Below are 121,896 nucleotides of genomic sequence, written 5' to 3'. Positions count from 1 at the left end.
CTTGACCCTGACAGACAATGTATTTGCATAAAATTGATCATAAAGGTCAAAATATCACACCAGAGCATCAATTTCACAAAGCCATTTCTCTGCTGGTCTATGTCAGGAAGACCAGTAGCTCCACCAGCAAGATGTCCTAGTGCTGTTTAGAGCAACCAACTTGTGGGCTCATCCAATATTGTTTAAATGCAGCAACTGCAGTTTAGCAGCCATTTTATTAAGTAAACCATCAGTAAACATTTTTCTGAATCAGTTTCCTCTGCTACTGGATTGTATTTGATCTGAGTAATTGGGCAAAAATGGTCTTGGGCTCAAGATTCCTTCAGAAACTACATTTGTTAAACTGAACAGGTTAACACAATAGCCATAGCAAAAGACATCAACAAATTTAAGAAATTTTGTACGGCTATATTTGGATATTAAAAAAAAAAATACAGACACCACAAAGAATTATTCCCAAGCTTTCCTTAACATTTAATTCCATGGGCAAAAATTACTGTTGCCCACCAATCAGTGGGGGTTCAGTATTCACACCTGCAAGGATTTTAAAACACAGGTATCTTCAAATAATTGTTTCTGTAATAGTCCCAAAGAAACCAATTTAAGTGTCAATATATATGACTAAACACATCAATAATCTGGTCCACACAATGTAATCTGATACCAAATATGGCTGGTCTGAACAACATACATTGGAACAAATCTGAAATGAAACAGTAATTAACTTAAAGTTTTGATTGAGCTGTTCATAAATAGAGAGCATTTCTGTCATTGTCAGCACACTTACCAAAATGAGTACATGGAAAACACTCACCTCATTTCTGCCATTACATCTTTGTGCAAATCCATTAGTAAGAGTTTTCTTTTATTCTTGTCATGTTCTGCAGTGGACTGAAATATTACTTGCAAAATCTCTTTCATAATCTCCAGAGTTCTGTTTTCAGACTGAGTAGAAGTTTCTCTATATGGTGCATTATTAAAAAATGAATCAATGAAGTCAACTATATGAAACTCAGTATTGTTTGTACACAAAGCTTCTTCTATAACATCAAGATCAGCAATTATATGAAGGAGGCTGTTTAGCAAAACTGAATTAGGAGTGTGAGTATTATTCAATTTCTCGTTGCTAAGATGACCATCACCAAACAACACACCAGTGTAGTCTTTCTTAGACTTATTTTGGAATAGCTCCAGAAAGTCAATAAGGTCTTTGACAGCCTGCAGTAGGTCATTTGATGAACTTTCATTCGTCATAAGGAGAATTAAAACATTCACTATTTTAGAATAATTTTGATTGTTACACTCACAGAGAAGGCTCTTCATAACATCTTGTATATCCTCAAAATTTCTTAATATAGAATCTACAGATGATGTCTTAAACTGCTGTATTAAAATATCAGGAGCCATTGAAGAGGACTGTCCAGTGGCTAACTTAAGCAATTGAAACTCTTGATCTATCACCACAAGTAAGTGTTTAACACTAAAATTCACCAATAAATTTTCTATGCCTGCAATTACAGGAAACCAGAAGTTGTCAAAGTTGTCATACATATTGGTGTTCCCACTTAAAGCTGATATTGTCATAAGCATTGAGTGTGCCTGGTTTCCAACAGATGACAGTGTCATAAAAGGCTGAATTACAGAAAGAAAAGAAAGGACAGCTTTGGTATTCAGAAGCCTAGAAACTTCATTTGTCATATTCTTGACATTAGTAATAACACCCTTAAGTGATGTTCTTGGCTGTCTGTTCCAACTTAGGCCACCATAAAGATCATCCAGCTGTTGAAGAAGACTTTTGGCCATCTCCATTTCTGCCACTGAAATGCTGCTCAGTGTTTCTATGATTTCTAAGGCCATTTGGCTCTTTGCTGTGGAGGAACAATTGATCGCATGTGCATTATTCACTTGTAGGGGCACAACATAAAGGGATAGCTCATTCCAAAAATCTAGAAGCTCTTTGAGAACTGAGCTATTTACATGACGGAGCTCAGAAAACTTCAAAAGAATTGAGTTCCATTCTTTGATCTGATGAAAAAAGCAAGTCAGATTGCGAGTGATATTCATCTGAAAGTCTTCCATAGAGCAAGCAAAACTGGCATCCAGAGTGATGAGTTTAAGGTCCTTAATGACTTCAATGACTGCACTGTAATGAAGAGTAGAATTGCTATGCCCAAAGTCACAAGGATTAACAGTGGTATCACTGTGAGGTGTTGCTGTTGTGAGAGTCCAGCAGAATGCTACAGAAAAACAAACAGAGGCCTCTCCAGGTTCATCAGAGATGTCTGCCAATGTCTCCAGTAACATTAGAAGATCTTCTACATGGCTAGAGAACTCCTCATCAGTAAACATTGAAATTTTTTCTTCCTGAATCAGTATGAAAGTATATATTTCAGTCAGTGCTTCTGTAATGTTTCCATGAGCCACTCTTTCTGTAAGGCTGATGACATCAAAGAGGAGGTTGAACACATCTATATTGTAGAGCTCATCTTGTTCAAAAAGCTGTGTTATTTGCCGTATGCCAGTCAGGTTCCAATAACACGAAATGTTCTCAAATGCATCCCACCAGTCTGTTAAAGTACCTAACTCAGAGTTCTCAATAGAAAAAGGTTTGATATTTTTAAAGAAATTTTCTAAGTTCACCTGGACCTGTTTGAATCTACTTATTAAAAACTCAACATCCACGTTTCTCATGTTTTGCAACAAGGTTACCATATGCTTTAGAAACTCCTTTTCATCTCTTGAGGGAAAGATAGTAAAAGCAGGAGACTTGAAAATTTCAAGTGCCTTCCTTAACAGTTCAATATTCAGACCTGCTGTTTCTATCAGTTTCTGAGGAAATGTTTTATGCTCACTCTGCAAGTTTGAGTCAAGTTTTCTAATCATATATTGAAAGAACTCCATTAGCAAACTGATATTTTTCCCATGCAAGAAAGATTCAATTTCATTGTCCAAATGAGAGGAGCTGTTTTCGTGGACTTCAAAAGTTTTGTTTTTCAGAAGATTTTGAATTTCTGACAGAAGTTCCACTGATAAAAGATGATTGTGGTGAAAGGGATTAAGGAGAATTTTCGAAGTCCTGTTAAAACCATGGTTTGACTGACTAAAATGGGTCTTATTTGACATATACAATGAACTCTCAGCTAAATCACTGATAACCTTTTGTATTTGCTCCCCAGAATTATTTAAAAGTTTAAAAATAAATTCAAGCACACTGATGTCATCTTTTACATAAAATTCAGGGAGAATAAATTTTAAAGTTTTCGTTACGATATTGTAATAAACACTTTCACAAATCACATCAGAACCACCTAGGGAACATTCAGGGAGTGTCAAATTAAAAAACAAATTAACAAACTCCATCACATTCATTAGCTTAGCATCTGTCTCAGCATTTCCCAGAGATTGCAGGAGAAATAAAATATGTTTTGCATTTTCAAGGTGGGAAGGTGACTTGTATTTTTCAGTGAGATTATTTAATCCATGTATCCATTTGTTACAATCCTCTGCTTCATCCATCATACTATGAAAGTTTAGAAAGGAATTAAGACGAGTTGAAAAATTTGTTTGCAAGTAGCTTATGTCTTTCAGAGTATTGTCCAAAATTAGTTTGGTAATATTCTGGAAAATGTTGATACAAACCATATATTTGTCTTGAGGTACACTTTTTAAAAAATCAGATCTGTCATTTATCTCAGTGAGAATAATTTCAAGTTCCTTTTGGGAGAGTTTGAGAATAGTAGAAAGGGAACTTCCAATGGAAAATACACCAGCACCCTTATCCTCTCCCTCAGATCCTCCTGAGATGAAAGCATCAAGCCAAGAATTCAAAAACTCTTCATTAACAATTTTCAGTATAGATTCCTGCAATTCAGTTATTATGAATCCCATTGTCTCTAAAACACTTTCTAAACTGCTATCTTTAAGCAAGTTTGCAACATCAAATGCATTGTTGATTACACTTTGAAGATTAGCAAGGAAAGCCTCAAAATCTTTGAAGTCATTTAAATCACCATGTTCTTGAAATACAGTTTGTAATAGCTTCATTGCTACTCTTGTATCTTCAACAATAGCCATAGCTGTATTATTGCACAGTTTGTCATGAGTTGCATTTAAAAGGCTTTCAGAGAGATGTGCCAAATCATTTCTTAGACAGAGAAAACAGGTTGAATTCAAATTTAAGATTTTTGATGCTTCTTCAAAGATTTCTGTCCATGTTTGAAGCCATGTAAAAGTGCAGCGCAAAGCAAAAGGCACACTTACCTTATCTCCCCCGTTTGTTACATTAGACAGGATGCTGTCCAATGGGAGCAGAAGTAAGTTAAAAACCTCTGCTGAATGTTCTACAGAAGTCATATTTTCCAGATAAAAATCAGTACACCCATTATTTACCAGGCATTCTGGAGACAAATCAAGAAACTCTTCCAAATAACAAAGGACAGCTGTTTGGAGCTCTTCATCTATAAATAAATTTTTAAGGCTGCTCAGAGTGTCATAGACAATTTGTATCTCTTTTTTTCCATTCTGTGCAAGAAACTGGGCCTGAAACTCTGTGTAGTTGTAAATTAATAGTAACTTTTCACAGAGAGACTTACTGGTGAGGTTCCAGAGAAGATCAAAAGTTTCAAACAGAAAATCAAAAACTATTTCCTTATTTTGCAAGTCATGCCACACTTGAAAAGATAACATACTTTTTGAAGTCTCATAAAGAATATTTAACAGAGTGTTATTGGTCTTAATATTTAAAACCAGGTCATCATTCTGGTACAGAGAGAAAATTTTTGGAACAAGTGAGGCCACAATAGTACTGTTTAATTTTTGGATATTTCTGAGGAAATCGTGCACAATTTCTCCTAATTCTTGTATCTTATACATAAAGGCTGCATTTGAGAGAAATAAAGAGGAGGTATTACTCACTCCAGGAATTGTGCTTAAAGACACATTGACGTGATCACCAGACAATGATTCAACTTCATAGAGATTTCTTTGGAAGTGTCCACTTAAATGATTTAAATGGTTCAAAGCAGTAATATTTAACTCTGGCCAATCAGTCAGGATATTTTTGAGCAACACTATACTTCTATTATAGATTTTATTTTCTGTAATAAAAGATAAAATCCTCAATAAGGTCTCAATTACCTCTTCCCCTTCTTGACTCAAGTGAGAAAGCCTAGAATCAAGTTCATGGAACAAAATTTCCACTATATACCACAAAATTTCTGTCTTGTTTTTTGTCCAGAACCTCTGAAGAGGCTGGAAGTTTTTTTGTAGCTCATTATAGAACTCAGAAACTGCAAGTGAGAAATTGGTGGGAGATTCCTCCCCCTCAGCAAATTTTTTTATCCATATAGTCACATTATTCAAGGCATTTTCAATTAGAGACTTGTTTGAAGAAACTGAGAAATCAAACATTATAATTTCTTCTACGACTTTTACAAGACGAAAAAGATGATCCGTTTTCTTTTCACCAGAAATCCTTACATTTTCTTCTGTCTTCAAAAACTCTTTGAAAGGTGTCAAAATCCTGAAACATTAATTGTAAGTTTTTTCTTGTTAGTTACCTAGCAGGCAGACAAGAATTTGTTAAATATATATCATTTTAGAATCTAGATTTATTTTCTTAATTCAATGAAATTGCAAATAAAATTTAAATAGCAGACACAGACTAATCACCACAAAATCTGAATTAACACAAGTTGACAAATGCTTTGGTTTTCATAAATGTGCAAAAAATCCCACTGGAAAGTCACGACCTCATTCAAATCAAAACCTGAATGTAGACAGAAAAGATGAAGAATTGTGTATTTTTCAGTACTTATAATCAAGCTTGTAAGCCACAAGAGTCAAACACCTTTGAGTACATCACATTTCCAGCTGCTGAAAAGAACAAAGCTTTTATGGTCCACGGACTAACTATTTTACAGACAGGAATGTATCAAAATTAATCAAAATCTCTGATTTTCTATGAATTCTAAAGAATTTTTTGTTTTCTCATAATTATTGAAAGCTAATACATTCCAGTTGACTGCCTGATAGATGAACAGTGCTATTTTAATATCTAAAAAACATGAAATCACAGTGAAAACTGGAATGCACCAACTGATGTTTTTTCTTTTGATAAATAGTACTGACACAGTAGAAACAATTACTAGCTCTGTAAGACAGGTCAAGAGGAGGTACATGGAAAAAAGAGCCTTTGAGTGCAAATGCCTCAAGTTGAAAATATAGTCTTGAATATATTTTCTTTCTCTCCAGACACTCCAATCAACAAAGGTAGAGCACAAAAACATTGTGTAAGGCAAACAAAAAGGTAAAACTGCTAAAAAAATGCTTGTAGTTTCTCACAACTGCAGAAGTACAGCAGTTTCCTTTTATAAATAAGAACCAAATTTCAAAACACTACTAAACTGTTGAACAACTTGACTGCAATCTCTCTCCTACCAGTTGATAATAGATTGTATCTTTCAGATTTATCCTCAGATGTTGATTTGTATAGCATGAGTTATATCTCCTTCAGTTATGGTGTTTGGTATGAACAAGTAATAACAACCAGTGCCAAATTGAGGCCAATATTGTAACTCCTGGAAGCAATGCAAGTCATTCAGTGTGAAGTTAGAACAAGGGAAGTATCAGTTCCTGTGCTCTGCCATAGACCTTTCTTGAGGCCCTCTGTAGAACCTTCCAGATCAGGAAGATTTGAACAGCTTGAATAAACATATCATTCTTAATAAGTACAGGACTTACAGCCATATCTTCATATAAACTGTTTACATTTGCATTAAGTGATAAACCAAACAGAGAACTTGAAACAAAGAAAAATTCAAAAACATGAAAAGAAATCAGAGACTCAGAGTGCCCTAGATGAGATTGCAAACCACATGTGTACAGCTAATTCTTCATGTCTAAAATTCTGTTTTCCATAGGCTGTAACTCATGCTGTAGTCTTCTGTTATCCTGCACAACTGAATTCAACTTCTACATGCACTGGACTTGCTATACATGAGAAGCATTACTGAGCCACAGCAACTACTTGTGGGAATTAAACTTTGCAGAACAAGATAAAGAATTCAAGTCCTAGTTCAAAACGCCAAGTATGCACAGCTGCTGATTCTTGTGGTCCTGATCATGTAGCTGTCAGTTCCTCTGCTGAACCTGTAAGTAGCTACAGTCTGAAGCACAGACTTAATCTCTTTTCCAGAATATGTCAGCATCAGCACAGTTATTTGACTGTATACAAGGTTTTGAACTACAAAATCACGAAACAGACAAAAATCAAAGAATCAGTTAAATGCAAAGTGAAAATGAATATTCAGGTTGCTCTACTTTTATAATACAGGTTGCAGAAAGATAACTTACCAATCATGAGATGAAACATATCCTTCTGAAAAATAGGGACCTGATTTCTCATTCCATTGCTGCATAAGGGTATTTATCTCTGAAAGAAGATCCCTGGCTTTCCTATCATCTAGAAACTGAGGCATTAAATCAGCCATGATTCTTCTAAATTCCAAAAGGAGATTCTGAGAGAGACTGCTGCTGCTGAGCCATTCCTCAAGTACCTAGTGGATTGAATGCAAAACAGAACACATCGTTTGAGAATCAAAGCTTTCTTATTTAGACAATTCACAGAATTTTCATGTCTTTAAAATAATTCACACAATTAACAATGGGAAGACTCTCCCTAATGATCTCTCCAGACTCTGAACTGACTGACTAGACAAAGGGTGATTTTCAATACAGTTTTGACTGACTTCCAAGTTCGCAATGTAACATGCTACATCATTCAGACAACTGACATCCTTTGTGGAGCTGACCTTGTCCAATGACCCAGGAATTGTAAAAAGATAACCTGAGCCTGAAACCAACCAAAAGCTGACATCCAAAGCCAATTACTTCCTTTAACAGACTTCTGCCTACACTTCATATAAGGCTGAATATATCAGCCTTTATGTTTTTGGAGTCCCATCACACCAAGAGATGGTGAAGGAACCTGCATGCTCCCAGTTGTGTAGCCCAGAAAAAAGCATACAAAGGCCTGGCCAAACCTACTGACTGCTTTCCTTCCCCCCACAACTACTTTTCTTTTTAATGCCACATGAATGTAACAGATTTACTCTAAGAGATATTCTGTTCATCAAGAAAATTCACAGTGGCCAGCAGCTTCAAATTCCCATCATAAGAATGTCAACCCTTGCTAAGAGTTTTAAAATCATGGCTGAAATTATTACTGGATTTTTCTACATAGGAATTAGTGAATTAGTTTTGTCAATCACTTTAAATTATTACTTCAAGTCATCATACAGCAAGGAAACCTCAGCAAAGATTATATTTTTGAGGAAATAGACAGGAAACTCTACATGTTTTCTGTAGATGATATTGCAAACACCTCCAGAGCAGCTTGATAGTTTTTATTTTTAATGGAAAAAACAGTATATTTTACTATAAAAATCAGTGTTAAGACAGCTAGGTGTTTTTCCTTAAGAAACATCTGAATGTTTTACCCTTTTCTCCATGCAACTACACATATGCCATTATAGAGACTGCATGCTAAGCAGTTCTGCAGACCAGAATTTTAAGATGCTATACTGGAGGTTTACTTTTACCCCGCTTCAGCCACCATTGCCAGAGACAGTAAAGGGTAATAATAAAAAAAATTAATTATATATCAGTGGAGGCCTCTAATCAGCTTTCAGTTTTGCTCAACACTCAGTCTCAGGTGGGACAGTAAATGGGTGTTCCCTCAGACAGGGCTCTTCATTGCAGTATATTCCACTACATTCCCTATTAGATTTCAAATCTGAATTTCAGTTAATGAGAAAATCTGATTAAGTGGACAGATGATGACAGATTATACTTCCACTGTAATGGTTCTTTATAAGGATTATTTCATTTTATTAACAAGAAAGTTCATGAAAAAAACATTCCATAGATAACTTGGATTTTTTAATTGAGTTACTGCTGACAACCTACATGCAAAAATTAGGAATTCAAGCTATTAACATATTAAAGTTACCTGTGCATAGAGTCTGAACTTGCTGACAGCATGAACAAGATACAGTTTGGCCTCCTGCCGTGCAGAATTACAACCCTCTCCATTATTTTCTTTGTTTGCTTCATCTTCTGGCACAGCAGCCAGAGCAGAGCACACAAACTGCTCCAGTGTCTCTGCTGTGGGAATCTGGCAAGGACACAAGGAATTGATGAGTATTTGAAGAGAGCTGCTGAGTGTTATCTCTCCTATCAACTTATCTAGTGAAAATAAGAATAACACATAGCCTCTTCAGTGAGAGCAAAGACCATTTAATCCAGCCTCATATTCCAGGGCATGTACTTCAAAGTACCCCACATGCAGGTTGCTGTGTAAAGTATCAATGGCCCCATTAAGGTGCTCCTACAGCAGGCAGAATGATGAGACCTGTATAGGAAAGGAATTTTCACGTTGTAGCTAAACTAGTGTTGCTACTTCTACAGTAATTTGTGGGCTGGTGCTGAGCTAACTCGACTATAAGGCAGTATCCCTACAGTAGAATAACTATATTGAAACAACGTTACAAGTATAAAAATTACTGGTATAAAAAGCACTTAGTACATTGATACATCTCTACTAGTGACTACATGCAGAAGACTAGTTTTAAATTGAGGTTGGTGGGTTTCAAGAGAGTGGCCAAGATAGAATTTTTCCTCATAGACTTAATTTTTAAATTCTGCCATGAAAGATTAAATATTCCCAAGGCTATAAATATTATTAAAGCTTACAAAAATAGTTACACACATTTTAATTTTGTTATTGCCTTTCTGAGACACTTCACATGCTTGTTCCTTTCAACTTTGACCAGAGAATTTATAAAAAGTTTTGCAGAGGTTTTGACAGAAACAAATCGGGGCATTAGGTACAGAACTGAGTGCTCAAAACACACATTATTGAAGCTTCCACATTTGCTTTCGTAGATTTTTATGATCTTCAATATGATAGCACAAGCATAAATATTGAGGTACTAGCTTAAATAGTTAACAAGTGAGTAGCCTGGGATTTCACAGTCAACCATAGCTACCAAGCTGCAGTTTAATTCAGTTGATCAAACAGACCATCACTGATATTTCATTAAAAGGCCACTCAAAAATTAAGGGTGTTTTATAATTTATCCATTTATTTAAATCTGCTACTTTTAAAATGAGCTCTTCTGGAATATAACTCTAAACTGTACTGCTCTGCCAAGAACAAATACATTTCACAGAAACACCAACACATTCTATTAGAAAAACTGTGGACTTAAAGAATTCAAAAGATGTTTCAAACCAGACTGCCACAACAGACCACTCTAGTCTAGAGGATAGGTTAGAAATCCCTCTTGGAGGAAAGAGATTTTCCCCTAAATGTGATACATCACCAGTATATTTGATTAAGCATCACTGAGACAACTCAGTCTGGTACATTCATATCAAGACTGCACAACTGAGAAGAAAGGACTCTTGGTGTGCCTTAATTTACACACAGAAGAGACAGGCATTCTTTGTCCAGCAAATCAGATGAGAAATGCTACCAGACAAGCTAATCCTTGCAGATTCAAGTCACGGATTTGGTTTAAAAGCTTAGTGGAGCAATGCTCAGAATTCTTTATGGGACTGGATAATAAACTGAGGACTCTGCCATACACAGTTGTGACTTCAGGGAAACATAAAATCATTAATGTACACAACTAGACCTATCAGTACCTTCATATGCAGAAATTTGAGCTGAAGCTAATTACATTTCTTTTGATGGGAATGAAGACAGAATATTTAACAATCTTGTAGTTTCTTCACAAATCTAAGCTTCTGTAACACAGAAAATCCCTTCAAGGTACAAATTAAAAAAAAAATCAAAGAGAATGCCATTGAAATTTTCAACTGATTTACCTCTGTTAATTGTGCTGTATAACTTAGCAGCTTCTCAATATGAGGACCATCAAAACCAAACCTGGATTCAAGTTCTGCTTTCACAGTGAGAGGATTCCACAAAATATCCCGGAGAGAAAGATTGTATTGAAAACCTGAAAGAAAGGAAACTTCTTGTTTATGTAATTCCTTCTTTTTGTGTGTGTTGTTCCTTGATGGTTCATACTTGTTAAGATCCAAGTACTGTGTTCTCAGCTTTTTGGGGGGCTGTAGGAAGTAGGAAGTGTGTACCTGAACACCAATTTACCTAGGATAAAAATCCATGGTTGCACTAGTGGTAAGGTCAGTTAATGTGATGGCAGTTCGGCAGTTGATATAATGATGGTGAGATGCCCCTGCACAGTGATTGCCAGCAAACTTAGCAGGGTGCCATTCTGACCTGCACAAAGTCATGCAAACATGTATGGACTGGATGTGAATTATTACTGAGAAGGAGACCAACAGGAGAATACCAGAAGTTCCTGAGAATTTGAGTTCATCCTCTGTACAAGAGCTCCAGTACATCACCTTTGTACCACTTCAACCTTTATTTTGGCAGGTGAAGTGGGATTTAGACTGCATATTACTCTTAACTTGACCTTCCATGCCGAGCAGACAGCTGCACCTACATGTTGCGTGCTCCAGTTTGCCCATGAAACTTGTTCCTGACCTTTCCTTGAGGAGTTTTCCTGGGGCCAGCCTACCTTCTCCAATTAAACTCATCTTCCATTGTGAAGCAGCAGATGGAGAAATGTAGTACTTCAGCTGAGAGCAGAATTTATGAGAACAGAAGAATGAAGCTTAAAGTAAACTAGTCATAACATTTAACATGCATGTCCAAAATAAAATGCTCTCCTTCTATCAAAAGGAGGAAACTGTCCTTTGTATTGATTTAGCCTATCTCCAAAATTCATCACTGAGACTATTCCAAACAGTACATATTAGACCAATGTGTCTTATCTGATAGTTGGCAAAGTCTGATAAAATTTTATTATTATTATTATTAAAAAGCAGATCAGTAAAGAACTGGGTTAGCACTATAGCAATATAGTTTAGTTTGTGGACATCAGGAGCTTAATAGAAGCTCCAACAATTACTATCACATATTTCCAGCATGCGAACAAAGTACTTCAAAGAAAATCTGAGGCAAATTTCTTACCTTCTAAGTTCCTATCCTGTACTGATGCAGCAGTTAAATTCAATGCTGTTTTCACCACTTCATAGAAACTTTGGCCCAGTGGCATCATAGCTAAATCCTTCAATGATGCTAAGGTACTGAAAGTGAAAAAAAAAAAACAAAAGTCAAGCTCTCTATACAGCCAAAAAACCTGAAAGGTCTTGTTAGAAAGAGACAACCTTCATTATAATTATGGTTATGCTATCATGTCCTTCATATATGGGTGGGTTGGTTTTTCTGGTTTGGTTTGCTGGGTTTTTAAATCAGAAAAAAAGACAGTAGGATGCTAAAGGATGACAGAACAGTGCAGTAACTTCTCATTCATGGTGTCTTTAGGCCCCTGCTCCTCCACAGTCTAAGACGAGGTACATGGCCAGTCTTGCACAGGCATCCAGGTTCAGAGGCCTTCTCTAGCTTCATGACTATGTTATTTGACTACAGTGACAATTATCTATCAACTATTAGAACAAACTGCCTACTCTGGCAAATACATTTCTGACTTTTATCTAACAATTACCTTATTTTATGGAAAATTCCTGTAGATATGTCTTGGTCTATGCTTTGATTCTATGTCTTCCTCTGAATCCAACTGTCCTTTACTTAATTCAGAATATAGTCTCTGGGATTTTTTTCCTACTGCTTCATTTCTTGCAAGAGAACAGCTAAAGCTATTTTGATAGCAAAAGGCTTAAGAAAAAAAATTGAGTAATTTTCCTGATATTGACCAAGTGCTACATATATTCAGATCTGAATAGGATCAAAACTATTATTTTCTTATATTCATATGTATATGTTCTTTCTTTCAAAGACCCCCAAAGCACATTACAAAGTTCAAAGCCATATTATGTGATGGACTAATTTCAGACATTGTTAACATGAAGCTGCTTATCAAAGACTGATGTGGCATCTCTGTTGAGTTTGGCAGAGATTAAAAACACAGTTATAAATGAAGTAGTGTGGGTGAAAACTCCTAGAATAGTTTTATAAAAGCCCAGTCTGGTAAAGAGAAGAAAATTTTAACCTCTTTGCACTGAAGATTCTTATTTTATTAAGCATTTTATTAAGCCAGTGAGAAGAACACAAATTGCAGTTAAAGTTTTAAGACAGAATACTTTCAAGAATATAAAAGTACTTACTTCTGAATTACTTTTAGAAATTGTGTTATGGTAGCTAACTCATCGTCTGTATAAAAGCTGTTCAGTTCAAGATGAGGGAGTGAATGTAGAAGGTTCCAGAAATATGGTTGCTTGTACAGATTTTCTGCTCTAGAAATAATTTTCTCTGCTTCATTCAAATCCATCTTTATGTGGAAAACAAAAATTAACATGCAACACTTCCATTAACAGAAAAAAAAAATCAGCAGGTGTCTATTATTTCCCTGACCCTCTTGAATTTTAAACTATTCAAAATATTTTTCCGAAGTGGAAACATACCTCTAGATTTGGTAATACACCACACTATTTTGGTGGTACTTAGAACCTATGGAAGCTTTTTTTCTGATATGTCTCTCTGCTCTCATGGAAAAAATGGAGCTGGAAAAAAAGCTGAGGAATCTCTTTCTGCTCAGAAGTTTAACCCTTTCCCAAGAAAGGGTTAAACCCTTTGAGATCTCAAGCACACGGAACTCTTTAGCCCTGCAGAGAATTTCTAAGTTCAGAGGAGGCTGCCCAGGCCATGCCATCCTTGCCTCACAGCTGCTTGCAGGGTTTGGGGGCATCTCAAATAATAATTTATAATAATGGCTCTTTAAAGATGAACTGACTGTGATAATACAACTTCTTTTATAGGACTACACAATAAGGTGCCTATGCAAAACATGATTTATCACACTTGTTTATTATGCAGTCTTTGCTTCTCAAAATTAATATTTCACTAGGGCTTTTTTGCATAATGGTGACATGAGCATGGTTATATGAAAAGAAACTTGTATGTACAAGCTCTTTTACTAATAATGATCGGCTACTGTCAACTTTTTCTTAATGTTGAGAAATACATTCTTTCTATTGTATATTCCACTCCAGAAATGAAATTTCATATTGATATGGCTCCTTTCAATCAATTATCTTATGAGCAATTGAAAAATGTTACTATAAAAAAGCCATCTAATTTCAAGTTATAAATTGGAAATCGAGGTTTCATGAAGTAGCAGTATCAATCAAATATGGAAAAAAATATGTCTGGCAGATGCACTTTAAAATTGCTCCTAATAAATTGCTTTCAAATAGTTGTGAATTTTAGCTACTAATGACCTAGACTGGTTTAAATAAGTAATCTAGAAACCACTGAACATCTATCAAAGTTATAAGACATTATTTTTTCCTTCAAATGCATTTTTTAAAAGACAGTTTACTTAAACCTGACAGGACACAAATTTTTAACCACTATAATAAAGATACCTCAAACCTGAGAACTATAATCTAGAAATAGACTGTAAAAAATACTTACAGTAAGAAAAGTGGTGATGTTATGGAGCCCTGCAAAATTAAATATTTTCCTTTAAAGAGAAGCATTATTTTCTTTAGAAGAATCAATTTTATAAGCAATAGCAAGCAGTGCACAAAGGGTATTTCTACAGAAGGCCCGTGAAGCAACTAATATTCCAAAGATAGGGGTCCATTTGATTTTCTGTGCTTCCCAATACTTCTACTGTAATCACAAAAAGCAATTTAAAAGACATTGCTTACTGTTCACTTTTCAGTGAGGCAAAATCGTCGTATCAACACTAGATGAACGTACCAGCTGCCAGATGGCCAGGCACGAAAACTACCATTTCACCTAAATCATTCTCCTTCAAAACTCAGCCAGAAAGGCAGGGTGATGGCAGATATTCAGTGCCCCCCTGCTACAGCAGCAAGGCTGTTCAATACTGGTAGAAATGGAAAAGGAGACTCAGACCCTGGTATTTCTAGTCTCACTGTTTCTGTGCAAGACTGAAGGTTACCAGGGGTGAGCTATTGTTTTGCATTCCTATACTCTTCAGTACAACAGAAAAACATGGGGAGGGAGAGCTAAATCTTCATAAACTACTTTTGAATGTATGACACACCAAGTAACCTTGTACTCTGACTATAGTCCTTACCTGTCACTCTTTCCTCTCCATGTTTTCTTAACTCTCAAGACCACAAGTGCACAGTTTTAGAAAGCTAACTTTTTTTCTGATAATTTTAATGGCCACAGTGACATTAATCATAAAAGTGGCTATTTTTCAGATCAGCTAAAATTTTAGTTGCCTAATTCTAAAAACCAAACTGTTCTTTCACTTGATGGCTATCACTATCTGATAAGAAAAGAAATTAATTTTTAGAAAGATCACAGCTTACCCGAGAGCCTTGAGTTTTCCTCCCATAGCTTTTCTAAGGCCACGGCTTTCTCTGTAGTATTAATAAATTCCTTTGCAAGTTCTTCTATCTCTTCCATGAAGTCTAGATCAGGTCCAGTGGCTCCCTCTGGATCACTCTGGGGGCTTGCACTATTTTTTACAGAAAAAAAAAGGGGACGGGTGAAGTAATACACTGAAATCAATTAGCTGAAAAATGTGTATATACTCACAGTAGTATTCTGATCTTTTTTAACAACTATGTATTTATACAATCTCTATTTAGTTCAATTCATTAGCATGCAAGTTGCAGCACTGAGTCTCAAAACCTCAGGAAAGAGGGCAATGAAAAATTGCTGAAGTCACCCAAGCCAACTCTGGAAGCAGCCAAGGACAGACACACCCAAAAAGTCTTTAATGTTTCTGAACCCACTCAACTGCTCTCCCCTGGTTTATCATGTGTTCAGGTAACAGTTCTTTGATGGGGAAGTTTGAGCTTTCCTATTGCATCTAAGGTACAAATTCTTTACAAATACATGGAGCAACCTATAAAAACAGTATTTTATTCCTACTACTCGCTTTTTCCTGATTTTAGCTTGCTGACATATCCCTGGTAAATGTTATCTCTGTTGTCTCTATCACACTGCTATCTGGTGACTACTCAACAGCACAACTTTCTAACAATACTTTTAAATGGAAATAGAAATCAGAATCATTTAAATCCCTTTTTATAGGGCAAAATTACTTAGACTCTCCTAAAACACCATTAAAAAGGGAATAATTATATTTAGCATTTTACTAGGCAGTTGAAGTCTGTTTTGTCTTATAGGAGATTCAAATGATCTTAAGAGCTAAATCCTGTCTAGCAAAAACATTGCTATTTCACATTAGAAACACAATTAACTGTCACAGAATAACAGAAAGGGTCAGGCTGGAAAGGACCTCAGTGGGTCATCTGGTCCCACCTCCCTGCTCAAGCAGGGTCATCCTAGAGCACATGGCACAGATTTGTGTGCAGATGGTTCTTGAATATCTCCAGTGAGGGAGACTCCACAACATTTCTAGGCAGCCTGTTCCAGTACTCATTCACTCACACAGTAAAGAAGTTCTTCCTCATATTCAGGTGGAACTTTGTGTGTATGAGTTCTGCCCATTGCCTCTTGTCCTGTACCACTTACAAAAACATAATAGAGAGCTACATTCCTTTCCTGTCAAGCTTATACGCCAATACTTGCTTTCAGCATAGTTTTTTTCTCATTGAAAGAAAAGCCTAATTAGATTAATTTACAAACCAAACTATCAGCCACCTCTTTCTCATTCTCTCATTTCTCTTTTTCTCCCTCCCTGATCCTCATTTGTTCAGACACCCACAGAGCTGTCTGCAACTTCAGATTAAGGGAAAAGAAGAAAATTTAATTTTACAACAATCAAGTTCTTAATTGTTTCAGCACAGCTTATTTTGATCCCAACTTGGCTGACAGCCAGCAGGATTTTGGAAAATTCTTTCACCATCCTTCAAATTTCAGTGGGTTAAAGACAAAACAATTCCTCAACACATATTTTTCCCTTTTAGATGGAGTTTTAAAAAGAAGGTTTCTGTTATTAAGAAGGTGGATTTTAGGGTGAATAGAAGTTGCACTTTAGCTACAGTCTTTGAAAACTATCACATAAATTCCAATATTACTAACACTCCCACTGCCCAAAATTTCAGACAGCTAAGAACCTTGTGTTTGGCAAAGAACTGGAATACTATCTACATATTGAAAATGTCCCAGCACTCTGCTTTTTTGAGCATGAACAAGAAGCCAGCACTTGACCAGAACAACAAAACCACAGTCAGAACTTTAAATAACCAAAACACAAGCTGAGCTTCTGTGGGATTTTTCAGAGGTTTCAGTTGTTTCAGGGGAAGTTTTGAGGGAGTGGTTGTGTTAGGTTTTGTTGGGGGTTTTTTCCAATGCTTACGAACTTAAAATTGACAACTAAGCTCTCCTAACAAGGTCACTTAAAATAAGAAGTATTCAGAGAAGTGGAGCACAAGGGCAGGATTTGAACCCACATTGTTTTCCCTCCAAACTAGTTCCAAGACTTGTATCTCCACCTTCAAATGTCCCTGTTTTAGAAACGTTGCAAACAACAAAGCTCCGGGAGCAAAAGGCCACCTCTCTTATGTAGGAGGACACAGCAGGACCTAATGCTGTCTCCAGGGACTGCTGGTGCTTCCTGGCCTCCCTGATTGCAGCAGGGGACATAGATAGCAGTGATGGGGAAAAATCAGTAACTCACTATCCTCTCCCTCCATCACTGACTCTGCTGCACCTTCGATCTGCAAATCTTGGGTAAATAAAAAAAAATTAAAAAAAAAAAAAAGCAGGGAAACAACAAAAATGTCCTCTTGGCATCTAATTTTATGAGCTTTAGCCACCTGTTTGATGCATAGAAGAAGCACACAAGATAACACAGGCTGAATTCACAGCACACTCAGCTGGGCTGTCCTTTAACTGCTCCCAGGCTGAAGGACTAGGGATACAAGCTTCTGCCCAGTGACGTCCCACAGAGTACATGGGGCAGGGGAAATGGGACCTGGGAAGATACACAGACTAGAAACGTTTAAGAAAACAGCTGGCAGCACTTGGAGCATGGTGGCTCTGAAGAGCTACAGGGCTAAGTGCAGGGAAAAGTAAGTTGATGAAAGTGGAGAGGGAGCTGAGAAACTGCAGGGGTAGATATTTAGGGTATGGTGAAAGGAGCAAATCCCAGGCATACAGCCCGGCTATTCCAGAAGAGAAGGCATATGTGCAATCTGAAATACCCACAGAAGTGCCACTTTCACAAGCCTCTCAGCAGGACAAAAGCAGCTGTTTGGACATGCTGTTCGTGAGCTCTGTGAGCTATTAGTCTTATGGGGATTTCCAGGGCAGAAGCCATGTCAGCCAGCTGCCATTCATGACCCTCTTTTGCTCTCATTGACACAGTCCTTCCTCTGGTTATTCTTGTAGCTGAGCACAGCCTCCTTTGGGAGAAGAAATGGCAACAGGCATGATACTGGATATCAGGCTCAGTTTTATGAAACATTAAATAATTACAGAGGTCTTATTTGCTGAATATTTGTGCTAAGATTGAAGGATTTTGTATATTTTCAAAGAGAACCACATTTATCTCCTAATAAGAGTGCTACATGTTACTACCGATCTCTTAATTCAGCACAGGTAACACAAAATTGCAGGAAGATATCACCATCTTGCCAGAAAGACAAGAAACTACAGTTCCAAGCCAGCTGCAGAGACAGTCAAGGCAAACAATTTTCAGATGGTGTGCCAACAAAAATACTTTATTGTTGTACTGCTACTCTCCCAAGAGGCTTTCTCTCCCAATGTGTGCTTTCTGGAGGAGAAGGTGACATTAACTCACTTGTGTGTGTGTATGTGTAAAGGAAGTCCAGCAGTAGTTCCAAGGAAATTCCTAGCAGCAGTTGCTAGGAACAATAATGAGGACAAGCACGGGATAATAAAAAGGACAAAAGGAGGAAGCCAGTAATTTGTAAGAGAGGATGTACATAATTAGAATTGGGGTGTTAGAAGAAAGGTTTGGGGAGTGTATATATAAAATTTCATTATCATCCATGCTAACTCATCCCTTAACTGTACATTTCCACAAATTTTATAAGGACAGAAATCAATATAAAGACATACATTGGTGCAAGCTTTGACCATGACAAAATGCTGAAAAAGAGCAAAAAGGCTCTATCTCTTTGAGCATGTAAAAGCAATTGTGATTTCCTAAAGCCATGACTCAGAAACATTAATTCTGTCCAATTTACTCAGTTCCTCAGGATGACAAAAAGAATGTTTCTGAGTTCATCTGAGACCTTAGCTATGATGTGAAATGCCATTTATATTGCTGATTTTCATAAGCCTCTCAGCAAACTCGTCTCAACCTCACCCCTGTCACCACATAATAATTTCTCTCTAAAATTGCAAAGCCCCAGCTGGCTTCCATTCTGCACCATATCAGGACAGCCTGGAGACATTAATACCAATACACAAACTGGAAAACAACATACTGTGTTTCTCACAGAAAAATCTTTCTCTTCCATGCTGATACAATTACAACCTTCCTAAAATGCAATGGACCAAAATATATAAAGAACTGAAAAAAAAAATTTCTTAATTGCATATGAAACGGAGAAAACTCATGTTTAAGTTTCCTTTTCTCCCCAACTCACTGACAATCTATAATCAAGATCCTAAAGATTTCTTCTCTTTCTATTTTCCATCCACACAGCCCAAGACTACAAAAGCTGGCCCAAACCACATAGAGTCAATACTGCAGTAAGTTGCTGCAGCCATAAGCTGTCTTGCAGAACTATTTCTTATTTGAAGATACACTTCATTAAAGAAAAATCTAACCCTTTAAGCAATTCTTACACAAATACTATTGCTGATGCTTAGCCTTTCCTTGATTTTGTTCTTCCACACCTGCTCTTGTACACGAGCTCCTCTAATGGAGAACCACAAAGGCACAGGTATTGATAAAGCAAAAGATTTAGAACAGTAAGAAAAAGGGGGCTGGCATGAGCAGGGCTGCTCCAGGAGGGATCCAAGCTAGGAGCTGAGGCAACCCTGGAAGAGTCCATGCCCTCACTGTCACCCAGGACCCCAGCCAGTAGGCAGACACAGGGGAGTGTTACAGGCTCCAGAGACAGCCCCAACAAGGCAGGGTGAGCCCAGAAGCCCAGTTAGGTGAGAAAGGAGACAGAGCTACCACATGGGTTTGGGTAGCCCATCCAGCAGAAGTGCCAGAGAGAGTCCTGGGCCTCTACCACATCTACTGGGTGAGGCTGTTCAGACTCCTACTATTTACAGATAAAAAAAGAAAAGTAAATTAATGTGCTTAGAAATAACATTTTAGAGTCTTGCTTTCATGATCTTTGCGGTTCTAAGTCTGAAAATAGCTTATTTTTATTTTAGGAATTGAGAAGTCTAACTAACATAGATCTAGAAGGCTGGACTGCAAGGGCAAATCCCACCATGTCCTGTAAGATTTGCCATGGAACCCAGAGTACAGGGAAATCATGCTTCCATATACATGCATGGAAATGTGTGGGTCTAAGGCCATAGAACCCTGGGCTGTGTGGTATTTATCTTATTTGCTTGCTCTCAGTTTTACACTGTCCTCCACTAAGAGCAGGTGGGGAGTGGAGCATTCAGGAAAGAGCAGGGAAAAATGTCCTTTGTCATGGGAGCATCCTGAATGCTTCCTTACTCCTTTGCTCTGAAACATCACTGGGTGTATCAGGCTAGGGAATCATACCAGTGAGCTGCCAGCCAGCAGCTTTTGCAGTGGTTGAAAACAGGAGAAAAGAGCAAAACCACAGAGCTCTTGAAAAATGGATGCTTTCTGAGGCATCAGAGGAGGTGGCAGGTTTTGCTGCAAATCGAAGTTAATGTAGTTATAGGCTTCATCTGGCTCATCTTCTCACCATATCACAGGCTGTTATTGCCTGAAGGGACAGGGGCACATCTGTGAGGGTATGGCCAGCACCAGGATAACTTTACCCCAAGCTCAGCCCCCCTCATTGTGGGGGCTGCTCACTGACAAATAATTTTTGGTGGCTTATGGATTTCATGAAGGTTAGAAAAAAAGTCATAGAACTACTTTCTCCCAAAGACAGCTACTACATTTCAAACTGATAGCACCAATGTGGAACATATTGTGAAAACAAATGGTTTAGTGTCCATATAAATTATGCACAGTGTCTGATTCACCATTAATAAACACAGTATTATCAACATTAAAAAATGTTCCTATATCAGACTTATAGTTTGATATAAATCCTTAAAGGGAAGATAATTGATATTACAGTTCCTGTGCCACCTCATCTCTCCAGTCAACAGGCACTGGATTCAGTTATGTTTTACTGATCAAACTGACAGTCTATATTCCTAAGGCTGTTGGCAGCCAGCATAAGTCAGAGCAGTCCTGAGGTTGATTTAATTTATACTGATGGACCTGGTGGAACAGACTGACCTCCGAATGAACTTCATCCTACCTTTTTAGCTTCTTCCCTTACCTAAGCTACATGCTGCACAGTGTAGCCTCTTGAGTATATAAATATGGATACATGCATGCATTTTATTTTTCATTTGAAAAATTGAAAGACACTGAATAATTTCTCCTATTCTTAAGTAGGTCTAAGACTGCCTCCAGGAAATTCTTTCCTGATTTTCTTATGAGCTGAAATGTAAGTTGGGCGTTTCAGTCAAAACAGTGTAAATAATCATGCAGAGCAGTCAATATAGTTCATAGTTTCTAGAGATTTAACACATTTAGATGGCACCTGAACTAGTAATGTAAATAAAAACTATCCTTTTAGGGAAAAAAATTAAAAGGCCAACACTTACTGCAACTCTTCAACTCGGTATTATAGTATTGCTACTGCAAGTAACAGGCTACAGGGTTTGTACTGATTTGGAAAGACCACAGCAGAAAGGTTTGCCACCTTTGTTTTGCCTGAACTTGTCTTGTTTTGATTTTGACTTGGGTTAGCTTTACCTTTTTTTTTTTTCCTGGCCAGATGACTCAGGCTATTTGCTGTATTTTCACTTGTCATTGCATAATGTCATCATAGTTTCATACAGATACAAGTAGCAAGTGACCATTCAGTGCAAAATGAGATATTTACAATTAACAAAGCAGTGCAGAAGAACACTGGCCCAGTATAATAGCAGAGGCCTTGAGAGGTGGGGACACAGATGAACTTCACTGGAGCATGATACTGGAGAATCTGGGATGATAAGAGGTAGGGCACAGGCTGGCATGGAGGACCCCATGGCTATAAATAACTCACCAGAGCTCAGTTCTAAGTACCAAGAAAAAAATAACAGGCAGCTAACATATGAGATACTGTATACATTCAGGTGTACCACAAAAATTTGAATGTCTCCCAGAGATGCAGACCAATGGAAAACAAGCAAAGTACAAAAGCACATTAGCAAACATAAGTGACCCCAAGTGCACCCTCGAGCGGAAAAGAAGCCATCAAAAGCAAATTCCTCCAGGTAAAGGACTATGGATCGTGACTTGCCATAACCACCCCATCACCACCTATCTGCAACTACTGACATGACTCAGAGCAGCAGTGGAAAGGTGACCATAACCCCAGGACATGGACTAGAAACCCAGTGGTCATGTAACAATTTTAACTGCATTATTATTATTATTATTCTAATACTGGTATTTTTGTCTGTAAGTATTTTGTGTAATAACACATCTTGACTAATAGTCTCTTAAATTGTTAAGATTTCAATTCTACTAACAAATCCTTGCTTTATGTAGAAAGTGTTTGTTCCATAAACAAGATTTTGCATGGCCTTGTGCTCAGTCAACAATTCTCTACATTACAAATAACTGGAACACACCCTCTAGATCAATAGATAAGTGTTACGGCCTATTACTGTGATATTGAAGCTTTCCAACTTGCTGTATGCTGAATTTATTGCTACCAATAAACCTCTAAAATAATAAACCATAAATATTTGATGCTCTGACTCACCTGGCTCAGACCTCTAAGATCTTTTGGTGGATATTTTCTAAGAATAAACATACAGATATGAACACACATATTCTGATCAGCTCACCCTAATTTGACTTTATGGTTATATATTTTGAAAGGTTGTTTATGACTATACTGTTCAGCCAATTTTCATAAGTGTCTTTGCATCTCAATGCACTTCAACATTTTTGAAGCAGATGAAATTACTACATTTCTTAAAGAAAAATTTCAAATTCAAATCAATTTTTTTTTCTGCATTCTAGGACCCTATGACAAGGCCTTTTTATGGATAACTTTTTCCAAGTTCTTTTCTATTCCAGAACTTCTGCTATTCCTTTTTGGCTCTCTTTGGGGTTTAATGTGAAAGTTACTCTTGTTTTGCTTTTCTGTGTTCACTTTTCCCACCATGTATGCTCTCAAACAAATCAAAGTCTAAATCCATATCTAATACACTTTTGATGCTCAGCTTCAGTCTCAGGTAATAAAAGACTTTCTACTGAATGATAAACTTAGGCTTTCACATGGCAGCAGTAAAAGGCAAGAACATGACAATATCTACAACTTTACCCCCAGTGTTCTCTAGTCAATAACAAAATTAAATGCCTGAGGAAGGCAAAAAAATTTAGGAAGAGGTAGGACTAAGGCTTTACATCTTTTGCATTCATAAGAATACTGAAGGAAACTTCTAGCACAGAGTAACAATGCTCCTATTTTCCCTGTCTACAAGGCAGTAAGAAATTTTACTGTAGAAAAAGATGCACTGTGATAGCGACAGCTCTGCCCAATTAACATAACTTACCTAAAGCGGCTGTGTCTCTGTGTTGTGTAACTGGTATTCCTGCATTTTGAGCCAACATTACAGAAAAGGGTGCGCACAAAAGGATAAAGGCCTCGACTTGGTAAATCACGAGCTTCTAAATAACCTAAAACCAAGCAGCAGCAGAATTAGGACCAGTGGCAATACATTGCAAACTACCATCACGTTGTGCTCCCTTGTCCTAAAAAGCCTCTTTGTCACCTGCAAGCAATGAAGTTGTATCAATGTCAGGTGTCTCATTTAAAAAAACTCAGGCACCACAGCAAATGAGTAACCTCTATGTCAGACTGTGACAACAAGGTACATATGATATTTGAGAGCAATCTTTGAAAAGCTGATTTTCCTGGTAACACTATTGCAGTATCATGTGCTTGCTATTCTCTCTGCCCAAAATCATGTGGCCTGGATTAGAATATAGACTTCTTCACAAAATAGCATTTCCTCTTTTCTCACATCCTTTCATAAGATGAAGGAATTCATATTCAGCAATGTGTGAACGTACATCAGTCAAGACTGTCTAAACAGCCACTTTTCCATATCTCTGGAATTATCCATATCTCTCCATGAAGTAAATGTATATAGTGCAGACTAGATTCTCTTCAGATATTTCACTCTACAGCTCTAGAACTATTTACCAAACTGATTTTTTATGTAACTAAAGCTAGTTTGTACCCACTTTACTGATATTGGTGAATAACAGAATAATAAAATGAATAGATTTTAATATCATAAATAATTATTCTCTAAATGAATTTATATTATGACAAGATAAAAGCAAAAAAAAGCTCTATAAGGTGGAGGAAGTCATAACAAGTTCTGAAGTGTTAAAGGAAATGGAAGAATCTAACAAAATATTAATTCCTAATTCCAGGAAGTGGATAGGGCTAAGGTTCATCTTGTCTAATTCTTAAAATTTACTGGAAAATTATCTACCTCTTAACCAGTCATCTAAACTCTATTACTCAATACAAAGGAATGAGTGCAACTAAAAACCAAGTAATCCACCTTACTCCAAAGTCTATGTCTAAAACTTGTCTGACAAATCAGGCCTTAAACTTTGTATCTCTTTTCTACCTAAATATATTTTGCTCAGATCCATAGCTGGACCAGATTGAATCGCACTGTAGGACTCTTTCTACTGACTCCACTACATTTAAGTCCCTCCCTTCTAGGATGTCTTTAGTGTTTGCTAAATACTTCTACAAGCAGAGGCAACCAAAATAGAACACAGGTGAAACAAAACATACAGTTTTCCTTGTATTTTGGGGGCTCCTGGAAGCGGATGGTAGCTAAAATCAAGAAAAGCACACATGGCCACAGAATTTCAGTGAGAGAGAGGACCTGAAAAAAGAAATCAAAACATCATTAGGCTATAGAAAATAGAGTTTGAGAACAAATCATTAAAATCTGTATATCTTCTAATTTAAAATAAAAATATTAAATATTCTTTCCACAACTACTTAAGGAAAAATAAGATTATTAAAGTAAATTAACAACTGACACTTCTATTTGAAATCCTTATAGCTTTGTGAAATACACTTCTTTCAGAACAGGAAAGTAGTTTTCATTTTGATTTATAGTGTTTGTATATACTTTCCTCAGGTCAAGACTGTGGCTCTGGCAAGGTGATGACAGTGACCTTCAGCTACCCCATACCCGAGCCTCCTAAGAAGCCACCAGCATTCTGCACCTTTCTGCAATTCCTCATGCTCCCCTGAGCCCTTCCTGGTGGAAGGGCTTATCTCCTTCTCCTTCCCAGGCTTCCTGGCTGCTGCCATTACACTCTTTCTGTCACCTGCAGTCAATGCTCTCCAAAAGCCACCTTCGTCACCTCCAGGAGAGGAGATCAAGTGAGACCAAGCTAACAGGCCTGAGACTGCCCACAGCTAGGCATCTCATACTCCAGTTCCCATTTCCAGGGCCACAATAACAAGGCACACAAGACGGTGAGCCGCAGGACTCACAGATTTTGAGTGTGTCTCCTCTGAGAAGATTGCACGTACACAGTGCTTCTTCACACCTCTGCAGAGAGGACACAAACCCTCAAACAGATTGCACAGAATAAAAAAAAAAAAAAAAAACCACCAGGAAAAGCAATTGTCTCAATTGTAAGCAGCAGAAAGGAAGAAACTGCCACTCAGCCAATTTTCAAAAGACTTCTAGATTCACTGGTAATAGTGCTAGGAAAGTGTGAATAGGGAACTCGGTAACAGAAACACAGCAGAAGTGACAGCCACACTGAAGATCTCCCACTAGAGGCTGTTAAATTCTCTGAAGCATACTGGGGATTTTGCTTCTAAACTGTCAGAGTGGAACCAAATTCTGTCACAGAAGAAATTCCTAAACTTGAGCATGTCAGAAAAATGCCTAAGAACAGTAACATAATGCTCAAAAACAAAATCCAGTGGCAGAGTCTTCCCTGTGGAGACGGACATCTGTGCAGAACGTAAGACAAGGAGGCAAAGGTTTCCTGAATTTTAGGGAAATTGCCGTATATCTAAACTGATCATACTCGAAACAATACAAGAGCCAACCTAATTAAAGTGAGGATGGTGCTTTCTATCTTTCAGGGATCAGCAAGGACCAGCTGCTCCCCAGGGTGTGGGGATCTGTGCATAACAATGCCACCCAGCAGGGCAGGGGACACATCCCAGGGACCCCAGAAGGGCAGGCCCTGCTATCACAGCCAGCCTCTACTCCTCTGAGGAGTCCAGATCCTCAGTCAATGTCACAGCAGGTCAAGCCAAACAGTGGCCAAGAACAATGGCTGATCTGGAGAGTGATATCCCTCTGGCTTCTCCCAGGCAGGAGCGGAGGGCACAGAAGCCCCATTTCGGCTGTGCCTTGGACCCCAGTGAGGCTGTTCACCGACATTAAACTTAGCAGAGCCCCAGGGACCTGGCAGCATCCTCCCCTCCTTGGCATACTCATCCTCATTCCTCCTGTCTGGGGTCAAATGGAGTGCCTAGCTGTAGAGCAGAGCCACTGCTGCAGAGTGTCCATGGGCTATCCATGGGGAATGGAGCCAGCTGCAGCAGCTGAGGGAAGGGGCACTGCAGAAGAGACTTGGAGGGATGTCATCAGGCTGCCCAGGAGGGGCTGGGAAGGGTCCAGCTGTCCCTGGGGACACACACCACCACCATCACAGCCAGGGGCTGGGAAAGGTCCCACAAGAAGCTCAGGTGGGCAGTGGGAGAGCAGAGCTCAGGGGGTTTATAGAGGAAGGCCCTGGACAGCCACAGGCTGGGCTCCCTGGTGCCACCTCAGGGCTCAGGGCTGGCCCAGCTGGCAGCCAGGGCACAGCACCAGCCAGCTGCTCCCTGAAGGGCAGGGAGCCAGGCAGGATGCCAGGGCAGCAGGATAGGCTTGAACTGCAGAACCCAGGCAAGGCAACAGGCCCTGCTGGGAGCCTGGGCCTCCAGGTGAGCCAGGGCTAGGGCTGAGCCAGGAATCCAGCCTGCAGGGAGGGTCAAACACAGCCCTGCCATCTCTGGCACAGCCCGTTGCAGCAGGATGCAGCTTGGACAGAGACTGCTGCTCCTGCTGACAGAAATTTGGGATAAGGACAGAGAAGGCAGCTGCAGAGGCAAAAACAACAGGTTGGAGGATTCAATGAACTACCAGCATGCTGCAGACATTAAGCATGCAAAACTGATCTTAATGAGAAAGTTATTTGTGGTAAATGTGGAAAAGTAATGCTGCTGGATATGGCTTATTTGTGTTCAAATAGGAAAAGTGTCCATAGAAGGTCCAAAGAAAGGACATTTGTGAGATTGCAGGATTGCAGTCCTCATGCAGGTGCTTTGCCCAGGCACTGAGAGGAACTGGGGTCTGGGAGCTCATGACATCCTGGGGAGATGCACTTGGGCAGAATGGGGAGTTTTGGTAACAGGGATTTAAGACACAGCTGATTTTAATTCCTCTAAATTAGGGCATCAGAATTTGGGAATCACATTTCATCCTTTATCTAGCTGCAAATTTGGATGGTAATAAACATTATTTAAACAATAGTTAAGAAATGCACCCATGGAAAATTAAAGTAGTACATTTGCCTGGTAGTGTGTATCTCCTGAGCTTCCAGAAGCTGTAGTTCTGAAGCAAAAGCTTCTGAAAACAGAAATGAGACTGTGTCTTTGGCACAAGTGCAATTTCAAACTCCAACAAATCTCCAAACATGCAAAATAACCTGTCCCGCCTTTGAACCGTGTTGATAGGAGGTGCTGATGCCAATCTGAATTTCAGTCAAAAGACTTGTTCCTTACAGAACTCTTACATCTGTCACAGCCCCTTCGCCCTTCACTGTGTAATATCAACTAATGCCACATGGCACTCATGACATTTTGTTAGTTCAACAGCCCTCACTTGTCTTCCAGCCCTAATTGTTGATAAATAACCATGAGGAGAAAATTGTCTTATACAGACAGATCTGCATGATATAAAACAGAGCTGAAGCACATCAGATCTTTCAGGAGGTATTTCTCTCTTCACATTCACAGGGGTCTGACCATCTCTGCATAGGTGGATGATCCACACAGATTTCTCCTCCCATAAGTGCAGATGGAGCACCTTTACGCCTCAGTGTTTGCACAACAGTACACAAGGAGGTTTTGCAAGTTCCTCAGGGCAGCTTCTGCCTCTCAACAGGCAGAATTAAGTTTCCTTTGGATCACCCTTGTAATTCCTGGCTTGGAGAAATCTGCATCTCAGTGAGTTCTCTGTTCAGGAAATCTACCAGTTAGGCAAACTTAAAACTTGCATGAATTAATATTTTGTCCTTCAGAAATACATGAGGGAAAACTACACAGAACATGAAGAGAAATAGATCCACATGCAAGAAAACTGGAGATACTGAGAAGCCACTTGATGCACACCAATTGAACATACAGAAGTGTTCAGGAAAAGACTAAAATATGACCAAGAGCATCCTTCCCCCAAAAGTATATTTTGTATTAAAAGCCATCACTTTCAATAATTTGGAGAAGAAAGTCCTCTCTAAATCCCAATTTTATTAAGGTTAAATATTTCTGAAACTGAAAGCTGTGTGTTTATTTAACTGAAATAATCCTATCCAAAGCAGCCAACATGCTTCATTGCAAATACTCAGATCATTACAGACAAGTGAAATCAGTGTGAAATGAAAGTGACCTTTTTTTAAAGTGACCTTTAAATGAAGTGACCTTTTTTTTCCCCAAAAATGTTTTCTCATTTGAGAAAATTCACTTCCTTCTATCCTAAAAACTCATTTCAATCACAGTATCTAATTTTCAACATTTTAATTTTGACTTCTGTTGAAGTAGTTGCCAGATTCTTCTGCATGCTGGAATTTGAAAGGTTAAATTAGGCTTTGGAAAGCAGATAAGAAAGGAAATTTAGAAGTTTATACAATTTTAATACACAATACATTCCCTGTATCTAGAGTTTGATCACAGTCATGCAAGCTTTCTTATATTACCTATAAGCACCTATAATGTGAAGAAAATTGATTTTGCCCCTTGCCACTGCTACTAGCACTGCTAGTATCTAATGTTAATTAAAAGACAAGATGTGGCTCTTCAAAACTTCTATGAGATTTCTGTCTCATTTGCAAATTAGGGAGCATTTCTGTATTCAGTAATTTCAGAATAAAAAATTGTTGTTCTTTACTTGTGTTTTCCACAATTAGGTGACAAATGGCAAAACAAGAGCCACTTGCAGCCAGCCTGTCCTTAACAATCTGCAGTGAAAAGGGAGAATCAATAGGAACACTCTTTCCAGCAGATAGTAAAAGATTTAAAATATTCCTTTTTTAATCATTTCTGAACACTCACCGGTTGCCTCACACGGCAGAGCCAATTTTTCCAAAACAGAGCCTTGAACTGGTGTACAGCGTGCCCCATATCTTCTTTTCTTTCCTTCATCCACTTGCAGAGTGGCTTCTCAGGGACTTTCTAACTCAGAATCATCTCACCAAGCAGTCCAAATGTATTTTTAAGAAGCTGATTAATTCCAGCACTAGAGAATAGTGCAAGAGATTTGCCTGCTTCCCGAGAAAAGATGAGATTATGTTTCTGCCTCTTGTTTTCCTTTCATTGAGGAATCTCATCTTTCTGTTTTTCTCCTCAGTGCAATGAACAGTAAGGGGATGGGTTTATATAAATGCCTTCAGGCTGCTTTACTCTGCACTTGTTTTTACTTTTCTGGAATAAAAATTGATGCAAACAATGGAGGAGGGGGAGGAAAAGAATATGTAACACACATTTGTCTTTTTCCAAAGTTTTGTGACTTTCTCTCACTTCAGTGTTTATGTCAGTTTGTTTGCAGATGCTTATATTCTTGAAAAAAAAAAGAATAGTAGGAAAATTAATCAGAAAATAACACTGCTTCACCATATACCCCTAAAAGTATCAGTATGCTTCTGGAACACCCTTATAAGTACGCATCTATTACTGTAGTGGTCCCATTGCATCATCATATGACTGTTGAATTTTCTCTTATGGAGGGTGTGCGTTTGACATTTTATTCTCCTTTTGCAGTATACTTTACCTATGTAGAGATTGAATGTTCCAAAAAATAAAAAAACTATGTCAATTAAATGCCACATGCCACCTGGGATGAAAATCAGTCTTCCAGCAGCAGTTCCTTCAGCAAAGAGGTGGAAGGGCAATTCCTTCTGCAGAAGGGGAGCCTGTGCAGACTGGTGGTAGCAGAGCCACTGGGAGACCCAGCAGGAGTCTGTTGGTGCAAAGGATGACCACCCTGCCCACCATGAATGCCACTGTGAGAAGAGACATAAACTTTACACAAGTAAACTTTTTTTTTGTTCTACACAAATGAAATCCCTAAGAATCTGATCCCCAAAAGTTCTCTCTGTGGTCAATAGAGACATATAATCAGCCATTATATAAGGTAATTCAAACCACCTAGAATCTGAGTCATGATTCACACTCATGCATAGGACAGCATGATGCCTGAACAAGTATTCTTTACTTCTTATTATTGCTGAGTAAATTGCATCACTGCACTTTTTGCAAATGTATTCTTATTGAATTAAGGACACACCCTAATATTCACAGCTATTTTTCCTCATTAAAATACCCCAAAATATTAAAACTTTTTTGATACAGAAGACATCACAGAGCAATCCAACTTCCCTTAGATTTAAGCCACAACAGCAATTAGAAAGCTAATAAGTCTGATACTTCTGCAATGAGCAACTGCACATCTCCAGGTCTAATTAGTTGTGCCAATTTCCATGGGATGAGGATCAGCTAGTGTTGAGTGCCTGAGCTTCCCTTTCCCAAGCTTTGGATTTGGGTCACTCAGCAGCAGTTTTGGCCCTTCAGAGCATGTTGTAAACTTAGTTACTCCACCTTCTGGAAACTGACTGATTAGTCTGTTAAAATCTCTGTATTTGAAATGGTGCAAATTTCAGTTTTAATTTTTACCTTTTCTATGTGTTCAGGGAATAGAATTATAAACAGACTGAGTAGGTGTCATGAATTCATAAATTTTACATACTGGTCAAAATCACCTCCCAGAAAGCAGAAATCACAGATGCAGTCAAGGCAGAATACAACCAGCTAAACACCTTTATTTCTCAAATATGGTAGGATTTTCCTTTCCTCCGAGACTGAAAAATTACTAAAATAATCATTTAGTTCAAATAGAAATGTGAAAGTCCTCAGGACATACTAAAAAACTAAAAGTAGTTTAGTGTTTACCTCAATGACGTTAAGCACATACATTCCTCAGAGGCAGGATTAATTAATACCTCACCAAGGAGCTCCACTTCACACTTGGATGGCACTTCTGCTTTTAGTCAAGCAGTGCTAAAATCCCTGCTGTTTCAAAGTATGGAACAGTAATTTTGCTCGCTAGGATCAAAGGTGACATTCTGAGATAGCAGTGATGCAAATTCTATGCACAGCAGAAGTATGTATTTTTAAACAAATATTTTTCAGAAATTGAAATTGAAATACTGTTAATTGTTAATATGTGTCGCTTCACTCAGCCGTTCTGGAAAATCAGGGAGCAGAATCTACAGAATGTAATTTGTAGGAAATTATAAATTACTCAGCATAATGAATGACAAGCAATTACTTATCAAAGCGACTGATATGGAAGACAGTTCCTGTCTGTAGGTGTGTGAGCTAAAACAGCTCACATGAACCATTTGCCAAATTATTTGGAACAAGCCTTTCTGCAATATCTCTGTTCATCCAACTGTGATGTGTGTAATTTATTATGCTCTATATAATTACATTCTCAAAAATGTGGCATTCTATTTTTAATGCTAAACAGCTTTTCATGGTAACAGGAAACAACTATTTTGTATGCAATTGTTGTCCAGTACTATTAATGAACTACTGACTCCACATTTTACTATTTAAGACACTCAGTAGAGAAACACCTTTCACCACTAACTTATGCTAACTTCATTTTTCCTCTCTTATTGTCCTTTCCTATAGAAATTCATTCTTGCCTAGTTTGGTGCCCTCTAGTAGCAGACCTGTTTCTTCTAAAATGAAATTTAGGAAAGTAAAAGATATCGCATGAGCATTCCACCAAGAACAATCGCTGCAGTGACATTCTGGGAAATTACTTCTAAAAGAAATTTTAGAAGATACAGGTTGTATGAGCTTGATTGTATTATTTGGAATATCATAGAAATATGAGAATTATTAAATTAAACCATCACCCCCCTTCCCCAAACCAAACCCTTGGCATAAAATATATGATAATATGAAAATGGAGCACAGAGGCAGGAAAATCAAAGGAGTACTGAATATTTTTGAAAAGACGCATCAGATATATTGCTGTCATCCTGGAAGCTCTTTTGAATTTGTAGGTTTCATCAGGACAGCATCAAGCAGTATCCTGTGCAAGTACCAGACTTAAAAATCCACATTAACTATATAATTATTCCACTATAAACAACAGGTTGTAGCTATATTAAGTGAATGCTTTCAGGGCTCCTTGACAGAGTGGATGTAGTCAACAGAAACATCTTGAATATTGCAGGGAAAATTAGAAAGCTGTGGATTTCATCATGTGCTCCACTCACTCCTTCAGGAATGAAAAACAAACCAGGCTCAGAACTGGGTCTTTGAGTAAAGACAAGACAGAGTGACCTGCCCTTTTCTGCTTCTGCTTAGCTATAGCAGGCTTTCTCTCAGTTTTAACTTAAAACTTTATAATATACAAGTCATCCAAAATCACTGGGGCTGAAAAGGCAGAAAAACTCCTGCCAGCACCCAGCTCTGGTTTTAAAACTTGACTGCTTTATAATATCATACCATCAGCACGCCATGTCTAGCCTACAGTTTTAATACAATGTAATTAGAGTAGGCTGGCAAGCACTTCCAAAGAAACATAATTTTATATGTTAAATAGGTTAGAGCCCAGGGGCCAAAAATACTGTTTGGTATAGACAGGAATGCAGTCAAATCATGTGGGAATATGGCTGGGAATCTGGCAAACTAACCTATTTTCCTATCACCACCCACCACTTCTTTCACAAGGTTTATTGAGTGATCACGAGGCTTTCCTTCTGACATTAATAGGAGTACTACTTGTAAATATTTACGTGGCCCAGACCTGGGCTGCAGACAAAGTGCCTGCAGGATGACACCAATTAGTAGCATCTTTCCTGGGAGACGCTCCCTGTTTGCAAAGTTAGGGCATGATGAAAAACGTTAGTTGTGGGCAAGGTCAAATAATAGGGCTGATTAAAATGGAGCTATGTGTTAAACCAGCAAAACAGACTCAATCTCCCAAGGAGGCTGGTGGTTTGTTTGAGTTTCTGGGGACCTCTAGGAAGCTTACTCTTGTAAAATGACAGACTTGATAGTAAATTGAAAATTTTCTCACAGTTACAAGCGCAGCGCCAACAAGAAGTGTCTGGAATCACGCTCCTGTGTAGTGTAAAACAGTCTGTCTTTTGCTGCTGCTTCATTTTGTTTGTAGCCCAAGCAAAAGCACTGTACCTGTCAGCATTACTCTTTCTTCTATTATTGTACCACAGAGTCTCAGATTTAATGTTTCTTTGTTCAGCGACCTCCTTTCTCTTCAGGCAGAAGACTTTTTGGATTTGTAATTTAATCCATTCTCTGCAGTATAATATTGTAAATAATAATAATATTAAATGGTAATTATTTTAGAAAGCTAAAACTTTACTTTTAGTCACTCAAACACTGACAAACATTCAGGGAAAGCAAACCTCAACATCTTATAGAAAGTCTTAATAGTGAAATCAAATCACACTACTGTGCCTTTTTGTATTCAGTTTTGGCATGCAGATCCAATCCCCAAAGCCCAGTTTCCTGCTTTGGTTTCTTTCACCTGTCTTGTCAATGGAAATGAAAAACATCCCTGTTTCAACCATATAAACATTTTATTTAGGAATTTATATTGAGATTCAGACTTTTAAAAATCCAGTTCTGTTACACAATGCACTGAAAATCCTTTACGAAGAAGTACGTTAAAATATCTTGCTTATTAAATACATTTATTTTCAAGAAATACTGAAATTATCAAATTATTTTACTTGGTTTTTAAAGGACGGATAAAAACATTTGTTGTCAAACCACTTCTGGACATAGGTCATTCGAAAATACTCCTTTTCACAATTTCCTACACCTTCCATTAAAGAAAGTTCTACTCTGAAATATATCAAGATGCCAAAAATAAAAATCCACTCATTCAAGTCTCTGAGTTACTACAATTTTTCAGTCTCTTGTAAATGTAAAACCACCACATTATAGCCTGTCTTCATTAAAGTCTCAACCAATTCTTTGCCAAAATGGTAGGAAGAGGCCAGAACACCACGAATCACAGAACAAACCATTGGTAGAAACCACTTTTCTCTCCCTTCCTGCTTCCACTCTATTCATATCCTCTAACTTCCTTTTTTGCTTTTATCCCTTCTGAACCGTGGATTAAAATGCTTGTATGGTATTTTTCTAGGTACAGAATGGCACAGGGAACTATAGCAGGCCCTTGATTTGAAATGGGTTTCTGGAGTTTGCAGCATTTGCAAACCTACCAGGAGACACTGTACTACGTAATATTGAATATATATGTAATACCATATATGTTTCTAAAAACATCACTACTCCAAATCTTGACTGATGTTCTACAGAAAGAATGTGGATGGCTAATATTAAACCACTGACTTGCATATAAAACCTGTAAATTGTATAACTCTCTGTAAAACCTACAGGAAGGTAACTTCAGCACCGGATGCACACAACTGACTCATTTCTTTATCTCCCTGTCCAGTTGCAGTCATAAGGAAAAATACAACTGTTCTTATCAGGGTAACATTCTGGCAAGTTTCCTCAAAAGTTAAGAAAGGTATTTTATTGCATGTCAGATGTGACTGTAGGACTGCCTTCGTGTTAGGAATACAGCACCAAAGGATGAGAATCAGCAGAAACAGGAGGACACTTGGTTTCCTTTGAATTCTAATTTTAAGCTTTCATACACCCCTTTACTCCATCTGGTGGGAAGCACAGAAGCAAAATAGTTTAGCTGAAAGAAATGTACAGCATCCTAAGGAACAGTGGGAAGGAGGAAGGATATATTGGCAAAAGGTGAATGGCTCACCTTTCAGGGGCTTCTGCCAGGGTCTTGGCTATTGATTTAATACAAAAGTTGCATCACCACATGAATGCATGATCCTTAGCTCCAGCTCAGCCAGGCCACACGACATTTATATTTTAGCATCTAGCACCTAAGGGTTTTCATATTAGTTCTCAAAATAGATGTGCCTACATTATATGACTGAATACAAAAGCTTTCTAGTTTCAATTGACAGCGCACACTGTTAAAATAATTCAAGAAATTCTTTTTAACAAGTTTCCAGATTCTTGCTGTCCTCTCTTTAAAAAGACAAATCACAGCATTTTAGATTCATACCCCCAGGACAACTGTAGTAATATATTTCCCCATAGCTTCACAGAGTCACATTAGGTGTTTATTTTCTAGGTAAAGCATTTTTTCTTCTCTTTAGGAACTTCTTATTAAGTATTTCTTATATAACAGCAAACTGTCTTCTCCAGACCCACACTGGTCAATTTGGTATAAGCTTTCCTTCACTCTAGAGTGAAGCATGCACTGAAGTGATCTGCTTTTCATATTCTTGCTACTCTTTCAAGAACAGGACCTTGAAGAGAAAAGATGTGCTTTGTTGCATGTTTCCCAAAGGACCTCACAGACTGCATGCAATGCCTAAGCGAGCAGTAGGCATAGTTAATTTATTATTATTATTATTATTATTATTATTATTATTTAAATAAGAGAGAAACTGTCAAAAAAAAAAAAAAAGTGGAGCCATTCCCACCTCCCTCCTTCCCTTAATTTTAGGGAAAAAAAGAATTTCTCAGAAAACTTACATGCACTGTATATCCTGAGCGGAAATGAGAAAATTTGGGTTTAAAAATAAAAGAAGACTGAATTTCTAAAAGTTACTAATGTGTTCCCCAGATGAAAAATTCATCAAAATTTAAGGAGGCTGATCTTCACTGGCGGTTTTCTGTCCATGAGTCACCCTTTCTTTTTTAATGTTTCCATCACATTACTTCCAGTCTCTGTCGCCTGGTGACTGTGCCTACTACTAATATCACTCTCCTATAGTTCTAACACTTGTGCTTGTTAACAGCCTTGCAGACTACAAATCCTCACAAAGAAAATCTCATTTTGCTGGGTCAGCGACAGCTGTTCCGAGAGCTTATTCAGACCTCTTGACCTGTGACCCCTGCTAGGACTGGACCCTCCCCCACTGCAGTAGAAAGAAGGAAAAGGGAAAAAAAAGAAAAAGGAATAAACACATTTTCTTTAACCGACCACATATTTACATTCAAACCACATCAGAAAAGTAATAATGAGCATGACTTTAAAAAAAATCTCAAACGCTTAGGCTTATGTTAGTGGAAAAAACTGCAATTGCAAAAGGGGTTTTGATGGCATGTACCATTAAAAGGTATTCTCCAGTTCTTCAGAAGAACTGGAAACCATTGCAACAGTGAGTGTTACAGCCTGAGGATTGAGACGAATACCAATGAAAAAAAAAAAGAAACAAAGTAAAAGGAAGGCAAAAAAAAAAGGGCTACCATAATAGAGGCTGTGAACATGCTGTGCATCTCCTGAATGCCTTTGGTTCCTCTTCATAAGTGGGAGCCTTGCTTCAGCAAAAGATTGCTAGTATTTCAATGCAAAATTATTTAATGCATAAATATTTCCTGAGTATTGATTCTATTCTTTAGTTAAAATATTGTTGGATCAATAGCTAGGAAGTACAGATATTCAACAGCTCAGTGTCAAGTCCTTAATGTTTAGAAAATTCAGTCCCACACTTTGCAATTTCATGAAATTTTAATATATGAAAATAGTATTGTTTATTTGTCAAATTCTGAAAAAAAAATAAACTGCCTTCACTTTCAGTTTTCTTTAGAAGTGAAGCAACAAAGACAATTATAACTTATATAATTTTTTATAACAACAAGTAAATTATAAGTAATTTGCTGGTATGCATGTACTTGGCAATAAAGTTTGATCTTCTTTCTAGTTTTTCTTTTACAGTAGGGATAAATAAAGCTTTTTCATGTATTATCACAGGCTTGTTCTCCCCAACAGATCCACTTTCCAATTCACAGAAAAGTGAGTTTTATATCCAGTAATGCATAACTAAGCAGAACTTAATCGAAATCCATTCAGCACATTCAGTTCCCAAAGAACAGTGACATAAATGATTAACTTCCACAGACACACGGAATGCTGTAAGTTATTCTGAGCCAAAAGACCTGTAATGTACGGAAGTCATAACGATGACAGAATCGGTACAAAGGCCTTCTCCTCTAAAACAAAGATGGATATTTCATACTTTCCCAAGACTTTTCTTAATGAAATATCCCACTAACTTCTGCGGCCTCTGCTGGTACTCCACAAGGACATCATGTGGGCTGCTGATTTGATCCCCTTCAAGCCGATTCAGAAGAGTGACACACACTACAGCAGCTAGAAGTTGAAAGACAGCATTAGTTAGGAATGACACTCCTGCATTTTACAGTCCAAAAGCATAAACACTTGAATGAACAGCTAAAAGATCCGAAATATGAGAGAAAACAACCCACAAAAAAGGGTGTACAGTATCCACATATAGGACGCTAGGGGACTAGCATGCTGTGGATAAGTTACAAATAGTTTAAGATAACTGATTGCTACACTAATAAAGCCAGAGCTCTCAGGCAGCTGCAGATACTTATTGTTGTATCATGATTGTTATGTTTTCCTTGATAAGAAGTACATTTCACAAGTACCCAGGACCTGACTGATAAGAAGGGACCTGACACACTCTTCTAGCAGAGGTAGTTACAGTCCTCCACTGAGTGCCTGTGCTGTAGGTGCCATCCCTCAGGAAGCAGCAGCTAAGCTGCCTCCACATTCATGAACAGGGGACGCTTGCAAGTGCATGAGGACCCCATGGATCATCTCAGGTTCATCTGCTGCCTAAGAGCCCCAGTCAGAGCCCAAAGGCAAAATCCCTCCTTTCACTCAAGCTGAGCTCTATCACTCAACCCTATAACTCTGCTCTGTCTGGAGTTTCTGCCAGTGGCAATTTGCAGAGCACAAGGAGTAAATACACATTACAGAGCTACAAAGCAGAGACAGCAAAAGGCCTCCTGAATTGCTCAGGGATAGTACTGGTTGGGTTTTTAATCCCTTTCAAGCCAGTAAGAACTGAGGATGCTTGATATAACTATTGGCCTTTTTGCTTCTATTTCTTCATTTTGTCCTCCTTGAGCTTAAGGGAGTTTGAGGAACATCAGTGTTTTAAATTGGCATATTTCTTGCTAAGGAAAGTGAAAGAAGACAGTCAATATGGTAAGAAGAAAGACACTGTATTACTTTATTTGCAATTGCTCTTTTATACTTAGCCTGTGTAAAAAAATTTTTCAAACTCATTTTATGATTTGGAGTGGTTTATTCATTATACTACTAAAAATCCTCAACTGTTTAAGAATCAAAGTTGTAAGTCTATAGAAAATAATTCTATTTTCCATTTGATATGAAAATAAGTACTTGTTTTCTGTAAACTTCAAAAGATAGCTGGAGAAAACTAATGAATGCCATAGGGTAATTAGGCACTTTAATGATTTACATGGTTGCCATAGGCTGGAATAGCAAATGACAGAAGTAAACTGTAAAAACTGTGTGAAGAAGTTTGATAAGTTGTGGCACAAATGAAAAAATTGCAGCAACAAAATTATGAGCACAAATTTTTATATACATATATATATATATATATGCAGAAGGTATGCTAACACTCATTTGCAGTTTTTAGCCACAAACCCTGTTCAATGCAGAAAATTTCCTGTAGCTTAGATAAAGTGACTAAGTTAGTTTACCTTTGACACCGCTGAGATTACACATTGCAGCAAATACAGAAGACTCCATCTCAATGTTTCTGACACCGGAATCATAAGCATTCTTCAAATACTGCAGCTTTTCTTCTTCATTATATAAGCATATTGCACCATCCAACCTGCCTTGTCCTAGAGAGTAATATTGTGGAAGATTTCAGAGTGATGAAGTCACAGAGCAAATTCAGTTTTGAAAACACCCAGTTATTACAGTTTCCTCCATACATGGTCCAGTTTTTACTACTACTTTTTATTTCTGTGCACAAGATGGATAGGACAAAGGGATTCTTAGCTATTGTTAGAGCTTCTACATATTACTTGTATTTTTTATAATGTGAATTGTGGTAATTTAATTGGTCTTCTTCAGCTTAAATTCTCAGATTCATAAATGGAGAAATGTACATAGTAGATTCCCACATGTACAGCAAGCATCAAAACTCCACAAGAAATTTTAAGTTGCATGGAAGTGCTGCATTTTTTCTATGTTTACTGCCTAAAAAAACTACCAGGCTTGAAAATGCTTTCCTGTTTCTACCTTAAAATATGAACATTTTATTACTTGCAGAGTTTCTAAAGTAAGAAGTCTCTTAAGCTAACTAGCTATTACTGTAAATTTTTAAGAAAATTTTTTATTCAAATTATTCAAGAGTAATACGTAAAAAAAGACAGCACCAGTAAAGTTAAATTACACTGTACTTTAATTAATATCTTTTTCAGTTTTGGAGATGTACTCCTAAACTATTGCCCTTGATCCTATTCTCAGCTGTTGCTGTATGAGTTGAAAATATCCCTGACACTTTTTTTTGTGTTGCTTGCATCTAAACCAGTCACAAATGATTCTCACTCCTCTAATTCCCTAGGATGCTTCAGTAAATCACATAGATTTTGCGACAAATATACCAGACAGATACATGAGAAGTGTATAGTAGACTATATGTACTTCAGAGGATCTATTCAAGTTGGTGAGAAATCTCCATGAAATTAAAAGTTCAATACAGCAAAGTGTTAAATACAATGCTTGATTTTATGTAGGTGAAAAATAGTTTAATTGTGATTGGCAAGGCAAGCCGAAGTAGAGAATGTATTCTGTTAGTGCACTTGAAGTTTAATGTTAATATATTATTCAACTTTTATCTGTTCCTGCTTACCAATAGTCTTCTGCTAGTCTGTCACCAGCCTTACCTTCATAGAAATCCAAAGTGCACATGGTGTTTCCAATGACTGTATTGAACTGACCAATTTCTTTACTGCACTGCATCAGTTCCTTAGCCAGCTGTTCATCCAGGTTAGTATTGCGAATTACTGTCTTTCCCAGAACAACCTGTTCCAACTGAGGTTTGAAGGTGGCATCTACAGACTGCCTAGTTATAACCACTGAGCCTGGCTCCAGACCTGCAGCAAAAGGAAATAGGAAGTAGCTCCACAATGCAGTTAACTATTTGTTTCCAGACACATAAAACATACATCTTGACCCAACCCTGCTTCTTTTAGAGGTGGCAATTTTGCCTCTGAATTCACCAAAACAATTTTTTTCCACACCTAGCTGCTTCAGTTTTTTATTACAAATAATTTCTGAAATTTTTTTCACTTTTTTCTTATATTCTGTTTTCATAGAGAACAGGGATGTCCTTCCTCTCCCATTGTCAGATCTTTAAGTGCATTTTCCCTATGCAAAAGCAGATGTTGCCTTTACTTTCAAAATTACAGAAGTAAAAGGATGCATCTCCTGTGGCAAACTGTTCTGACCATTAATCTCTTAACATGCAGAGAGATGCTTTACTCTCCTGCAAAGATACTTTGGTTTGCAGAATGAAAGACAGAAATCAAGAAGGGAAATACCTATTCCACCAGAGGTGCCAATGCGAATGATGGTTATGTCAGAACACTTGGCATGATACAACAGTTTGATCAGCTCGTGCAACATGATTGAAATAGAAGGAATGCCCATACCATGCTGAAAAGAAAGCATAAATTCATATTCCACATTCATATAGACAACACAAAATATATATGGAAGAAAAAGTTGGACATTATGTCCTTCCTGATACTGTTTTCTCAAATGCCACCTAACTCACTCCCACAAAACTCCCAACTTCTGGGCCTACAGACATATACTGAAATTGCCTACAAATAGACTCCCACTGGCTTTGGTAGAGTGCGGATGAAATACAGTATTTCTAAAAATCATCAATTAAAGAACATTTACATTCTCAAAAGTATAAAGGGTGTCCTTTCCCAACAGTTGGTTAATGCACTTCATCATGGAACATTTCCTAAACACAACAGAAAACTCACTCTGATTTTTCACCAACCTGAAGTGCTAGTGAATAGTTAAAGTAATTTTTTTCAAAACATAGACATTGTGGTTTAGTCTCAACATTCAGGAAATATAAGTCCACATTAACTTGCACAATATTATGATAATTACAGCTCAAAAGAAAGGGTGCAAAATAATACTACAGTTTTGCAATCGTAATTCAAGCGTATAATTCTATCTGCAAATTAAAGCTATGAATTTCTTTAAAATGCATACATGAGTTGGCAGCACGAGTCCCATGGAATGCTTCTCTTAAGCACATCTGACAGTGCCATTGCAGACACTTAGCTCTGGGTTCGTTACAGCCCTTTTATCCAATACCCTACATGCACCAAGTGACCTTTTTCCCCCATTTTCAGGGTACAGAACAGGGATAAGGCTACAGTAACTCTGCTCAAAAATCTGTGAGGCCATTCCTGCAACACCTCGGTGGTACACTGAGGAAAAAGGATGCAAGAAGGAACGAAGGTCTTGGAGACTTTGCCTCTTGCAAAAAAGGGCTAAAAAGGGCTAAAAAGGAATCCTTAATTATCTGAATGCACTATTTTGAGCAGCCTGATTCAGTCTATGAAGTATTTAAAAGAAACCTGCATTCAAATTTTCTGCTTTGAACAGCAACAAAACTGAACTGTGTCCAGTGTTAGATTACAGGAAGTACTTACACTGACGGACAAAACCGGCCCCACTTTGTACATTGCATAGCGGTCAGTGCCCGCGCAGATGTTGGGGTAGTCACAGCCAGGGCTTCCAAGCCCCAGCTCCTCTGCTATGTAGGCAATAAAAGCTTTCATCCGGGAAGGACTTCCTCCAACACACACAAACTGGGAAAAAGTTTGAAAAGAGACAGTCAAAACCAATTATCCCCATCTTTGTTGGATACTGAAAGTGACAAGAACCCACAAAATTTTTCCCCCTTTGCATGCACTCCTCAGTTGCTTGAAGGCTGACACAGTTAGTCTTATTCTGAGGACAGCTATGCTTTCACCTTCTGCAGAAAACTCAGGTTTGCTGAGCGAAGCAAAGCATCTTACCTTCACATCCCCAAACAATGTAGGAAAATCGTGGGTACCAGTCCCAAGAGCAAAATGGTACAGGATGTCTTCTTTCATTTTCTCCAGGTGAGGGTTGCAGAGATGAATAAAATTCTCTCTGCCAAGACAGCAGCATTGTGAAACATATAGAATATATACAAACCCCTAGATTGAACAGATAACAATTCTTCAAACTCAAGAAGTCAAAAGCTGAGAAATGCCACATGTACGTATGCCTGCACTATATTATTTTGGTTCCTTGAGCATTGTGTTAAAGAAATGCTAGCTTTCATAACTGCTTTATGTCTTGTAAAATATCACATATGACATTTCACATTGCATTCATTTCACAGAATGAAATTGCTGAAAAAAAGCCCAGGTGTTAGGATGCATTTGCAACAGTGTAACCTTCATCTTAAACAATATTAAATCTGTGAACCAGAGTGGGTCTTTATGATGAGCAAAACAATGCAAGCAGGACCAGGGAATTTTCAATAGACCACCTTACTACAAAGGCAAAACCTGACCTCTCTTTTGACTGAAAGTCCACCAGCCACCCAAGAAAGATGGGGTGATTTGGGCTTTTTAGACAAGCACAAACTAGATTTCTGGCAATTTGTCTTACTCTGTCATTCAGACAGGGGAAAAAAAAATAACTCTATGGCATGAAACTGATAACAAGGGTACAGGGTATCTGAAATAGGAAAGTGAAAATCTGAAGCAAGGAGAAAACCACAGAAGTGAAAAAAAAATCAAGAAAAAGGAAAAAGAGAGAGGAAGAGGTAAAGAGAATTCATTTCTTCCTAAGTGCTTCTTGTAAGGAAGTGATACATCTTAAAAGAAAAATAAAAATTAATCTGTCTGAAGAGACAGGAAATGACAGGGCGAGGAGGGAAACCTGAACTACTTGGCCTGTGGGATCACCTTCATGGAAAATTCGATAGTGGACTGACTAAACACGCTGAATAATTCATGAAATGTCTGCCTTCTGTGCTTGATGTTTTAAGTTCAATTGAAACAGGTAGGAAAGACTAGTCAATAAGCACAAGCTCAAGCAGAACACTGGCCAGTACTTCAAAGTAATTTTTGAGAGATGGAATCAAGCAGTAAATACCTTCCAGACACAAGAAGATGACTTAACAGCTTAATGAAGGCTCACTAAAGGCACAGCATGGCTCAGCAAATTCAAACTGCTTTGTCAGAAGAGACAAACAAAAGAGCTCACCTGGACTTTATGCAAAAATCATTATTACAGCTCAGGAACAACTCCAAAGCCTAAACAGAGGTGTTTAGCACTGTTTTAGATGGTTTAGGTTATCTTGTCTGCCTCCTAATGCCTCCCCAGAAAGACAGTGCTTTCCCATAGGTCCTATGCCTTACCTGCCAGTCCTGTGCAGGATGAAGGAAGCCTACAGTGGCCAAGATGCCCATGCTGAGGTCACTGAACTGTTCCTCAGAAAGCAAAAAGTTACAACCAAAATATTCTGTATATAGCAATTGCTTCTGTTCTTGACGGTCTCTCTCCAACATCACTGCCTATCCAGTAACTGCTGCACAATCAAGGAAAGAGGTGTCATTCCAACCCACCCTCTCTGTCCCTCCCCACCACAGACAACTACCTTCATCAACTGAGGGAGCTGCCCACCCAGGCAGCTGATCCCTTCACCCCTTCAGTAGGACTTCCCTTCCATCTGCCACCAGCCCCATTTGCCTCTCTTCATACAAAGCCTGCCTGAGGTGGAACCAAAGGCTTTGGCTGCCTTTGTTCTTCCTTCCAAGAGGCCTGTTTGACTCCAGGAGAACTAAAGAGCAGGTTTGTGGCCCGTCAAGAAAGCGTAGACAACCTAGGAGTTCACCAGCTTTATTAGCAGAATTTCCAGGCTGCCAGTCCCAGTTTTGTGGGACTCTCTAACCAGGTCACTCACTAATGCAGATAAAATATCTGGCTGTGCTGATGTCCATTGGAATGGGTTTTACATACAAATAGGATGGGATATGATTTGAAATCATTTCACAGTCTCTTCTCAGGCAAGCAAAAAAACTTATTTCCTTCTCTATGAGAACACCAGCAATAAAAGCTTCTCTCCAGGAAATAAATCAGGAAAAGGCGAGGTCTCTACTAAAAGTGCAAGGAAGTTCATGTGGTATGTGCCAACACCACTGTCCTCATGCCTGGCCAAAACACAGCCTCCTTCCTCATCAGTGGCTATATTCCACCCTTTTCATCTCACACCCCACCAACAGCACTCTCCAACCCACTGCCTCACTACAGTGAGGGGCCGTTATGAACTTGTACAGCTTATCTGCACATCTGATCCTACACTTGGACCCTGGGGTAAAACGAGCAATAAAAACTAGCATATTCTTATGTGTACATAGGACCAATGCCATGGATTTACAGTAGAGGCAAAGTTTGCTTGATAAAAATCTTTGGCATGCAAAGCTAAGGAGCAGAAAAATTATTTCCCTCGAGCTGTTGTAAAGCATCTACAACTTCTGAGGGTTTAAGTAAAATACAAATCTTAAGACTAAGGAGGCATGTAGCAGGTTTAAGTAAAATAAGCTTAAAGTAAGGATTAGAGAAACACATTGAAACATTTGTTTGAACTCTTGAAGCAGCAACCAAAGTTGACATTTCAGCAGCTCATTGGATTAAAATAAATTAATAAACATAAACAACAGCCAGCTTCAAAAAATTCACTGTTGAGAGAAATTAAAATTGCTAGCCAGCAAAATCCTCCGTGTAGGTGTGGTAAAAGCAATAAAGCATCCATTTGTCAGAAGAGCTCTTATTGCACACTTGGCATTATTATCATAAACTTTATCTTAAACTAAATAAGTGTGTAATGAGTTTGGGGAAGAAGTTTAAGTGTTAACTTGAACAAAATAATTAATTTCTTAATCTTACTTTGAAGCTTGTCCATCATCAGTTTTCTTCTCATTTGAGGAACCAGGAGCCATGTATGTTTTATACCTAGAATTATATTTAAATATAAATTAATTACAAGTGCATCAGAATAGTCCCATCTATAAAGCTGGAAGCATTAACAGAGAGAGAAACCTTCCATATTGATGATAACTATCAGGGATAATAAATTCCTCAAATAATCCAGCCACACTATAACTTTTATAACCGGAGCAAAAGGAGCAAAATGAGGATCTACAGTTTTTATTGCTGAGCATCACCACTTTCAAAGCCCTTAAGCTTAAATTAATCCCCTGCTATTGCAACCCCCACCTCACCACTACCTCTGTTCTGCAGTTTGAACACCCGCAGGTTCACAGGCCACAGAGTCATTGCTAACTAACTCACCCTCTTCCTTCCATACCTCCCACATCAACAGTGACCGAATCAGCTTCAGCCCCCTTTCACCTCTGGCTCCAGAACGTCTCCAAAGCTCAGTTCTAGCTGTCAGATGCCTGAAACTCGATTCCAGGAAGCATCTTACTCATAATATCCTCCTCATTAAACTCCTCCTACTGACCATAAGAGGATTTCTTTCTGCCACAGCATAAAGCAAGGAACACGAAACTAAAACATGACTCCAAAAAGCCACAGCTCTCCAGTTATCATCTACCCTGAATACCTTTTTTCCTGATCCATTACCCTAACCTATAACCAAAACCTTCTCCTTCTGCACTCTTCTTTACATTTAAACAGGCAAATGTATCACTGAGGCTTTCATGCCGATCCAAGGACAGAATTATAATTATAGAATGATTAATTTGTTATTATTTTCAGAAGTGACTAAGGCAACATGCCGAAGTTGGTACTTTCTGGGAATGCCCTTATGGGAAGCATTGAATCACAAAGTTTTGCTCTACCCTCCCTTAAGAAGGGCCTGACAGCACAGAGATTATAACAGAGACAGGACTGTAATCCTTAAAAACCCCAGGATTACATCACAAGGAAACGTAAAGAAATCAATCTTGCAACAGAATTACATCATATGTAAATTTTTTAAGAAGTGAAGAACCAAACAACATAAACAAGAGGCCTGCCTGTTAAAAGCCACTGAAAAGTGGAAACATATTAAATTTATAAGGACTATTAGTTTTCTTCATTTAACAAACATTAACCTTTATTAAATAGGTTATCAAACTTCACATGTACTAGATATACTAAGTGTATACAATCATCTGTGCTCAAGGAGGTGAAGTATAAAAGTTGCATTAATAATCAACTACACTTCCTTATGGTGATATGAAGTGCAGTCAGCTACTACTGAGTATTGCCATTACACCACATACATTTCAAGAAAAATGCATAATTTCTTCCTACAGCGCCACAAGTCCTGATAAAGAGGAGTTGAAAGTTAAGAAAAAACAGCAAAGTGATTTTTACATAACAAAAAGAAAAATGGCTGCAAATAAACCAAGGACATTCATTCAGCTGTTGTTCGCAGCATCTTTTTGTGATTTTCAAGTGTTCTTGGTTCTGTGATCCCCTAAGTAATCACAGATTATATACTTAAAAAAACTGAGAACAAAGTTCTGGCAGTCCAAAGGTCCAGCATACCCCCTCCAGGAGCACCCAGCTGGAGGTGTCTTGGCAGGAACTGAAGGAAGGAGCAAGCATAAAGTAGCTTTCCCATGGCAGACCCTGATAACAATCAGGCAGTAGGTGACAAGCAACCAGTTAATGTAAAGCCACAAAACTCTCACGCTGTCTAAGCAAACGGAAATTTTTATAGACACGCCAAAAGGTTCTGTAGTCTTCCTCAGCTGAAGTTAAAACTGACTTTCAATAATAATGTACTCCCAGAAGGAACCAAATCAAGAAAAGGCAGAGCCTGCCTTAACATTTGTGTATATCAAAGAATGGTTTGGGGTGGAAGGGACCCTAAAGATCACCTAGTTCAAAACCCTCTGCCATGGGCTGGAACACCTTCCACTAGACCAGATTGCTCAGAGCTCCATCCAGCCTGTCCTTTAACACTGCCAGGGATGAGGCATCCACAAGTTCTCTGGGCAGCCTGTTCCAGTGTTTCACTATCCTCATAGAGAAGAATTTCTTCCTACTATCTCATCTAAACCTCTAAGTGCTCAGATTGATGCTTTAATACCATGCAGAATCCACTATAATTGCCATCTCTCATTTCTCCCCGCCAGCCAGCATTTTTGAAGGAAGTCCACAGTCAACTCTTTCTGCAGGGCAAAGCTCTTGGTCGGTGTTCATCCATCATCACGAAAAGCTGAAGTCGCTGCAAAAATGGTTTTACCCTGCTGGTGCCCGCGCTGCTGGCGGAGCGCTCCCCCGGCCCCGCAGACAGAACGAGCGGCACTGTCCGCCCGGACACCGCGGAGCGCTCGACCGGACCGACACCCGCGCCCGCCGCCCCCCTTTCCCTACCCACTCTCCGCCGCCATCCCCCGCGGGGGTCCCGGCGACCGGGGGTGGGAAACACGGCGGGCACCCACCACCCGCACGGGAGCTGAGCGCGGGCTGCCGGGGCGACAGGCGGGACGCGGCTCTCACCGTGGGCAGCGGGATTCGCCGCTGGGAAACGAGGAGATCCGCTCGCTGTTGCCGAACGGGCTGCGGGACGCCCGGCCGAGCCACCTCCCGCCAGCGGCGACACCGCCCCGCCCCGGGCCCGGTTAACCCCCTGCGCGCCGGGGAGGCTGCGGGCAGCGCCGTGCTCCGGGGTGGGCACAGGGCGCGGCTGTGGCAATGCCGCTGATGTCGCTGTCGCTGCCGGTGCGGAGAGGCAGCGAGGCAGGCGGCGTGCAGGCAGCGCGGGGCTCCGGGCGCTCGGCGGGAGAGCTGCTGCCAGGGCTCGGGCGCTCGGGAGCACCTTTTCCTAGGGATGCAGATACACACGCAGGTGTCGGCACGCCGAGGATGGCGGAGTCGAGTCGGGCTGTGCGGGCGTCTGTGCCCGTGTCTGCCCCTGTGTGTCGGAGCGCTCACACCCTGTGCCCGCTGCCATGGGCCTGTGGGCACGGCAAAGGCGGTGAGAAAAGAGCAGAGACGCCTTCGGCTGCTGGAAGCGTAAATTTAACATTGTCCATACAGTCACTGAAGACACTAAACCCTCAGTCCTGCATTACCATTTTAAAAATAATTTTTCGCACCAGAACCACACTGTAGTTTGTCCTAGTAGGGAATACTTGGGAGACAGAGCGACTACAACCTTCTTGGTAGAGAACTTTCTGTGTCTCAGGACGGTGAACACATTGGGCACGAGGCATTGCTGAGATGTATTTATTACAAAATCATGTATTCGGCATTTAGAGTAAAATCTATTAATATCCTGTCTCACACCAAAGGACTTTGTATGGGAATAGAAGAGAGACAAATCCCTTGCACAGGTGCATTTTTAGGCATGAACGATATGGAAGAGGAATTGCTCAACAAACTCAGAAAAATGTCACCTGTTCAGCCTGTTTATATTTCCAATGAGTGAAACAGGACAGCCTCCTAACCCATCTTCCATTTTCCTGTTTCTTAAGTATTTGTCAAGATTTCCAAGCTATAGTAGTGGACAAGCACCTTAGAAGGGTGTTTAATTCTGTGGAAGAAAGTTTTCCTTCAAACAGGAATATTACCTACCCCTTCATCTCAGGGTCCACTGAAAATGCTTTACCTTTCATGAGGTTTTCTATCCAGCTATTTATTAGGAGAATAATCAATGTAAAGTGCTCTTTTTTGTAAATAATAAGGTTACTACAGTTACCTTGTCTGAAATGTTCAATAAATTATGCATTTCTATTAGCCTAATAATTGGTAGAATTGGTAGTACTCTTTGCTCTGAGCTATCACTAGAAAGCTTTAAATGTCCTTTTAGCTTCCTGGTTTTTTAGTGTTTGGTTTTTCATTCCATTTTGTATTTTAGTGGGAAGAATACTAATGTTGTTTTAGAATGGTGAAAAATACACAGCTACATACTGGGTTTATAACAACAATATGCAATTGGCTTCACTTTTTAGGTTTTTATATTGCATGGATGAAAATTTGATCTATGGAAAATAAGACTGGCTGTCCTTTCATAATCAAATGTATTCTCCTTTCTGCTAACTATAAACCATTTTTACAGTCAATTGATCAAATAATTCTGTGCAGCTGTTTCACCCACTGCATTTTGATTCTTCAGTTATTCTGGATGTTTTGTAACATTACAACTATTAATAGAAGGACAAAATGTCCTAAGACTGAACTTCTTTATTTCTATTTCTAGTTTATTCACCCAGACTATAGCATAATATGTAACTACATTCTGAAAAATTATCTGCAGAGAACAGGAAAAGCAGAATATTAAGCTTTATTTACAGAAATAAATTGGGCTTTGTCCTACATCTTTTACACCTCAGTCTGCATATTCAGCACAGATACAAGTATTTAATAAATAGATATGCTGAAATGAACGGAATTTTAGATGCTTGAGAAGCACACAGGTCAATTGAATTTTTGTTTGTATTGCTATGCAAAGAAAGTTAATGCATACATACCTTTGATCTCTGAAAGCATGTTTATATTTTAGTCTAGTCCAAAAAGACAGAAGTGGTTAGAATTATACATTAGGTATATATTAGGGCACATTAAAATGAAAACAATCATTAGACTTCACTACAGTGAAAGGTTGTATATAAAAGGAAAATTACTCTTCAGTTGCTAAACTGCAAAGTTATTGTTAAATCTTTATCTGGAATTCTCTTTTAAAAACATTCACATACTCAGTGTACTTGAAGGCAATTCATAAAATGTAACTGAACTTTTGCTTTATCTTTGGGCTTGCAAAGTAATCAGTATTCAAAAAAGAAATAATCATCTCACTACTTAAAGGCATTCAGGGCAGAAATAGAGCACAAGACAATGAAACAAATGTTTCAGCATTTAAAACAATAAGGCTAGATTTTGTAATAAGCACTCAGCTTTTAACTTTGGCATTTTTCTGAAAAACAGAAATGGAAAACCAGAAACTTCCACTGCTTTGACATGGAACTGCTGATGACTTTGAAAACTGCCAGCTGTATGACTGCATTGACTCAGAAGTTTCTAGAACAACATGATTACTGGGATAAGGTGAATTCAAGCAGCACACTTCCATTCTTGGGTTCAACTGGAGCTTTTAGATTAGTTACACCACTTTGACTTCATGTCCTTTGGAGAACAGGCAAGTTACGTGTCTGCTGCAGATCTCTGTTATTCTACATGCACAAACACAGATTCCAGGATTGCCCCCCTGCTCTTGTCATGAGAAATTTCGGGCTGTTAATATTCTAACTCATGGTATTCAAACTGTGATCCATTCAGATTCAGTTGACCAACAGTGCAGATCAACATTTCCTTGGCTTGACTAAGGAAATCTGAGTACACATTAATGGCAATCATTTAGGTTGGAAAAGACACCAAGATCATCAAGTCCAACCTTCAACTGAACATCACCTTATCAACTAAACCATAGCACTGCCATGTACAGTTGTTTCTTGAACACTTCCAAGGATGGTGGCTCCACCACTTCCCCGGACAACCCATTCAAATGCTTAACCACCCTTTCTGTGAAGAAATTCTTCCTAATGTCCAACCTGAATCTCCCCTGGCATAGTTTGAGGCTATTTCCTCTCATCCTGTCATTAGTTGCCTGGGAGAAGAGGCCAACCTCCAGCTGGCCACAAACCCCTTTCAGGTAGCTGTAGAGAGTGATAAGGTCACCCCTGAGCCTCCTTTTCTCCAGACTAAGCAATCCCAGCTCCCTCAGCCACTCCTCATAGGACTGACTCTCTAGAACCTTCACCAGCTCTCTTGCCCTTCACTGGAATCACTCCTACATGCTCTTCTCCACCTCATTTTCTCTCCCCTGTCCTGCTGGGGAGTGATAGAGAGGCTTGGCGGGCACCTAGTCCAGCCAAGGTCAACTCACCACAACTGGTCAGGTTTTAAGGCTACGAGCTCCAACTCCGGCATCCCCTGACGCACTAGCCTAGAAAACTGGATTTCCCCAAAAGCTCTGCCTTCACAGCAAAATTAATGGTTTCAACGTATCTGGACATCATCCACAACACAAATTGTATGGGAAAACAAATACAAGGTAAGTAATATAACACCCCTACAGTTACAGCTTGATGTAAGCTTTTTTATATTTAGAAAAATTTGCTGACTAGCCAACTACTGTACATTTATGCCTTTGCACATGTTTTAACCTTTAATTTTTTTTAATACAGCTTAGACAGCTGAATTCTTCAAAAGAATGGACAGCAAAGATGGACTCAGGTACTGAAGTCTAACCACATCAACAGCAAAATTTCCACAAATGTTTGCTGAAAATTTTGAGGGTTCAGATTAGCCATAGGTTTACCTATTTCCACTGAATTTTTACATCAAAGTTCTAAAGAAGAGCAGTATTAAACCAAATCCTCTAAACATTCTGTGAAAAGAAATCTATATTTGGTAATAAATTTTACAATCTTCAGAACTTGTATTCAAAAGTGTAAAATGTACTGAATGCAATCTGAAGAGGAAATTCCAAAAATTACCATTTCACTTTCCATAATATTTGAAAAAAACCATGGTAATGAAATTGCATCCACTTTCTAGTGGACTTTATAATAAATGTTTAATTTTTAATGGGATTTCAGTGATATCTCCTAATCCAAGTACATAAAAGAGCAAGTGTTAAAATATCAGTGTATCTTAACTTTTTCAAAATATTAAAGTACAACTTCTGTACATTGCTATTTCAAAGTACAAACTTTTGCTGGTGTGAATAAACACAGTGATCTAGCATATTATACTTTTGTTGCAGTCAAGACTTCAGGATAGATATTTTTTTATTTAACAGCTGAAAGGGCAGACATAGGTTGCTGAGTCCATGTAACTGTTAACCAACTATTTAGCTTCTCTACAAGACTATAATACAAAATGCCACCAGGTCTTTATTATGTGGTTGAACACTATGACTGATCAACTAGGTCTTGTGCAGCAGGCATAGCAAAAGAACTATCCCAGAAAGCCGAATATCTGGTCTAAATAAATGAGATTTTGGGATGAAGAAGCAATCTTTTCAGTGAAGGCTTGACTTTTTTGCTGTAAGTATCCATACCAGTTAAATTAAATTATTTCTATTGACATTTCATCCCGTACCACACAGTTCCCCTTCACCTTTCTTTGTGGCATAACTCATGAGTACAGCCGTAGCTGTACTTTACTCAGAAACTTGCTGATTTGGACACATTGATAGTTTGCCTGTATCTAGTCAAGTCAGCAGCAGTGTGGTAACCCTGTTTGAGAACAGCAAAGCAGCACAAATCTTGTGCAGAAGAAAACTTCAGTTTTGCTTTATTTTATTATATTAAGAAAAAGTCTAGGATTAAGCACTGACCGCTGTTGCCTGTTCTTTTAAATTTGCTGTAATCAAGCACAATGAAGTTCATCCATTTCAAAACTTCTCAATCAGGGATGAGCTAAATTAGAAAAATAATCTAGCCACCATGTAAATAGTGGACTATATAAGCAATACAAGGCTTTAGTTTCCCCAACAGTCTTTCAAGTTACATATTACATCCCTGAAATGGTGGTTTTGACTCACTGCTTGCAAGTGGTGATTCAGATGGTTCTCAATCTGCAATAGAAAGAAAAGATTAAAGTTTACAGAATAACTTCAACCATAAGAGTAAAAAGGTCAGCTAAAATTTTTGGTTTCTCCTTCATGTCAAAATGCACATGAATTCCAGTACTTTTAATATCGAATCAACAAGATAGACAAGCTACCTAAAAATTTGCAGTATGATGCAAATCTATATCCCAAAACAAAGGGATTAGAGATTTACATATGGTTATATCTCCTGCCTCATGTGTCTAGGACTTATTCTGTGAAAGTGAGAACAGAGAAAGCTCCATCTCAAAAGGGAGCTACAAGGTGTTCATGCTGCCAATTGCCTAGGATGAACAGAAAAAAATACACAAGTGGGAAAAAAGTAAAAGCACTACCTTTAGCAATGACCTAAAAGAATGAAAGAACAAGGTCAAAACTGAATGAAGATACACATCTGGATGAAACCATACTGTTAAGAGCATTAAAAACAATCTCCTTTCACACAGAGATACAGAACCAATCTCAATTGGAATAGCTGTGATTGCAAACAAAGGCAATACAAGCGAAGCAGGTGTCATGTTATAGAAAAATTTGAAAATTAAAAGCAACTCAAAATATAGATGTATCTATATATAAATCTGTGCAGCACACTGAATTTTCAGCAGCCTTTACACTGTACCCATAGTTTTTTTCTCCACTGCCTAAGTGGTATAACCTAACCATTTTCATGATTACTCCGAAAAATCTTCAGGTTTTCTTTATATCTCAAATGTCTCATAAGAGGTACACACATTCAAGAAATTAACTATCACCAATTAATGAAATAGAGACTTTGAAATCCCAAATCCTTTAATTTTACTCATAGTAATGGGAAAGAAAAATGTCAAAACACAAGAAGGTTAAATAGAATCTGAAAACAATGAAGAACATTCAGAGTTTTCTTTCATGCTGAGGAAGAGCACTTTTAGACTCCATGGTTGAATTGTTGGGTCACTGAGTCTCTCAAAGCAGCACCCACAGCATGATCACAGTTTGCACAATTAAGTTCACTTGAAGAGTGGCTTCTGAGGTTATGTATTCTCCTTCAGATCCAGACTGAAATCTGGCTGCATCCCTTGGTTTTATGGCATTTTTTCTTCTGAACAAAACCACACAACTTCTAGTTCTCTGTTTTTTTCTGATGCTCACCTGGAGGAAGAGGTTCTGCACACCAAAAAAAAACCCCAAAAAACTGGAGATACACTAATGGAAGACACAAATATGAATTCAGAAATAGCTGAAGTGTCAGAAAATTAAAATACCTGGTCTCTAAGACTTTCATACATTAATATATCAAGGTCAAGGAAATGATGACAATTCCCAGTGTATTAAGAAAGATTCCCTGAAACAAATTTAAAAAAAATTCTGGTGTATGCAATGGGAGGTCAAATAGCATTTCCAAACATTGCTGTAGAAAACTGATATAGCCACCATGGTTACCAAGATGGTGTAAAAAGCAAAAGGTCTTTGATAGAAGGGGAATTTTCTAACCTTTTAACCTTTATAATTGTTTCCAAGTGATGTCTTTCATAGCTATTGCTATTATGCATGACAAAATATGGTTTGAAATCATAGGTGAATATTGGATAACTTTTTTCTCTTAAAGTGCTGGAATTCCACTGTCTTCATCGATGTGCATACATTTATTTTGACAAATTTCTATGAACAGTGATCTAGTTCTTAAACATGTGTATCAATGACACTTGTGACAGTAGTTTTCAGAAAAATATTAGAGTCAAGAGAATATTCATAACAAAGAGGCAACAAACATTTTTCAGGCTGCTTTAATTTAGGCAGGATGGCTGTGTCTCTGCAGCATTTTACTGAAACACATCACAGAGAAGCCCCTGGATCAGAACACAGAAGCCCCTGGACTGGAACAGAGCATACTGCAATTGTGGAGATGAAAACAGTGCATGAAAGCGCCTGCCTTCACTGACTACAAACAGGAGCACTCCTTTCTTTCTGGTCATAGGGCACTGTAAACTAAGCACAATAATTCAATGTGTCTCACCATATTCAGAGTGCCACACAAATATTGAGGCTGCCCTCTGCTGTTACCTTGAGAGCCCAGCTCATTTTAAAAGAAACAGCTTTCAATAACGTTACCTTCAGAGTGCTCACTATTTTCTGATATTTCTGCAAACTTTTTTCCCCTCCAGTACACTGCTGAAACCAGTCAGTCCCATAACCATTGCTTATTAATTTGCTAAAATTTACTATTTTGCTTTTTCTCTGGGCAGGCCTGTAAATACAAATATATTAAAGGAAAACAAAAACAAAAATACAGAAAAATAGGGACTAGGTGGAAAAATTTTATTATGCACAGAAAAGGCCTTATCATTTATTTGTAATTATGACATTAATTAAAAATACAACCATTTTTAGCCTTATAATTTCTTTACAGATAACAGAATATATAGTCTACATGTAATCATCCAAGAAGAAAAACAAAAACAGATTAACAAACAAAAGCACACTATGCCTGATTTAGTATTGTTAATTTACACAAGAAGAGCCACCTGTAATACTTACACAGTTCTGGCCTTAACGACAAAAAGTGCAAAAGGGAAATCCACAATGCATAAGTAAAAAAGGCTGACAGTACTCATCCTGTGATATACAGAAGTGAAATTTTATCACAAATTTTCTCTTAAGTTCATTTGACAGTTTAATCACTTATTTGGCACCATTAATATAGTTCTAAAACATACTGGGATTACTGATGACTGAGCAATAAATTTCTGACACAGTATGCAGAAACAATTCAGCTGTGCACACAGCTGATGTGATTACATCACATCACACATGACATAAAAATTTGCTTAAAATACCTCTTCCAGGTGTTCATTACAGTATTTTTGCTCTGTCTGACCTTACATAGGCTACATTTTATGTCTTTCCTTAAAGTGTCAGTCCTACTCATGTCTCTGTAACCTACACCCACAGACCTAACAATGTAGATTTTCATTTTCACCTGATCACTGGCATTGAGAAAAAAACCCAGACAATTTAGAATACCATAAAAGTCTGCTACATAAAGACATGCAACTCTATTCTTAGTTTTCCTAACGCAAAGTTATATTGAATAACTTTCCCATATGAGTTAAAGTACTGTTACTTTTGTTGCGTTTAAAACTATTTTAGCATCACATATGATATGAAGTTTAGGAGCAATAAAGATCCACAAGGTCCATACACATATCCACTAATTCCTGCAGTTTCATGAGGAGCAATATTACTTGCATGCATGAATAGTTGCAGGCTCAGGTGTTCAATGATTTTCATAAGTGTACTACTTACATGGGTGGGAAAGAAAGCTTATTTGCGCCACTAAATTCTTTGTTTGTAGAAACAGTCAGCATTCTGCTTGGATATTTAGGGCTTATAGCTGGGAGCTTTACCTGTGTCAGAGAAAGCTTAGCTTAGAAAAAGGAGTTACGAAAAAAATAACCAATCATATGATAGTATAGCCGTCAAAAATGAGGGTGATATTAAAGGCCTAAATGTGTTCAAATTTCAACGTCTTATCTATGTTATTACCATGAGTAATGGTAATGGATTATAGAGAAAAAACAAAAGATAAAGCAACCCCTTATTCTACATGAGGTTAGGTGTTTGCTCTCTCCACAACATGCTCTACACAAGCCTTTCCCTCACAGTACACTTCTACCCAGAATTAAGCTTCAAACTGAAACTTGTCCATTGCAACCTATCATCTTGGTTCATTTCTCTGTATACAGATGATGAAAACAGACCAGTCTTACTGAAGTCAGGAGGACCAGAAATTAACTTATGGTTTAATTATTACTTCTTTTTTAGTTTGTTTGGGTTTTGTTTTTTTAATAAAAAGCATAAAACATCCTATACAATAAGAAAACTGTTGTGGTACATTAATTAGAGGTTTAAAATTCAAACAAATACATATATATTGCAGGAACCTTACAACAGAAAAATATATTTTACTTCTATGACCTTTCCTTTCCAATAACAGGCAAAGAAACTCAATGTTGACTAAAAGACTGAAAGATGACACCTAGAAAGCCAGGGAAATGACATCACACACCAGAACTAAACATGGGAAAATTGAGAAGTTAAGCAACGCATATCAAAGCTATTTATTTTAATTTGGATCAAAATCAACAGCTACTAAAGGGTCAACTTACTTCCCTCTCAAATAAAAGCATGAAATTAAATAACCTCAACAACTCCCAGATATTTTTCACTAATAGTTGCTAAGAAATTATGAGTTAAAAAACCAAAACAAATTTAAAGACTACTTACAGCTTCCTTCATTGCATGAAGAAAAGGGGACAAGGGAGAAGTCCTGAAGATAGCACAAAATTTTCAAAGCTCATTAAAAAAGTTTTTGTGTTATAGTAATATACCCTTTTAATTAGAACCTACGTATCATTTGACCATTTTCTTTTTCATACATGCAGCACAGGAAAGAGTCCCGTTGAATATTAGTTGCAGGTTATTTAGAAAAAAATCAGGACAGGGTAACTAAAAGTGAAATGTATTGCTCTGTAAACTTAAAAGTACATTGAGGATAAAAATACTTTTCACCTATGTGGACATAGCTACTGCAATACAGTTAACAGAGCAAAAAATTATGAAGTGCAAAAACCAGATACATCAACAGCAGTCACACTTGGATTTCAGACACTACAAAAAACACCCATGAAAACCTCTATAAGGAGAAGATTCCAAAATATAAACACACCATGGACTTCTCAAGAGGCATGGGCACATTAAGTATGGCAAGAACAAGCAAAAGGATAATGGCATTTGAATACATCTAATCAATGAACTAATTAAGAAACCACTAAAAAAAAAAAAAAAGCAGATATGAATGTTCAGAGAATGTAAATTTTCTTATTATCTGGAAGAAAGTGAAGCCTGGGACAGGCAGTTGTACTGATTCTGAGCCAGGATGTCAATGCAAACAAATGTGTAAAGTCAGTGCTGAAACCCCTACAGATTTCAGTGGAGTCAGACTGGGGCATTTGTCAAAAAAGAAGAGATGACACTAGAAAGAGCATGCAGTGACATCAGAGGCAACTACGTGAGATGAAAAGGAGGGTCTTTGTCCAACCTGGAGGTTAAAAATCCCATTAGCTGCTTAGAACTGCTTTTAAAGTTTGTTAACACTATTTGCTGAAGCAGCCTATTTGTGCTTTACGTTTCAAAAATGCCATCTTATTATGCAAAGATTCCATCTATCACTGGACTGGACCACTTCAGGTCTGACATGCAATGGAAGTTGCAGATCCAGGACACAATTACCTACAGTTTCAACAGACAAAAACAACCTCGGGTGACATTTGTCACATGCTGAAGGCAGGATGGCACACAGGGCAACACAAACACAACTCGATTTGATAGTCAGGATACACAAATAGCAGATGGAAAGAGATGAGACTTTCCTCCTGGCACCAAAAAGAAGCACCAGGAAAGAAGGTCTTGCAATTAAAGAGTTACTTAAAGGGCCTGGGGAGAGCAGAAGCTGGATAGATTTTGACAAGAGACAGAAAATCATCAGACTATCCAAAATAAAGTCAAGAAAAAAAAGGAGAAAGGCAAACCAAAAATCTTGAAGGCTGTGAGCAAGTACATTGTTTTAAATGTCTTTCTTGGCAATAATGAGAGGCTAGCCTAAACTGCAGGGATAAAAATACTCTCTATTGTTCACGTAAACTAATTAATGACAAAAGTAGCAAGGAAACAGATCAGAATTTGGCTTTGGGGGGCACCTGCAATCCTTTCAGGTGCTTTCTGTTACTTAGCTGGGCATATTCAGCATTAAAAGCAAGACCTTGTGCCACTCCACTCCAGTGGTTACAACTGAGGGGGCTTTTTCCCTTTAACAAATCTATATTTAGCAGCCATCAATTTCCCCGGATAAAACAAACTACACAGGGCATGTTCTCGGATTAAAGAGTTTTCTCCCTTTGTGAAAAGAGGGCAAAAATAAACTCTAAAAATTAGTGTTTATTGTAAATACATACCTACTAGTCCTGAATTCAAGAAATGTGAAAATAGAATATGTATTGTGGCTGGATGTTATATGAAGAACAATAGATATCTGCAGCCAGCATGGAAAGATAAAAGTCCACAGATGAAATCCTGCCTCCTGTGTGATCAAGGACAAAACTCTAGATTACATTTCAAATCTCTCTCTGAGGTAAAATCCTGACCTCAGATGAGCAATCCTTTTGCTACAGCACATACATACCTAAGTATATATGCATATATACACAGACATTTCAGGCAAGTGCCTGAAAAAAAGGACTTTGGAGACGAAGAAGTAATTTTACTGGTGCTGCAGGGAGATTGCCTAATGCCGATGCAAACCCTGATGACACCTCCAGCTGACCTCTCACCCATGCAAGGCCTCCTTCCTTCTTAAGGTCTCAGACACTAGATGCACAGGCAAAAGGATCACAGAACTGTAGAGTGGTTGGGGTTGAAAGAATCCTTAAAGATCATCTAGTTGTAACCCTTCTGCCATGGGCAGGGACATCTTTCACTAGACCAGGTTGTTCAGAGCCCAGTCCAGCCTGACACTGAACACTTCCAAGGATGAGACATCCACAACTTCTCTGGGCAACCAATTCCAGTGTCCCATCACCTTTACAGTAAAGAATATTCTTCTAATATTTAATCTAAACCTACTGTCAGTTTGAATCCATTCCTCATTGCTCTGTCACTACATGCTCTTGTAAAGAGTCTCTCCCCATCTTTCTTGTAGTCTCCCTTCAGGTGTTGGAAGGTCACTACAAAGCCTTCTCTTCTCCTGGCTGAACAATCCCAATTCTCTCAACCTTTCCTCACAGGAGAGATGCTCCATCCCTATAATCTTGTTGGTCCTTCTCTGGACTAAATGTCCTTCCTGTGCTGGGGACCTCAGAGCTGATGCAGCACTGCAGCTGGGGTCTCATCAGAGAGGAACAGAGGGGCAGAATCCCCTCCCTTGCCCTGCTGCCCACTCTGCTTAGGATGCAGCCTGAGACACAGTTGGATTTCTGGACTGCAAGTGCACATGGCCTCCCATCCACCAGCACTCCCTGGTCCTTCTCAGCAGTGCTGCTCTCCATCCATTCACTCCCCAGTCTGTGCTGATAACAGGGGTTATCTCAGCTCAGGTGCAGAACCTTGCACTTGGACTTATTAAGCCTCATGAGATTCCTATGGGCTGCTTTTCCCTTGGCCAGAAGTCCATCACTTTGCCATAAGCACAAAGGCTAAATGCTTCATGCACTAACACTCTTTGCTGATTTGCAAAATTCTCAGAAGAATCAGCATTATAGCCATGATTAGGGCATTAGGGAGGAATCACAGGATCCATCCTGAGGTATGGAGAACCATGTAATGGCCTCCCAGATCTCCAGTCCTCCTCTACACAGCAACCATCACAAGGAATGGTGGAGATTTTAATACTTCAGAACAAAGCAGCACACAGGCTTAAACCTCTAGAGCAAGGGCCCACTTGGGAACAACATTTTCCAAACTGAGCAGAAGAGGTACCCTTAGAGGTTAAAATGGTTTTGAACTTGTTCCTAAGGGCACCCTTTGGGATTTAGCTCCACAATTGTATTATCCATCTCTCTTCTGAATAAGTACTTAGTCAGACTGGACCGAAAAGCATTTTCAATACATTCAGTCTCATATTACCACAAATTCTTGAAGTGGTTTGCTGCTGCAGTATCATCATGCAGTCTAATAAATTGCATATTCCTTAGAAATTTGCCTGTGGTGTTTTGGAATACATCTCCTTCCTTTCAACATACAAGATGTATAGTGAAAAATCTAAAATTGAGACTGTTTGGTAGGGCTAGTTCCATTGTCTCATTTGGAAGACTCTTTGGGAAGCTACTCTTAGAGCATCCGATTGAAACCTCCCAAAGAGGATATACAAGAAATATCTGTGAAAGAAGTGCTGTGTGACATTTCAAGATACATGATCCATTTTTCAGGGTACAACAAAGATACAGTGAAGCACAGCCAAATGAGAGATGGTGGTGTGACGGCAGAGGTAAACATAGTGACACAGAATCTGCCTTCTCAGGCACCTAATGTTAAAGAAAAACATTTTTTAGATTTCAGCTTCCAGGAGAATAGTGTAAATTATATATGAGGGGCTTGGCATATTTGGAATCTGAGATGAATAAATAATATATATTCACTTTGCATTTAGTGAAAAATAAAGCACATGGAAACTTTCAGACACATGACTAAATGAAAATGAGTCTCAACCGAACTCCACCAAAACTGAAATGGACCTCAGTCTTACTTTACAAGTCAGCACATGGACTTAAATTACTCTTACTGTTATCAAAGTTAAATGTAAATCTTAGAGCACTGAATATAATTGGTTCTTAAGCACGGGAGTGTGGAACAGCACTTCCTCTCTGTCCCAGTTCAATTCCTTTAAGAGGCACTGCAGCAAATCAAGTTTTTATTTTCCGTGTTTTAAATCTATGATTGGAAAAAAAAAGCTTCGCACACAAGCATCAGGCAAATTACAGTTTAAACACATGTTGCTTGTTTGCTTGTTGCCACAGATTAAAAAAACATCCCAGAGCATATTCAGTAATGAGGTGTTCCCATTTACCCAAGACATCATTCTGAATTTGCACTAGTTACTCATCTCAGCAAAGGCTGAGGACTTTTTTTACTAAAATATCCAACATCTTCCCTTCTGTTCAAGAAGGGAGGTACCAGTGTTCAAGTACATCAAATGCCTTTCCAGGTAAAACCCAAAGGCCTGTGGTAAGTGTGGCTACTGAGATTACAGAGGATATTTAAAGAACATAAGGCTTCAGCATGTCAATTGGGCAGGGGCAGGGAGGATGAAAGAGGGAGTATAGCAGAGAGGTTTCCATGACAAACACTTATATCAGCCCAGAAAGGTTTGCTTTGGGCACAGCTTACTCTACACTTCCTTTGCCTTGGATATACCTTTCATTCAAAGACAGCTAGTGCAGTATCCTGGAGAACTCCCTTGCATCTTAAACTAAATGAAACTCCTTTTTCAGAACAGTCTTCTTATCTCCTTCTTTCTTCCTCACCCAAGATTACTAAACAGAAGTCTCTTCATCAAGTATAAATTGCAGGGGAAATAAAGCATAAGAAGATAGAAACTAACTACTGCTTTTTATTCACACTGAAGTATATGTACCATATACCATGCATTTCTGGTTCTTATGCTACACCTGCAGCACTTAAAAGAAAAATGGCTTTCTTCTTGTTCTCTAACTGTAATATAAAAAGTGCTTCTGTAATACAGAAACTCTTGTGGATTACAGCTTCCCTTCTGTAAGAAGCAACAGGCCCAGAGAGAGCTGTGTTCACAAGCTCTGCAAACAAAGCATTGTCACAGGGTGCCTCTCCACCTTACCTTCTTTTTCTCTGCACTTTCTTTGTCCTCAGCATGTTGCTGCCAAACACTTTTTGTATCAAAATCAAAAGGCTCTCTTCTTGCCTCATAACTGTCACTGTGACGGTCATCAGCCTTAAAATCTCTGTAAATGATATAATCTGGTAGAGAGGAAACAAAGCTCCTGCAGGCAAAGATTTACCACTTGTTTGTACAAGGTTTGTACAAGTCCTGCACTTCAGTACAGAAGCATGCTGAAATGTTAATATGTGAAGAGAGAGGCCAAGATGTGCTGGGCCTCAGCAGTCTTACCGTGGCTCCTCCATCGCTGTGGGATTGGCACAGTGCAAATACCAGTCAGGTGCAGCATACGCTGCTGGAGGGGACTTCATTTCTAGTGCTTCAGTAGGTCTGGAGAGAAAAAGATAAAAGCAAGTAGTTTTCTGACTTCTTGTCTAGTTGCAAAATCAGTATATTTGTTTTCAGATTGCTGTTTTGTCAGGAGGAAATGCTTGCTTTCTTCAGTACAGAGCATATGTGTCCCCTGATAAAACAGAGAGTCAGAACCTTGCAGCATTCTGTTCCACTTGTACCTTGCTTGTCTTGCTTTAATGCTTTGACATGTTTCTGCTGTTCAGTTAATTAATATTTCTGGATTTATCGCTCTGCTCTAAGCATGCACAAAAGCCATCTGCTCAAGTTCCTCAGGCTGCCCTCTTTGATAAAGGAAATAACAAATGAGTACATCTCCATGGTACAGGAACAGAATATATACAGCACTGTAACAAACTGAATGTCATTGTCATCACAAAGTAATACTTTGTAAACATCTACCAAGTTTTGTGATGAGTTTTTTTGTGAAATTATTTTCACCAGACTGCTACTTAAATAGCCCAAATATAAACTGCAGAGACCTCACTCAAATGCAGCTAGACAGTTATCAACTACTTAGACCAAACACAGGGCAAGACCACACGTTTTGCTAAAGGGTATCTACACGCTAAAGACTGCAAGGATGTCTTGACAAGGTGACCTCTTACATCATATTTTCATTTCCTCCTTTTTTCCAGGGGTTAATTTCAAAATTCCATAGGATCCTTCTGTAGCATCTATGAGCACTTTACACTGCACTCAAGCAAAGCCAAAGAAAACAAAGGAAAACCAAAGAAGCAAGACAGATGCTCACCATGCTGGCCTCCTTGCCTTGCCAGCCTCACATAGGCTGAATCAGTCTCTTTGATCCACTTCCTGCAGCACCCAAACAGTGGCACTCCATGGGGAGCTTTTGAAAGGTCACTGAGACCCTGAATCTGGGATACTGGGGGAAGTGGATTCTCTGGTTGTTCCAGTGGCATGGAGTATTACTGTCCTGCAATAATGGAAAAGAGACTATTTATGGTAAAAGTTAACTGTTAGCATCCCTTTCTCACGCAACTTAAAAAATTGAGCCCACCTGGAACATGAATGAGGTGCATTATTTCATCTTGGAGACAAAAGACCAGGCTTGCTCATTCTGGGGGATACAACACAAGCAATTTCTAGAGAATCAGATTGAAAACACTTTTGGTTCAGTTTTGAAACAGCATTCTAGTTTTCCCATAAAGTGTTCTAATACAGAGGATCATGCCTCTTCATTCAGAAAACTATTTCCAAGGGCACCAAAAGCAGTGAGAGGCACACAAGGCAGCAGCAAACACTTCAGCCTTTGGTCTCCTTTCGTGCATATGCACCAAAATAAGCAAACACAGTAGCTGGCCATTGGCAGGCCTTTATTTGTAGAACAACCAAATCCAATCCCCAAATAAAATCAGTAGAAAACATCATGAAACACCCTACCTCTCCGTACATTACTTTCTTAACTAATAGTGAGCAAAAGTAAATATGGGAAAATATAAGAAATAATGGGAAAACAGACAGCAGATAAATAAGAAAAAGCCAGCACAAGGCACTGTGCCACAGAAGATGCACAGGCACTTACCGGAGAGACTCCATCTGCAGCTGATGCCGTTCCGTCGGTGTGAGAGCACCACTTCCAGGCAGCAGCTCGCTGAGGAGCTCCTGACACACACACACACACACACACACACGCCGGCTGTGCCCAAACTCATCCCCCAAGAAAGAGGCCAAAGCTTTGCCTCTCCCCGGGCCCCGGGGCGAGGTGGCACCAGCCCGCTCCCGCTGCCGCCTGCCGGGCGGGTCTGTCCCCAGCGCTCTCCCGCTGGCGATGCCCGGGTCCCCGCCGCCGCCGCGGCTGCCGCTCAGAGACAGCAGGGCGATTCCCCGAGCGGTGCCCCGCTCTCCCCGGGAAACAGGCGGGACGGAGCCCGATGGCGAGCCGCGGGCGGAGCCGGACCCGCCGGGGGCGGAGCGGGACAGCGCGGCCACGGTACCTCTCTCCCTGCCCTTTTCTTTTTTCCTGCGGGGCCTGGAGCTCGGTGCAGTGCTCGCCGCTGTCGGCAGCATCAGGGGAGCAGAGCGGACTGGGGGCCGCTCCTGGTGGCTACCGGTGGCTCCTGCTGCTCCCGGCGGGCACCCGGCTCGGGAAGGGGCTGGAGCCGTGACGGGACGCCTACTGCATGAAGCGGGGAGCACGCCCTCCCGGACCTTGCCGGTACTGGGAAACTCCATCCCAGCTGAAAACAGGAAAAATCCACCCTTTGTTCCATGACATCTACTATTCTGTACTATTTAATTTTTGCCTTCTGGCCGGTCCATATACTGACAGTCTGCTGGTACCATTTTGGGTCCTTGAAATACCCTCTTTTGAGATTTTCTCTGTGTTCCTGCAGTTGGCAAGATGCTTGATCCACCATTGCTGCTTCTTCATTTTTCCCTGTCTGGGACCTGGAGAACATGGAAGGATGATGGGATATAGTCGGATGGTCAGCTCGGGACTGGGAGAATGTGGAGGGATGAAGGGACATGAATGGGGTGATGGAATATGGAGGATATGGTGGGACATAGAGGGATGGTGGGACATAGAGGAGATGGAGGGACAGAGGGGTGGTGGAATGGGGGGATGATGATTCATGAAGGTATTGGGATGTGGAGAGGATGGACAGATAGTGGGGCATGGAGATTGTGGCATGTGTAGGGACATGGAGGAAATGGAGTGGTAGAGAACATACAGGGATGGTGGGATAAGGTGGGATGATGGGCCATGGAGGCGATGGAAGGACAGTGAGAAATGAAGGATGGAGAGATGGAGGAGACAGGTCTGTTGGGCCAAGGGTTGGTGGAACAGTTGACGGAGAGGCCAGGCAGATGAAAGCATTTGGGACAGAAGGACAGTGGGACATGTGGGGAAACAAGACATGGTGGGTAGTGTGACAGAGTGGCTGGTAGCCAAGGGAATGCTGAGGCCAGGAGCAGCAGAAGCTGCATGCTCAGAAACCAGCAGGTCCCTGAAGGGCTCATCCAGGCTCTGTGCCACATGTGGAGGTACCAGATGCTGCCCCCATCTCCTGGAGCCCCTCCCTCCCTAGCCCCATATGTACCCCCAGGCACATCTCTTCCCACACACAGGCATGGATTGGTGTGAAGCAGGCTGAGATACACTGTGAGGCAGTTTGAGGTCAAGGTACACTCAATGGGTGAAATCATATTGCACTGTGGGACTGGTTGCAACATCCTTTGGGGTGTGCCAGGTTCACACAGTTGGCAATCTTCACAAAATTTTTAGGGTTGGAAGGAACCTCTGGAGATCATCCAGTCCAACCCTCCTGCCAAAGCAGGGTCATCTAGAGAATTCATACAGGAACATGTCCAGTTGGGGCTTGAATGTCTGCAGACAGGGAGGCTCCACGACCTCCCTAGGCAGCCTGTTGCTGTGCTCTACCACCCTCAATGTAAAGAAGTTCTTCCACATTTTGAGGTGGAACTTCTGGTGTTTGGGTTTATGGCCATTGCTTCTTGTCCTGTCTCTGGGCACCACTGAAAATTGTGGAACCATCCTCTTGACACCTGCCTTTGAGATGCATTGATGCGATCCCCTTGCAGTCCTCTCTTCTCTAGACTGAGGCCCAGCTCCCTCAGTCTCTTCCTGGAGAGATGCTCCAGACCCTCCAAATCATCTTTGTGGTCTCCGCTGGACCCTCTCCAGTAACCCCTTGCCTTTCTTGTGCTGAGGAGCCCAGAACTGGAACCACAGCACTACAGAGGTGGTCTCACTATGGCTGAATGTGAGGACTGCATCATCCCTCTGGACTGGATCATTTCCCTCGACCTGCTGGTCACACACTTCCCAATGCACCCCAGGAGACCAATGGCCCTCCTGGCCCCAAGGACACACTGCCAGCTCATAATCAACTTGCCATCCACCAAGACTCCCAGGTCCTTCTCCACAGAGCTGTTCTTTCATCTGATTCAGCAGTGGCCCCATATTTTCCCTAATCTCCCTTTTGCTGCTGGTGTACCTGATGTATGCTGATGCCCCTAATATCCCTTGCCAGACTCAATTCCAGCTGGGCTTTGGCCTTCCTCACTGCACATCTGCATACTCTGATAATGCTCCTATAATCCTCCCATGTGGCCTGTCCCTTTTTCCACATCCCATAAATTTCTTTCTTCCATTTCAGATTTACTAGAAAAACTTGTGTGGGCTCCATCCATCTTGTAGGCCCCATACAATGGGGCAACCCCACCCTCCCTACATAAACCCAGCCCCAGACAAAGTGCTGCTGCTCAATGCTTTTTATTGGCTGACCAAGCTTGGGGGACTAGAGGGAGTTGGGCACTTGGAGGTCTAGGTGGGATAGCTGCGAATTCAGGTAGGATTCTTGGGAATCCAGAGCTTCACTCCTCGTTGAGTCCCTTCTGATAGGGAAGGATAAAAAGGAAGTGTGAGCATGGGGCTGTTGTGGGGCAGCCATGGGGCAGCTGTAGGGCAGGGGGAGGTCCCACCTTGGCTCCGATGTCGCGGCTCTTGGCCCGCAGCTTGTTGACCTGGGACTCGGCGATGTCGGCACGCTCCTCCGCCTCATCCAGCTCATGCTGTGCCTTGCGGAACTTGGCCAGGTTGGTGTTGGCTTGTTCTTCCTGAGGAGGCAAGGACATCAGAGAGGCACCCACACAGCTCTGTCTGGCCTCCTGCCACCCCACCTACTCTCCATACATCTGTCTTTCTTATTGCTCCATCTGGCCCACCATAGAACCACCTGTTTCTTAAGTCATCCCGTTTTCCAACCACCCAACCATCTACTCAACAATCCATTTATCCATCTATGCCACCTTCTACCCATGTAAGCTTCAAGCCATCTGTCCCTCTTTCTGTCCACTCAGTCATCCGTCTCTTCTTCTCCTTCCCATCTGTCTCTCCTTCTCCTTCCTTCCTTCCTTCCTTCCTTCCTTCCTTCCTTCCTTCCTTCCTTCCTTCCTTCCTTCCTTCCTTCCTTCCTTCCTTCCTTCCTTCCTTCCTCCCACTGTCATCTCACCATCCCACATACCCCCACCCTTCTCACCCCCTGATACACCACCCCTTGACCACTTCATCTCAAGGTCCCCTGCTATGCCCCACATTTTCTCCCACACCCCAATCCCACCCTGTCCCCTCCTGGGGGGGTGGTCCCACAGTTGTCCCCCTAATGCTCACCGCCTCCTCTGCCTGTCGCTTGTAGGCCTTGACCTTGAGCTGGAGCTTGTCCACAAGGTCCTGGAGCCGGACCATGTTCTTGCGGTCCTCTTCTGTCTGTAGGATGAGACATGTGGATCATGACCTGACCCCATCTGCGCTTTGGATCAGCACCAGAGCAAAGATGATCAGGAGCCAGTTAACGATGTTCTTGGGGAGTGGAGCCTCTCTAGATCTGTGGCTAGCCTCAGTGCTGGGAGCAGGAGGTGGGAGCTATTCCTGCCTCTGATGAGGCCCCATCTGAGATTCTGGATCATGCAAAGACCCCATGGATAATGGGACATCAAGAGGTGGCCTGGGTGGGTCATGACCACTGGGCCAACCATGTCCTGGGTCTGGCTGCAGTATCAGACACAGAGGCTGTAGGTGCTCTAGTGTCTAGTCTAGATAGCTCGTGTCTCTGGCTGGCAGGTCAGCCATGTTGTAGGTTATGTACACCATGAGATATCAGGCTCTGTGGGCAAGAGGCAGTTGATAACCTGGGCAAGCCCAAGAGCCCCACCTGATAGCTGAGCTCCTTCACACGACGCTCAGACTTGCGGAGACCCTTAATGCTCTCAGCATTGCGCTTTTGCTCAGCCTCCAGCTCATTCTCCAGCTCCCGCACACGAGCCTCCAGCTTCTGCAGCTGCTTCTTGCCCCCTTTGAGGGCCAACTGCTCAGCTTCATCCAACCTCATCTGCAGATCCTTGATGGTTTGCTCCATGTTCTTCTTCATCCGCTCCAGGTGGGCACTAGTGTCCTGCTCCTTCTTCAGCTCCTCTGCCATCATGGCCGCCTGCCCGGGGAGAAAAGCAAGTAGAGAAGGAGGACCAAAGCATGCTCTCCATCACCCTCCAGTGGAAGGTGTCCGAGATGTTGGTCCCACCATGGCACTCACATCAGTGATGGCTTTCTTGGCCTTCTCCTCAGCATTCCTGCACTCCTGGATGGCCTCTTCCACCTCTGTCTGCAGCTGGGAAATGTCAGCCTCCATCTTCTTCTTCTGGTTGATGAGGCTGGTGTTCTGGAGTTAGAGGAGAGTATGTGAGGAGGTCTCTGTTGAAGTGCTGACCCACCCTTCTTCAATTCCCCTGGGACTTAATGCCTCCCGTACTCCCTGCCAACTCTGCTGGTATCAAGGGTCTGGAGATCTTGGTAACTAAACCTATTAGAAACCCACACTCCTGGGTGGATGTGACACCTCTCCTTGAAGGTTTGTGAGGTCTCACCTGTGAGTGGAGAAGCTGGACCCTCTCACTGGCCTCAATCAGCTCCTGCTCAGCCAACTTGCGGGCCCTCTCAGTCTGTTCCACCACTGCCTGCATCTCCTCCAGCTCTGACTGGAGGAGGTTGTTTCTCCTCTCCACAATGGCAATGTTCTCCTTCAGATCTTCATTGGCTCTTACCACATCATCCAACTGTAGTTGGGTGTCCTGTTTGGATAAATAGGATGGACATCAGCCAGCAGCTCCAAAAGGCTAGAAGGACCTCTTTAGAGGTGGGTGACCCCACCTTGAGGTGAGCCTGGGCTCCTTTCAGGTGGGTCTGAGCTTCAGCAGCCACACGGTTGGCATGGCTGAGCTGAATCTCCATCTCATTGAGGTCACCCTCCATCTTCTTCTTCAGCCTCAGGGCCTCATTGCGGCTCCGGGTCTCAGCATCCAGTGAGGTCTGCAGCGAGTCCACCACCCGCAGGTGGTTGCGCTTGGCCTGCTCCATCTCCTCATCCTTCTCGGCCAGCTTGCGCTCGTAGTCTGCCTTGACCTGGTTGAACTCCAGTTGGGCCCTGAGAATCTTTCCTTCCTCATGCTCCAGAGAGGCCTGGTGTGGACAGAGAGTAATTAGAGGGCCAGAGAGAAGACCAGGACAACATGGGACTCATGGGGATGTGATATGGCTCACCTCAGCCTCCTCCAGTGCAGCTTGGAGCTCCAGTTTCTCAGCATCCAGCTGCTTCCGGACCTTCTCCAGTTCATGGATAGTCTTGTGGCTGCCACCCAGCTGCTCCGTCAGGTCCGAGATCTCCTCTGCTCGGATGAGATCTCATCAGTCTTGGTGGAAAGTGGTGGAGAAAAAGGCGGGCAGGGGAAGGACCACAGTCTCACCTTGGAGGTTCTTATTCTCCCTTTTGAAGGTCTCAAGATGCTCAAGTGACTCCTCATAGGCATTTTTCAGCTTGAAGAGCTCAGTGCTGAGGGACCTGGCCTCTTTCTGTGATGCCTCCAGCTCCATCTGTGACTCTTCAAACTTCTGCTTCCACTCAGACAAGATCTGGGGCAAAGCAAGGGGTCACTCTCTGTCCCCATGTCTCCCATCTGCTCCTGTCTCACCATCTTATCCTCCCACCTTGTCAAAGTTTCTCTGCTTCTTGTCCAATGCAGCAGCTGCTGCATTTGACCGCTCCACATCTGCCATCAGGTCCTCAATCTCATTTTGCAGCCGGTGCTTGGTCTTCTCCAGGGAAGAACACTTGGCATTGACTGCCTCCACCGCCTCCTCTGCCTCCTGCAGCCGCTGGGCCAGCTTCTTCCTACCGTGGGAGAAAACCTGGCTGTGGTGACCCATGGACCAAGTGGACCAACTCAAACCTTATTCAACACACTGGTTGGCTGAGGCTCTGGGTCTCCTCTACTGTCTTCAGATCCCTAAACCTTCTCCAGATCTGACTACATTGGAAGAGTTTCCATTCTCCCCTGCTCCACAAAAGCTCCCTCCATGGGGAGATGACTCACTTGGCCTCCTCCAGCTCCTCAGTGCGCTGGATGGCATCTGTCTCATACTTGGTCCTCCACTGTGCCACCTCAGAGTTGGCCTTGGAGAGCGAGCGCTGGAGCTCAGCCTTGGCCTCTGTCTCCTCCTCATACTGCTCCCTCAGAAGATCGCAGTCATGCCGGGCTGACTGGAGGGCATGGGCCAGTGCATTCTTGGCCTGGGAGGGACAGGCAAGGAGAAGGTGAGCTTGAGCTATGTGTGTCCTTGAACTCAGTAGGCAGTGGTATTTCTCAGCTAAAACCTCTCTAGGTCATCCAAACCAAATTCAGCATGTCTTGACCTAGAGAGAGCTAAAGATGCATATCTCCAGTGTGGCCCAGATTGACTTCCCCTGGTCCAATGCCACCCAACTGCACATAGACCAGTCTAGCTGCTTCAGAACTTACCTGCTCAGCCCAACCTCTTAGCTGTTAGACCAATGCAACCCAACTCATCCACTCTTAGTGCAACCACCCACGTGAACCAGCATGAATTTGACTTCTATTTGATGCTACCACCATGAGGGTGAAGGACTCCTTGGCATGTGGTCCTCTTGGAGACCCTCTCAGCCATCCCACAAATCTCACCTTCATCTCTTCTTCCAGCTGCCTTTTCAGGTCCTCCAACTGCTGGGTGTATGACTGCTTGCCCCTAGTTAATTGAGAGACAAGAGCCTCCTTTTCCTCCAGCTGGCGGGACAGCTCTCCTGCAGAGGTAGGGCAGGTTTTCAGGGGTGTGGCAGGGATTGAAAATGCAAGGCAGGGGCTGAGGATGGGGGTGAGGGGTTTAGTGGGTCAGGGTTCCCACCATTCTCAGTCTGGAGCTTGGCCCGTTGGGTGCTGGTGTCATTGAGGACTCGTTGTGTCTCCTCCAGCTTGGCCCGGTGTTCAGCTGCCTGGTCCTCCATGGTGCGAGAGATCTTCTCCATGCCCACCTTGGAGAAGGAAAGGATGGAGGGAAGGAATGAAGCAGGAGAATGATGCCCATGGTAGAGATAACATGTCCACTTTGGCCTCCTTCTACCTTGGCCTTTATCAGTTGCTCCATGTTGGAGCTGAGGTCATCCAGCTCCAACTTGAGGTCACTCTTCTCCTTCTCCAGCTTCTGCTTGACACGCTGTAGGTTGTCAATCTGCTCACTGAGCTCAGCCACACTGTCGGCATGCTTCTTGCGCAGTGCAGCTGCTGTCGCCTCGTGCTGCAGTGTGGCCTCCTCCAGGTCCCGCCGCATCTTCTGGAATTCCGCCTCCCGCTTCTTGTTGAGCTCAATCTGCACTGAAGTGACACCACCTGCCTCCTCCAGCCTCTCGCTGATCTCCTCCAGCTCCCGCGACAGGTCTGAGCGCAGCTTCTCCACCTTGGCTCTGCCTGTCCGCTCTGCTTCCAACTCCTCCTCCAGCTCCTCAATCCGCGCCTGTGCTCCAGGGATGGACATGCTGTCAGCAGTCTTGGCTCCACCCAAATCCTCCACTCAACTCAACCAATTGAGCTGGAGATTTTTCAACCCAACTCACCCCAACAAACTGAAAACTCTTCAACTCATCCCAGACAGCTGTACACTTGTCAGCTTAACCAGCTGGAAACTCCTAAATTCAGCCTAACCAGATAGAGACTCTTCACCTCAACCCAAGCAGCAGGAGGCTCTCCAGTCCAGCCCAAACAAGCAGAGAATAGATCCCTCACCTGCAGCTCTTTGAGCTTCTTCTGGAGCTGCAGAGCCAACGCCTGCTCATCCTCAACCTTGCAGTTCTGCTGGTTGATCTCAAACTCTTTCCTGCAGACAAAATCAGTTAGCAGTGAGGTCCCTGCCCTTTCACCCTGACCACTTTAGACTGGGGAAAGAGGTCCAGCCTCACTTCTTGAGCTTTTCCTCCAGCTGCTGCTTGTCGTTCTCCAGGTCCATGATATTTTCCTGGGTAAGCTTCAAGTCACCTTCCAGCTTTCTTTTGGCCCGTTCCAGGTCCATCCGGATCTTCTTCTCCTGCTCCAGTGAGCCTTCAAGCTGCGCAGAAACATGGAAATGGGGGGAAACCTCAGTTTTTCATCATCTCTGCCCCAGTAAACTCCTCAGCACTACCCATGTTAGGAGTGGCCTATACTCACGTCATCCACTTGCTGTTCCATCTTGAGTTTGGCCTTTGTCAGGGTGTTGACCTTGTCTTCCTCTGCCTGCAAGTCATCCAGCGTCTGCTGGTGAGATTCTTGCAGGGCCTTCTTCTCCTTTGTTAGCTTGGCAATGGTTTCATCCAGCCCAGCCATCTCCTCTGTGAGGTTCTTGACCTGCAGGAGGAGAAACACCAGGCTTCCAGCATAGTGCCAGAGGTAGGGCAAAGCTGTATGATGCTGCTGTTCTTGTCCAAGGAGGTCACTTCAGTGATAGAGAACCCAGAGGATGTTGAGTCTTGATGTAGCCCAGATCAACTAGCCTTGGATCTCCTCACCCTAACACACCCATGCTCAGTTGATCCAAATCCCCACAACTTAAGGTAAAGGCCTCTCCCCACCCTCACCTTGTTCTCAGTGGCATGTTTTTCCTTCTCCACCTTGGCCAGAGTCAGCTCTAGATCATCAATATCCTTTTTCAGCTCCGAACATTCATCCTCCAGCTTCCTCTTCTTTGCTGTCAGCTCTGCGTTCATCTCTTCCTCATCCTCCAGTCGCTCTGTCAGCTCCTTCACCTTGGCCTCAAGCTGGATCTTGTTCTTAATTAGCTGGTCACAGCGCTCCTCAGCATCATTGAGGTTGTCCTGCTCCTGTATTGCAGTGGTAGGTGAAGTAGGGTGGCCCTGGAGAGGTTCTGGTCACCCCGTGACATGGTTTTGGGGGACAGTCTCACTCACAGCCTGCACTTGAAGCTGAAGGTCATTCTTCTCCTGCAGCATGGAGACCATCTTCTCCTCCAACTCCTTCCGCCGGGTCTCTGACTTCTCCAGGGCCTCCTTCAGCCGCCCAAACTCTTCCTTCATGTTCTGTAACAGACCCCAGGAGACCAGTAGCCACATCCAATCCCCTTCATCCATCAACCCCACAAAACCCATTTTGGATCCCAAGCTGCCTTCCTCATCACCTCCTCCCACCTGCATCTCCTTCTCTGTCTCAGCACTCTTCAACAAAGGCTTGATTTTGAAGTAGAGCTTCATCCAAGGCCAATTCTTCACCCCCATGAAGGCCCTGATGTTCCACTGAATCACCAGCAGTGAGTCCCTAGAATGGAGACATAGATGCCACCACACCACAAACCTGGTGATTCACCAGAGGTGCCTTCTCAAGAAGAACTCTTCCCCTCTCACCGGCGCTCCAGGATCTTCTTGAACTCAATGCGCATAAGCTGCCCTCGGGCCTGAGCCTGGATGCGGGTGATGATGCGGGAGAGGCGCTCATCCCGCATCTCCTCCAGAAGTCCCAGCAGCCCAGCCTTGAAGAAGACCTGATGGAAGAAGGAGAAAAATGAGAGGGTGAGTTGGTTGGGAAGGGTTGGTGGACAGATGGGTGGGTTGATGGGTCGTTGGGGGGATGAAGTGACAGATGGTGGGGCAGATAGGCAGGTGGACACATCAATGGTGAGACCATGGAGTCCCCATGACCACATGGGTGGTAGGACCATGGAGGACACATCAATGGTGAGACCATGGAGTCCACATGACCACATGGGTGGTAGGACCATGGACATGACCTCACCTTGGTGTGTCCAAATTTGTACTGATTGTGGTCAATGTCAATGGATCCCAGAAGTTTCTCAGCACCCTTGCGACTGTCAATGAACTGCCCCTCAGGGATGGCAGCAGGGTTCAGGATGCGGTACCTGGTGGTCAGAGAGGACAGAAAACCTCTGAAATCAGCCCCAAAGGGTTGTCCACCAGCTTCCTACATCTCTGTGCCTACCGCTGGCGAAAGTCTCCATAGAGGATGCGGTTGGGGAAGCCCTTGCGGCAGATGCGGATGCCCTCCAGCACCCCGTTGCAGCGGAGCTGGTGCATTACCAGGGGGTTGTCCATCACACCTGGTGGTGGGTTAGAGGAGTGGTATCAGCCACAAGGCACACCTACCACCATTTTCTCTGCCCTCAGCCCTGCCTATTGCTCACCTGGCTCCTTCCGTTCATTGGGGATGAGGCAGCGGACAAAGTGAGGATGGGTGGTCTTGAGGTTGGCCATCAGCTTGTTGAGATTCTCCTGGTGAGGAGGAAAGAGGGAAGAAGCTGACCAATGAGAGAGCAGGAGAGGATCTGGGGGGCTGAAAAGGTGATCCACCATTCAGGCGGTTGTCCTCCCACTGCCCCACACTGGATCCACTATATAGATCCCTCACCCGATGCAGGGCTGAGACAGTCTGGAAGGAGGAACCTTTCTTCTTGGCTCCTTTCCCCTTCCCTCCATCACTACCTGGAGAGAAGATGGGTGGGGTAACACAGGAAAGAGGGTGACTCTGGTGGACTCTTCTCCTTCAGCTTGTCCCTCCATCACCCAACCATACATTTACCCACCGGTGTCTGCCCCAGCATAGTTGGAGAAGAGGTTAGCCAAGAGCTTCAGGGCTGATTTCTGGTAGAGCCCCACCACTGTCTCATTGAGGGGGTCCTTGTTCTTCTCCAGCCACCCAATGATATTGTAGTCCACTGTGCCAGCATAGTGGACCAAGGAAAAATGGGCCTCTGGCTTCCCCTTGACATTACGTGGCTTCCCAAAGTTGGCTGACTTGCCCAGGTGATTATCAAAGAGCTTGGCCTTGAAGGTCATGTCCGAGGCCTTGGGAAACATGCACTCCTCCTCCAGGATGGACATGATTCCCATGGGCTGGGGAGAAAAGACCTCAGTGGTGGCAGAGGACACCAAGCATAACCCTACTGGCCAACTTTGGGGTCCCTGGCAAGTGGCAACTGAAAGGGCCCTTCCTCAGAAGGGCCCTCAGCCCCCAGCAGACCCTGAGGGAGGTGGTACCTTCTCAATGAGGTCAATGCAGGCTTGGAGATCCATGCCAAAGTCAATGAACTCCCACTCAATCCCCTCCTTCTTGTATTCCTCCTGCTCCAGCACAAACATGTGGTGGTTGAAAAACTGCTGCAACTTCTCGTTGGTGAAGTTGATGCAGAGCTGCTCAAAGCTGTTGAACTGGGGAAGGAGAGAGAAGATGGCCAATGGGGTTAACTGCATCAACTCAAAACCCAACAGGGTCAACACAATGCCCAATATGGTCAATGGGTGAACCTGAGCCCCAGTTGTCAACACAATGCCCAGTAGTATCAATGAGGACAACTCAACACCCAAGAGGATCAACACAAGGCCCAAAGAGGCCAAGTTTCCAGCAGAGGTGAAAGATGAAGCTTCAGAAAATCATGTCAACACCCAACTAGATCAATCCAACCCCCAAGAAGGCAAATACCCTGCCACACCCTCAGTCCTCACATCAAAGATCTCAAATCCAGCGATGTCCAGCACACCAATGAAGTACTGTCTTGGCTGCTTGGTGTCCAGAGAGTTGTTGATCCTCACCACCATCCAGTTGAACATCTTCTCATATACAGCCTTGGCCAAGGCCCCAATGGAGTAGTACACCTGCTGGACATTCTGCCCCTTGGTGACATACTCGTTACCCACCTTCACCCGGGGGTGACACAGCCCCTTGAGAAGGTCAGCTGAGTTCAGCCCCATCAAGTAGGCTGACTTATCGGCATCTGCAGAGCGTCAAGAAGAAGACATGCTGTCAGATTCCACCGAACCTGGTGACCCCAAGACATATGTCATCATCCCACATCCACGCACCTTCAGTACCGTCTGGTTCTGCCTGCTCTTCCCGTTGCTTCTGCTTGAACTTCATGTTGCCAAAGTGCATGATGGCACCTGTCAGCTTGTAGACACCAGCCTTCTCCTCAGCCGTGAAACCCAGGACATCAAAAGCGCTCTGGGTGATGGGTGGAGGGGGGTGGGAGAGGGCCTTGCCACCAGCTGTGGTCATGGCTCTCTCCTGCCTATCATTTGTGTGTCACTCTGCCCTTTCAGCTCATCAACTTCTTGATCCATCTGAGAACTCATGCATCCATGGACTTACCCATCTATTTGAAGGACTTACCCATGGACTCAGCCTTTCATCCACAAATTTGTTTGTCTATCCATAGACTCACTCATGGATTCACCCACCCATCCATCCGTCCATCCATCTGAGGACTCATATATCCATTGATCTATCTGTCCATCCATTCGTGGATCCATCCATCTGAGGATTGCATCCATCCATTCACCTTTCCATGGACTCTTCCAACTATGTATTCATTCATCCATCCATCTGTCCCTCTACCCATCCATCCGAAGACTCATCCATCTATGGACTCATCCATTCACCATGAACTCCATCCACGCATCCATGGACCTATCCATCCATCTGAGGACTTGTTCACCCATGGTTTCATCTGTCCACCTATTAACTCCATCACCTGTTTTTATCTCCACCCACAACCTCCTCCACCCCCTGTCTCCTGTCCTACCTTCTCTCCCTCACTCCACATCATCCCACTCCACTAACCCACCATCCTCCACCCTTCCCATCCTCCACCTCTCATCCCTATGTTCCTCATCTCTTGCCCCCATCCATCTTCTACCATCTCAACCATCCACCTGGCACTTCACCTTTGATTCAGCCAGGGGATGTCCACCAGCCCACCCCATCACTTACATCGGTTGCCAACAGCTCTTCAGAGTCATCAATGGAGGCCACAGTCACCTCTCCTTGGGAGACATAACTGTAGTCATAGGGGTTGTTCGTGATGAGAAGCATCTCTGTGCCATGGGCCCAGGATAGAGACAAAAACTGAGCATTGGCAGTGGCCAAATAGCCCCACATTGTACTCATTTGCCCCAGGAAGAGCTTAGAATTGGAGAAGGAGAGGAAATAAAAGACTCAAGGCCAAGCACCCAACTCACCCAGCAGCTCTGGCTTCTTGTTGGAGAGGATTTGATAGAAAATGTGGTAATTCCTCTCAGCCTTCAGCTGGAAAATGACACGGGACTTCTCCAGGAGGTCTGAGATGGATATGGAGAGAAGGAGGATGAAGGTTGGGGTGACTAGATGGATTGAAACATGGAGAGATGGATAGTAGGATGAGGAGATGGAAAAAGAGGAATGTCTGGATGGTAAGATGAGGAGATGGAGGGAAAAAGAGAGGAAAATGGAAGGTCAGATGGATAGTGGGATGAGAAGATGAATCCATCCTCCATGAAGGTAGATGAAGGGATGGATGTAGGCAGGGAGAGGCAAGGAAGGAGAGAGGGAGGTAGACACAGGGAGATGCAGGGATAAAGAACTGGAGATGGAGAGTGAGAAGGATGGTGGGATGAGGAGATGGAAATGAAGAGGTGACTGGATGGACAGTGGAAGGGAGATACGTATGGATGAATAGAGTTCCTGGGTGGATGGATGAAGTTTATGGATGGATTAATGAGTCCATAGATAGATGAGTTCTAGGATGGATGAATAAATCCATGGATCGGTAAGTCCGTGGATGGATGGATGACAGACTACAAGATACACTCTCACTGGGCTCTCAACCCACTCACAGGTCTCAATGTCAGCTGATGCCAACTTCCCGGTGGCCCCGAAATGGATCCGGATGAACTTCCCCTGAGAAGGCAGTGGCAGGAGGTGGAGGTGGCTGCCCTCTCGCAGCAGATCCCAGACTACAGACCCTGTCCCACAAACTGCCCCATAGACTCTTCCTCATAGAACCCACACCCATCACTCACAAATCGGGATGAGTTGTCATTCCGGAGGGTCTTGGCGTTGCCGAAGGCCTCCAAGGCAGGGTTGGCCTGGATGATCTGATCCTCCAGGGTGCCCTAGAGGGGTGGAACAATGTTGGTTATGAACACCACCAGGGGACACTCTCTGCTGAGGGTACATGGACTGAGGCACTCACCTTGCTGCTATTGGTCACCTCCTTCTTGCGGTCACCAATGGCAGCAATGCTGGCGAAGTACTGGATGACTCTCTTAGTGTTGACTGTCTTCCCCGCCCCGGATTCTCCACTGAGGGGGCAACAGTGAGATATTGGAGAACATCCTGGTGGGTTCTTCACCCCACCTCACTGCTATGGGGCAGGGTTGGACAAAGCGGAGCCTTACGTGATGAGGATGGACTGGTTCTCTCGGTCTGCAAAGAAAAGAGAGGAGTCAGGTAGGACAAAGTTGGGGAACATGCTTGGGGTCTTGGGGTTGAGGCTGAAGTTCTCCATCCTCCCAGGTGAGGACCAGGTCTAAGTCAGGAGTCATTTTTTGGAGTGGGGTCTTCTAGTCTGAGGTTCTCACAGGATGTCTTTACCTGTCAGCATGTTCTGGTAGGCATTGTCAGAGATGGAGAAGATGTGGGGAGGAGCTTCACTCCTCTTTTTTCCCCGGTAGGCAGCCACCACCTCAGCATTGTAGACAGGCAACCACTTATAGGGGTTGACTGTGACACAGAAGAGCCCCGAGTAGGTCTGGAGAAAAGGACAGGTGGGTCAGAGCCAGGAGGTGCCACCCCACCAGGTGGGGAAATCCTAGGTCTAGGTGGCCCAAGGGATGCGGTGACCAGATATCCTGATTTTGGTTGTCCGAAGAGGGGCTGGAGAAGGAACATCTTGGGTCTGGGTGGCCCACAACATCCAGAGATGGGACATTTCATGTATCAGTGGCCAAAGAGGTCTGGGGATTGGACAACTTGTGTCCCATCAAGGGGGCTATTGAACTGACATCTTGGACCTGGGTGGCCAGTGGGGTCAGGGGATTCAGCATCTCAGGTCTTTGTGGCTGAGGCAGTCTAGAAATGGGATATCTCGGGTCTGGGTGGCCCAAGGGAGCTGTAGAAGGCCCACCAGGTTCTAGGTGTCCCAAAGCCCATGAAAAAGCCACACCAGGTGGCCCATAGACTCTCTGGAATGCCCATCTGGCTCTAGGTATCCCAAGAGCTTTAGGGAAGGTTTGCTAGCTTCCAACCATCCCATGGGCTGTGGGCAAGGCCCCACCTATAATACCCCAGCTGCCCCAGGGGCTTGTGGGAAGACTCACATAGATCAACCAAGAGGCGTAGCGCTCCTTGAGGTTGTAGAGCACAGCAGGCTCATGGAGGAAGGTCAGCATCGCCATGTCCTCGATCTTGTCAAATTTGGGGGGGTTCTGCTGGTGAATGTCAGCTTCCTTCACTGTCACCGTCTGGGGGGAATGGGGAGACATGGGGGTGGGGGTTGGGAGGTGTCCCATAGCTTGGGGGTTGCCGTGTGGGATAGGGGGTGCTCTGTTGCTAAGATTTCTTCCATGGGTTGGGAGGGGTCTCCTATGGGTTGGAGGGCACCTCCCATTGGTTGGGAAGTCTTCAGTGGGTCAGGGCCCCCACCACGATCAGCCTGGTTTCTCCATCTCCCATTTGGTCCCCCGCAAACCTTCAACTCCCCTCCCTCCTTTAACCCATCCCCTATTAACTTCATCCCATTAACCCCTCCCTCCTTAACTCTTTGCCCCCCTGCTTCCCACCAACCCCTCACCCCCCATGATGCCCAACCCCCCTCCTTTCCCCGACCAGTCACCTCCTATGCCCCCACCCACCATCATCCTCAACCCCTCCCTCCATTACCCCCCTCACACCCATTAATCCTTTGCCCGGCATGGCTCCTTGCGCCCCACCCCCACTCACCCCTATCCCCTATCCCTTGCCCACCTCTCCCAGCTCAGTCTGGACGGTGACCTCCCCTCCTTGGCGCCCCATCACCCGCCCCCGCACGAACTCCTCCCGGGGGTGAGGGACGAAGCACTCGCTGCGGGGGTCGAAGGGTCTGGTCTGCGCTGCCAGCCGCTCCCGCTCCCCTGGCCGCAGGAAGGGGGCTGCTGCCCCTAGCGCCGCCAGCACTGCGTCCCCCATCCTGCCCACACAGACACGGACCCTGCATCACCTGGGGGGCTGTGGGGCTCTGGCCGCTGGGTCTGTCCCCCCATTCCACGGCCCAACACAACCCCATTGACCAGAGCCCATTGCCATGCATAGGCCCCTATAGCCGTGCCCAGACCCCTATGGCTGTGGCAGACACTATAGCCTGAGTGAGCCTTGTAGCCGTGCACAGCCCCATGCGTGGGCCCCTATAGATGTGCAGGGAGCCCTAGAGCCCACTGCAGACCCACCAAGTCATGCACTGCCCCATGCACAGACTCCTGTAGTGATTCAGGACCCCCTGCAGGGACCCCTATAGCCATTTAAGGACTCCTGTGGCGATCTACAGGTCCTCATAGTTGTGTATGGCCCCATGCACAGAATCCTGTAACCATTCATGACCCCATGTATTGAGCACTATAGCAGTGGGCAGACCTTTACAGTCATGCAGGGACCCCAATACCCAGGCACAGCCCCATATACAGACTCCTATACTGATGCTGGGACCTCCACAACCAGGGGCCAGCAGCCCCTGTAGTGATGCATGGACCCTGCAATGCAAAGACCCCTATAGCCATGCACAGACCCCCACAGTGATTTAGGCATCCCTATAGTGGTGCATGGAGACCCAAAGCAGTGCAGGAACCCCTATAACAATGCAGGGAACATTACAGTCATGCACAGCCCCACATGCAGCCCCCCATAGTAAAGTATAGACCCCCTGTAGTGATATGCAGACCCTGCAGCAAAACATGCACCCCATAGCAGCACACCCCCCTCCCCGCAGCACCCATCCACATGCTGCCCCACAGCATCACCCTCACCTGGAGCTGGATCTAGCAGGTAAGAAGAAGGGACCTGGGGGGACATGTGGAGGGTGAGTAGGGCTGCACACCATGGCCCCTATAGATCCTCTTTGCCCCACAAACTCCTTTATGCCCCAGAGATCCCTTTGCCACATAGACCCCATATGTCCCACAGCTCCGTTTGTGCCGCATAGGCCCCCTGAGTGCCCTATAGACCATCAGTGTCCCATAGATCGCTGTGCCCCCATAGATCTCTGTCCCCCACACTTCCCCTCATTGCTTCTTAGGTCCTCTGTGCATCATAACCCCATGTGTACCCCACAGGTCCCCACACCCCAGAGAACACCTATGTGTCCCGTAACTCCCTTGTGCCCCATAGCCTCCACAGATTCCTGTGCCCCATAACTGTCCTGTGCATCCCATAGCCCCCCATATCCTTCCTCAGCCCCTCATATCCACATCCCACGGTGCCCCCCCACCCTCTCTCTCTCTCTGCCCCACGCCGACACCTATGCCAGTCCTGCAGCCCCACAGCCTTTATAGACCATCATGGGATGGGGAGGGGAGGAGCATTCCTGGGGAGGGGGTGGCTGATAAGGGAGAAGGAGGGGGGCAGCTCCCCCTGCTTCCCCAGCCACAAGATGGCATCTCTGCAGTGACCCAGACATCTAAGACTGACATATTCACTCCACAGGAGCTCTATGGGGCAGAGCTATAGGGAGAACCAAGGAATGTAAGGGTGTAGGGGTGAGATGTCGGGTGGTGTGGGGGGACTGGATGCCTGGGTCTCTTGTGTAGGAGATGTCTATGGGACCTGGATGCCTGGGTCCCTTGTGTATTTGGGGGAAACTTTGGAGCCTAGGCACCAGGGTCCCTTGTGTGTGTGGGCGATCCATGGGGACCAGGGCTCTTTGGTGAGGATTGTGATGATTCTGTGAGGTTCAGATGCCTGGGTTGCTTGTGCATGGAGAGGATCTATGGAGTTAGGATGCCTGGGACCCTTGTGAAGAGGGTATCTATGGGTCCTGGGTCCCTGGCAAATGTCCTATCACCCTTGGGGTGGTGACAGCTCTATGCTGCCAGGTCTATATCGGGACACAGCAGTGGGGGAGATTGTTATCTCGTCCCCCCAATGAGGCGCCGTGGGGCTGGCAGGGGTCTGAGGGACGGGGGGGAGGCGGGGGGGGGTCTGGCAGCAGTCCCTGAACTCCGTGTCCACTTTGTCATGAAGGAGGTGACAAGTGTTCCCGCGAGGTGACACATTCCTGGGGGCGGGGAGGTCCCCACCTCCCCATTGTGCCCCATAGATCCCCCTCCCCTGCCCCACAGACCCTCTCCTGTGCCCCACAGAGCCCGTACAGAGCCCCATAAGTGCTCCACAGAGCCACAGAGAATCTCCACAAATCCCCACGGAGTCTTTTTAGAAGCCCATAGACTCCACATAGTGCCCCATAGATACACTAGCCCCACCCCTCCTCGGCCCGAGTTAGGCGGGGGAGGGGAGCCGCCCGGGCGCCGGGGTCCCCTGGGGTCCATCATGCGGCGCCGCCAGGACCGGGGACGGACGGGGCGACAGATGGACGGGGGAAGGGAGGGGGAGCGGGAAAGGGGGGAGGGACAGAGGAGTTGTGGGGGGAGGAACAGGCAGGAGATGAGGGACGGTGGGACCTTGAGAACATGGAGGCACCGGGGACACGTGAAGGAGGTAGAAGGACCATGGGAGATGGAGGAGACAGGGCTGGTGAGCCAAGAGGTAGTGGGATGATGGATGGAAAGTCCAGAGCGATGGAGGGACATGGGACAGAGTGCCAGTACGGCATGAGGGGCCGGGTTGTGGGACATGGTGTGTGGTGGGATGGGGCAGCTGGTGGCTAGGGGAACACTGAGGCCAGGACAGAGGACATAAGCACCTGCAGCAGGAGAAGGTGCAACTTCAGCAGCCAAGACATGCCCAAGGGGTCCACGCAGGCTCTGCCCCATATGTGGGGGTCCCAGATGCTATGCCCCACCTCCTAGGGTCCCTCCCTCCCCACCCCCACATCTGCCCCCAGACGTGTCTCTCTTTCTACATGGATTTAGGTTGGTGTGGAGTAGGCTGAGGTTACAGAACACTGTTGGGCAGGTCAAGGTTGAGGTGTAACCCATGGTTCATATCACATTGCACTAAGGGTTTGGTTGTATCATGTTATGGGGCACGCTGGGCTGCATACTGGTTGGTGATCTTGTGTGGGGTACAGCCATCTTGTGGGTGCCATGCCATGGGGCAACCCCAACCTCCCCACATAAACCCAGCCCCAGACAAAGTGCTGCTGCTCAATGCTTTTTATTGGCTGACCAAGCTTGGGGGGCTGGGAGTGAGGGTGGGCCTCTTGGAGGTCCAGGGGATATTGTTGGGGATCCAGAGCTTCACTCCTCGTTGAGCCCCTTCTGATGGAGAAGGAAAAAAAGGGAGTGTGAGCATGGGGCTGTTGTGGGGCAGCCATGGGGCAGCTGTAGGGCAGGGGGAGGTCCCACCTTGGCTCCGATGTCGCGGCTCTTGGCCCTCAGCTTGTTGACCTGGGACTCGGCGATGTCGGCACGCTCCTCTGCCTCGTCCAGCTCATGCTGTGCCTTGCGGAACTTGGCCAGGTTGGAGTTGGCTTGTTCCTCCTGAGGAAGCAAGGACATCAGAGAGGCACCCACACAGCTCTGTCTGGCCTCCTGCCACCCTGCCAGCTGTCCCTCCATCCAACCTTCTTATTCCCCTGTTTGGCCTACCATGGACTCACCTGCCCTTCCAGACATCCCATGTTCCAGCCACCCAACCATCTACTCAACTAACCATCCATCTAATATTCCATCCATCCATCCATCCATCCATCCATCCCACATCCATCTCTCCATCCTACCATTCACCCACTTGTCTCTTGACCTGTCCTCCTCACCCCCTGACACCCCACCCCTTGACCACCCCATGGTACCCTGCTACTCCCCACATCCTCTCTCCATCCACCTCCCAAGGGGTGCTCCCACAGATGTTGCCCCAGTGCTCACCGCTTCCTCTGCCTGTCGCTTGTAAGCCTTGACCTTCATTTGAAGCTTGTCCACAAGGTCCTGGAGCCGGACCAGGTTCTTGCGGTCCTCTTCTGTCTGTTGGGTGAGATAATATGGGTCAGGACCTGACCCTACCACCACAGGTCCTGACCAGAGCAATGAGGGTCAGGAGTCAGTTAACAATATTCTTGGGGAGTGGAGCCTCTCTAGATCTGTGGGTGGCCTCAACTTGGGGGCAGAAGGTGCATTGCCCCTGTGTGAAGGTATGTTTTTGCCTCTGATGAGGTTGCACCTGAGATTCTGGATCCATGCAAAGACACCATGGATGCTGGGACACCAAAGAGGGGGGGCATGGGTGCCTCATGGCTGCTGAGCCAACCATGTTCTGGGCCCCACTACAGTATCAGGCATAGAGGTAGTGGGTGGTCTAGTTCACACATGGCTATCTGGCTGGCAAGTCACCCACATTCTAGGTCATGTACAGCATGAGATATGAGGCCCTGTGGCCACAGGGGAAGTGGATGACCTCCAGCGCTACCTCAGGAGCCCCACCTGGTAGCTGAGCTCCTTCACACGACGCTCAGACTTGCGGAGACCCTTGACACTCTCGGCATGGCGCTTCTGCTCAGCCTCCAGCTCATTCTCCAGCTCCCGCACACGAGCCTCCAGCTTCTGCAGCTGCTTCTTGCCCCCTTTGAGGGCCAGCTGCTCAGCTTCATCCAACCTCATCTGCAGGTCCTTGATGGTCTGCTCCATGTTCTTCTTCATCCGCTCCAGGTGGGCACTAGTGTCCTGCTCCTTCTTCAGCTCCTCTGCCATCATGGCCGCCTGCCCGAGGAGAAAAGCAAGCAGAGGAGGAGGACCAAAGCATGCTCTCCATCACCCTCCAGTGGAAGGTGTCCGAGATGTTGGTCCCACCATGGCACTCACATCAGTGATGGCTTTCTTGGCCTTCTCCTCAGCGTTCCTGCATTCCTGGATGGCATCTTCCACCTCTGTCTGCAGCTGGGAAATATCGGTCTCCATCTTCTTCTTCTGGTTAATGAGGCTGGTGTTCTGGAGTTAGAGGAGAGTATGTGAGGAGGTCTCTGTTGAACTGATGACCCATCCTTCTTCAATCCCCCAGTACTTAATGCCCCCCCCTACTCCCTGCCAACTCTGCTGTCATCAAGGGTCTGGGGATCTTGGTAACACAACCTATTAGAAACCCACACACCTGTGGATGGAGGTGACTTCTCTCCTTGAAGGCATGTGAGGTCTTACCTGTGAGTGGAGAAGCTGGACCCTCTCACTGGCCTCAATCAGCTCCTGCTCAGCCAACTTGCGGGCCCTCTCAGTCTGTTCCACCACTGCCCGCAACTCTTCCAGCTCTGACTGGAGGAGGTTGTTTCTCCTCTCCACGATGGCAATGTTCTCCTTCAGGTCCTCATTGACCCGTACCATGTCATCCAACTGCAGCTGAGTGTCCTACAAGGCAGCATGGGGGAAGAGGATGAATGGGGATGGTGGGGAAAGGGCTCAAGATCCACCCTTCTTCCACTGTTGGGTGGGGGGACCACCCCACCCAAAAGTGGAAGAAAGGTGGACCTATTACACCTCAATGTTCTTATGGGACAGAAATCTGATGGGTACCTTGAGGTAGCCCTGCAATGTCTTCACTTGCTTCTGGGCCTCAGCAGCCACACGGTTGGCATGGCTGAGCTGAATCTCCATCTCATTGAGGTCACCCTCCATCTTCTTCTTCAGCCTCAGGGCCTCATTGCGGCTCCGGGTCTCAGCATCCAGTGAGGTCTGCAGCGAGTCCACCACCCGCAGGTGGTTGCGCTTGGCCTGCTCCATCTCCTCATCCTTCTCGGCCAGCTTGCGCTCATAGTCTGCCTTGACCTGGTTGAACTCCAGTTGGGCCCTCAGGATCTTTCCTTCCTCATGCTCCAGAGAGGCCTGGTGTGGAAAGAGAGTAATTAGAGAGCCAGAGAGAAGACCAGGACAACATGGGACTCATGGGGATGTGATATGGCTCACCTCAGCCTCCTCCAGTGCAGCTTGGAGCTCCAGTTTCTCAGCATCCAGCTGCTTCCGGACCTTCTCCAGTTCATGGATGGTCTTGTGGCTGCCACCCAGCTGCTCCGTCAGGTCCGAGATCTCCTCTATCCAGATGAAAATCCATCAGACTAGGTGGAAGGTAGTGCAAAACACCAAGGCGGGCAGGGGAAGGACCACAGTCTCACCTTGGAGGTTTTTGTTCTCCCTCTTTAAGGTCTCCAAGTGATCAAGTGACTCCTCATAGGCATTTTTCAGCTTGAAGAGCTCAGTGCTGAGGGACCTGGCCTCTTTCTGTGATGCCTCCAGCTCCACCTGTGATTCTTCAAACTTCTGCTTCCACTCAGACAAGATCTATGGGGACACCACATTCTCACCTGCTGCTTTGCCCATGAAGAACCCTCTTTCCATCACCTCCTCCTTTCCCCAGTACTCTTCTGGTTGGGACTTGAAGCTCTGCTGAAACCTAGCCCTTGAAAGTTCTTCAGCTTTCTTCTGGACGTCTTCTCCTGCCTTTTGCTGATTCATGGGACCCACATCTGTCTACCCCCTTCCCACCCTTCTCCTTCCACCATTTCTTGGTCCTCCCACCTTGTCAAAGTTTCTCTGCTTCTTGTCCAATGCAGCAGCTGCTGCATTTGACCGCTCCAGGTCTGCCATCAGGTCCTCAATCTCATTTTGCAGCCGGTGCTTGGTCTTCTCCAGGGAAGAACACTTGGCATTGACTGCCTCCACCGCCTCCTCTGCCTCCTGCAGCCGCTGGGCCAGCTTCTTCCTGCCGTGGGAGAAAACCTGGCTGTGGTGACCCATGGACCAAGTGGACCAACACAAACCTTCTTCCACCCACAGTTTGGCTGGGGCTCTGCTCTGGATCTCCTCTACCATCTCCAGGTTCCTATACATTCTCCAGATCCTTCTACAATGGAAGAGTCTCCACTCTCCCCTGCCCCGTAGAAGCTCCTTCCATGGGGAGATGACTCACTTGGCCTCCTCCAGCTCCTCAGTGCGCTGGATGGCATCTGTCTCATACTTGGTCCTCCACTGTGCCACCTCAGAGTTGGCCTTGGAGAGCGAGCGCTGGAGCTCAGACTTGGCTTCTGTCTCCTCCTCATACTGCTCCCTCAGAAGGTCGCAGTCATGCCGGGCTGACTGGAGGGCATGAGCCAGAGCATTCTTGGCCTAGGAGGGGAGAGAGAGAGAGAAGAGGTGAGGAGAAGTTGGGTCCACATCAGCTTGAGCCCTCTTGGCATTCTCCAACTCACCAAGATCTTGTTTTCTTCACTGCAAGCTGACCAGACTTTCTGTAGGTCAGTCTAACCTAACCCAATCTTCTCTAAGTCAACCCAACCAACAACCTAGTTACCAACCAACCCAACCCAACCTCCTTGAAACCCCCACCCTACTGAACTTCCTGAGGACCCTCAACTCATTTTCTTCTTCTCTGAGGGCAGGTTCATGATGCACCTCTCAGTCACAAACCAACCACATCCTTAACACTGGAGATGTCTTTCAGTCCCCCAACCTCCCCAACAAAACCCTACCTTGACTTCTTCCTCTAGCTGCCTCTTGAGATCTTCCAGCTGTTGTGTGTACGTGAGTTTTCCTCGCGTCATCTGGTTGATGAAGGCTTCCTTTTCCTCCAGCTGCCTGGAGAGCTCACCTGTCAGGTGGAATGGTGGATAATCACTTGCTGGACACACCCCAGAGCCACCCCACTGGGCAGAGGATAGGACACAGGGTTAGGGAAGAGCAAGCCCCTCACCGTTTTCTGTCTGGAGCTTGGCTCGTTGAGTGGTGAGGTCATTGACCATGCGTTGGGCCTCTTCAGACTTGGTCCGGTGCTCATTCATCTGATCTTCCATGGTGCGGCACATTTTCTCCAGATTGGCCTGCAAACAGGAAAGGCAGGAATATGAAAGGGAATCTTGAGAGAGCAGTGTAAGAGTTGGCCCTTCATGGCTGGAGACCTATTTCCTACCTTGGCCTTTATCAGTTGCTCCATGTTGGAGCCTACATCATCCAGCTCTAGCTTGAGCTCACTCTTCTCCTTCTCCAGCTTCTGCTTGACACGCTGTAGGTTGTCAATCTGCTCACTGAGCTCGGCCACACTGTCGGCATGCTTCTTGCGCAGTGCAGCTGCTGTCGCCTCGTGCTGCAGTGTGGCCTCCTCCAGGTCCCGCCGCATCTTCTGGAATTCTGCCTCCCGCTTCTTGTTGAGCTCAATCTGCACTGAAGTGGCACCACCTGCCTCCTCCAGCCGCTCGCTGATCTCCTCCAGCTCCCGCGACAGGTCTGAGCGCAGCTTCTCCACCTTGGCTCTGCCTGTCCGCTCTGCTTCCAACTCCTCCTCCAGCTCCTCAATCCGTGCCTGTGCTCCAGGGATGGAGACGCTGTCAGCAGTCTTGGCTCCACCCAACTCCTCCACTCAACCAATCAAGCTGGAGAGTCTTTAAGTCAATTCAAGTCAACCCAACCAACCTTAGACTCGTCAGCTCAACCCAGACAGCTGTAGACCCTTCACCTCAAGCAGTCTTGATCCCATCCAGTTCTCTTCAGCCCAGTCAAAATAACAGCTCTCCAGATCAACCTGGCCTTATTAGAAAATACTCCACCTTCTCAAATTACCTTGAGATTCCTAAACTCAACTGGTCTTGAGGACATTCAACTCAACCAATCCTACAGCTAACTGGATCAGACAGCTCAGCACAAACTTCTCTAAGGACTTTGGAATGAATATGATTCAACCCAGATGATCTGCTTGGCTCAGATGATTTTACCCAAGATGCTCCCCCTACCTTGAGTACTCCAGACCCTTTGGTTCAGCTCAACATCCCCCCGCAAAGTCAACCTGCCCAGGAGCCCATGAGTCATTTCCAGGCAATAAATGACAGAGAGGTTCTGAGACAAGGGACATGCCGTCGGGCTTAAGACCTCAGGTGGGTGGCACACTGGTTTAGGTCCCTCTCAGAAAAGTGTGCAGAAGAAAATGGGGAAGACCAATTCCTCCTTCTGGTTGCCCCCAAGCTGAAGCCCACCTCACCTGAAGCTCTTTAAGCTTCTTCTGGAGCTGGCCTGCAACTGCTTGCTCATCCTCGATTCTGGCGTTGAGGGCATTGAGCTCAAAGTCTTTCCTGGGTGGGGGGAGAAATACCAGGCACTCATGATCCTGGGTGCTCAGCAGAGAGAGGTGTTGTAGGTAAAGGACAAGCGAGTATGCAGGCCCCTACTTTTTCAGCCTCTCATCCAATTGTTGCTTGTCATTCTCCAGGTCCATGATATTTTCCTGGGCTAGCTTCAAATCACCTTCCAGCTTCCTTTTGGCCCGTTCCAGGTCCATCCGGATCTTCTTCTCCTGCTCCAGTGAGCTCTCCAGCTGCAAGTGAGGCAGAGACACACCCATCAACCCCGCCGTAAACACACACCCCAGAAGAACCTCCACACCCCAAGGGACCAGCTATGTGCCTGTGGTAGGAGTGGCCTATACTCACATCATCCACTTGCTGTTCCAGCTTGACTTTGGCCTTTGTCAGGGTGTTGACCTTGTCTTCCTCTGCCTGCAGGTCATCCAGCGCTTGCTGGTGAGATTCTTGCAGGGCCTTCTTCTCCTTTGTTAGCTTGACAATGATCTCATCTAGCCCAGCCATCTCCTCTGTGAGGTTCTTGACCTGTAGGAGGAGAAATATCAGGCCTCCGATGGGTACCAGAGGTAGGAGAAGAGCCAAGAGGTTGTTCTTGCTCTTGGTGAAGCTGGATCTAAGTCAGGAGATGCAGGAAAACACAACCAGCCTTGGGTTGTAGTGATGCAATCCAACCAGCCTTGGATCATCACAACCCAAACCAAGCAGTTTTGAGTCTTCATGACCCAACTCGACCAGCCTTGAATTTGGCAGCCCGAACAGCCTTGGATCTTGGCAACCCAAATCAACCAGCCTTGGGTCTTCTCCAAAGCTATTCACTTTGGTGTGAGTCAGCTCAATTCCCCACAGTTTGAGGTCAAGGCATCTCTCCACCCTCACCTTGTTCTCAGTGGCATGTTTCTCCTTCTCCACCTTAGCCAATGACAACTCCAGGTCATCAATATCCTTCTTCAGCTCCGAGCACTCATCCTCCAGCTTCCTCTTCTTTGCTGTCAACTCAGCATTCATCTCCTCCTCATCCTCCATCCGTTCTGTCAGCTCCTTCACCTTGGCCTCCAGCTGGATCTTGTTCTTGATTAGCTGGTCACAGCGCTCCTCAGCATCAGCCAGGTTGTCTTGCTCCTGGAAGGGCGAAGGTTGGTTTGAGCTGAATGAAAAAGGAGCGAGGGGCTGAAACATCTAGGTCACTCACAGCCTGCACTTGGAGCTGAAGGTCATTCTTCTCCTGCAGCATGGAGACCATCTTCTCCTCCAACTCCTTCCGCCGGGCCTCTGACTTCTCCAGGGCCTCCTTCAGCCGCCCAAACTCTTCTTTCATGTTCTGTGCAAGGCACAAAGGTGCCATGTAAGTCTCATATCTTCCTTTATGTCCCCCCATACCACTTCCTCTCTCCATCCACCCACCCACCTTCCCTACCCATGGCCCTGTCCTACCTGCATCTCCTTCTCTGTCTCAGCACTCTTCAACAAAGGCTTGATCTTGAAGTAGAGCTTCATCCAAGGCCAGTTCTTCACCCCCATGAAGGCCCTGATGTTCCACTGGATCACCAGCAGCGAGTCCCTGGAGAAGGCACAGCAAGATGTGGGTCACCAGGGCCTCCCACGCAATATGGATGCAATACCATCTCCATCTCACCACCCACCTGCGCTCCAGGATCTTCTTGAACTCCTGACGGGAGAGGAAACCACGGACTTGGGCCTGCAAGCGGGTCATGATCCGGGCCAGGCGCTCATCCCGCATCTCCTCCAACAGCCCCAGCAGCCCAGCCTTGAAGAAGACCTTTGAGGAGACATGAAGATATGTGCTTCTGGGATTTAGAAGTGTGGTAGAGGGATGGGTGGTGGCATGGATGGAGGGAGCTCAGATGAGCAGGTGCACAAGTAGGTGGTGGGACCATAGAGTCTATCTGGTCCCACCATGAAAGCCTTGTGGGTGGTGGGACCACAGGAATGGAGACCAAGTGACCTCACCTTGGTGTGTCCAAACTTGTATTGGTTGTGGTCAATATCAAGGGATCCCAGGAGCTTCTCCGCACCCTTGCGGCTGTCAATGAACTGCCCCTCAGGGATGGCGGCAGGGTTCAGGATGCGGTACCTGGTGGTCGGACAGAGCAGGAAACCCCTGAAATCAGCCCCAATGGGATGTCTAATCCAACTCCCCAATTTCCACATTTTCTCGTCTGTGCCTACCGCTGGCGGAAGTCCCCGTAGAGGATGCGGTTGGGGAAGCCCTTGCGGCAGATGCGGATGCCCTCCAGCACCCCGTTGCAGCGGAGCTGGTGCATTACCAGGGGGTTGTTCATCACACCTGGTGGATCATCAAGACTGGTGAGTCAAGACCTGCCCCACAGCACTGCTCCCCACCACCACTTTTGGCCAGGGCCCAGCACTGTCCTCTGGATCAATCCTCAGGGACTGGCTCACCAGGAGACTTGGTCTCATTGGGGATGATGCAGCGGACAAAATGAGGGTGGGTAGATCGCAGGTTGGTCATTAACTTGTTGAGATTCTCCTGAAAGATGGAAGAGGAGAGGATGAAAGGAATGAAGACACCCTCCCCAACCTGTCCCACCAAGGGTCATCCCTTGCCCTAGGACATGTTTTCCATGCCCACACCCTGGGGTCCACCAATAACCCTTGGATTCTCACCCGATGCAGGGCAGAGACAGTCTGGAAGGAGGAACCTTTCTTCTTAGCTCCTTTCCCCTTTTCCACAGCTGTTGGAGAAGAAGAAAAGATGAGAGAGGTCAGGGATAGTGTGGGGAGAGCCCCAAGTGCTGAGGAAGGGGGTGCCCCTTACGTGCATCAGCCCCAGCATAGTTGGCAAAGAGGTTGGCCAAGAGCTTCAGGGCTGATTTCTGGTAGAGCCCCACCACTGTCTCATTGAGGGGGTCCTTGTTCTTCTGCAGCCACCCAATAATGTTGTAGTCCACAGTTCCAGCATAGTGGATAAGGGCAAAGTGGGCCTCTTGCTTCCCCTTGACATTGCGTGGCTTCCCAAAGTTGGCTGACTTGCCCAGGTGATTATCAAAGAGCTTGGCCTTGAAGGTCATGTCTGTGGCCTTGGGAAACATGCACTCCTCCTCCAGGATGGACATGATTCCCATGGGCTGGGGAGAAAAGACCTCAGTGGTGGCAGAGGACACCAAGCACAACTCAACCAGCCAGCTTTGGGCAAGGTGCAACTGAAAAGGCCCTTCCTTTTCCCCCACAAGGCCCTGAGGGAGGTGGTACCTTCTCAATGAGGTCAATGCAGGCTTGGAGGTCCATGCCAAAGTCAATGAACTCCCACTCAATCCCCTCCTTCTTGTATTCCTCCTGCTCCAGCACGAACATGTGGTGATTGAAAAACTGCTGCAACTTCTCATTGGTGAAGTTGATGCAGAGCTGCTCAAAGCTGTTGAACTGGGGAAGGAAAGAGGAGATGGCCAATGGGGTTAACTGGATCAACTCAACACCTAGTATGTTCAGTGGGGTGAACCCAAGTCCCAATGGCTCAACACAAATGAAAACAAGGTCATCTGACCATCCAGTAGGGTTAGCTCAACACCCAGTGGGGTTGACACAACACAGTCCACCAGGGCTTACATCAAAGATCTCAAAGCCGGCAATGTCCAGCACACCAATGAAGTACTGCCGCGGCTGCTTGGTCTCCAGTGAGTTGTTGATCCTGGTCACCATCCAGTTGAACATCTTCTCATACACGGCCTTGGCCAAGGCTCCAACAGCATATATCACCTGGAAGAGGGATGTCCCACCAGTGAGAGGGCTCTTTTGGTGTTCTCCTTGCTGTAGATGGCACTGTCATCCCAAAAGGTGGAGGTTTTGGTGATGTCCTACTCACCTGCTGGACATTCTGCCCCTTGGTGACATACTCATTGCCCACCTTGACCCGAGGGTGGCACAACCCCTTGAGAAGATCAGCTGAGTTCAGCCCCATTAGGTAAGCTGACTTGTCAGCCTCTGAGGATGAAGGAGAGAAAATATGAACCTGGAAGGATCATGGGATTCACCCCAGTTTCCACCTCAAACTTGGTTGGATCCAACCTTCAGTGCCATCTGGTTCTGCCTGTTCTTCCCGTTGTTTCTGCTTGAACTTCATGTTGCCAAAGTGCATGATGGCACCTGTCAGTTTATAGATGGAGTTCTTCTCCTCTGGGGTGAAGCCCAGGACATCGAAAGCACTCTGTGGGGAAAAAATGTGGTGAAGATCTTCTCCAGCCCCCAGAGACACATACACACTGTCTGGTGGCCTCCCATCTCACATCTGTGGCCAGGAGCTCCTCTGCATCATCAATGGACGGAACCGTGGTCTCTCCTTGGGAGATGAAGGCGTAGTCATAGGGGTTATTGGTCACCAGCATCATATCTGAAAGGAGAAAAAGGGGTTGGAACAGGCAGGTCCCAAAAGGGGTGCAGGATCAGGTATTTGCAGGTAGATTGGGAGCATGGCTCACCCAGCAGCTCTGGCTTCTTATTGGAGAGAATCTGGTAGTAGATGTGGTAGTTTCTTTCAGCCTTCAGCTGAAAGATGACACGGGACTTCTCCAGGAGGTCTGCAGGGGATGAAGAGAAGATGGATGGAGGTAGGGATGAGATGGAGGGTGAGATGGATGAATGAATGCAGGCTTGAGGATATGGAAAGGTGGATGGATAGTAGCATGAGGAGAAGGATGGACATATGGATGGAAGGATGGATGGTGGACAACCAGATGTCCTCTCATGGAGCCCTCAGCCTACTCACATGTCTCAATGTCAGCTGATGCCAACTTCCCAGTGGCTCCAAAATGGATCCGGATGAACTTTCCCTGGAAGAGTAGTGGAAGGAGGTGGAGATAGCCACCTTTTTTCAGAACACACCAACCCATAGACCCTTCCCCACTGACTCCATCCCATAGACTCTTCCTCATAGACTCTATCCCCAACACTCACAAATCGGGATGAGTTGTCATTCCGGACAGTCTTGGCATTGCCAAAGGCTTCCAAGGCAGGGTTGGCCTGGATGATCTGGTCCTCCAGCGTACCCTGGTGGAGTGGGACAGTGTCAGGGGGGCTCTCACAGTAAGAGGCAGGGGATGTAGGGTTTGAGGTTGAGATAGATGGATGAGAGGACACAAAGGTCCATGAAGGTTTACATGGGTGGTTGGGTTGATGGACAGGGATATGGGTTAATGCCATGAGTGGATGAGGGATAGTTAGTTGGGTGGATGGAGATGGGAGAGTTGAAGGGATGATTGGTTGGATTGTTGGGTGGTTGATTGTGTCATTGGTTGGACAGACAGATGCCAGAATGTTGACCACATCCCAGGGTGTCATCCCCCACCCAGTGCTCTCACCTTGCCTGGGGCTCCTGTCTCCTTCTTGCCACGGTCACCTATGGCAGCAATGACAGCGAAGTACTGGATGACCCTCTTGGTGTTCACTGTCTTCCCCGCCCCGGATTCTCCGCTGAAGGTAGCCAAGAAGAGCAATGGTTGGGTACTGGTGCTATGGTGCTAGAGGTGGGGACTCACTGGGGAGGGATGGATAATCAACCTCCACAAGTAATTCCAGATGGTGATAAAGGGTTGGCCGTGCCAGTGGGCATGGCTTCAAGGGGGAAGAGGAGGGGCTACATGCCAAGTGGGAGAGTCTTGGCTGTGAGCAGAACTAAAACAATGTTTAGAGATGAGATCACTCACGTGATGAGGATTGACTGGTTCTCACGATCTGGTGGGATGAGAAGAAACATGAGGTTCTGAAGCCCACCCTGGTTCTGCTCCACATCTCCTGCTCCCCAAAGAGGATCAGGGGGTATGGTTACGCGGTCCCTGCAGAAGGTCCCTACCCGTCAGCATGTTCTGGTAGGCATTGTCAGAGATGGAGAAGATGTGGGGGGGAGCTTCACTCCGCTTCTTTCCCCGGTAGGCAGCCACCACCTCAGCATTGTAGACAGGCAACCACTTATAGGGGTTGACCGTCACGCAGAAGAGCCCTGAGTAGGTCTGGAGAAAGGAGCAGGTGGGTCAGAGTCAGGAGATGCTGTGCTACCAGGTAGTCCAAGGGGTCTGCAGAAGTCACCTCTTGTGTCTAAGTGATATCTTGGGTTTAGGCAACCCTTGTGGTCTGGAGATAGGATATCTTGGATGTGGGTGACCCAAGAGGTCTGGAGACAGGACGTCCCAGTTCAGGGTGGCCCATGAGATACGGAAAAGGGATATCCCAGTCTTGGGTGGCCCAAGAGATCTGGGACATCTTGGATCTGGGTGGCTCAAGAAGTGTGAAGAAGGACAACCCTCAGTTATGGGTGGACCATGAGATCTGGAGAAGGGACATCTTGGGTCTATGTGGCCAAAGGGGTCTAAAGAAGGGGCATCCCAGTTCTGGATGGGGTCTGAAGAACCTCATGGGCTCCCAACTCACATAGATCATCCAAGAGGCGTAGCGCTCCTTGAGGTTGTAGAGGACAGCAGGCTCATGAAGGAAGGTCAGCATGGCCATGTCCTCAATCTTGTCGAACTTGGGGGGGTTCTGCTGCATGATCTGGTCCTCCTTGACCGTCACTGTCTGCTCAAGGTAAGGAGGACCCCATGGAGCAGGAACACTGGGCAAGGAGTTGCCCCAGTTGTTCCCTTCCATAGGGCTGGGAGCTGTGCATCTGCGTGTTCCCTTGGGAGCTAGAGGAAGTCTAGGTGTCTCTCAAGTGATAGAGGAGTTGTTTTGGGGTCTGGGTGTCTCTGGGCTGATAGAGGAGGTTGGATGGGTCTAGGTATCCAGTGGGTTTTGGGAAAGGTGGATCAGGGTCTAGATGTTTCCTGGGTTCTAGAGAAGATGCTGTGGGATCTGAGCATCCAGTGGGTGCTAGAGAAGATATGTTGGGGTCTAGATGTTTCTTGGGTTTTAGAGAAGGTGGGTTGGGTTCTTTGTGTCCCATGTGGAATAGAGTTGCTATTTTGAGGTTCTGGTGTCCCATGTGTGGCTGGGGTTCCCCCACCTTGCCATGCTCAGTCTCAGCAGTGATCTTGGAGCCCTCACGGCTGATGATGGTGGCCTTTACAAATTCCTCCTTCTCATCAGGGACAAAGATGTCCTTCTTCAGGTCGAAGGGGCGGGTCTGGGCGGCCAACCGTTCCTTCTCCGACTTGCGGAGATAGGGGGCGGCCTCCCCAAATTCGGCCATCTCCACATCAGGCATGGTGGCGCTGGATGGGGCTGGGTGGAGCAGGAGGGATCAGACTCTCCCAGTGCTTCCAGTTCCTTCCAGTTGACCCCATCACAGCTCCTTCCTCGGTGAACCCATTATTCCCTGTTCTTCCCCACATCTACCATTTCTTCCTGGTCAATCCAACTCCTTCATTCCTCCCCAGTTCTCCCAGTTCCTCTCCAATGCTCCCAGTCCTCCCAGCTGGCCCATCCCAAGTCCATCCTCAGTGGTTCCATCATCTGGAGTTCCCTCCCAGTGCTCCCAGTTCCTCGCCAGTGCTCCCAATCAACCCCATCCATAGTCCATCCTTTGTGAGCTTATCTTCTCCATTCATCTTCTGTGCTCCCAGTTCCTTTCCAATGCTCCTAGTTCCTGCCAGTTGTCCTCATCTCCATCCCAAGTTTCTCACTGGAAGTCCCAGTGCCCTCCCCAGTGCTCCCTGTTCCTTGCAGTGCCTCACATTCCTTGCCCTTTATCCCACCCACCAATTCCCAGTATCCTGCAGTGCTCCTACATCCCTCCCAGTCCTTCCCAGCTCCCCCACAGACCCTCCCAGTATCATCCCAGACCCTCCCAGTCACCCTCTGTCTCTCCAGACACCCCTCAGTTCCTTCCAGAGTGCAGCCCCACCTCTCTCTGTGGTCTCCGAGTCAGGGGATGACAGTGCAGACTCAGGAGGGCTCTGGTCCTGGTCCAGGATACAACAACCCCCCCCAGTATGTCCCAGTATATCCCAGTATGCCCCATTATATCCCAGCATCGCCACCCAGCCCCACCAGCACTTCTCCAGCACATCACCCTCCCCCCCCCCCACAGTACTGCTCAGTAAGTCCCAGTATCCCCCTAGGATTTATCCAGTACCCTCCCCCCTCCCCCAGTATCACTCCAGTCCCTCCCAGTTACCACATAAACCCTCCCAGCATCATCCCAGTCCCACCCTGTTCCCACAAAGATGCTCCCAGTATCATCCCAGTCTCTTGCAGAGATCCTCCCAGTTCATCCATAGATCCTCCCAGTTTGTCCATAGATACTCCCAGTCCCTCCCAGTCCCTCCCAGTTCCCCTACAGATCCTCCCAGTATAATCCCAGTCCCTCCCAGTTTCCCCACAGACCCTCCCAGTTCTCCTATAGACCCTCCCAGTCCCTCCCAGTTCACCCATAGACCCTCCCAGTTCCCTCCCAGTTCCTTCCTGTTCTTTCCCAGTGCCTTTCAGTTGCCTCCAGTCTCCCCATAACCCCTTCCCAGATCCTCACAGTGCTCCCATTGCCCCCTGCCCCACCTGCACCTGGGTCTGCAGGCACTGGCTGGGGGACCCCCCTTATATCCCCCCTCCCCCCCGCAGCTGCGTCACCAGGAGGTGGGGGGGGCATGGACAGACGGGTGACCTCAAGGCCACCCTACTGCCCTATAGGGACACGGTGACCCCTATGGATCTACAGTACACTCCGCAGCTCCCTAGAGCCCTCCCTCTGCTCTGTAGTCCTATGGGACCTTCACTGCCCCATAGGGTTCAGTGACCCCTATGGACCTATAAAGCTCCCCCAGCCCCATACAACCCCTATATCTCAGCCCCACAGGGACCCTATAGCTCCCCCTTACCTCATAGGACCTACATCCAGCTCCATAGGACTCCCCCAGCCCCATGGGACACTGCTCCAGCCCTATAGGACATGAATAGGACCCTTCTCAGCCCCATAAAGTTCCCATTACTTCCCTTCAATAGGACCCCTGATAATGCCCACAGCCCAACAGAACCCACTCACAGACATCCCTCCCCAGTCCCATGGTCACATAGGACCCACTTCCAGCCCCATAGAACCTCTATATATTCCCCTATAGGACCCTCATACCTTCCCGATAGGCCTTCCATACAACCCACTCCTAGTCTCATAGAAACCCCATAGGGGTCCCCCCATAGGACCCCCCAGACCCACAGGATACCCCCTCTCAGCCCCTATAGGGGCCCCCTCTAACCCCCCTTCCCTCCCTGGTTTATTATGGGATAGATGAGGCAAGCCAAAAGACTCGCCCAGATGCCTGGGTCCCCCCGGGGTGGGGGAGGGGACAGACAGACAAAGGACAGGTGTGACCCCCCTTCCCGCTCCAAGAGAACTCAGGCATCTGTGCCCCTCCTCCCTTCCCTTTGTTCCCTCTCCCTCCCCCCACAATAGGATATTTTTGGGACACCCCCCCCACAATCCCTGACATCCGATCAGCTTGTGACGCCAGTGGGGCCATGGGGCACCTTCACCTCATAACCATATATGGGGCTGGCCCTACAGGTCCCACTTCCCCCCTCGACCCCATAACTCACCTAAGAATAGTCAGGGGCACGCAGGCATCCAGGCCACATCAATCCCATGAGATGCCCTATAGAGGTCCCAGGTGCCTGAATTTCACCTAATTTTCATGATTTCCCCAAAAGTTTTTTGATTTTTCCCCAAATTTCCTTGCTTTTCTCTTGATTTTCCTAAATGTCCCCCAATCTGCCGCATAATTCCTTGGTTCCCCCGTTTTCTCTCTATTTCCATCAATTTGCCCTGAATTTTCTTGGTGTCCCCTAATTGTCCCAATTTGTCCTTATTTTTCCCCAAATGTCCTCATTTTTTCCTGCAATTTGCCCCAAATTTCCTTGGTTTCCCCTTGATTTCCTCAAATTTCTGCCAAATTTTGGTTTCTCCAATTTCCCCCTAATTATCTCATTTTGTTAGTTTTCCTTCAATTTCTTCTAATTTCCCCTAATTTTCCTTAATCTGACCTTTTATACCTAAATTTACCCTTATTCTCCCTGAATTTTCCCCAATCTCCCTCCATGTGCCCTACTTCCCCCAATTTTTCTTTTATTTCCACAACACTTCCCTAAATTTCCATACATTTTCCCTGATTCCCCTAAGGTATTTAATTTTTCCTTTATTTGCCCAAATTTGCCCCAATTCCCTCTAATTTTCCCAAAAATCCACCAACTTCTCCTAATTTTCCCTGAATATATCCCTAATTTGCCCTAATTGAAATATATTTCCCCAATTTACTTTTTTCCTCCTCATTTTTATTACTTTCTCCAGATTTCCCATAATTCCATCCTACTTTGCCCCAATCTCCCCTAATTTTCCCCTTTATTTCCTCACAAATTTCCCTGAATTTCCCCTTTATTTTCTCAGAACTTCCACAATTTCTTCAATTTCACCCTAACTGCCCCTGATTTTCCCCAACATTTTCACAACTTATCTTGTTTAATCCAAATTTTACCTAATTTGCTCCAACACTTTATTGGATATGGGGGGAAACATAGCAACAAGGATGAGGAAAAGCCTCAGGTACTTAATGCCTCCTCAGCTTCAGTCTTTAATAGCAAGAGCACTTGTTCTCAGGGTACCCAGGACCCTGACCTGATAGACTGGGATGGGAACAAGAGCAAGGACCCCATAAACCAAGGGCTGCACCACTCAGACATTCCCTCCCCTGAAATGTGCTCCTGGTCCTGCAGAAGCTCCTCATCCTCCCAGGACAGGTGAAATCAGCCACTGCCTCTCCCTTGGCTGAAGAGCATTTGAGTTGAACTTGGTTCTGATCGACAGAGCAGGTTTCCTTGACTTTAGTTTTGGCAATTCGGCCTTTTGTGTCTCTCCAGACAAAACCTCTCTGGGCTTCCAACCCCCTCCCGCCCCCACCCACTCTCTAATGACAGGGCTTCCTTTCCTGGTGCTTCCTCAGTGCCAAGAGCAGTCTCATCTATTCCATTCGACTATTTGTGTTCCCTGACCATCACACTGAGCTGTTTCTGTGCTGCCCCATCTGCCATCCTGCCTTCCATATGTGCCAAGTGCTGCCAGCTGCCAGCAGAGCCACCTCCCACCCTCCCCAGCCGTGCTCCCCTGCCCATTTGCATCCCCAGCACAATGGCCTTGCACTCCGTCTGGGGAAAATAGATGGGATCCATTGCCAGATAAAACCGACCCAACACCTTCCACTCTTCTTCGGCAGGATCCCTGTGGGACCTGGCTTGGTACAGGCTCAGGTTCCATGGTGGCCCAGAACCTGCAGCCTGAGGCGGTTCAAAAACCTATAGGGTTCCTTCTGAAATGACAAGGGGAAGTGAGTGGCCTTTCCCTCCCTGGCGTGTGACTGCCGACAGAGCAGTGCCACAGAGATCAGACTGCAGCAGCATATATGCTGAGATAGTCCTTTCTATACAGTACTCCCTTGAGGAGGACCCAAGACATGGATGGAGAGGAGAGTACGACTAAGGCAACTCTAATTCCTGCCACAGCACTCCCTTCCTCTATCAGGAAGTATGAGACAACAGGAAAAGGAAGTGTGGCCTTAAACAAGGCCTGTTCCAGCAGCACCAGCCTTTTGGCTGGCTGTGACAGGGAACTACAGGAGAATACATGCTGGAGGGAGGAGAGAAACCTTTGTGTCAAGACTTCTGCAGTGTGCCCTTCCTCACAACTCCAGGAGAGCCCGGGAGCCCAGCCTGCTTCAAGGCTCCAAGCTTGGCAACAGCCTCTGTGCTGCCATCGTGGTTGAAGTCCTGCATTTCACTCTCAAAAGAAGGGACAATGGATTTTACTGAAGCAGGAGTGAGTTAACAAAGTTCGGTGGCAAGCACGACAGTGACTTACCAAGTCTCAAGGTCAGAGCTTCACCTGCTGCCTCTTTTAACTTGCTTTCCACAGATAAAGAAAAAGGGAGCAATGGAGGCATGGAAATGAGTGTGAGGCAAGCAGCAGGAGGCAGTTCCTATAGAAAACAGCCATGGAAACCACAGGTGGGTAGCTTTTTCTTTTAAAAGCAGTCTCGAGGCAGGCTGCTGTGAGTTCAGAGGCACCTGGCAGGTGCACAGCATTCTGATCCAGTCCATGTCTGCCCAGTCTGATCTCACAGCTCCTGCTGTGCCTGTAGCTCGGGCAGTGACAGGGAAGGCTGCAAGGCACAATGTGCAAGGGAAAGCTGCTGCTCTTGCTAAGTGTTCCCTCTCAACAACATTGCTCTCTTCTGCTTTCTTGCTTGTTTCTCTCCCTGAATACTGGTCCTACTGAATGCCCTGCCCCACACTCTGCCTTTGCACCAGCCCTGAACAGCTCAGTCCTTCGGGGCACTCTCCAAAAACCCCTCCCTGTCCACTTGGGCCCAAAGCAGTTCTGCCCACAGACAAATTTCTGAAATGGTATCATGTAGAAGGTTGGGGCAGCAGGGTTTTAGCGCTGATCAAAACCAAAAGGCTCAAGTCTTCACACCAAGACAGTGGTTTGCTGAACCTTCCACAGGCCCAGTTCTGCCTCAGCTCTGCTCCCTGTCAGCTGCGTGTAACGCCACAGACTGTGGGGACACTGCTGCTGGGTCCAGCTGACCTTCACCTGAGTGGCCACGGTGGCCGCTGGTGACCACAGGGTGGCCATTCACAGTCTGACCACGGGCTGTGAATGACATGCACTGTGTGCTCTGACCTTACACCAGCAGAGCCAGCCTTGACCTGAAGAAACCCCAACATTCCCTGCTGTTGAAGGGGCCCAACAAGGAAGGAGATGCAGGCCTGACACACTGCTGCCTCCTCCGGAGGCATTCTCCACCAAGCTGTCCCACAGGGTAAACACCTGTCAGACACATGCCAGAGCTCTCCTTATACTTGGAATTCAGTCTAAGACCTGAGGGGTCGTGCCTCAGGGTGCCTGCTCACCTTCCTGTGGTCAGAATGACACTACAGGGGCTGCATCAGATGGACATCCCCTACCCTAGAACATGCTCCTGGTCCCCCAGAAGCTCCTCAGCCTCCTGGGTCAGGTGATGTTGGCTACTGCCTCTCCCTCATCTTCAGAGTACTAGCTTAGCCCTCCTGGGGACTTAAAGCCCCCACTTCCTCTGAGGCAGGGGACACTGGCACACCCCTGTCAGCAGCTTTTTGCTCTTGGCTGGGCTCCTCTGGTCACAGCAGGTGAAGTGAACCAAGGCAGAACCTGGGACCTCCTAAAGCACCACCCTCAGGTGTGAGCTGCAGAGAGACTTCTTGAAAGAGAGCAGACAGACAAACAGCACCAGGCTCTGTCTTCAGAGCCTTTGTTTTCCTGCAGGGCAGCGAGGAGGAAAGGCATGTTGAAGCCTGCAGTACCCATGCAGTTCAGCAGCAGACTCAAAAGCAGCAGCAGGGACTGCAGGTCTTGAACCTGGCATTCCTGGCTTACATCAGCTTGGTCCTGCCCAAGCTTGAGTCACTTGTAGAGTTGTCACCAAGTGCACCACAGGTCACCTGGAAAGGCAGTTACCTCTCATCTGTGGGGGTGCAGAGGAATTCTATGGAAGTGAAAGGGACACAATGAATACCCATTCCTCCTGTCACCATCTCATTGGTACCTGTGCTGTTGCTGTTCTGTCCTCCATCACAAGAGAAGGGTCAGCCTTGTGCCCTTACAGTTCAGCAGCCAGCAGGGTTTGTGTTTCTCCTCTCCAGAATTTATTTATTCTGTTGAAGTTTGTCAGTGACACCAAACTGAGTGGGGAAGTGAACCCTTTGTAAAGGAGAGATGCCCTGCAGGAACACATGGATAGGCTGGAAGAATGGGCTAGCAAGAACATTACAAAGTTCAACAAGGACAAGTGTAAGGTCTTGCACCTGGGAAAACATGATCCAGGAGTGCAGCGCAGGCTGGAATCTACCTAGATGGGGAGCAGCTCTGTGGAAAGGGACCTGGGGGTCCTGGTGGACAAGCAGCTCAATATGGGTGAACAGTGTAGAGAAAGTCAACAGGATACTGAGTTGTGTCAAAAATGACATCACCAGCAGAGGCAGAGGAGTCATTACCCCATTCTATACAGCACTCATCAGGCCACACATGGAATGCTGTGCTCAATTTTGGTCCCCAGTACGCAAAACTGATGTGAATGGGCTGGAGAGGGTCTGGAGAGGGTCCCCTAAAATGACCCAAAGACTGGAAAGCCTGATATATGAAGAAAGGCTGGGTTTGCTCAGTGGGAAATGCATTTGTTCAGCCTTGAGAAAAAGAGGCTTACGGGACACTTCGTCACCATGTTCCAGGATATGAAGTGTGGCCACAAAGAAGATGGAAATTCTATATTTACAAGACTCACATGGAAAGGATAAGGGGTAATGGGTAAAAGTTACTCCTTGGGGGACATTCTGTTTCACCCCAAGAGGAACATTTTTTCCAGTGAGATCAACCACTGGAATAACCTCTCCTGGGAAGCAGTGGATTCCCCAACACTGGATACTTTTAAGATCCAGCTGGACAAGGGGCCTGGGCCATCTTGTCTAGACAATGCTTTTGACAGTAAAGGTTGGACTATCCAGCCTGGTATTCTCAGGTTCTGTGGTTCTATGACATGTACCAGAAGCAGATAGAGAGTGATTCGCTTCCACCTGGCAGGGGTTCCACTATATACATTTACTCCCTTTGTGCACATTTTAATCAGTCTGACCATTGCTGTTTTGTCGAAAGAACTGGAAACATTCCCGTTGCCACAGGAGGTCACTGTTGGGCAGTGTATGTGTGCACGTGGTCGTGATAGGCACTCTCATTCCACTTTGAAAAAGAAGCTGTTACCTGCTTACGAAGGTAAGGACTGGCAGGGACTGAATCCTTGACCCAGGGAAGGAACATAAAATTGCACTGTCAATACCTATTTTTAAACCTGTGCTTGCTGGTAAACTAGTACCTTTAGATGTAGCATGTAAGACTCCTGTACTGTGGTTTGCCTCCAGGATTTGCTACACAGCCAATGCTACAAGAGGTAAAGTCAGGTAACTTTAAAAATAAATAATACAGAAATGTTATCTTGGGCATGGAGTTCAATGGACTTTGCACTAAATCTGTTTACCTCAGAGTAGTGGTGTAGGAGAAAGATGAAGCACGTAGTTAAAAAAAATGGTGTCACTAATTGGGGAAGAAACTTAGGGGAGGCCTTGCAGTTCTTAAAATCCTGACAGACAGAGCTGTTAGTCACTGCACAAAAGTTTTGAACAATCTCCTGTGCTGAATAAACAGAAGCAGGATGCTTTGAACACCTCAGTGTGGCGTCCAGGGCATCATTCAAAGCCCACGAGTGAGGTAGCAAGAATCAGATACATACTTGACTGCATACCTTAAATTTGCTTAAAGAACTCTCCCAGAATCCGGCAACCTGGACTTGGGTGGAGAATTAATGCATTTTAAAGGACCTCCAAAACAATCACAACACTACTGAATCTCCTGCTCTTCTGTGTAAGTTTTTCCTCTTACACAGTTGTACACATCTGAAATACCAGATAACACAGCAAGGGATGGTGATGCCTGATGGTGAAACAGAACCATTAGAATTCATTGTAAGTCTGTGAGCCAGCTAACCATTGAGGTCATGGCTCGTGTGCCACAGTGGGCAGTATGAAATTTGAAATTTGCCTCATTCCCATCCCCACTACTAAACAGTAATAGTTTGTGGCTAGCACAGTTTTTCCCATGAGAAGTTTTCTTGTGTTTTGTAAATAAAGATAAAGTTTGGATGTTTTGGAACAGTGTCCCAGAACTTGGGCAGTGCAGGCCTGGCCAATCAGGCCTGGGGGAAGGCTTCTGACTGACCAATCTGGGTGACTTTTGAGAACTCTATAAATGTGATGAAATCAAAACAATAAAGGTCATTCCTTCTTGCCACTGAGAACCGATGCATTCATTACTCTGCTAGCTGCTCAACAGCGACATCAGTTACTCTAGGATTTCCAAAAAGATTTGCAGTTTTTACCTCTGAAGTTTCTGGATATTCCATTCAGGTTTGATGGGACAACATTAGCTCAAGTATAATCCAGTTGCTCATAATGGATAGTACTTACATACAAACGATGGTGCAAGTCCAGCTGGAACATCTGCACAGCTAGGAATCTTTCTGGAGGATCAGTAACAGTTGGATTGAGCACAGAGAATTGGACTCTATCAGTTCAGAAATCACTAATAGTTAAGTGTCCGGTCTAGGACTATTAAGCAGACAAGCTATAATTGATCAGACTCTGGATGTAATAAATGGAAATGAAGCAACTGCCACTACCTTGATAATTAGCCTAAACCCTTGGAGAAAACTCTAGAAGATTTTCAAAGAAATGTATGCTGGTGTTCACAAATCTGTTTCAAATTTCAGCAGTGCCATTGCTTGTGTTGTCATGCAAACCTTTATTACAAATTAATATGAACTGCAAGCCCACTGGATCCATAATGGGAATCTTGTAATGTTAGGGACCCTGTTATTGGGATTGATGCCAGTATCATAAGCTCCATTTATCAAAGCTTAGGGGTAGCAAGCAGAAGTAGTCTGTTGGGTGGATCTGTTTAGCACCACACCATAAGTAGGGAAAGTGAAAATGAATCCACTTACACACTCCATTCCCTGTTATTGTAGCTGGTAGAATATGCCTGGCAGTTTAAGGGGCCAAATGCATGGATAACAAAGGTAACCTAATCGATACTCATGGATGCAAAATGGGGAAAGCACAAACAGTACTGCCCTGAACATTTAGAAATACAAGGTCTTTATACAAATAATATGGCCTCAGGTAACTGCCATTTAGGCTAAGGGTGTGATCACTGCATGGTTGTACTTAAGGAAAAACTGGGTTGTATTTCATTTGTTTTGCTTTGTGATATTTTCTCTAATGACAGGATGACTTTATAGAAACTAAAAATCTATTCCATGTTTTTGCTGCTGGAATACTATCTTGCATCTTGGACAGGACCCTTAGGATCATTATGGAACATGGTACATTCTCAAACTGAAGAACTGAAAATTTTAATCAACAAGTATAAGAAAACAATTGCTTATCAAAAGCAAATTACTGTTTCTATCAGGCATAATACTGACCAGACTGTCAAGACTGTACCAGGAATTGAACAAACTGCTAAATATCATTGGTATGAGATTCTTCTGGATTATGCACCATCTGCAACTGGCATATTGCGTCTTAGATTGAAAGTTGGGATCATTGTACTTTTTTCTGTATTTTATTTGTTTTATGCATCCAGATTTAGTGCTAGCATCATTCTGAAAGCATGTTATCTAATAATAAACTGTGATGCTAGACTTTCCCATGGAAATGCTCAAAGCTTTCCCCTACCCTCACCCACAGTGAGGCAGGAACAGTAACAGTACCTCACCCACTGCAGCATGGGACTTACTAGACTTTGTGCCTCTACGGAGTAGTGGAATTTGGGTGATTGCTCAACTCCTGCCCAGGTTTTGGCCTAACACACAGCTTGTGCTAAAGCCTGATGTATGGTAGCAGCAATACAACTAAGCTAAACTGAGAGCAACGTGTACACTGGCTGAGAGAGTGAATTTGTGAGTTATTGACTTTGGCAGCTAACGAATTTGTGAATTAGTGAAAGTATGAATTAGGGAGTGATCAACTAGACTAGTCTGCTGAGAGAGGACTGGGCCCTTGTTTGATTTTTACCTAATGAGGTAATGAAATACAGATTGGCACACAAGAGAGCATTGTCCTTTAAATCTGAGAGATCCAAGTGAACTCTGGCATGCATGTCATCCAGAATCTGCTACGTGACTTTGCTGGTACTACACTGACTGTTTGTCCCTTTAGCAAGGGATAGGTTTTCACTCAACTGCTTTTTGTCCCCTAAGTATTGTTTAGCTATAATAGGGCAGAAATATTTATAGGGAGCTGATACTTGTAATAGTACTGTGAAAATCGTCATTGTTGACAACGAAAGAAAACCTATTTCTAGTTTTGTCAAGTTCTGATGACAAAAGTTCTTGTTTTCTTCTTTCTATACTCCCATAAATTAAAGACAGCAATTTATTGATGCAGGGGGGAAAGAGAAGAGATGACAGGAATGAAAGAGCTTTGCATTTCTTAACTTCATTTCCTATTTTTGTGCTGGGTGGCTCACTGAGATATCAGCTTTCACTGAACAAAAAAATTCTTTCCTCTGAGAGACTGGAGTCATGCCATCGTGCTGCTTCTTGCCTGACAAGTGTATATTAACTTAAATGGTTTGTTTCATATGCTCCTTATGGTGCTTTTGTATTGACACCGAGTGATGATTAAGACAGGTCTCTTTTCTTTTTTATTCCAACTTTAGAAGTCACGATTAGAGACACACTGTATGGTAATAAGGTATATAATTTTTACACTTTTTTTCCTACCAAAAGAATGAGAGAGTTAGTCATATGCTAAACAACATACTTTATTTCAATAGAAACACTACAGGAAAGTATAGTCAAGCTCTTCCTTTTCCATACATGTATCTTTTTTTTTTCTGCACAGCCTAAGCCATTCATAATTAACATTTCTCTTTTTTGAAAAAATGTAACGTTTTTACAGTTAGGTGAATGAAAGCCTGTCAGTTTTCTGTACAGCATAATTTTCCAGAGAGAAATTGTGTAACTTATCAAATTATTTGCAACCAGCTTTTTTTCTTTTCCCTAGAATTAATTTTACTGTATCATTGGGGTTTATGCCAGGAAGTGATTGCTCCTGAGCCAGGTACTCACATTGCAAAAATTGTGCTCAGACACTTTTTCAGATTATCCTGGACAAGTCGGAAATGCTGACTGGGCAGGAGGGCTGTGGCTGGTCTTTATTCAAAGAAAAGTTTTTAAAAGATTATAAACACATTACCTTCACGGAGGCAAGGCCCACCCCAGCCCCTTGAAAAAGAAATGAAGGATGGCACAGGGCAGCGGCCTGGTCAGGACAAGAAGAACAATAAGCTGGGCCAAGAAATGCAAATTAAGTGGAAAACATAGGAAAAAAGGTGATCTGTTCCATTCATCACCCCAGGCAGTATTTTCCCTATATTGCAAACTGGAACTATAGTCAAGGAGTAGGGAAAGTGGGAAAGAAGGGGCGATTCTTGCACTGGTGGCAACCATTTTCCATGGAAACCCACCATAACAAGGGTATTGGTGTTTGCAGAGTCAAGGCCACAGCCACAGCAGCATGAGAGTGACAGCCTGAGGAAGGCAAGGGGAAGAGCCGCCTGGGCAGCTAAATGAAGGGATGCACAGCTCTGACTGGCAAAAAGCCACAGAGCTGCAGATAGGAGCCACAGCAATGCCTCTCACTCAGGCATTGCCAGCCTGTGGTGAAGCAGCTACAGACTGTTTCAGAGAGCTGGGCTGATTTATAGCCCCAAATCTGATTGAAAACTCCAGAGATGGAGCTCTTTCTCCTACCATTCAGCCATCAGGTTGTTTCTCAGCTACAGCTAAGTCATGCTATCCACACGTTTGTTTTCTTCAAAGACACACCTGGCCAGCAGGAAGCTCATGTTGAACAGTATTGGTGATCAGGGATTAGACAATGCTCAGCTGTGATGGACCAGAGTGGGAGGACTGAACTGCTAGGACCCTTCCACAGTGATGACAACTTTGCTGAATAGTGTGGATGTTGAAATAAAGCTGACTCAGAGCAGGGGCAGCTTTTGCTGGGTGAGCTCCCTGGCAGCAGTGCTCGTAAGAAGGTTTTCACCCACAGCTTTTTATCTATAAAGAAATTGCAGATGGTACCTGAAACAAGATGATGCTTGTCAGTATTCAGATTGTACCTCAACTGCACTTTTTGTGACGCAAGATTAGTCATTTTTTGCTTAAATCTTTTCCTTTTAAATGAAGATGAAATCACTCCTTTGTTTCAGCTGCTGCAGATTTTAACTGGTACAACACGAAATCATCTGGGAGAGGTCTACTGTTCTTTTGGTTAAAAGATTCAGGCAGAAAAACTTCAGTCATAGCAAAATTATCAGGTATACGGATATATTTATTTTTGGTTTTCACAAGAGCAAAACTCAACTTTCCCTTCAGCTTTAAAATCTGTGCCTTCTGCTCAATACACAAAGTTTCTGTATATTAACTTTTCCTATCTCTTCTGGCTATGCAAGTTAGTCTGGTAAAAAATAAACTGCTGTCTTCTAGTTGTCAAGAAGTTTTCCTTTTTTTGACTAACACCCAACTACCAAATTCCCCTGGAATTACTTTTGAGTTGCATCTACAAAACACATACAGTCTTTATTTGCCACTCCTAGAAGCCTGGGGAAAATGGACATAAATCCAAAATTTCTAGGTATTATCTCAAAGGAAACTAGAAATTTAGAAGACTTATAGGGCTTACTTGAAGCTGCCATTACCCACCTTTGTTTTGGGTGAAACTGAGCCTGCCCACACTGAAAGATCTGGACCACGGGATTCTCTCCAGGAAACACATTTATAAAAACTTTAATGATAAGTGCTGTCAGAGTTCTGAAATATTTCTAATGAATCATTCAGTGCTACATATTGGCCTCCTCTTCTCCCACTGAGTCATAATTTTCAGTAGGAGTAAGCATGGGCAAAATGAAATTTTATGAGCCCCTTTCGCCTGCCTCAGACGACTGGTCTACTGAACATCAGAGTTAATTAAAAGGCTGCTAGCAGGAATTGAATTTGGTGATATAAAAAGGGCAGCTATCATCAGCTTCATTGATAATTGTAATAGTGAGAACATACAGGAATGGTCTTCAGTGCCAGATAGAATAGATAGATAAATCTCAAGGTGTCAAGGTTCAAAATTAACAGATGAGAAAACATCTGCTCAGTTGCTAGCTGAACTTGAAAACACTTGAAATTCACTACTCATCTCCCAGAGAAGTTTCTAGGTTCCCTATATCCTACAACTGAAGTTCTGCATCTGCTAAAATATCCCTTGGCTGAGTTGGGATGCTGGAACTGGAAAGAACAGCAGCAAAGTCCCAAGCTATGCCGAGTTTTCCCTTGGACAGTGGTGTCGGTGTCCATCCTTCTGTCAAGAACCTGTGGCTGCACTCATTAGGGGTGCAGAAGGTTCACTTTGCATGCAAAAGTAGCCAAGTCTAAAAGCTGCAGGAAGAAGGTGAATTCCATAGGTGAATATGTATTACCAGATGATAATGCTAAATCTGTGGAGCCAAGAGGACAACAAGTCAGAATAGCCCCGAGTGTGTGGATCTCTAAGATAATTTTATTTCTGCTTTAGCAGAGATCTGAATCCAGAAGTCCCACTATTGGGCGAATGAATTCAGGCAGGAAGTTTCAGGGCTTCAGCCTTGCTTGTTTCAGAACCACTGAAACAATGCTCTATCTGCAGCTACAGAAGATGTGTTCAGGAGCAGTGCTGGCACTTTCAGCAAACCCTCAGGGGGGAAAAAAAGGGTGGGGGGGTGGGGAATGCATTGCATTTTTGCAGCCACTCAGGTGCCTTATGCTATTCATGGAGAAAGGCACATTGTTCATTCTGTTATTAACATTAGTTTCCTGGTAAACATGCTGGCTTTGAGGCTATTTTGTGAAGTGTCTGATCACCCTCATGCAATGCACAGGAATTACGAGTATGTAGCTATGACAGCTTATTTTTCTACAGTGGGCATTTAAATCCCAGCATCAAGAGCCATTTTGTAAACTTCAAAATATGGAATGCATCATTTAGTAGCATTAAAGATCTGAGTATGCAGCATCCCTGTATTATCTTCAAAATGTTTGTGTACTCTCAGGCAAACAAGAAGTTTTACAAAAAAACTGCTGGGAAAAAACCACACTGCAAAATGCCCAACTGCTTCTAAAATGGCATCCTGTAAGAGCTGGTATAGAAACTGGAGAATAAAAAGATACGAGCAAATTATCCATGCTGACTCACAATGAGGAAGGTTTTTAGAAATTCTTCAGATCCTGTTTAACTTTCATCATGTTCAACTACAATCCTTTCAATAACATGGTTTCACTGACTCCAAAAACTGAAAATCTGTACTTCACCTTCTCCATGCAGTCCTGGAGCCTTGATTAAGAATAGTCTCTGACTATTGGATTCATGGACAGGTGCTAAGGCAACGGCTGTGTGGAGATGTTTAGTAAACAGGTACTTTCTGTTGCTCTTATTTAGACAGTGCAGTTCCTGCCTTGGCTTGAAGGAATAAACATGATAAATATGACAAAGTCTGAAAGATTGGGCCTCAGATTTATGAAGCTGACATTCATCTCTAGCACTGCACAAGTGTTTTACAACAGACTAGAATTGTACCAAAGGACCACCTTCTGTGCAAAGTACTGATTGGGCTACATAAGCTGCATCTGTCAAACACAGATACAACATTGGAACAGGTTGCTCAAAGGTGATGTGGAGTTTCCATTTTTAGCAATATTCAAAATATGCCTGAAGAAGATTCTGAACAACTGATCTAAGCTGACCTAACTTGGGTAGGCTGGTAGTGGGGGAATAGATAACCTCCAGACGTCCTTTCCCACACATATTATTTTATGAATTTCCCAAGTAGTGTAACCATCTGGTGGAGCAGGAGAGTAATAAGAAAGAGACTGTACCAGTGAGAGCAAGGTGGTGGTTCTGAGCTCTTTTTAGATCATTTTGAGCTATTTTAAGATAACACTCCTGGGTGTAAACTAGTTTCTAATCAAGGCAGCTGTGCAAGATCTGAGGCCTGTCTGCTCCTGGTGGTGTTGATGCATTTTATCAGCATAGCCTTGAGCATCACGTCAGGGTGATTGTACTCATATAAATGGTGAAGCCAGACATTTGGAGGGCACCTCTGAAAATCTTCTTGTCTCAAGATCTTCTGTGAGCAGAAGAAATTAAAAGTTGTTTCATGTAATTTCAACATGTTTGATATGAAGGAGATCCTCAAGTTAAAAGAAAATCAGATGTGGTATTCACCTCTTATCTTTCTATGTTGCAAGGAAATTTAGAATGAAATCACATATTTTGTTACTTACCTTAGCACACTGAAATGAAAAAATACAAATAAATATTGAGTAACAGACTAGAAATCACTTGCTGTGACTAAAGAGATGAAAGATCATATCTAAGTTATTGCTGACATTCGATAGGTCTCATTTTTAGTTTGATTAATGGAATGTGCTTATATCAGGAATGATCAACTCTAACGGAAATATGGAAAGAAGCTGAAATATTTCCATGAGTCCAAGTATTAGAGACATGAATGAATTAAGAATACTTCATATTAACTCTCAAGAACTGCAGAAAAAAAGTCAAGCTAAAAATTAAATGCTGAAATAATGAAGAAACTGCTGAAATTATGAGGTGAAAATCTAAGCTTGATATATTATTTAAGTAATTTTGTATCTGAATCAATTTCAAAAATATTGTTTCTCTTTTGGAAAAAAATCTGCAGTTGGGAGCAAACCAGACTCCAATTCTGGGCAAGTTAAAATCTCTGTGAGTCCTAATGTTTCTACTTGACAGCTGTTGAATAATTTATAGAATGACATCTTCTTTGTTTACATCTAAAAATAGTACTAGTAATTTAATAGCAAGTGTAACTATTTTCATTCAAAATATCAGTGATGTCCTTTCTGCAAAGGAACCTTATCTGTCTCTGTACTTGAAAAACAGAAAAAGTATGTAGCTGGTCTCTTTGGGTGTAGAAGCCAGAGATAAGGGTCTTCCAGAAGGACCTTGGAAGAGACTAACATGTACACAGAGTCCTGTGTTTGGTCTCCCTCTATTAGCAAAAGAAACTGATGACAGAATCACTTCTTTCATGTGCTCATCTTTCTCAGTAAGACAGTTCGAAAGATAAACTTTTCCTGAATATACTGGGAACTAACTGCTAAGAGTTTCCTTGTTTATGACACAAAGTCTTCTTGGTCAGAGCTGCTGGGAGAACTCTTTCCCCTCAGTTCTAGGAGTTTGTTGGCTTTTATGTCAGTTTTGTCCTTGGTGTACAGCTGATAACAAGTGTTTATGGCTGCCTGGTGCTGCAGGAGGCAGTGGGACATTTCTGAGCATTCTCCCTGCTGGCCATGCTGATGGAAAGGATGGCTAGATAGCGCTGCACATTGCAAGGTCATTGCAGGACGCAGGAAACAATAACCAAAGGGGTTTCCAAGTACCTGGATAATGGAATTTATAACTTTAAGGTACTTATATATATAAGTACCTATAACTTATTAGGTACTACAGTACTTTAAGAAACTTACATACTTATGTCATTACTTTTTTGAATCTTTTGCTGGTGTGATTTGTTTTTATTTTTATGTTCTTGATGAATACCCTTTCCCCTCATAACAGATAAAGTTGGGGAATTTAATACAGAAAAATTCCATGAAATTTCTTTAAAGCAAATTTTCATTGGTCTAGAATGATATTGGTACAATAAAAATTTCTCTTCCATGATTCAGAAGCTCATGTGAGTCATCCATTATTTCAAAGGTAGTCCCAAGGGCTCAGTCAAGGAAATATTTGGTCACAATTTAGTGCTGCTCTGTCCTTTGAGTCCTATATGAGACAAAACCAGTAAAAGGGAACACAGCAAATGAGTGCCCTTGAAATGCATAAAATGGTATGCATTTATGTATTTTCTTTATTATCCTGTATTTTAATGATACTACTGAGAATGAGATTCCCTTTACATTTGTAATTATAAAGGAGAGCAGATGGTGAAGGCTTTGCTTAAAGTGTTAATTAAAATAGCTTACACAGCCAAGCCTTTACTTGAATAAAGTACATCAGGAAGATATAAGACATGAGTGAGTGCCCTATTCCAGTGAATTATTCTTAAATAAAGCTACTTTGGAGCAAAACCATGAGAGATACTTAACATCATGCCAGTGGAATCTTTCTCTCAAGTTCATGAAACAAGCACTAGACAACTTGTTCTAAGTCTGTTTCTGGAAGTGAAGTATGGGTTCACTGGGAGGATTTGTATTCCTGTCTGCCTTAGCAGGTATTCAAATAAAACAAATGAATCTTCCTCACTCTCTATATGTTTGTTGGCAGGCATGTGCAGAATCACTTCTGTGTGGGCTGCGTGGAGCTGGAGGAATGCCAATACCCTTTTGGGATTCATCTTCATTAATTCATACAGGTGACTCAACCAAGACAATTGGCTCAGAGATAGCGCCTAAGCCTCCTACCTTTGTGAAAACCAGTCTGAGGGTGGTGGCTGTCAGTCTGCAATACTCTGCTGTTGAAATAACTCAGCTTGGTTACTGAAGACACAGTTTTAGGTGCTTTTTTTTTTTTAATTTGGGACAGAGCTCTGTAAATCCTCAGAAGCAGCATATCATAGCCACCTAGATATTTTGTAATGAAATATGAAATTGTTCACTGGAGCAAGGACTAGAAAACAATTGCCCAGATATGCTCTGAAATGGATCACTGGACTAGTCATACATACAAACTTTTTTCTAATTTTATTCTCTGAGCCACTACATTTTTACTTCAGCTGTTAGAAAATGAAAAGCAAAGAAAGGAATAGCATTCTCTATTCTCCTTTTCTCCATTGGCATTCTGAACTGCTGAATTGGTGGCATTGGAAGCTATGAAGATTGTGACTGGACTGCCCTCTTCAGTTCATTTTTGTGCTGTTAACAATTTTGAGCTCTGGGTTAAGAGTGTGGATTAATGCAAATTAACATTGCTGTGTGCCAACTTTAGTGCTTTCATCTTAAGGGAAATTTTTTCCCCAATCAGATACTGTAAACCTGTGTATAGAGCTCTGTTTTAAAATAGTAATAGGTGGGGGAAAACAGAATCTCTGTCAATTCTTTACCTCACTTATATTTGGTAGGTTTTGGCAGTAAGACAGAAGATGTTAAAGATCATCTGGTATGATAAACAAGATGTCAAATGCCTTTCCTTAAGGGCTCAAGCTCTCAGACTCTTTTCTTTTCTGAAAGGTTACAGAAATAGCTCATAGTTTGTCCTTCTAGTTGCAAAATTGTTCTTTAACCTTGGCTTGCTTAAAAAGTATAGCCAGGTACAGTCTGTAAACATAACCACTTAAATAGCTTCACAAATGTAGCTGTTTGCTGATCAATATGTGAAGTAAATGCTTGTTTCTTTGAATGTTTCTTCCCTACCCTTTCCTCTTTGTTTACACAAAGGATTGCTGTTATTCTTATTGACTCTCCGGTAGAGATTCATATGTCAAAGAGATACCTCCTTTCTAGCAGAGTTCTCTTGTCATCTGCCCTTTTTACTTGTTGTCATTAAATGTTTGTTTGTCCTGAAGTACTGAAAAATTCTGGATGATGCAGTTGAACTCTGCTCAATGCTTCCAGGTCCCTGAGCACAACACGACCAAGAAGTCATCAATTTCCAGGCTGGAATGTTGAGTGACTTATGGCATTATGGTAGATCCCAAATGCCTCTTGGCCTCATGGAAACTGGAAGGTGGGAAAGGTGGCTGTGGCTCACAGTGGAGGACAAGTGGGAGAAGCACAGGAGAGGAAGCATTTTTTCTGATTAAGCACTTCAAAGGAATTCTATTGTTTGTAAATAGCTTACCAGATTTTTCCTGTGAAATATTGCTATTCAGGTCATATGCAAGATGGAGAACTGCATTTTCCCTTCAGGCTCTTGTTGTTTTTTTTTTGCCATGGGTGCTTTGACCAAATGCTCTGATGTTGCTGTTCTTATAGTGTTTACCCTCCTGTAACAGGCTACAGTTTGGAGTAGCTTATGCTGGATTTTGTCTGAGCTCTATGAATGCCTTTTAGATGCAGCAGCTATGGTCAGAAAGTAGTCTGCATTTCAGACTTTAATAGGGTTTTATAATGAATGAGTGGAAATTGGAAGCCCATTCTATTTTAAAAAATGTCTCTACTAGACTTAAAATTTAAACAATATATTTTTGCAATAAACTCAACTATCCACCAGGAACAGAATATTCTGCCCTCAGCATTTTAGAAACTGGAATGAGGCTATTTATCCTCTGTCAGTTTCTACTGCATCCTCTCATTCCTAAAAGACAGTCCCTACTGTCTCCTTCAGATTGTAAGCAGGAATTTAACTACTATGGTTTTAGTAGCTTCTAATTTCTAAGCAAATCTCTCCTGCCTGGGGTTCTGAGCATTCAAGGCAGCTCAGAGAAAATAAAGTACTGCAAGGAAAAGTCTGAGATATTGTCAGATAACTTGATATGAAGACTTTTTGTTCAGTACACTGTGTGACCTTTTTTTTCTCCCTGCTGTAAAGAATAAAATAAGCTAACAAAAAGTCACTTCAGACCAGTATTACATTAAAAAATTGATGTATGAACCAGCTGTTAAGCAGATTCTTTTTAAATCTCATCTGACGTTTCTGTTTTAATTTATAATGGGAAATATACAATATTAAAAATTGCTTTATAAATTTTAGGTGTTATGAGGAGTTTATTCAGTCATTACTCCATGCCATTAGTTAGCACCCAGTGATAGCATGCTTCATGCAGACTTAACATGGAAAGGCTGTTCTTCCTCCTCTGTTTAGTGAGAACCAAACCCTGCTAATACTCTCACTTCTCTGTCGGATCTCTGCAATGCCACGTGCACATCTAGGATGACAAAAAGAAACAACAGCCTCTCCACAGCCCTTGTCTCCTCACTCTGTCTAAAGCAGGCATCAGAATCAAGCCATCTTGGTATGATGATGCAACTATGAATGAATGAAAGTAAAAATTAAAATCCAATTGTAAAGTTTGGCTTCAATCACACACAGTCTGGCTTTATCTGACTGAGACCTTCCTTATGCTCAGCCAGAGAGGGGGGAAGGATGAGGCTGTTGTTGCCATTTGTGTTTGTGTGTGTGCTGAGTGTTTCTGTCTGTGCTGCTTTGTGTGTCCAGCCTTGTATGTAGGTGCATAAGTACACTTTGTGTGTAAGTATGTGTGCACAGGCTTGCTGGGAATACATGCTGGATTCGGCCAGTCCAAATTCTGAGTTCCCATCGGAACTGGGAAAAGTTTGTCTACCAAATTTCATGATAAAATACCCAAGTGATATTACCACACATCATGTCCCACCAAACAGAGAACAGATAGCAACTGATCAGAGGATCAGGGGTTGGTTTCCAGAGATTTGTGACTGGGTACATGGGCTCTTCCAAAACACATCAGAGGAACAGGATATTGCATAGGAGGGAAAGGGAAGGAAAAAAAGAGAAAAGTATAATAATGCCAAAAGAATTAATTAATCTGAACAGGTCACAAGTCAATTTGGACCAAACCTACAACCTAAGGCCCAACTATGTTTTGTTTTTGTGTAGCTTAAAGAGGCTGTCTGTTGGGCACTTTTGTTATGATTAGGTGTTGGGAAAAACCTGAAGGAGAAGAAAACATATACATTGTGAGAGAATCCATTGGAAGACATGCCATAGGCAAGGATAATATTCTTCTCTCATTTGTATTAAAACCATGCCGCCTTTTAATGATCTCTGTGTTATTATTAGCATGAATTGTCATCACTTCATAGTCTTTGACTGGCCGGTAGCTGAACTGATGCCTACATCAATGCTTTGCAATAAAATTAGACAGTGCTGTGCAGGATTTCATTACATTTTCTGATTAACATTTATTAGAGCAATTTTGCCAGACCAACATAAGGTGTTTCACAGTTTGATAAGTCTCCTTTCCTTTCAATGATAATTGTACCAGAGAACATTTTGAGGACTTACACGATCACACTTCTCAAGGGATTCTAAAGATTGATTGTTTTGCTTCCTCTGATCTCAGAAAATCCTTGCCAAAAGCAGCAACTGTGCATAGAACTAGCATTTCTTTCTTCTAATCTACAGCACTAATTTAATACCATTCCAGAAAATTTATGCTTTGGAAGTTTGTATCTTCAATCATTAGGAAACTTTTGTATTCCATATGTTAATTACTTTCACTGAGCCACAAAATGCTTGTTTACTGAGATACTTTTAACACCTGCCAGTAGCTTGAACATGAGCACAAGTAGTTTTTATGGGTGACCATTTGGGGTTCTAAATTTGCCCACAGTGTTCCTGTCAATATATTTCAGTGCAACATTTCAATAGAGTATGTTGACTGTAGCACATACTTGCAAACACCCTGACTTCTGAAGTGAAGATTTCCTCTTCCTTTGAGTTAATCATAAAATAACTAATATCTGTATTTTCCAGGGCACAGGTAGAACCTTTTAATCTTTAATAATTGAATGGGATGTTTCTTCACCAAAGAATAGTCTGTAGAGATTGTAGACAGAAAAATTGAACTCAGATTCAGATAGCCCTCTAGCTACTGGTGGAATCCTGAATCTGAACCTTATATTCAAAATAATATAGATCTATTCTTTCTCTAATTCACATTCTTTTTTCTTTCTTTTCTTTTTCTTTTGTCTAAGATCAACACATCTATGGAGAAGGTGTGGAAATGGCTATACTTATTGGGAACTTTCTGTCTGTCTGGAAGTCCTCTGGTTCAAAACTTTTTTTTCAATCCATGATAATTTCCATTTCTTGTTTGCAGAATCAAGTCAGCTACGCGTTAACTTCATATTTTCAGTCTGTGTTCACATGATTTCAATATTTGTTTTATGCTTTCCACTGCCACTCATTAGTATTTATACCCTGGACTGAGTCTGTAGAATAATGGTTGAGGAAGTTTCTGCTTGATTATTAAACCTAAGATCAAAAAGGGCTCTGCTTGGAATGTGTGTGACATGAATGTGATGAATCAAGACATCCTGCATCTTAAGAAGGGAAAATGTTCATTGGGATGAGTCAGGTTTTTCAGGAGTCCTTGCTAGGCCATGGGCAGGGTGAAGTGGTGTGTGGAGGGATATATGGGAGAGTGTGCAGGACTGTGATGTGATTCATACTTTGCACTTCAAACGAATTAATTGGGATTAACTGTCTGCCCGTGACTACATTTTAAATCAGTTCAGTAATCTGTACTATTCCTCCTGAAGTATGTGTAAGTGCCAGGGCCTGAGCAGAAAATAGCTGAATTTGAATGGCAAACTGCTGAATGTGACATGAGAAATTCATTGGCTTAATAAGTATCTGAGTGAGAAGTGGTCAAAAGTTGCAGCTATCACTGTGAGGGACACAGCACATGAGGGGAGTTATGTGAAAGCTTTGGGGGCTGTCTGTGTCTATACTGAGAGCTTGCACCCAACCTTGCCATGAGCTCCACATGTAAGGATTGAACCACCCCAACTGAGAATTACCTCTTGGGGCTGAAGACACACACAAAGTCCTAGCCCTCATTAGGCAGGAAGGAGGATTGATCTACATCCCCTATCACAGAATCACAGAATGGTTTAGGCTGGAACGAAGATTGAAGGTCATCTAGTCCCAACTTCCTTGCCACTAGACCAGGTTGCTCAAAGCTCATCCAGCTTAGCCTTGAACACTTCCAGGGATGGGGCATCCACAGCCTCAGTGGACAACCAGTTCTAGTGCCTCACCACCCTCCCAGTGAAGAATTTCTTCTCAGTATCTAATTTAAACCTACCCTCTTTCAATTTAAAGCCATTTACCCTTGGCCTGTCACTACACAACCTTTGAAAAGTCCCTCTCCAGCTTTCTTGTCTCCAAAATTAATTTTTTTCCTCTCTGGTTCCTACAGCAAACACATAGATACAGTGGGCATGCAGTTGAAGTACATGGGCTGTGGGCATACAGAGTTATAATATTAGGTGTGTATGATGTAAGCAATAACCTCTTCTGCAGCTGACTTCACACCCACTGTCGACAGCACAGATACAAAACTATTAGCAGGGCCAAAACCCAAGGTATGAGATGGTCTGACCAAATGGTTTTCAAAAAAGTTTTGCCAGTTATTACTAACAGGCTTCCAGGCAGTGAGCAAAAGTCTAGGATGTGTTCAAATGGATGACACTCCAATATATTCTCCACTGTATTATATACACTCCAATGTATTTTTTCATGCTACAGGTTGGTGTTGCCATGGTGTTCTGGATGTGAATAACTTGCCAGAGAGAAATTTCTGGCTAGACATCAGGTGGTCATAGCCCTCTTGCTGGTCCTGATGTTGTTTATTTGAGTGCAATATGTGCAGATGACTTCGGGTGAGTGGTCTTTGAATTGGCCTAATTGCAGTATATTTGTTCAGAAAAGCACTTAAACACACAGGCAGCTGTGTGCCAATAAGAGCTTTGCTGAGGGCCAATTTAAAACGTGGTGTGTGTGTTGGTGCCACTCTGGTATAGGCAGCAATCACAAAGGCAAAATAAAGCAGTGCAATGAGTGTTATTTTCTGCTTTTTGTCACAAAAGGTCTTTTGCGTGTCAGCCTCCAAATTACAGACCTGGAAGACTCAAGAAAATAACTTTTGTCATAATTCTGAGTGCATGTTTGAGACAGGAAGGCAGATCGCCAAATGTAGTTCTGTGATGAGCCTGGAGCTGGAGAAATCTTAAGAACTTAAAAGTAAAGAAAAGCCTGTTAGGAGAACTATGGACACAAAACATGGGGATGCAGGCAACATTTTCACAGGTTGAAAAGGCTATTTTATAGCAACTAGCTGCTGAAGGAAAAGGTAAATCTGATCACTCAGGATCTGATATGTGTAAAAGAGAAGCTTCTGGATTAACAGTTCCCTTGCATTTTTGTTTACTATAAGATTTAACAAACTCCACCATGCTATGGGGTTTAAAGTCTCTAAAGAGTTGTTTCTTTTTTTCTTCTTTTTTTCTTTTTTCTGTTTTTCCTTTTTTTTCTTATTTTCTTTTTTTTTTTTTTCTAATATGCTTAAAAATATGCATTTTGTTGACCATCCTAGAAGACATTGATGGAATGATGTCTAGGGACAAGCTGGAGTTTTAAATGAAGAGCCATCAGAACACGATTGAAACTTTTACCCTTCTGAAGGAATGTTTATGCTTATTGCTGTGAGATGCTAAAATTTTCCGGTCAACCTGAACTCTCTATAGGAAAGAGATGGGAGAGCAGGCCACTTTCACAGAGGGAGAATAGAAATGAGAAAGTACAACAGTGCCCAGGTCTTTCCAAGTAACCCTGCCAGCTGCTTGGCTGTGTAGAGGTTTGTGTAATTAAGGCACAAGACACAGGATTTCTATCTCCAGTTACAGTCAGGGAGATATCCAGTCTTATTGATACAGTGGTGGACAGATATCTTGCAAAAGAAACCTTGAGATTTGTCATAGATCATGGGAGCGGAATTAAAAGAAGGCTCTTACTCATTTGAAGTCACATAGGTATCAACATAACACCTTTAAATATAA

At 43.6% G+C, this 121,896-nt stretch overlaps 4 protein-coding genes across 10 annotated transcripts; all 4 read right to left on the bottom strand.

Moving 5' to 3' along the window:
- Positions 1-773: 773 nt before the first annotated feature.
- LOC146441688 (ATP-binding cassette sub-family A member 13-like) lies at positions 774-23,919 on the bottom strand. 3 transcript variants are annotated; one of them, XM_085052186.1, is made up of 9 exons: positions 23,759-23,919; positions 15,409-15,557; positions 14,534-14,562; positions 13,225-13,388; positions 12,071-12,186; positions 10,894-11,027; positions 9,011-9,175; positions 7,354-7,556; positions 774-5,521 (listed from the first exon to the last, which is right to left on the bottom strand). In XM_085052186.1, exons 2-9 carry the CDS (start codon positions 15,503-15,505, stop codon positions 811-813), a joined length of 5,619 nt encoding a protein of 1,872 aa, XP_084908312.1. In that variant the 5' UTR covers positions 15,506-15,557; positions 23,759-23,919; the 3' UTR covers positions 774-810. The 3 variants fall into 3 exon arrangements, with proteins under 3 accessions (XP_084908312.1, XP_084908313.1, XP_084908314.1); XM_085052187.1 differs by lacking the exons at positions 14,534-14,562; positions 23,759-23,919 and having other exon boundaries at positions 15,409-15,550; XM_085052188.1 differs by lacking the exons at positions 13,225-13,388; positions 14,534-14,562; positions 15,409-15,557; positions 23,759-23,919 and adding an exon at positions 11,616-11,676 and having other exon boundaries at positions 12,071-12,178.
- Positions 23,920-34,129: 10,210 nt separating this feature from the next.
- Positions 34,130-48,110, bottom strand: UPP1 (uridine phosphorylase 1). 5 transcript variants are annotated; one of them, XM_085052182.1, is made up of 8 exons: positions 48,005-48,110; positions 45,434-45,499; positions 42,526-42,643; positions 42,157-42,315; positions 41,017-41,131; positions 40,360-40,569; positions 39,163-39,309; positions 34,130-37,771 (listed from the first exon to the last, which is right to left on the bottom strand). In XM_085052182.1, exons 2-8 carry the CDS (start codon positions 45,484-45,486, stop codon positions 37,632-37,634), a joined length of 942 nt encoding a protein of 313 aa, XP_084908308.1. In that variant the 5' UTR covers positions 45,487-45,499; positions 48,005-48,110; the 3' UTR covers positions 34,130-37,631. The 5 variants fall into 5 exon arrangements, with proteins under 5 accessions (XP_084908308.1, XP_084908304.1, XP_084908307.1 ...); XM_085052178.1 differs by lacking the exon at positions 48,005-48,110 and adding an exon at positions 47,879-47,970; XM_085052181.1 differs by lacking the exon at positions 48,005-48,110 and adding an exon at positions 47,947-47,965.
- Positions 48,111-53,099: 4,989 nt separating this feature from the next.
- On the bottom strand, positions 53,100-64,961 carry C2H7orf57 (chromosome 2 C7orf57 homolog). The gene is given in 7 exon segments (XM_085052183.1): positions 53,100-55,256; positions 55,259-55,344; positions 56,403-56,503; positions 62,503-62,665; positions 62,794-62,881; positions 63,644-63,850; positions 64,460-64,961. Coding segments are annotated over 6 exon segments (708 nt in total). The 5' UTR covers positions 63,837-63,850; positions 64,460-64,961; the 3' UTR covers positions 53,100-55,179.
- A 2,226-nt stretch (positions 64,962-67,187) lies between these two features.
- LOC146441685 (uncharacterized) lies at positions 67,188-97,690 on the bottom strand. The gene is made up of 78 exons (XM_085049844.1): positions 97,557-97,690; positions 96,717-96,934; positions 96,146-96,289; positions 95,571-95,727; positions 95,425-95,452; positions 95,080-95,191; positions 94,676-94,768; positions 94,488-94,551; positions 94,201-94,299; positions 94,009-94,112; positions 93,791-93,929; positions 93,588-93,706; positions 93,332-93,481; positions 92,978-93,148; positions 92,544-92,853; positions 92,393-92,460; positions 92,168-92,255; positions 91,934-92,051; positions 91,715-91,838; positions 91,387-91,523; positions 91,178-91,304; positions 90,936-91,064; positions 90,623-90,865; positions 90,095-90,271; positions 89,834-89,979; positions 89,647-89,737; positions 88,585-88,974; positions 88,369-88,495; positions 88,148-88,266; positions 87,589-87,785; positions 87,198-87,381; positions 86,795-86,960; positions 86,589-86,713; positions 86,199-86,507; positions 85,830-86,033; positions 85,497-85,622; positions 85,119-85,394; positions 84,567-84,662; positions 84,048-84,182; positions 81,552-81,658; positions 80,521-80,722; positions 79,875-80,018; positions 79,150-79,306; positions 78,954-78,981; positions 78,749-78,857; positions 78,576-78,668; positions 78,390-78,453; positions 77,757-77,855; positions 77,509-77,612; positions 76,602-76,740; positions 76,245-76,513; positions 75,780-75,950; positions 75,326-75,635; positions 75,151-75,224; positions 74,927-75,014; positions 74,725-74,842; positions 74,521-74,644; positions 74,133-74,269; positions 73,920-74,046; positions 73,683-73,811; positions 73,353-73,595; positions 72,946-73,122; positions 72,699-72,844; positions 72,526-72,616; positions 71,867-72,256; positions 71,651-71,777; positions 71,431-71,549; positions 70,825-71,021; positions 70,439-70,622; positions 70,198-70,363; positions 69,995-70,119; positions 69,605-69,913; positions 69,322-69,525; positions 68,991-69,116; positions 68,613-68,888; positions 68,072-68,167; positions 67,384-67,518; positions 67,188-67,296 (listed from the first exon to the last, which is right to left on the bottom strand). The coding sequence occupies exons 1-78, from the start codon at positions 97,684-97,686 to the stop codon at positions 67,276-67,278; spliced, it is 11,865 nt and encodes a 3,954-aa protein (XP_084905970.1). The 5' UTR covers positions 97,687-97,690; the 3' UTR covers positions 67,188-67,275.
- Between the last annotated feature and the right edge of the window lie 24,206 nt (positions 97,691-121,896).

This window comes from Lichenostomus cassidix, chromosome 2 (assembly GCF_008360975.1).
Source record: "Lichenostomus cassidix isolate B80296 chromosome 2, HeHo_3.0, whole genome shotgun sequence".
NCBI classification, from domain to species: Eukaryota; Metazoa; Chordata; class Aves; order Passeriformes; family Meliphagidae; genus Lichenostomus; species Lichenostomus cassidix.
Note: the sequence above shows the minus strand (reverse complement) of the source record. Positions and strands in the feature narration are given on the sequence as shown.

Excerpts from the sequence above, each read along its gene's own strand:
- LOC146441688 (XM_085052186.1), bottom strand. The coding sequence starts at position 15,505 with ATGGAAGAGATAGAAGAACTTGCAAAGGAATTTATTAATACTACAGAG. Across the intron at positions 9,176-10,893 it reads ATACAGCACAATTAACAGAG|ATTCCCACAGCAGAGACACT; the intron begins GTAAATCAGTTG and ends TGTCCTTGCCAG. Across the intron at positions 5,522-7,353 it reads TATGTTTCATCTCATGATTG|GATTTTGACACCTTTCAAAG; the intron begins GTAAGTTATCTT and ends TTAATGTTTCAG.
- UPP1 (XM_085052178.1), bottom strand. Across the intron at positions 41,132-42,156 it reads GGCCGGTTTTGTCCGTCAGT|CATGGTATGGGCATTCCTTC; the intron begins GTAAGTACTTCC and ends CTTTCTTTTCAG. Across the intron at positions 39,310-40,359 it reads CACTTTGGATTTCTATGAAG|GACAAGGCAGGTTGGATGGT; the intron begins GTAAGGCTGGTG and ends ATTACTCTCTAG.
- LOC146441685 (XM_085049844.1), bottom strand. The coding sequence starts at position 97,686 with ATGCTGGGATATAATGGGGCATACTGGGATATACTGGGACATACTGGG. Across the intron at positions 92,052-92,167 it reads CAATGAGACCAAGTCTCCTG|GTGTGATGAACAACCCCCTG; the intron begins GTGAGCCAGTCC and ends ATGATCCACCAG. Across the intron at positions 75,636-75,779 it reads GCATTGACCTCATTGAGAAG|CCCATGGGAATCATGTCCAT; the intron begins GTACCACCTCCC and ends TTTTCTCCCCAG.